General features: G+C 45.4%; 2 protein-coding genes and 1 pseudogene across 3 annotated transcripts; 1 reads left to right on the top strand and 2 right to left on the bottom strand.

Annotated features, from left to right (window-relative positions):
• Nucleotides 1-1037: 1037 nt before the first annotated feature.
• On the bottom strand, nucleotides 1038-50341 carry Rnf169 (ring finger protein 169). The gene is made up of 6 exons (XM_048361544.1): nucleotides 49826-50341; nucleotides 23377-23450; nucleotides 18683-18829; nucleotides 16920-17038; nucleotides 5397-5496; nucleotides 1038-4813 (listed from the first exon to the last, which is right to left on the bottom strand). Exons 1-6 carry the CDS (start codon nucleotides 50304-50306, stop codon nucleotides 3629-3631), a joined length of 2106 nt encoding a protein of 701 aa, XP_048217501.1. The 5' UTR covers nucleotides 50307-50341; the 3' UTR covers nucleotides 1038-3628.
• A 15066-nt stretch (nucleotides 50342-65407) lies between these two features.
• On the bottom strand, nucleotides 65408-65972 carry LOC125362135 (annotated as a pseudogene).
• A 7522-nt stretch (nucleotides 65973-73494) lies between these two features.
• On the top strand, nucleotides 73495-103986 carry Chrdl2 (chordin like 2). 2 transcript variants are annotated; one of them, XM_048360045.1, is made up of 12 exons: nucleotides 73495-73595; nucleotides 83066-83178; nucleotides 87793-87886; nucleotides 90618-90760; nucleotides 93387-93480; nucleotides 94574-94629; nucleotides 97178-97343; nucleotides 98407-98601; nucleotides 98922-99095; nucleotides 99792-99846; nucleotides 103146-103238; nucleotides 103845-103986. In XM_048360045.1, exons 1-12 carry the CDS (start codon nucleotides 73520-73522, stop codon nucleotides 103933-103935), a joined length of 1350 nt encoding a protein of 449 aa, XP_048216002.1. In that variant the 5' UTR covers nucleotides 73495-73519; the 3' UTR covers nucleotides 103936-103986. The 2 variants fall into 2 exon arrangements, with proteins under 2 accessions (XP_048216002.1, XP_048216003.1); XM_048360046.1 differs by lacking the exon at nucleotides 99792-99846.
• The last annotated feature ends 17910 nt before the right edge of the window (nucleotides 103987-121896 follow it).

Here is a 121896-nt window from a genome sequence, read left to right as displayed (position 1 = left end):
CCAGCACAGGCTTGGCACAAGTTTAAGAGATTCTATGTATACATCAAATTAACAAAAAAGATAAACAGCACAGCCTTCAGTCATCGGCCTCCCATTTTAGTCAGTTTGTAATCAGAAGAGAGTTAAGTAATTTTAATCTCTGGAGGACACTTTTCCCTTTTTCCTAAGGAAGAACCAGAGGAGAACATTTATGACTAGCATTTCCTTCAGCAAAAAAAATTAAATCTTTTTTTTTTTTTTTTGGCCAGTCCTGGGGCTTGAACTCAGGGCCTGGGCACTGTTCCTGGCTTCTTTTTTTGCTCAAGGCTAGCACTCTACCACTTGAGCCACAGTGCCACTTCTGACTTTTTTCTATATATGTGGTGCTGAGGAGTTGAGCCCAGGGCTTCATGTATGCGAGGCAAGCACTCTAACACTAGGCCATATTCCCAGCTCACAAAAAAAATTAAATCTTAAAATGAAATTTTAAAAACAAATGAAAACACAAAAGGCTTCCCTGGTAAGCCTCAGCCAGATGTAATCTTTCTTATAAAGAGGCAAATTAAGGAAAGGGCCAGGGGCCAGGTGTATAATCCTTTGATGTGAAGCCAAGCCAAAGGCTCAGATGACTTCTTCCAACAGAGACAATCAACAAGTCATGAACATGTTCCCAAAGTGTGGGACAGACTGAGAGACTCTTGAGGGCGCCACATTTCTTGGCCTTTCCATCAAAATGACTCCCACCCTCCCACCTCTCTTAAATTTCCCTTTTAGTAAGAAAACATGATGTATATACACAAGGAACACTGGGGGACTACTTTAGTGATTTGTGAGAAAAAAAGATTATTTTGTGAAATACTGTGTCTCTTATTCTATTTTTCCCTCCCCCATTCTATTTTCTCCTCTTGTCTCTCTCTATGCCAGCAACTCTGTGACCACTTTCATAGCTGAGCAACAAGAGATGTAAATTTTTCTGAAAGTGTTCAGGTTTTAGTTATTAAATATGAAAAGCATCTTAAAATACAGATAATATGTTACTGGAGGTTTTTTTTTTCCCCCCTCCTCCAAAGCCAAGCTGGTTACAGACTAAGTCTCTTTCCTCCTCAATGAAACTGTTTAGCCTAACCGCTCAGCAGGTAGTGTGGGAAGTGACCACGGCCCACACCGTCCTGGCCATCACAGCTGGGGCACAGGGAGCAGTCAGAAAGCTGCAGCTAGGGTTTGGATTATCTGCTTACAAGAAATAGCTTTTCACTCTGCACCTGAAACTTATCGCTACTATTATGCACATTCTTAAAATGAAAGGATTAATTTGGGAAAATATTTAAAATATATATCTTTCATCTATTAAAAATATTTATCTTTTTACCAAAAAACAAAATTCCAACTGAAAGCACTTTTCAAATTATTGGATATAGAAAAAGTGGCAAGTGGAAAAATAAATGTCTTTGTTTCTACCATCAAGATTAGCCTTCCAACAATACTTACTATGATCAAAAATGGAAATATAGGAAGTGGTAAGTTTTCTTCACAAGCTATTTAGGAAGGTCACTCTCCCTGGCCTCTGTAGACCAGGGCCAACTCTTCTCCTGGGAACACTAACATGCCCTCTCACAGCCCCGAGAAGCCACAGAGGCGCAGGTCCTAGAACTCAAGGGAGCAGTGTGGATATAAAGTATGAGACGGATGCACGTTTTTAAAACATGCATCTCTATGCATGCACGTGCGCGCGCGCACACACACACACGACACAGTATATACTTAGGTGAGGAACATACCCACCAAAACTGTCATTGAAGAGACCCCACATGTCCCAGTGATGACCACAACCCACCTGGCACCTCTTTGACAACTGTGTGGGAAAGGTGCACTACAGGAGAAAATGGCTCGGACTGCTTCACAGTGACACCTCATTTTTTACTTCACACTCTTGATTTTGATAAACCTACTTGTCTTCCCAGAGACTTCAAATCACTTTTGGCTAGTTCCAAATTTAAAATTCTCTCTCTTGTAACTCCAAACTTGAGATTGGAACCTGTCCTAAGAAGAATATGCTGTTGGTATTCCCTGCCAATTCAGTGTTCTGGTCCTTAGCCTCTGCCTTAGCAAAAAGAGGCCAGAACAAACCACTTAGGTTCCTTCCCATTCTAACATTTTAGAGGGAGTCTGTGCCCCCACGTGTTTCCAGACTTTGAAGACAGTTTCAGAATCGTTTTGACCAAAGATAACATCATGAGGGAAAGCTGTAGTATCCTGCTTGGGGGCTACTCAAGGGAGATAACACACATTGCGATATACAAGCTTCAGAAGGTTTGTTAAAATGCCAGTCATGTGACTATGTAACACCTCATACAATCACAGACAATGCTAGCCCATCTGAGATTCCCTAAAATCATAACCTAATCTCTATTCTCAATGAGCCCAGAAGGGCAGAAGCACCAAGTACCACTTGGGATGCAAAAGACACACAGTGTCAGCTGCTAAGAAAAATAACCCCAAATGTCCATGGGACTGAATTTACCAGCTGCATCCAGCTAGATAGATACCTTGTTTCCACAGTATGGAGTTTCAGCATAATTCTTGGCCTGACTTTGGGACAATTTGGTTTTAGGATTTTAAATCAACATTGCAGATAACCATCACCATGTGAAAAGTAGCAATAAAGCCCCAATTGTATTTCTTCTCAAAGGCTGGAATCCCTAGGAAATCATAAGACTGTAGACTAGGGATAGGGGCGGGGAGAGGGCAAGGTAGACACCTCATAGCACATGTGTAGGCTCCCCATCCATCCAATGACTTGCAGGTTGGTTTTGCACTATCACTGCTTCCTCTAGGTATCATTGACAGTCTAGGATGCAGTTCATTTCAGCAACTTGTGAGTTTAAGGAATCTACAGATTTGTTGCCAGAAGACAGATTTGTTGCCATCAGTGTAGGCTATACTGCTTAGTAGTTGCAAGAATCTGAACATGTACACTATGTTTTCATCATCTAATGTTGGGGAAAATATCATTTACAAGCTAGGTTTCTTAGGATGACCAAATTAAACAGTATTTATGAATCTGCTGTGAGGCATAGAGCACTAGCTAAACTGAGAATGTAAGCCAACTTGCAGAAGCAGAAGCTCCACTGATTTAGGATGGCATGGCAAGGGGAAAGAGAAAGAACATATTTAATCTATCCTTTTGGATATTCCACAGTACCACACTGCTCCACTTCTTTGAAAAAGAAGGAGTAAATGTTTTATCTGCAAGGCTGATTTAAAACAAAATGCAATTAAATGTCAGGAGGTTCAACAGTTTGAGAAGGTATCCCTCTTCCCTCTACCATTCTTAACTCTGGCCACAATTTTTTTTTTTTTTTCCTGAATGAGGCCATTCCAAATCCCATTCCAAGTGGGTGCTACCAGATTTGACCCAGAAGTTCTCTGAGGTGGGTCACTCAGAGGAGGAGTGCTTCTGGCCTGGGTCAGAGAGAACAGAGAGGCAATTCCCGTGGATTTTGACTACCAAGACCCTGGAACCTCTCAGAACCATTATTAGACAGTGTTTTGCTATGAAAAGAAACCCAAAGTGAGAACACTCAGCTCTTCTAGATGAATGATCCAGGGCAAAGACCTCTTAAAAACAGGTACCACTGTTCATTAGGTGCTACTTGGCCCCTGCCATACTGCTGGACCTTAAGAGATACTGATCCACACGTCCTTTCCGCCGACTCACAGTCCGCCTCTCATTGTCAAAAGCACGCTGCAACTGCAGAGCCAGCTGCCGGTCTTGCTCTTCCTGCTGCAATTTCTGCTCCATCTCTCGAAGTACTGGATCTTTTGCGACCAGACCTACTTCACTGCTAGTTTGTCGCAGTTTCTTATGGGAGCCATTTTGTTCCAGGTGCTTGGTCTTACAATGTCTTTTCCGGCCCCGACGCAAGGAAGGAAGTGCTTCCTCATTGAGACTGTCTACCAGAACACCATTAGCCCCATCAAAACGATTCAATGCCTTGAGCTGTTTCTTTGTTTTGAGGACCCCATCCAAAACATTGCTCTGGGGTAACACTGAATTAACTCCGGAGCCTTTCACGGCTGTGTTTATACAGGGCTTGTCTAATGTAGCATCTGTGATTGACCCTGACCCCTCAAACTGCTCCCCATCCAAAGAAGTTGTCCCACTGGCTGCCCTGTTGAGTTCTGTGGGATAGCAGGTTTCCAGTGGGACCTCAGTGCTCCTTTTTCTACCACTGTCTTGTCCTGATTTTGTTTGGCTACTGGAGGGGAAATACTCAAGATCAGCGGTGGTGATGGTACACTCAGAGAATATCTGCCCCAGGGACAGTCTTGTATTTAAAGCCAGAAGTGGCGTCTCCTTGGTATAATAAAGAACTTCAGAACTGGGTAAGTCCTCTCCTGTTTCAGGGGCCAAAGAAGTGAGAGTAGCTTTTGAAAGGGTTTTTTTCATCTGCCGTTCCTGAAAGATCTGCTCCCACTTCTTGAGAATCCGTGGGCTGGCCTCATAAGAAGTCTGCTTCTGCAGGCTTCTGCTGAGGTTTCGAGGGGTTGACTTGATGATAAGGGGACTCAGAACACGCCCATCAGGGAGTCTCTTGGGAGGAGTACATGGAGAACAGACAATGGGCTTGAAATGGTTTAGCTCTTCGGAGATGCTATCGTTGCTTTCAGGGCTAATGGAGCGTTCTGGCTTATGCAAGGAGACCAAAGATGAGAGGGAACTGAAGGGTAGACGTTTTTCAATGGTTAAGTCAGGAGCTGAGAGGCAGCGATTGTTTTGAGTAGACAAGAGGACACCAATAATGGGGTTGGTGGCTGGAGTCATAGTTGTGACCTAAAAGAGATTTCAAAGATTTTGTGTGTGTGTTTACTACACAGGGAAGAAAAGGACAAGAAAATGAAGAAGGGTAATGTCAACCTAAGAAATGGAGGGGGAAGCTAGGCACCAGTGGCTCACACCTGTAATCATTCTAGCTACTTAGAAGGCTGAGATCTGAGGACTGAAGTTCAAAGCCATTCAGAAGAGGAAAATCAGTGAGACATCCTATCTCTAATTAACCACAAAAAGCCGGGAATGGAGTTGTGACTCAAATGGTAGAGCACTAGCCTTGAGCCAAAAGGCTTAGAGACAGCACCCAGACCCTAAGTTCAAGCCCCAGGACCAGGACAAGAATTTTAAAGGGGAGGGGGTAATTTAACCTAAAACATGCATCATTTAACAAATTCCTACACACTTGAGACAAGATTAAAGATATGAAGAGTGAGGGAACTAATTGAGAGCGTTTACATAGTTTTCTCCAATGGCCTAATGACGTCAATCTGGTTACTAATTTACTCTGTCCTCCTTCACACCAGCATGTAGAGTTCTCCAGTAGAAGGTGCATAGGGGACCCTGGAAGCCCATGGCTGAGGCGTACCTTGGCTTTGTTGGGTGGAGCTGCTCTGAATCTGCTCTTCACTTTGTCTTGAACTGTGTCACTGCAGCTCTGACTCCGCTGCACCTTAGAGTTGAGCTTCCTGCAAATAAATAGGTAAAGGCAAATGCCAAAATTAGTTCATATAGTTGAGGAAAAAGATCATCTTTTTATGCATTCTAAGTCTAAGTCATTCACCAAGAAAGATCCCTTGTGATGTTACAATTGAAAATGAGTTAATTAATGAAACACACTCTAAGAGTAAATCTTGCCAAAAGAGAAAGAATGTTTTACAGAGAGAACACCTTGTTCAAAGCAAAATGAGGCAAGACCAATGTTTATTCTGCCCATGTCAGAGAGATGTAGGGACACTTCACCAGTCTTAATAGGGTGCATCAGCAAATCATTCTTACAAACAACATTTTCTTTTTATTAAGCTCAAACTTCTCCTCAAACGATCTAAATCAACCTTTCCATGGAAAAAAACATTGAATAACTTACAAAAATGCACATTAGTGGCAGTCTGCGTGTGTGTGTGTGTGTGTCTGTGTCTGTGTGTGCTGGTCTTGGGACTTGAACTCAGCCTAGGCACTGTCCCTAAGCGTTTGTGCTCAAGGCTGGTGAGCACTAGTGAGCACCACTGAGTACCACTGAGTCACAGCTCCACTTCCTGCCTTTTGAGTAGTTAAATGGAGATAAGGGTCTTGGGGCCTTTACTGCCAGGGCTGGCTTCCAACCATGACTCTAAAATCTCCTCAGTAGCTAGAATTACAGGTGTGAGCCACCAATGCCTGGCTCATAGTAGAATATATAAGGAATCAAAATTAAATGTAGTCTCGCCCTTAATTCATTACATTTGAGTTTCCAAAGTCTAAATCTTGGTGATTTAAGAGGCTTTGAGAACATATGATTTTTATCTTATGACTTACATTATGACTTTATAAAACCCAAATGAAACTTCACAGTACCTATTTGTATTGTGAAATCCATTAAATTTTAGCAAGATGAATGTTGAGAGCGAGCAGTTACTATGTAGATAACCCCTCTCAAGTTTTTTCTTCTAAGCATTTTACTGTATGGGCGCTTACATTTTGGTCTCTGATTTATAGTGATTAAATTTTGCATATGGTTTGAGGCTGGGGTCTTACTTCATATTTAGGTGTCCAGGATACATGTAAATCGTATGCTGTGATAGAATCACTTGCAAATAACTTCTACCTGCCCTGCAGACCATAATTAATTTCTTACCTTTATTTCCTACTCCACAACTCTTGCCAAGCAAGAGTCTCACACCAAGCAAGCATTAATCATGTACTTACTGTATGCCGGACACTGGGGGATACTATTCAGACTCTGAGAATCAGAAAATGAGACACAGTGGAAGTGTTCAGAGAATCAAAGTCCAGAGGGACAGACAAATAGGTAATGCAATAGGGTGAAAGGGCACAAAAAGTGTATGTAAAGGCAGAAGCATTGATTCTATCATTACTCAACATAACAGGGCATATAACTAGGAATAACCTAGTTAGGCTAGTACTTAGGCTATCTAATATAGACTGACATAGTAATCTATTGATCAAAATGTTATGGTGCACATTGATTATACTGTAATGGGATAGTATAATGTGGCAAATATGCAAGTCAGATTTTCTCTTCTGGATTTTTTGTTTCTGTGTATTGTGGCTATTTGATGAATAACTTTTATTTTTTAACTTTGTGTGTGCTGGTACTGGGACTTGAACTCAGGGCCTGGGTGCTGTCTCTTAGCTTTTTTACTTAGTCCACAGCTTTACTTCCAGCTTTTCGATGTTTAACTGGAGATAACATTCTCATGGATTTTCCTGCTCAGGCTGGGTTCAAACTTGGGTCTTCAGATCTCAGCCTGAGTAGCTAAGATTATAGGCACTCAGCTCTTAATTAGTAACTTTAAAAGCTTGATTTTATAAGTTCTATTCTTTGTTACATGTGGCCACTGAAGTCTCTAATACAAGTTGGCTTAGTGATCAGTTAGTGGTGCAAGAGAGTTCCTTGAATGCCAAGACTCAGATCTTCTTTCCCCCTTGATTAAGCATCCATTAATTTGCAATAAACTTTTTATTATTTTCTGGAGTTCCAGATAGTTTTGGTTTTTGCCCATCTTGTGGCTTGAACTCAGGGCCTGAGCACTGTCCCTGGCTTCTTTTTGCTCAAGGCTAGCAGTCTACCACTTGAGCCACAGTGCCACTTCCGGCCTTTTCTATGTATGTGGTGCTGAGGAATCGAACCCAGGGCTTCATGTATACGAGGTGAGCACTCTTCCACTAGGCCACATTCCCAGCCCCTCCAGATAGTTTTGACTATAAAAGAGATGGAATTTTGGAGGTCCTGGCTCTGCCAATTTTCGTTGATATCACTAGGTAAAGTGTCTTTTTAGATATTGATGGATATCTAATTATTGGAAAAGAAACAGGTTTTATTACCTTGGCACTGTTCTGAAGCCCTTCTGCAGATAATGGCATAATACAAAGAGTCACTAAAGTCATAAATGTCTTGTATAAAACATCCACATAGTCAGGTTCCAGTGCCTCACATCTGTAATTCTAGCTACTCAGAAGGCTGAGATCTTAGAATCGCAGTCCAAAGCCAACTGAGGCAGAAAAGTCCCCATGAGACTCTTATCTCCAATAAACTACACACACACACAAAAGCCAGAAGTGGTGCTGTGGCTCAGGTGGTAAAGCACTAGCCTTGGGCACAAACAGGCTCAGGCATAGAACCCAGGCCCTGAGTTCAAGCCCCAGGACTGGCAAAAAAAAAAAAAATGTGTGTGTATGTATGTGTGTGTGTGTGTGTGTGTGTGTGTGTATCAACATATTATACAGATAATACTATTACTTTTGTTATTGTAGCTTTGGTTAGGTAAAGAATCTTCAAAATGCTGGCTCTGAATAGTCAAGAACAGTGAACTTTTTAATGTTCTTAGGACTGAAAGAGTTCAAACAATACTTTCACTAAAAAATAGGGAGTAATTACTTCTGCCTCATTTTTGTATATTCATTGCTGTAACCCCAAACTCAAACACAGTGTGTCGTAAAAATACATAAAAATGTGTGCAGAAATGTCTCTCCCTTAAGAAAAGAGGGAAAAATTTCAACACTTATTTGGACCCCATTATCTGTCAGATACTGTACTAAGTATTTTACATATATTATCACATTTAATCCACACAGAAACTATGAGGTGGATATCATAAATCCACAATTTGTAGACAGAGAAATAAGGGACAGGATTTTCTCTTTCCTCCATAGCTAGGGTGAAGCTTAAAACCAGAGAATCGCTGATTCTACAGCTTATGTTCCTATTGCCACAGAATACTAACGGTACTAGCATCCTACTCTACCATCAGAGAGAGCTGATACATCTAGGAAAGCACTATTTGAACACATAATTTAGTTGTAAACAAAAGAAAGCAGCACTGTCTAAAAGTCAACTGGTTTAAAATATTCACTGCCAAGAGCCAGATGGTTGGCTAAAAATACCCACAACCACAGTAAGTCTGACTTACAAAGAAAAGCAAGGCAGCAGCTGGCATAAACTCACAACTGGAAAGCTAGGAGACTTAATGCCTGTAAAATTGTGCTTGAAAGATTTTGAATGATAATAAAATGACATAAAATGGTAATCAGATCACGCTATTGGTTACTCTTATCTCTCAGAACTCTGTGCTATACAAGTTTCCTGGGTTCTTTTGTTGTTTGGTTTTTGTGGGGGAGTTGCCTTGTTTGGTTGTTTTTGTTTTTTGGCAGTAACTGGAGTTTGAACTTAGAGCTTCAGGCTTGCTAGGGCTGGTACTGTACCACTGAACCATGCTCCCAGCCTACAAGTTTCTTAATTAAGAAACTGGCATACCTTTAAGGCACATTTGGGAGGATGGGGATACACACACATGCACATGTATACACAAGTTTACACACACACACACACACACAATACCCGAAGCTTCCTTAACTTTTGGAGCAGCTGCCATACACACAAAATGGGCGAGATTTTATTACAAATCTCCACTTGTGTGTTTATGATCTAGAATACCTGTTTTGTCTATACTATAGCATTCATTTTATGTTTAAATGTAAAATATAATGGATTTTAGTATATTCAAAAATTTTAAACTATTTCAACAATTACTTTTGGATTACTTCCATCCCTTTGACAAGGAAGCCAATGAGACCGAGGGTGTGGCTCAGGAGTAGACAGCTTGGCTACCAAGTGTGAGGCCTTTGGTTTAACTCCTGGTACTGAAGAAGGAAGAAAGGAAGGGAGGGAGGGAGGGAGGGAGGGAGGGAGGGAGGGAGGGAGGAAGCCAGTATGCTCATTTGTCTATTCTGAACATTCAATAGCATACTAACAATAAATTGATCCTCCCTCCCTCCTTCTCTCCATTCTTTCCTTTCTTCCTTCCCTAATATATTGAAAATAAGTCCATCTTTGCCTTCCTTCCTGCTTTACTTCCTTTGAAGTAGTAAAGTTTGAAATGAGAACCTCCCAGGATCTTGTTCTTGCTAGGCAAACATCCTATCACTTGATATATACCTCCCATCTTTTTTGCTTTTGTTTTCTTTTCAGATAGGGTTTTTATTCAGGGTTGACTGTGGAACTGCATTTTTCCTACCTTCACTTTGTATGTAGCTAGAATTACAGATCAGGTGTGCATCACTGAACTGGCTTTCTTTTATTCTCCCTCCCTCCCTCTCTTCCCTTTTATTCTCTTGCTCTTGCTCACTAATGCTCTCCCTCTTTCCTTTTTGTGTGTGTGGGGGTTGGGATTCCCTAATTTTTGTCCATGTTGGCCGTGAACTATAATCCTCCATCTCTGCCACCCACATAGACTACTATATCTTTTGCTGAGCAAGTGAACAAGAACACTCTTTCCCTAGCTCTATTCCAAAAGGCCTAGCTAGCACAATACAGAAGTATTTAAGTTTCCTCAAACAGCTTCTCACCTTCTTCTGTAGTAACCTTGCATTTAACAAAAAAGAAAACAGAGGAAAGATGGCGCCATCACAGTAGGGAGGCACCCTGACTCGCTCCAACTGAATAGCGAGCTGGGAACTCCAACACCCAACACCCCATCAAGAACCCAGCAAAACCAGCAGCCAGAAGCAGTGGAGATATGCAGGAAAGCACAAAGGAGTAAAAAAGAAGAGCCGAAAACCTACACGGAGCCGGAGAATCTCTGGGGCACCCTCCCCCCACCAGCCGACCCCGGCCCGAACAGGGCCAGGCTGGGAAAGGGGAACCTGGCGATCGGCAGACAGGCTGCTGGGAGCGCAGAGTCCAGACAGCGGGACCCCACGGACTCTAGGGAGAGTGCGGACCAAGACATACGGCGACGGCAGCGATGAGAAGTTCGAGTCCACACCGGGATCGGACGGATGGCGGCTGGGGAACCCAGCGCGGCAGAAGGGGGGAGCCGGGGACGCCACCACGACACTTCGCCACCCCCTGAAGGACCAACAGCTGCGTGGGACACACACACAATCCAGGATCAGTGAGTCCCCCATTACCCCCCCTCCCCCAACGGGAGACCAGCTATCAGAGACCCAAACTCTACAAAGAAGCTAGATCTCCCTCCCTCCCCCTCCCCACCCCGAGGGAACAAAGAACTCCCAAATCAGGCGGGAAGCTCCCATCAGGCGCTGGGAAGTCAGTTTAGCAGGGGAAGGGCGGAGCAGCCCCAAGGCCGCACAGGATCCAGAACTGGCCGAATCGGCCCTGTCCCTTTCCCAACAGGGGCCGGGGGAAGGCCGGCAGTGCAAGCCCCACCCGAGGCGCCTGGACCTCGCGGACTCTTACAACTAAAATCACAGGCGTGGGGCTGGGAATATGGCCTAGTGGCAAGAGTGCTTGCCTCATATACATGAGGCCCTGGGTTCGATTCCTCAGCACCACATATACAGAAAATGGCCAGAAGGGGCGCTGTGGCTCAAGTGGCAGAGTGCTAGCCTTGAGCAAAAAAAAGAAGCCAGGGACAGTGCTCAGGCCCTGAGTTCACCGCCTAGGACTGGCCAAACAAACAAACAAAAAAATCACAGGCGCTGGTGGGCAATACCAGCACATCAGGGACACCTGGGCCTGATCACATGTTCCCCCCCCCCACCGCCTCACAGCGGAGGCGCAGTCTGAGGGCGCTAACCCACACCCGGACAGTTGATCGCACTGGGCCCCACACATACTGCCCCCCACAACGGACTCGCAGGAGGGCGAAAACAACCCAACAACCCGGGGCTCGCTCTGGGAGGCGTACCCCGCTAAAGTGGATGGGGCCACAGCGCCAGCGCCTGTTGTAGCGGGCACACAGGGCACAGGTGGGCGGGGCCCCCGGCGACAGCGCCTGCTTTGGTAGGCGTATCCCGCACAGGTGGGCAGGGCCACAGCGGCAGCACCTGCTCTGGTAGACGCGCCTACACAGGAGGGAGGGCAGAGCTATAAACCAAACCTGAGAAGACATCCACAGATCTCCAGATGCGCAAATCACAAAGAAACATAACACAGTTCATCAAAGAGCAGCTCCAAAAAGCAGCACGACTGAAGAGGAGATGGAGAATAAAAAAGAAAATGAGGCCATGTTAACAGGAATGATGGAAAGCGTCAGAAATGAAATCAGAAAACAATTCCAGGAGTTTAGAGCGGAAATCTGGAAGGACACTCAGGAAGCCAAGAAAGAAATGGAAGCAAAAATGGATACAATGCAAGCCTCCTTTAAAGAAGACCTTAACATCCTGAGAATTGAAATGCATGAAAAAATAGATTTAAAATACAACTCTTTGTTTTTGTTTTTTTTTTTTTGGCCAGTCCTGGGCCTTGGACTCAGGGCCTGAGCACTGTCCCTGGCTTCTTCCCGCTCAAGGCTAGCACTCTGCCACTTGAGCCACAGCGCCGCTTCTGGCCGTTTTCTGTATATGTGGTGCTGGGGAATCGAACCTAGGGCCTCGTGTATCCGAGGCAGGCACTCTTGCCACTAGGCTATATCCCCAGCCCCTAAAATACAACTCTTTAAAGGAAGAAATTTCCACGATCAGAGCTAATCTGACAACCATAAATAGCTCTCTGACATCCATAAACTCCGCAATTGAATCCACAGCACAAAGAATTGACCATATGGAATCCAGAATCTCTCGCCTGGTCGATGAAGCAGCCGACAACAACCAGAAAATGACCACACTCCAAGAAACGGTGAAGCTTCAGGGCAGACTAATCCAAGAACTAATGGACAAAGACAAGAGATATAATCTGCGCATAATTGGAATAGAAGAAGGAGCCGAATACCAGAGCAGAGGGCTTAATCATGTTCTCAATAAAGTTATTGCAGAAAACTTCCCCAATCTCACAAGGGACCCCATCCAGGTAACCGAAGCCTATAGGACACCTGGCAGGCCAGACCCCAGAAAAGCCACCCCAAGGCACATAATATTCAAGACTTCAGATCTCAAGATTAAAGAGCAAATTCTGAATTCAGCCAAAGCGAAGAAAGAAATTTTCTACAATGGGAAGAGGATTCGATTAACAGCAGACCTCTCCACACAAACTTACCAAGCACAAAGTGAGTGGAAGAACACGATCCAAGTACTTCAGGCTAACAATATGCAACCTCGGATCAAATATCCAGCGAAATTGGAGTTCACATTCAAAGGGAAAACCAGATCTTTCCACACCAAAGAGGAGCTAAAGGAGTATGTGAATAAAAAACCAGCCTTACAGCGAATTCTAAGAGGGGAGCCCCACCCAACAGAGATCATACAAGATACACAGACAGAAACAGAAAGAAACTACAATAGCCAAAGCCCAACAGAAAGAACAGCTCACTAAAGACAAGAAAAAAAAAAAAAGAGGAAAAAACAGCCCAACAAGAAAATGGAAGGAGAAAAAACACCCTTATCCTTGATCTCTTTAAATATAAATGGTTTAAACTCTCCGATAAAGAGGAGCAGACTGGCAGAATGGATCCGCAAACAAAAAGTTGACATCTGCTGCCTACAGGAGACCCACCTTACAGCAAGAGACAAAAACAGGCTCCGAATGAAAGGATGGAGCAAGATCCTACCAAATGCACTTACCAAAACGGGAGGTGTAGCCATCCTGATCTCAGACAAGCTGGACTTTTCATTAAAATCAACTCAAAAAGACAAAGAAGGACACTACATATTAACACAAGGAAAAATCCAGAATCAAGAACCCTTCTCCATTGTTGGTGGGAGTGCAAATTAGTACATCCACTTTGGAGAACAGTATGGAGGTTTCTCAAAAAGCTAAATATAGACCTACCCTATGACCTGGCCATACCACTCCTAGGCATCTATCCTAAACAGCAAACCCCAAGATATCAAAAAGACATTTGTACTTCCATGTTTATCGTGGCACAATTCACAATAGCCAAAATATGGAAACAACCCAGATGCCCCTCCACAGACGAATGGATCCAAAAAATATGGTACTTATACACAATGGAATACTACATAGCGATTAGGAATGGTGAAATATTGTTATTTGCAGGGAAATGGTCAGAACTCGAACAAATAATGTTGAGCGAGACAAGCCTAGAACACAGAAAACAAAGGGGCATGATCTCCCTGATATATGACTGTTAAGAAAGGGAGACGGAGAGACAGTAGAGACCAAGTCTGTGAAACCAAAAACTGCTTGTCAAATAGCATTCCCCACAGGATTGGGGTAGCGACCCAACAGTATGTAACTAAAACCAAACAATTACTCAATATATAAAGGTCAAAAATTGACCTCTCAGGGGAATACAATAACTCAAAAGCTATGTATGTACGTTCATATAAGACTACTGTCGACATATGGTCTAATATCAACATTACATTTAAAGCCCTAGGCGAACTTTCTTGGGCATGGCCACATGGCTACTGTATATGTTCTTGATACATTGTATATTGTATATATGTCTACCTGACCTAGAGAAGGGATAGAAAAACAGGGCGTAAGATATCACAAGATATCACACTGGGGCTGGAGATATGGCCTAGTGGCAAGAGAGCTTGCCTCGTATACATGAGGCCCTGGGTTTGATTCCCCAGCACCACATATACAGAAAACAGCCAGAAGTGGCGCTGTGGCTCAAGTGGCAGAGTGCTATCCTTGAGCAAAAGGAAGCCAGGGACAGTGCTCGGGCCCCGAGTCCAAGGCCCAGGACTGGCAAAAAAAAAAAAAAAAAAAAAAAAGTAATGTACACACTGCCCTACTATGTAACTGTACCCTTTTTGCACAACACCTTGTCAAAAAAATTTGTGTTCAATAAATAAATAATTTTTTTTTTTTTTTTTTTTGGCCAGTCCTGGGCCTTGGACTCAGGGCCTGAGCACTGTCCCTGGCTTCTTCCCGCTCAAGGCTAGCACTCTGCCACTTGAGCCACAGCGCCGCTTCTGGCCGTTTTCTGTATATGTGGTGCTGGGGAATCGAACCTAGGGCCTCGTGTATCCGAGGCAGGCACTCTTGCCACTAGGCTATATCCCCAGCCCCAATAAATAAATAAATTTTTAAAAAAGTATAACTAATGCAAAGAATCACTGGTTGGTTACTGGTGACTATTCTAACCATTCTTTTATTCAAGACTGGGAAAAGGACAGTTTCTCAAGTGCAAATTAATAAACTCTATGGACCACTTGGTCTGAATGGCAATAAATAAATAAATAAATAAAAATTAAAAAAAGAAAACAGCCTTCTGTTGCAAAGACAGATTATTTCAAAACAAATATTCAAATACAGGGCCTCGTCATAGAGCTTTGACAGCAATTGACAGAAAGAACATATACATCTGCACTCAAAGGAGAACTAGGTTCCAAAGCTAGCTGTCACTCTACTGTGTGGACAAATCCTTGAGTGAGTTACTGAACCAAAGTGTGTGTTTATACATGTGCACACACACACAACAGCTTCTTGGAGAGTGGTCTTAGGATCAACACTTCTGGGGGAGAATGTGTGAAAGCAGGACTGGGAGAGTTCAAGTGTAATGCATCAACCAATCCCACTAGATGCTCTGTAGCTAAAGTACCTAATGAACAGCTTTGAACTGCAGTTTCCTTAGCTATATCTGAGCATATTACATGAGGTATGTAAAGAACTTAACATGGCAGGAAGAATCAGGAAGTACTAGGCAAAAGCCAGTTCCCCTGATTCTACCCCTCACCTTATTCTAGGCCTTTCTGGGAACTACCAGGACATTTCCATTCTAAAATGACAAAGGCACTACTGACATCTCTAAACTCTGTTCAATTTCTACCCTGCCCGCTTTTGTTGTTGTTGTTGTTGAAATAGGGTGTTACTAACCTTTGCACAGGCTAGTCTTAAACCTCTGAATTATACCTCCCAAGAAGTCGATATTACAGCTAACATACCCAGTAGTAATAGTAAATTCTTTTTTGTGTGTGGGAGGGGATGCTGATACTGGGGCTTGACTTGGGGGCCTCACACTCCCATGAAGCTTTTTCTCTCATAGCTGGTATACTCCCATTTGAGCCACACCTCCACTTCTGGCTTTTTTTCTGGTTGGTTGAAGATGAGAGTTTCCAAATTTATCTTCCCTGGCTAGTTTCCCACCTTGATCCTTAGATCTCAAGACTCCTGAGTTGCCAGAATTATAGGCATGAGCCTCTGATGCCTGGCTAGCAGTAAATTCTTTTGGATAGAAAGGCTCCAGCTATGTGTCCATCATAGCAGCAAGGAAGAGTTACTATAGCAATACTTCAGGAAGGAGGGATAAGGGTGAGAAATCTTTACTTCATACAAAAAAATTGGAGTAAAGATATACGTCTTTGCATCTCTATATTAAAATAGCCTAAAGTACATGGTAGCTATTCCTAGAATATCTGCTATATAAATGATTCTTCCCACCTTTCCTTTCTCCCTGTCTCCCTCACTCCCTTCCTTCTACCTAAATATGCTTATAACATTCATCAAATTCCTCTTTCCTTTCCTTCCCAGAACATGCAGAGTCTAAAGGATCAAGAGATTTCTTAATAAGGAGCTTGAAATATTTCAGTTTGCTTTTTTGAAACCCATGAAGGTTGTTAGTTCTAAGCAATGAAAAGGAAATTAACTCTGGTCTCAGTTCCTACTAAAAAAATGTTTAAGTTCCAAGGGAGAAAAAAGAAAAGAAAAGAAAAGTAATAATCAACACTTGGAGTTGGACACATGGCTCAAATGGTAGAGCACCAGTCTATAAGCAAAAGCATCAGATACCGAGTTCAAGTCCTGGTCTCCAACCAAAGGGAGAATCTATGGGTAGTGTCAGACCGAAGATGACTTTGTTGTTTACCTCTAGGATATGCTGCAGCAGATAAATTAGCATAATTCTACCCTGAGAATGCCAAAAAATATTGCTTTTCTTTAAAACTTTAGGTGGGTGCTTTGTCCATCTATGAAAACTCAGATCATACTTCTTTTCATCCCCTCCAACTCCCCCACAGTAGCTACAACAATACCTGTGCGCCCTCAGTCTGTTTTGAACAAAATTCAGTATCAGTCTCTTACCCTGCCAGGAAAGCTAAGGAGTAGGAGTTGTTCTTGGAAACAAATGCTGAGCGATGTGCCTGTGTCATCTGGCCTCGAGAAGGTTCTTCATTCTCTGAATCTGAGAGACGTGTAGGACACTGAAAGGAGACAAGGTAGACAAGACTGTCCATTTGAGATTCTTGTGGAATATAGTCTACAGCTTCAAAGCTTGCTTTTTCTGAATAACTTTTTGAGTTCTGATCTATGTTTGCATATGCCTCCTGGATATTCCAAACCCAAATGTAGTTCAAATTCAATTTATCCAAAATTAGATTCACTATTTCTCTTCTCTAAGTCCTATCGCCAAACTATATAGACACCCCAATGCTATCTATGACTCTTTTTCCCCCTTACTTTTAAGTCATTATACATTTAAATAGAACTTTTGGGTACTCTAATATTGCAAATACTTCATTTTTATATCAGACTATTAAAACAATGACTGTTACTATCTTTCTCTGATGGTGAATAGACTCAGAATAGTAACTTGTGCTAGCCTGGATCTCAATCCTCCTATTTATGCTTTTTGCATACTTGGGATAACAAATGCATGCCACCATGCCAGCTTTTATTGGTGGTGACCGGATCTTATGAACGTTTCCCCAGGCTGACTTCAAATCATGATCTGCTTGCCTCCGCCTCCTGAATGCTAAGATTTTATAGAGGTATGTCACCACACTGGCTTCTAGGTGGTTATTTTTTTTAATAATAATTGAAGAATAATTACTATTATTATTATTACTGGAATCAGAAGCCCCAAGTTAGGCATCTGTGGCACACATCTGTTACCCTGATTACTCAGGATATCCTGTTTGACATCTGAGGATCAAAGTTCAAAGCCAGCCCAATCAGGAAAATGTATGAGACTCTTATCTCTAATTAACCAGGAAAAAGCCAAAAGTGAAGCAAAGCTGTGGCTCAAGTGATAGAGCACTAACTAACCTTGAGCAGGAATAGTGCCCAAGCTCAGAATTCAAACCCAGGACCGCCCCCCCCCCCCACACACACACAGAATATGGCAGTCAGAAAGTATCATTGACCCAAACAGTGTAAATAAAATTCAGTTTCTGAAGTTCAGGGCAAATGTCTTTGTAAAAATTAAACCAAAAGTTCAGACATTATGTAACTTGGCTAAAAGTGTAGTTAGTTGCAACATAAGGATCTAAGAGGTAGACTTCTGTTCTAGGACTTTCACTCTACTCTGCTATATTGTCTATCTTTATATATGCTAAGGCTTTATTAAATCCTGCTTATTAAAAAGATTACCTAAAATATGTAAACCTACATCAATGTTTTACATGATGTGCAAGTCTAATTAGATCAAGTATAGATTAAATAGATAATACTGAGGAAGTATCTTAAATCTAAGCACAGTTCCACTTATAGAACTATAAACTACAGAGCAAAATACACCCTTTAAGGAAATCTAAGGATAGTAAGTAAGCGAGTCTAAATGACACCACACATACAAAACTTATCACATGCTCTATACTACACTAAATTTTCCTCACACTCAGTTTTTTTCCTCCTGCTGTTCCCTTAAGTGTTTTACAGGTCTCACTGTCCCACTTTCTCTAGCTCTCACCTGGATGAGAGCTACCCTTCTTTGAGGCCCTTAAATGACACAGCCAATGACTATTACTGGACTCTTAATTCATCAACACAATTTCTTTCGGATCCATGTCACCTAGGGTAACTACTGATTTCTGAGGTGTCCATAAAAAAGGTAAATATATACTTACATGTTCCAGATTTGTTTTCAGTACTAATGGCTCATCTCTTTTTTTCTGATCATCCATTTTCCTTTTCCCTGTTTCTGTATCATCTGGTAATAGTTTGTGGATTTGATCTTCAGAAACCTTTTCTTCTTGTAACTTTTCTCCTCTCAGCTAAAAAATACAAATTACACAGAAATAGCAGAATTTTGGAAAATTCTTAAAATTTCTTAAAAATTCTTAAAGTCCTCTTTTACTCTAGTCTAGAAAAAAACACATGACATGGTTGTTTGAAGATTGCTTTTCATGCTGGGCACTGGTGGCTCATGCTTGTTATCCTCACTACACAGGAGGCTGAGATCTGAGGACTGCTGTGCAAAGCCAGCCTAGGCAGGAAAGGCCATGAGACTCTTATCCTCAATTAACCACCAAAAGGGCCAGAAGTGGAGTTATGTCTCAGGGGCTAAGAGGGCTAGCCTTGAGCACAAAGGCTCAGGAACGGCACCTGGGCCCTGAGTTCAAGCATCAGGACCTGCCCAAAAAAGAAAACAAAATTCTAGTTTAGTCTGTTTGGGTTTTTTTTGTTCTTGTTGTTTTGTTGGTTTACTATCATGTCTTCAATTCCCTCTTTAAACAGCCAAGATTCATGGTCAAACCTTCAATAATTAGTAGGGTACAGTTATACACACTTATATTTTCACTACTCAGAAGGCTGTAGTGGGAAAGTTAAGGAGTTTGAGGCCAGCCTGGGCTACCCAGAAAGACCCATGCCTCAAAAACAAATTTTTGAGTCTTGGAATATGGCTTAGTGGTAGAGTGCTTGCCTGGCATGCATGAAGCCCTGGGTTCAATTCCTCAGCACCACATACACAGAAAAGGCTGGAAGTGGCACTGTGGTAGAGTGCTATCCTTGAGCAAAAGAAGATCAGGGACAGTGCCAGGCCCTGAGTTCAAGCCCCAGGACTGGCAAAAAATAAAAACACCCACAGTTTTTTTAAAAATACCACTAATAATGTTCTTCTATACACTTTCAATTCCACTGCATCTCTCCACCAAACTTTTGTTAAAACCCAAATCTATATTAAACTTAATGCATTATTTTCACCACAAGTATCTGAACTAGTCCTTTTATTTTTTAGTGGCTTTTAAATTTCTATTTTTTTTTATCATCTTGAAGTTGTTGTACAAAGACATTTCAATTCAACATGTCAATTTGTGAGTACAATACCTAACTGTGCTTATCTCCATTGTTATCCAATGAGGCAGACTGCTAGCTGTCTGGCCAGGGTCCACTTCTTTCTTCCTTACTAAGAATACTCTGATTTTACTCTAGAAATTAATATCCCTGGCTTCAACAGCATGTTTCCGAGCCTCCCAGCAGCAAGGAGCCTATAGCATTAGATAATAAAATATAAGTCACTGGATAAGGGGAGTTTTGGAGAGAGACTTTAGGATGACATCATTCAAATGGCATGCACCCTTCTGCCTGGTGCCTGAACATGCTCCTAGAGGAGGACCAGCCTTCTCATACCACAAGGAACAAACAGAAAACAGAAAACAAAAGGAGCTCAAACCCCAATGGTGCGGAACTGCCATATCAACCATAGACTGCCTGCCTCCTCATGTTTATTTTAAAGTAGGTTTTATTGTGTATATTTAAAGTGTATAATATGGAACAGAGTACATATAGACAGAAAAATGGTTACAGTAGTAAAGGAACTTAACATATCCATCTCTCACTTAGTTATCCATTTTCTTTGTTTTTATGGCAAGAACAACAGAATAAAATCCATTCACTTGGCAGGATTCTCAAATATTTCATTTGTTGAGTCATTATTTTGGGGTCTCTGATATTCACAGCAAATACAATTCGACTTCTAGGCCTATTACAGTTTTATGTCTCACAAAGTGCCCTGAGAGACCTTTCAAATTATAAGTCAGATTATATTATCTGTTTCCTTCACACCTAAAATGGATGTATGCTCTTTACCAGGTTACAAGTTCTTCTTTGACTGGGCTTTTTGCTACCTCCCAACTCATTTCTCTCCATATTTCTTACCACCCTTCCACCTCCATCTGAAACCTTTTCCCCTTGAACAAACTTATTTGTGCCTTTGCGCTTGCTGCTCTCTTTGCCTAGAACCCTCAGTCTACACACCTTTACTTGTTTCAGGTTTCACCTCCTCCAAAAAAAGAAATGTTCTTATAACATGACTTATAAAATGGTAGCCCCTCTGTACAACACTATAATAGTAACAATAAATTTTTTTTTTTTTTTTTTTTTTTTTTTTTTGCCAGTCCTGGGCCTTGGACTCAGGGCCTGAGCACTGTCCTTGGCTTCTTCCCGCTCAAGGCTAGCACTCTGCCACTTGAGCCACAGCGCCGCTTCTGGCCGTTTTCCGTATATGTGGTGCTGGGGAATCGAACCTAGGGCCTCGTGTATCCGAGGCAGGCACTCTTGCCGCTAGGCTATATCCCCAGCCCAACAATAAAATTTTTTAAAGAAAGAAATGAATATACACCTAACAAGGGCAAGGCTCTAAGTCTAACCCTGGTATTGCCAAAAATAAATAAATGAATACACATCATGATCCCATTCATATTGAAGAACTCTCTTTCTCCTCTCTCTCTTTGTGCATATGTATATAAATACATAAGGTCTAACATACACATTATTAGTATTAGTTACCTCTGGGAAAGAAAAAAGTAGGAAGAGACTCATGTTTTGTTCTGCATATTTCTACAGTAATTTTATGTTAGAAATACTATATGATAAAGAGAAAAAGATTACATATCTGGCAATATGAATTTACTCATAGTCACAAAATTTAGCAACTCCTAGTAATTTCAAAAAGCAGAAAGTCAAAGATCATGACTGGGATACTGAGAGTCTACTTCTACAACATGAGTGCATGTTGGTAATTACAGGGAGGGGGATAGAAAGGACTTTTTGAATCTAACTTTTGTGTACAACTCCCAGATAATTAGGTTGAAAACAACAAAAATAATATATGTGGACAAAATTAAAAGCTGCCCCAATGATAATTCTTCTGGAATACTTATTAAAGTCAGAGCAACAAAAGTAACAATAGCTATATGTGATACCTAGCAAGACAAAGAAAACTAATATTAACAATTTTTAGCAAGAGCATTTTGCTAAAGTTGCCAAGAATAGTTTTCTTTCTTGGTGGCTAGTTACAGTAACAGGTGAGTAATAGGTCATAAGATTTATATTTTTATCTTTGCAAGAACACAAAAAAGCAATTCTTTTTTTGTTGTCAAGATGATGTACAGAGGGTTACAGTTACATACTTAAGGTAGTGAATACATTTCTTGTCATACTTGTTACCCCCTTCTTCATTTCTCTCCCATCTTCCCTTCCCCCAACCCTCCCCTTGCTTTCATAATTTTTTTTAACCTCCCCAATGATGGACATCGTCATTCTAGTCTACAATGCTTATGAACTCTATGAATATTAACAATAAAACAATTCCTTCCAGGTTGGGTGTTATGTACATTTCTTTCCTTTTGCTTAGTGTAATCTGTTCCTTCTCTTTCTTTCATTCTGCCCCACCCTTGGGTTGCTTAGTTTGTTTGCTTTCATATCCATTGCAGCTGCTGGGTCCCCTCTACTGTATTTTTCTTTTCACCAGCTTTCCACTCATTCTGTGCCCTCCTCCCAGCTTCCCTCAGATATGCCATATATGAGAAAAGAATATAGGGTCCTTTAAATACTAAAAGACTAATTAAGAAGAGGTCTTTTGCTTCCTTATCTTTGGAATTCTTTTCAGTCTGAATATTATTTTAGGTACATGGTGTTTGGGTTTTCCTTTTTGGTGCATTTCTCCCAAGTCTGTCCTTCAAAAAAGGAATTCTTAAATTTACTTCTAATTTAGTTCCACATCTGACTAGAGTGGCATAAAGCAATAATTAAGGGGAAAAAAAAAGCTAGGCACTGTTGGCTCACATATGTAATCCTAGCTACTCAGGAGGCTGAGATCTGAGGCTCTCAGTTCAAGGCCAGCCCAGGCAGTAAAGTCCATAAGACTCTTACCTCCAATTAACCACCAGCAAATCAGAAGTAGAGCTGTGGCAGTAGAGCACTAGCCTTGAGCCAAAAAGCCTAGGGGACAACATTTAGGCCCTAAGTTCAAGCTCTAAGGTACACACACACACACACACACACACACACACACACACACACACGCTCTGCACTGTAAAATTTAAAACCCCAGTGAATCAAATCTCCCCACTAAACATTCTTTACTGTTACTATGCCAATTAATTTTAATAAAATAAATACTGGACTGGACACATAGTGGATCAAGCCTGGAATCCTAGCTACTTTCAGGGCAGAGATAATGGTTCACGGTTTGGAACCAGCCCAGGCTAACATATTTGTGGGACTCCATCTCAAACCAGTGGCTGTATGTGGTAGTACACCACTGTCATCTCAACTATAGGGGAAGCACAATGTCTGGACACAGTAGTAAGTGCCTGTCATACCAGAATCATGAGGAAGCTCAAGTAGGAGGACCACAGCCTAGGCTAGCCAGAGTGTAAAACAAGACTCGACCTTGCCAATAACTAACATAAGCGGGGGCTGAAGGCTTGGCTTAAGTGGTGAAGTACCTGCCTAAGAGAGCACGAGGCCGTAAATTCAACACATAGTATTGTCAAAAAAGGAAAAAGAAAATGCTACAATAATATGTATACTATACCTTTCTTAGGCATTCATATTCCTCACGAAGTTCAATTGGCTTGCTTAGTTTGATTGGTGCTCTGAATATAAACTCTGAAGGAAAAGAAAATGAAAATTTTTTAACAGGTCTTTCTTGTCTAACAGATGCACTATATTACAAATTATATATAAAGTTGTAGTCCTCTTAAATTTGAATATTCATTCAAATTAAATTGGGCTTGAACTCAGAGCCTGGGTGTTGTCCCTGAGCTTTTATGCTCAAAGCTGGTGCTCTACCACTTGAGCCATATCTCCACACTTGGCTTTTTGCTGATTATTTGGAGATAAGAATCTCATGGACGTTCTGCCAGGGCTGGCTTCAAATCACATTCCTCAGATTTCAGTCTCCTGAGTAGCTAGGATTTCAGGTATATGCCCCAGCACCTGACCCTCAAATTAGTATTCTTTTTTTTTTGGGGGGGGGGTGTCAGTCCTGGGCCTTGGACTCAGGGCCTGAGCACTGTCCCTGGTTTCTTTCTGCTCAAGGCTAGCACTCTACCACTTGAGCCACAGCACCACTTCTGGCCGTTTTCTATATATGTGGTGCTGAGGAATCAAACCCAGGACTTCATGTATAGGAGGCAAGCACTCTTGCCACTAGGCCATATTCCCAGCCCCTCAAATTAGTATTCTTAAAGGCCATATTAATGTGTAGTCCCATTAACAATTATGAAAGTACCATTTCTTCACATCTTTTCTAGTACAACTTGAATGCTAAGAATTTAACTTTGTTGATCTAAAAGGTGATGTTATTCCTTATATACTTAATGAGGTTGAGTTCTTTTTATATAACTAAGAGCAATTTGTATTCCTTGTAGTATGAGATGTGGGTGCACATTATTCCTTTTATTAACTTTTCTTGATTTGTTAAAGCTAAAGTAGGCACTAGTGACACCTATAATCCCATAGCTGACATCCTATAATCCAACACCTATAATTCTAGCTACACAGGAGGCTGAGATCCAGATCATGATTCAAAGACAGGCCCTAACAGAAAAGTTTGCAAGATTCCATTCCCCAAATAACTGTCAAAATGAGGGATATAGGCACGGCTCAAGTAGTAGAATACCAGCCAAACATGTGCAAAGCCCTGAAATCACAGCCAGGGTGAAAGGAGGGAAGAAGGGAAGGAGGAGGGAGGGAGGGAGATGTCTCTATACAAGAAAACTTAGTTTTCTTGAAGAGCAACACTTTCCCCCGTTTATATTTGTGTTGACTTTGCTTATAGTAGTTATTTTTGTGTAGCTATGTTACTTTTATTTTATTGCTTCTAGACTTGTGTGTATTTTGAAAGATATTCAGATCAAGATATGATCAATTCTATATAACCTTTTTTTTTTCTGGTACAGCCCTCAGATTCTTCTCAGATCTACTTTTAAAAATTCTAAGGGCTGCGAATGTGGCATAGTTGTAGAGTGCTTGCCTAGTATTATGCATTGAAGTCCTGGGTTCGATTCCTCAGTACCACATAAACAGAAAAAGCCAGAAGTGGCGCTGTGGCTCAAGTGGTAGAGTGCTATGCTAGCCTTGAACAAAAGAAGCTCAGAGACAGTGCCCAGGCCCTGAGTTCCTGTCCCATGATTGGGAAAAAACAAAAAAATAATAATAATAAAATAAAATTCTAAATATTTCTATTTGGGAAGCAACATAAGTAGTAAAATCTTATTCAGGCTTATAAATACATCTACTCTCCAACACAAGAAACCAAAAATACTTTTAGTGATTGCTCAGTAGAAACGATCATTTTAACTTGCTGTTGGAAAATTTTTCTAAAATAGTTCTTGCTGACATTTAGTACAAAATGTCTTTTCAATGAAAGTCATTATTTTGTACAATATATGCTAATAAAAATTCATAAATGTCTCAAAAGCTTAACATCTTCATCTTAACTTATAAATTATATACAAAGAGTGAATTCCCTAAGTGTAAACCTCAGAGCCTCATTAAGTCAGTTTCAACTTCTCCTCTACAATCAGAATAATACTGAATATATTTCAGGTTAATAATAATCAAATCATGGCCGGCTATTACAAGGATCAAATGAGTGTAATAAGTGAAAAAAATTTTTTTGCCCATCCTGCAGCTTGAACTCAGGGTCTGGGCTCCGTCCCTGACCATCTGTCTTCACTTGAGACACAGCCCCAGCCCAAGCTTTTTCTGTTTCTGTGGTACTTGTTGGGGATTCAGTTTCGGCCATGAAGAGGGAAGGGCAGAGCCCCCAAGACGCTGCCCTTCCCCACCAGCTCTGGGGTAGTGTGGGAGGAAGTTCGTCCCACCTTCTGGCCTCAACCGGAAGAGAAGCCCCCTGCCCTAGGGAGGTGAACACGTGCGTGCCACCATGATGGGGTTGTCCCGCCCACAAAGGAAGTTTCGTGATGTCACTTGATGGACATGGTCCTTAGCCTATGACTGGCCCTTTGGCCAGCCCCCTTTCTTTCCGGCCATCACTTCTATATAAGTGCCTTTCCCTATTAAAGTTTTGAGACGCATCCCACCACCGCAGTGTGTCCCTGATGCCTTCCTTTTGGCCCCCCCTCTTGGTAACATGTGAGGGGACTGGGGGGAGGAGAGGCTTCAGCAACCTTTCCTCAACTTAGCGCAAGTCCATGGAGTACGCCTTTGGCCTTCCACCGGCGGAGGGCAAGGCCGAGTGCTCTTTCATAGATTTCAGGATTCACCATTCTCCCCGTGGGATCGGGGAGAAGGGGATCGTTCAGATCCCGACATCACTGAGAATCAAACCCAGGGCTTCATGCATGCTAGGCAAGCACTCTACCGCTAAGCCACATTCTCAGCTCCAAGTGAAAACATTTTATGAACTATTTTGGTAAGTGTGCAAGACACTTTATCAAATATAAAGTTATCTTTGCTATTAGTGTGATAATGTTGTTAAATTATAATCAGATTTACTTGCAAGCATAATTTATATGAAACAAAGACAGTGATCCAACTACTTTGATATGTACATTACATGAAAATATAAATTCCTTTTGGAATATTTATTAAGAAATTCTAGGGCTGGGAATATGGCCTAGTGGCAAAAATGTTCGCCTCGTATACATGAAGCCCTGGGGTCAATTCCTCAGCAACACATATATAGAAAAGGCCAGAAGTGGTGCTGTGGCTCAAGTGGTACAGTGCTAGCCTTGAGCAAAAAGAAGCCAGGGACAGTGCTCAGACCCTGAGATCAAGGCCCAGGACTGGCAAAAAAAAAAAAAAAAAATTCTAAAGTTTTTGTAAAGCTAAGTAGAAACATAGTGTATTGGCTGAAGTTTGACAATATCTCTGATGGAGATGAAAAGATAACAGGAACAGATTGAACATATGGGACAGTGACCCAGAACCAATTAAAAGAATTAGTAGGCAGGCACTGCCTACTTAAAAATAAGTAGGCAGGCACTGGTGGCTGATGCTTGTAATTCTAGCTACTGGCTGGAGCCAGCCCAGGCACAGAAGTCCATGAAATGCTTATCTCCAATTAAACACCCAAAAATCTGGAAGTAGAGCTGTAGCTCAAGTGGTACAGCACCCAGGCAGCGTTCAAGCCCCAGAACCGCCACAAAAGAAAGGTAATAGGAAATAAGGCATAATGGCACATAAATGTAATTCCAGTATTCAAATCTAAATGAGACAGAAGGCTAGCACATTCTAGGCTATCCTAGACATTGAGTCAAAAAAACAAAGCAATAGAACTAGGACCTGTGGCTCACTCCTGTAATCCTACTCTGGAGGCTAAAATCCAAGGATGGCAGTTCAAAACCAGCCTAGCCAGGAAAGTCTCTGAGATACTTCTAATTAGCCACTAAAAGTCCAGAAGCAAAGTTGCTGTGGCTTAAGTAGTAGAGTGCTAGCTTTGAATGAAAAAGCTAAGGGACAACACCCAGGCCCTGAGTTCAAGCCCCAGTACTGGCACAAAATAAAACAAAACCAATGGGCAGAAACAAGGGTACGGAACCAACTTAGTGTCTACATAAATCCTCTTAATCCTGGGTTAGGATTATGGTAATTTTAAGAATATAAACTACTAGCTGGGAACTAGGCTCACTTTGATAATAATCCTAGATACTTGGGAAGTTAAGAATCGAATGAATGATATACAAAGACAGCCTAAGCAGAAAAGTTCACAAGACCCCTTTTAAACCTATGTCTAGGTACAGTGGTGTATACCTGTCAGCTTAATGTCATGGGAGGCTGAGAATGGGAGGACCATGGCTCTCAGCCAGCCCAGATAGAAAAGTTCACAAGACTCTGTCTCAACATGCAAAGCTGGATTGTGGCACGTCTGTCATCCAGTTACAAAGGAAGATGTAAAACAGTCAGATTGTGACCCAGGCTCATGCCTAGGCAGGAAGGGAGACCTTATCTCAAAAATAACCAGCACAAAAAAAGGTTATAGATGTGGTTCAGCAATGGAGCACCTGCCTAGCAAGCACAAGGCCCTGAGCTCAAACCTCAGTGTCACCAAAACCAAAATTCTAGTCAAGATCAATTTGCCCTAAGACTGCTATGTTATAAATAACAGTATGCCCCCCAAGAATTAATTATACAGATCACTTAAAGTTCTTCTTGAATATTAAAACAAACATAAAAAAGACTGAACTGATCCAATGCGACCTTAAACACTTAGTCCTATTTCTTATATAAATATCCCTCTAGAGGGCTGATGATGTAGTCTGTTAGGGATGAGTCCTTGAGTTCAAATGATAGTTACCATTGAGAAAGGAGAGGAAGAGGAGGGAGAGGAAGGAAAGAAAGAAAAGACTTAAGAAAGATTCTCTAAGAATGACAAATAGAAGAAAATCCCAATGGGCTTGGTCTCATCATCTATCAAATGGGAATCAAAAGAGTGGTACCAGCTAGGTGCTGGTGGCTCACACCTTTAATCTTAGCTACTCGAAAGACTGAGATCTAAGGATTGTGGTTCAAAGCCAGCTGGGGCAGGAAAAGTCCATAAGACTCTTATCTCCAATTAGCTACCAGAAAACTGGAAGTGGTGCTGTGGCTCAAAGTGGTAGAATGCTAGCCTTGAGCAAGAAAGCTCAGGAACAGTGCCCAGGCCCTGAGTTCAAGCCCCATGACTACCACCACCACCAACAAAACCCAAGCACTGCTGGTTCATTCCTGAAATCCTAGCTACTCAGGAGGCTGAGATATGAGGATCACAGTTCAAAGCCAGTCCTGGCAGGAAAGATTCTGTGAGACTCTTATCTCCAATTAATTACCAAAAAGCCAAAAGTGGAGCTATGGTTTAAGTGGTAGAGTGCTATCTTGAGCAAAATGTACCCAGGTCCTGAGTTCAAGCCCAACTACTGGCACACACAAAAAATTGGCAGTAAAAAATACTGACAAGGGCTGGGGATATGGCCTAGTGGCAAGAGTGCTTGCCTTGTATACATGAGGCCCTGGGTTCGATTCCCCAGCACCACATATACAGAAAACGGCCAGAAGTGGCGCTGCGGCTCAAGTGGCAGAGTGCTAGCCTTGAGCAAAAAAGAAACCAGGGACAGTGCTCAGGCCCTGAGTCCAAGGCCCAGGACTGGCAAAAAATAAAAAATAAAATACTGACACATCTATCTCACAGGAAAGCAGACCACAATTAAAGTAGTAGTAGTTGTTGTAATTTTTAAAGATTAAAATAGAAATAGCAAACATTTAGTGAGAGAGCACTATGTGCTAAGTGTTACACACACACTCAATGCAGAATAAAACTGATGTCACAGGCCTAACTTTCTATCTTTACACAAACCTCCTTTTACTAGTGTTAGGGAACTTGGATTTCTGGTTGGTGACCATACTTTTTCTTACCAGTTACTGGCAAGAATGGTTCAATTTACTTTAAACTATTTACAGAAAAAAACAACTGACAAATAACTCAATAACTTCATGATGCAACTAAAGCTTCTAGAAAAACAAAATCCAAAACTACTAGACAGAGAGGGTAAAAATTAGACCAGAAATCAATGAATTAGAGACTAAAAAAGCTACACATAGAATCAATGAAACAAAAAGCTGGTTCTTTCAAAAACTTAAGTTGACAGACCCATAGCTAAGCTGATAAAAAAAAGGAAAGAAGAGACTCAAATCAACAATATTTGTCACAAAGGTAATATCACAACAAACATCCAAGAAGTCCAAAAGGTTGTAAAGGAATACTTTCAAAACCTATACTCAAGATGGAAAATCTAACAGAAATGGATAAATTCCTAGAGCTGTCCAAGCTGAACCAAGAAAATATAAATCATTTAAACCATCCCATAATAAGCAATGGGATTGAGGAGTTAATAAAGAGTCTTAGGGGAAGGAAAAGTCCAGGTCTAGATGGATTCACAGCCAAATTATACAAAACTAAATCCATTTCCTCTAAAATCAGGAACAAGACAAGGATGTCCACTTTTTCCACTCCTTTTCAATATAATTCTGGAACTCCTAGCCAGAGCAATAGGCAAGAAAAAGACATAAAAAGGATTCACATGGGGAAAAAGTCAAAGTATTCCTACTTGCAGATGATGTGATCTTTATCTAAAGGGCTTGAGGGACTCCATCGCCAAGCTCCCAGGACTGATCAATAACATTGGAAAAGTAGCAGGATACAAAATCAACCCACAAAAATCAGAAGCCTTTCTGTATACCAACAATGTATAAACAGAGAGGGAAATCAGGAAGACAATTCCATTTGCAATAGCTTCAAAAAATATTTAGGAATAAATCTAACCAAGGAAGCAAAAAACCTAATAGTGAAAACTATAAAAATCTGAAGAAAAAAACTGAAGATGACATCAGGAAATAGAAAGACCCCCCCCATGTTCATGGATAGGTAGCAATGAATATAGATGCGCAAGTATCTTTGCCATCTCCTGGCTTGTTGATGATCTGGGCAAATGCCCAAGAGTGGTATGGCTGGATCATAGGGAAGGTCTATGTTTAATTTTTTGAGGAGCCTCCAAACCTCCTTCCAGAATGGCTTTACTAGTTTACATTCCCACCATAGTACAATAGAGTTCCTTTTCCCTCACAAGCCTATCAGCATTTGTTGTTCAAATTCTTGATGGTGGCTGGGGTGAAATAGGATCTCAAAAACATTTTGATTTGCATTTCCTTCATGGGCAAGGGATGTTAAGTATTTCCTCATGTGACTATTTGCCATCCTTGCTTCTTCTGAGAAGTCTCAAGCTCCTTTGCCCATTTATTGGTGGTTTATTTTGGATATAAGGTCTTTGTCAGATGTATTTCTGGTAAAGATTTTCTCCTAGTCTACTGGCTGTCTTTGTAGTTTAGTAGCTATGACCTTTACTGTGCAGAAACTTTTTATATTGATGTAACCCCATCTGTCAAGTCTCCTACTTGCTGTGCCCTTGGGACTCTTTTCAAAAAGTTCCTACCTGTGCCTATAAATTCTAACTCCCTCTTGAAGTAATTTCAAAGTTTCAGGTCTGATGTTGAGGTCTTTGATACTCTCTGAGTTGGTATTAGTGAATGATGACAAATTTTCATTTTCTTTATATGGGTATCCAGTTTTCCCAACACAAATTATTGAACAAGCTATTTTTTTTTTTCCTTTGGCTTTCTTTTTATCTTTGGCTTCCTTGTCAGGTATCAAATAACTGTAAGTAAATGGCTTTATTTCTGGGTTTTTGTATCTGTTCCACAGACCGTGGGGCCTGCTTTTTGTCACTTGCAGAGAAATGGATGGGCCTAGAACAAATAATACTAAGTGAGGTAAACCAAGCTCAGAGAGACAAATGACACATTTTCTCTCATATGTGGAAGGTAGATCTAAAATGTAACTGGACCTGATAATCTATACAGGATTCTAGACATTCACACATAGACTAAAGAAACCCTTAGGGGAAGAATGAACCCAAAGGTGTAACTTCTCTGAACTACTTACCAAATTATACATCTCTAGGCATGCACACACAGTGAGACCAAAGGAGGATACTCTTAGGAAAGGAACACAGGCACAATGCCAAAGTAATTCCAAAATGAACTCCAGGAAACATAAACCAGAGGGCTTTTGGTTTTTTGCTTTTTCTGTTTTCTTTTGGTTGTTTGTTTAATGTCTTTGGCAGGAAGGGGGCACAGACATGGGGGGACAAATGCAGCAATGGATTCACTGGATGTTATGTTGAAAATGAACTATATAACTTGTGGGTAAGAAAGGAAAAACTGAGTGAGGAAAGGGGTGTCATTGTCCAAAAAGAAATGTGCTCTTTATCTGACTTACATTATTATTGTTGCCATTGATGGTGGTCATGGTGTTTGCTTTTGGTTTTTTTTTTAAGGAGGGCAAAGAGGGAACACAGAAAGAGAGGGAGGAAGGGTAAACAATTGCAACCATGTTATTCCTTTGTGTGGGCAAGGATAACAAGGGGAAAAGGGCAAAGTAAAGGAAAGGGTGATATTGTCCAAAAATTAAATGTATCATTTCTTGACTTATAAAATGATAACCCCTCTGTGTAATACCTTAATAATAATAAAATTATATTTTAAATAATATGCATATGTTCAGCATAATATATGTATATATATATACACATACACACACACATACACATACACACACACACACACACACACACACACACACACACACTCCTGCTAGGAGTCTGAAATACTGGTATATGTGAGCAAAGGTGTCTATATAATCAGCTCCCAATCTCAAAAGTTTCCCTGTTGGCAACATTTTGCACATGTCCTACCACCTTGCTGGAGGAATTAGACATATCCTCAGTGCTTTCACCTAGAGAAGACTTCAGAAACCCCACCTAGATTTCTCGCAGACTTTCTCCCACAGATCTTTTCCCTTTACTTAGTATTTTTTTACTACCATAAATCATAGCTGTAAGTTCAACTCAACTATGTTGAGTTCTGCAAGTGCTTCTAGTGCGTAAGTTTTATGGTAGTCTAAGGGACCTCCCCACACACACACACACACACACACACACACACACACACACACACACACTCTCTCTCTCTCTCTCTCTCTCTCTGTTTTGTCTTGCTATGTAGCCAGGCTAACCTCAAATGCATGATCCTCCTGATTACTGGTGTGTGTCCCTAGGTTGGAAATCTTTCATATCTCGGTTTCTACCTGAGAAATGAAGGCAACACATTAGTTAACTTCTAAAGTTAATAATTAGTAATAATACTTTTATTTCACTTTCATTTCCTACTCCGTGTTTCTCTAAATTCTATAAAACTCCACTGAAGTTTAATAATAAAAAGAAAATGCTACTAGGATTTTAAACTCACATAGGAGTAGTTATCAAAATAGATCAAGCAAAGACCAGAAAAATGAAAATCCCAATTATTTATCTTTACTGAAGTTTCAACTTGGGGCCTCATGCTTGTTGGCAGATAGTATCCTCCTTGAGCCACACTCTCAGCCCTGAAAATTTCCCCTTATAAATTAAGGTCTTTCACAATGTCTCTTGCAATTGAATGGAGAACGTGTACAGAGCATTTAATAGTATTAATTATACTAAGACCACTAATAATAGATTAATTAATAATTCAGGTTCTCTGATATTTAATTGAAAAAGAATAGACATTTACAATAAAACAGACCTTCTAGGAGCTTAATTTTCTCTTCACTTCTCTCTTCTTCCTAGGGTCATGTGTCAGTTTCCTCTACTCCAAAAGAGGAAACTGCGGTTGAAATGCAAGCAATGCTGCTACAAAAGCTAGCAGCAAAACATCACATCATAACTAGAAAAGACACCACCACCTTCCATTGTCCAAGGTGATAGTCACAAACATACCAATTCTACCACTAGCTATTAAGATTTTCAAATGTTTTAGTAGCACAGAAACAACCACTCACTCTTCCTTTGCTTCTGTAAACTGCATCAGTACAACTGGGATGCTGAATGACTGAGCATTCATAAATGAATCTAATGGAGGAAATACTTTCTTAATACCTATCCTGTGACTACAACAATGCAGCATAACAGGAAGAGAAATTATTTTTCTTTTCTTTCTTTTCTTTTTTTTTTGCCAGTCCTGGTGCTTGGATTCAGCGCCTGAGCACTGTCCCTGGCTTCTTTTTGCTCAAGGCTAGCACTCTACCACTTGAGCCACAGCACCACTTCTGGCCATTTTCTGTATATGTGGTGCTGGGGAATTGAACCCAGGGCTTCATGTATACAAGGCAAGCACTCTTGCCACTAGGCCATATCCCCAGCCCCCAGGAAGAGAAATTCTTAAAGGACATAATGTCTTAAGAATGATAAACACCTATGGCCAGTGACCTAGAGCTGAGAATTGCCTTCAGTCTAATGTGAATTGGGGTGACGGGTACTGGTACAAAAATAAGCTACAGGGCAGGTATTTGCTACATGCATCAAATCAAGTGTCATGGTCAACACAACCTCACCCAACACATTAGATATGGAAATGACTCACCTGTATTGAGAAGACAATAACATAAGAACTCTCAAATCTAAAGTAAATGGTCCCTTGATACCTAGATATGCTTGAATTTTTACCCCTTCCCACCCAATCTTAATTTCTTATGATTGCAATAGAATAAAAGTGAACTTTGGAGTTACTCTATCTTATGACCTACTCAGTCTTAGATTCTAAGTTGAATAGTCCCCTTTATTAGCTATTTGTCCCTGGACAGATAAATCTCTTTGCACTTGAACAGCCTCACCTGAAACTTGATGAAAATATAACCATATCTTAGAACTTACATACAAATAAATGAATTCAAGAGCTGGTGAATTTATTTAGCATTATGCAAATGTATGGTTATATTATTGTTGTAAAATAGTTAACTGAGGAGTAATAATTTTCTTTAAACATAAAGGGATTATTTTCTGTAATCACAACAACTGGTTTTCTACTACTTAATTTCAATATAATATGAGGTAATCCATAAGACATGATCTCCTCCTACCTCTTTAACTTCCAACACTTCATTCCCTCCCCACTTTACAGTCTACCAAGTTTATAGTACCTAGGATAAAACCACCTCTGTCTCCATGCCTCTGCCTAAAATGCTTTCGACTTCCACTTGTTCTTCCCAACTACCTCACTTCTGGCCAAAACAACAACAAAAACCACCCTCATCCTCAAAACTCAGTTTAAATTTCTACAGAGCATAGGATAATAAAAGCCAAAAGATAAAGTTGGAAAAAATGTTTGCTCAACCCATAATAAATGGCTAATTACCATCTCTATCATCACTAGCAACAGCATTATGATACAGGCAGTTAGGTAGGACTTACACGATGCCTAACACATCTAATCTTCATCACACTCTAGCAGGGTAGGGAACCTTTCTTCTGCCAAGGGCCATACAACATTACCAATGTAAGAGTTGATGAAAAGTACCCATGGCTGTCCCATTACGTACCAAATTATTTTGAGGGTCTCATATGGCCAGAGGGCCCCCAACCTGAGGGTCTCATATTTACATCTGAGCCAGCTTAGACTGCATTTCTATTTATACCACTGTCATAAGGAAGCTCCTTAACATTCTTTCACAGAACCTCTTGACTTTGTATCCCTAGTGCCTAGCAGAGTGCTTGGCACACCACATAAGATATGTGTTCCACAAGTATGTACAAAATGAATGAATGCATACAACAGCTAACTTATTAGGTCTTTTATTTGTATAAGCACTTAGCATGTATCATCTCATTTAATTCTCACAACTATGTTTTGGGGGAGTGGGGGGGAGGAGCTTCATGAATCTTAAACCTATGGATTTGAGTTTTTAATTAAATCAGAAAAATTCTCAAGCCACCATCTCTTCAAATTCCACATCTCAGGGCTGGGAATGTGGCTTAGTGGTAGAATGCTTGCCTAGCAAATTCCACATCTCTCTCCTTCACTGTATCTACATTTTCCCTAATATATTATGTAAGCCTGATTAACATGCTCCCTTCCTAAGCAACAAGAGGCCCATGTAGAAAGGGTGGCAAACATGTAGCCCCCACCCCCACTTCCCTGAGACATTCCTTTAGTACATTTTATGACCATGTAAGGCAACAAGATCCCCTTACAAGTGATCTCCAGGGTCAAGGAAGCTGCAGGACCCCCCTTGACAGCAGCCATCAATCATAGCCTGACATGGTGAAGCCCCTGGACTGCACATCCACACTGAGGTCCCCACCTCCAAAACCTCCTAGGTTATATATGTCAACCCAGACAATAGACCGCACTTCTCCCTTCTCCCCGTGAGAAGGGGTCTTGCCAGCCCCTTTGCTGGCAATAAGCCTTTGTTCTTCTGTACCTGGATGTCTGCGTGGTTTCTGGCAATGTCTTAATATATTCTAACAAATATGTTGGAACTTGTGTGTGTGCACATGTGCATGCGTGGGTGTGGGTGTGTGTTGGAGCTTCTTGTTGGAGTTTTCTATCTTCTCTCCATAGTTTCCTTCATTTGATCTTGTATTCTCCAGAATTTCAAAATATTTATCTCCTACTGATTTTCTCTTCATCTGTATAAGTTATTTAACTTATTTACTGAAACTTCTAAGCTGACTATCCTTTTCATAATATTCAGTCCTTTTTCAAATGTGCCTATCTCTGGGAGGGAAGGAAATGAATAATGAAAGGGGTGACATCAAGATGCATTATATTCATAAACTCACTTGTTAAATGATAACTACTTTGTACAGTTGTAAAAATTTTGCCTATCTCAAAATGGCTTATTAATTAGAATGTCAATTATCTAGTCACATAAAATATGCTAATTTAAATTACCTTTCAAACTGCCATTCTACCATCCCAGTTCTTAGAGCTATAAACCTTCTGATTGTTCTATCTGCTGACTCTAATTTGTGACAGAAAACTGCTTATATCTTATCATTTTTAATAGTAGAAACAGTTCATCTTTGGTTGAGCTTATTTCTTCTGTAATGATCCCTGTGATCTGAGATGTGAGAGTGCTCCTCAGTTTTTCTTTCTCTAGGTAACTAAGATATATCATGAAGTCAGTCTTTATATTAATATCTCAGCATAGGGATACCTGAGCTAGATAACATAAATTTAGATCTGAAATGTGAGCAAGCAATGTATCCTGTGCCTCAATTTCTCAGGGAAATTTTTTTCATTTTCTCTTTCTATAAAGGGCCAGGTAAATCAAGACCAGATTTTTTGTGTGTGCACGCACACAAGTTTTGCAGCTTGATGCTGTCCCTCAGCTTTTTTTCTCAAGGTTAGAACCCTAGCAGTTGAGTTACAGCTCAACTTCCAGTTGTTTTGGTAGCTTATTGGAGATAAATAGTTGTAGACTTTCTTGTCCTTCTGGCTTCAATTCGCTATTCTCACACCTCTACCTCCAGAGTAGCTAGGATTACAGGCATGAGGCACTGGTACCCAGCGCAAGACCAGATTTTTTACTAGCCTCTCCTTTTATATAGATTACAACCCACAAAGAATCTCTGCTTTATGTAGAAATCCTGGTTACTTTTTGTACTTAGTACTCCTCTAAGAACCTCATCCTTCACTCAAAAAACTCTCATACCACCCCATCAGTGTGCTTCAGAGTAATACACAGCTTAAGAGCTTATAGTTTTGATTTCAGTTCGATTTTTTTTGTTCCTGAACTCTCAAGATTTCCTTGTCTTTCCAGAAAAGTTCAGAAATACATTTAAAATAATTGCTCTGAATTATCCAGCTTTTCTGGATATTTGCAGCATATGAGTTTTCAGCTTATCTTGGCCACCTTGCAAAGAAACTTTGGCTCTCCAATCCATTTGCTATTTATTACCCTCATGGGAGTGATCTTGCTATAGCACAAAGATGAAAAATTCTTTTAAATTCTTCAGGAGATTTTTATTCTTTGGCATGACATTCAAAGTCCAGCAACGGCCTAGTTCTGCTACTCCTCATCCATCTACTCTTATGTACACTCTTATAGCCACTCCTATTTACAATCCCCAGAACAAGTTGGTTCATGCTCCTATGTCTTTAAGTGCACTGATTTCTCCTTCTCCCTTTATCCTGCCCTTACCTACCTGCTGATGAACGTTCCTGACCTATCCAAGCTGAATTGCCTTCTTTATGAAAATTACAATTATTGAGCTCTTCATATGCATAACATTGCTAACAAGTTATTTAATACAATTTTGCTATTATTATCCCCATTTTCCAAATAAGGAACTAAGATACAGAGAGGTTTAGCAACTGGCTCAATAACATGTAGATGGCAGAGGTGGAATATAAACACAAAGAGTTTATATCCACATATCTCTGCTAACCTGTTCTCCTAATGCATATTATAGTCTTTTACAATTATACTTTGCATCACAGTTATTACTGCACTTGTAGCACATTTCAGGGCCTATTTTTATACCAATCTTTCCAACTACACTTTGAGATAGAATCATGTATTTTATATTTGTAGCACTAATGACAAGCACATTGAAGGCCCTCAAGTGGAATGAATAACTGAAGGTAATATCCTATAGACATTGTTTTAGCTCAGCTCCTCTTCATCTCTTTCCGGAACTACTAAAAGTCCCTTAACTGGATTCCCTCCCTCCAGTTTATACTCACATTTTCCCTCCTTTAACCAATACTCCCTTTTCCTAAGCACGTGGTGATGATCATACCACTACTTACAACTCTTTACAGGCACCATCCTATATGTAGAATAAAGTCCAAAATTCTTTCAGTATGATCTAAAAAAACAGCCCTCATCATATGACTTCTGCAGTCTCTCCAACTTCCCTACTCCAGTCTCATACACCACCTATATTTAACTTCTTCTCAATATATGAATATACAATGGATCAATACATGAATATACAATGGCCTTCTTGACTTTGGTTACCAAAGTTCCTCTGTCTGGAAGGGCAATCCCTTCTCCCTAATATGTTAACTTTCTATTCTCTTCAACATATACAATCCAAATGCCTTACTAAGGTTTTTTCTAGATAACCAGCCCATTCTTAGAATTTCTTAGCATTATGTATTTTCCTCACAAATGACTTGGATGTTATTTGACTGTGTGTTTACCAACTAGACTAAGGTAGATGAATGAACAGGGACAAAAATATTATTTGACTATAGAATAAAATCTGATTAACAGATCCTATATCATTCATACCTTTAAGTAAAGTCAGCTATTAATTCAAAGTGGGTAAACTCTTCAGACATTAACTGGAAGTCAGACAGATAATGGAAATATGAACAAACAAAAATAAATAACTACAGCCAAGCACTGGTGGATCATATCAATAATCCTAGCTACTCAGGAGGCTGAGATCTGAGAATATTGGTTCAAAGTCAGCTTGAGCACACAAATGTCAGACTCTTATTTCCAACTAACCAGCAAAAGGCAAAAGTGGAGAATGACAGCTATGAGTAAAAAAGCAATGCCAAAGTATAGCAAATGAAGATCTCCTGAATTACTGTTGCTCACTCCTGAAATTATATAGAACAATTCTTTTAAAAATTATTTTTATTATTTTTGTTGTTGTTGGTTGTGCAACTTGAATTCAGGGCCTGGGTGCTGTCCCTGAGCTTTTTCACTAAAGGCTAGGGTCCTACCACTTTGAGCCACAGCACCACTTCTGGTTTTCTGGTGGTTAATTGGAGATAAGAGTCTTATGGACTTTTCCTGCCCAGGCTTGATCTTTGGTTCTCAGCCTCCTGAGTAGCTAGGATGACAGATGTGAGCCACTGGTACCTAGCTTATTTTTACTTGTTTTTAAGTAGTGGTACAAGGAATTACCATTCAACAAACTGGAGCAATTCTATTGTAATTAATTGGTTAAATATAATGAGGCAATCTCAACGTGAGTTTTGCAAAATACATAAGCAAGCACAATGCACATGTTTTCAGGAAGGTCTAACACAAATTCTGGACTGTGTGTCATTGACGTGAAAAGGATGCACTATTTTATACATTTTGAAACAATCCTTATAGACTAGGGAAATCCCAGTCACATGGTTTCATCATTCACTAGTCTTATTTACAATTTAGGTGACACACTTAGCAGATATCGTCAACTGAGTAATAAACCAAAACAATTTTTTTACTAAGGAAATTGTTAAAATGTACGTAAGGGAGTGTTTACAGAGGATGGAGTAGGATAAAGAATAAATGAAGCACTATTCAATATTTTTTATCTAAATTTTTGAAATAAAAATTTTTAAACAAAAATAGAAAAAAAGTTGGCTGAATAACAAACAGTAGCTCATGCCTGTAATACTAGCTACTCAGGAGACTGAGATCTGAGGATCTGGGTTCAAAGCCAGTTCAAGCACAAAAATTCTTGAGACTTCTCTCACCAATTAGCCACCTAAAAGCCTGCAAAAGTGAAGGTGTAGCTCATGTGGTAGAGCACCAGACAGACACACACACACACACACACACACACACACACACACACACACACACCAAAAACAAGCAAGAGTAAAGAGCAAGAAGAAAAGAGGTATTTTTCTTCATTGCTGTTTTTGTTTTCTTTTTTTGTCTTGTTTGTTCATGTATCTGTCTTTGGGAAGGTAAGAGGGGGCACAGAAATGGAGGGACAAAGGGGGAACAAATACTGCAATGGTACTCATTAGATTAGACACTATGTTGAAAATGAACTATACAACCTGTGGGTGTGAACAGGAGGGAAAAACTGGGAGGGAGCAAGGGAAAAAGAGACATTGTCCAAAAAGAAACTTACTCATTACCTGACTTACATAACTGTAACCCCTCTGTACACCAATTTTATAATAATAAAGAAAATTTTAAGAGAAGAGCCCAGAAATGGCACAAAATAAAATAATTCATTTCTCTTGTCTACAGTAGACTGTCACAAAAAAGTAAATTTTCACCTTCAGATTCAAAGGTAGTATAATTTAGAACCATTTTGACTTCAAATCAGTTTTTAAAAAAGAATTATTAAAATACATTAATCATTTTTAATGAGGCTTATGGTAACTGCTATGTATAGTTCTAAATCTAGCTATAAACATGGCTGTGTGATCAATATTTGTTTATATATCAACAGAAGCTTCCATATCAATAGAAGCAGGATACCAGTAGTTCATACCTGTAATCCTAGCTCTTCAGGAAGTTGAGACTGAGACCTAGAGGACTGTAGTTGGAAACTAGTCTAGACAGTAAAGTCTGTGAAAATTCATTTCCAGTAAAATGTTGGATTGGAGGCCTGGCTCAAGTGGCAGAGTGCCACCTGTGAGCAAAAAGCAAGCAAGAGCATGAGTACCTGAGTTCAAGCCTCAGCATCCATTCACCCACACAAAGGACTGTCTCTAAATTTAAAATATAAATTCCATGAGAGAGAAAGAGGAAGGGAAGGAGGGAGGGAGGGAGGGAGAGAGAGGTGGAGAGAGGGAGAGGGAACGAGAGAGAGAAAAAGAGAGAGAGAATGCTTTAATATTCATTCACTGATACTTCTCAAAGACCTAAAATAGTACCTAGCACTGAGTAAGGAGTCAAAAAATCCCCAAATACTGGGGCTGGGGATATGGCCTTGTGGCAAGAGTGCCTGCTTCATATACATGAGGCCCTGGGTTCGATTCCCCAGCACCACATATACAGAAAATGGCCAGAAGTGACACTGTGACTGAAGTGGCAGAGTGCTAGCCTTGAGCAAAAAGAAGCCAGGGACAGTGCTCAGGCCCTGAGTCCAAGCCCCAGGACTGACAAAAAATAAAAATAAAAAATCCCCAAATACAGTTCAAGATGGTACAAATACTTAGCATATCCATAGATACAATGAACTGCAGATCCTCAAAGAACATAAAATTGAAGTCTAAGTCCACCTTGACACACACAAGCTTTCACAAATCAACAAAAACAATGGACGGTACATCAAAAGTATATTGGCAATGCATATAAGAAGTAAATTAAAAGTTTATACCCAAGGCAGGTTCTGGAACCTTAAAACTTACAAAAAACTGGCTAAAATAAGTAAATAAATCACAAAAACTTCACCAGCACAACCAGCATTTTTAACATAAATAAAGCTTTGTACTTAAAAAAAGACACTAAACTTCAAAATAAAATTTTTTAAATTTAAGATAGCCAGTATGGTGATACATCCCTATAATCTCAGCACTCAGTAGAGGTTAAGGTAAAAGGATTTCAAGGTCAAGGCCAGAGGGAGCTAACTTGAAAGACTAAATAAGTAAATACAACAAAGTAAGTTTAAAAATGGGAGGAATAAGATTTAGCTCAAGTGGTAAAGTGCTTGCCTGGCAAACAAGAGGCCCTAAATTCAATCCCTGGGATTTCAAACGGTAATTAAAAATAAAGCTAGCTGTGATCACACACATCTGTATGCCAGCTACTCAAGAGGCTAAGTAGGGAGAATCACTTGACTGGAAGAGTTCAAGAACAGCCTAAGCAACACAGAGAGATTTTGTCATACACAACACACACTAAATATATAAATAAGATTTCACTTAAATACTAGTATATGCTATAAAATTTCACTTATAGTAATAAGGAAAGTAGGCCTGACTTTTCCTTTATCAACTCATTTAACTATGCCAAAAGAACATTGTGAAGGAATATATTTCTGAATATTTCTAAAATTGCTGTTCCAGTTGCTGTTTATTGCTCATGAAACCATGATACAAACATACATGAAATTAGTTTTTGTTTGCTCTCCATTTTTGAGACAAAGTCTATTTATTCCCAGGCTGATTTCCAATTCACGATCATCCTACCTCTACCTTGAGTGCTGGTATTTCAGGTGCGCACCACCGTGCCTGACTATAATTGGTATTTTCAGATTTCTCTGAAATCTGAACCTGTGACTAGTAATTCTGCTCTGGACTTCAACTTGCTCACCTGTATAATGAGGGACCTGAATTAAAACAACAGTAAATTTTACACCCATTCAATGAAATTCCACACAACTGTTAAAAAGAAAATTTTTGAGAGGAAGATGGTGCCGCCACAGTAGGGAGGCACCCCAACTCGCTCCAACTGAATAGCGAGCTGGAAACTCCAGCACCCAACACTCCATCAAGAACCCAGCAAAACCAGCAGCCAGAAGCAGTGGAGAAACACAGGAAACGAAAAGGAACAAAAAAAGAAGAGCCTATAACCTGCACAGAGCCGGAGAATCTCCTGGGTAACCTCCCCCGACCCGCCAACCCTGGCCCAAAAAAGGCCAGGCTGGGAAAGGGGACCCGGTGAAGGGCAGACTGACTGCCGAAAGTCACTCCTGGAGCGCAGAGTCCAGACAGCCGGACTCCACGGACCCCAGGGGGAGCGCGGACTGAGCCACGCCAAGGCACATAATATTCAAGACTTCAGATCTCAAGAATAAAGAGCAAATTTTGAATGCAGCCAAAGCGAAGAAAGAAATTTATTACAATGGGAAGAGGATCCGAGTAACAGCAGACCTCTCCACACAAACCTACCATGCACAAAGAGAATGGAAGAACACCATCCAAGTTCTACAGGCCAACAAGTGCCAACCTAGAATAAAATATCCAGCAAAGCTGGAGTTCATATTTGAGGGGAAAACCAGATCTTTCCATAGCAAAAAGGATCTAAAGGAGTATGTGAATAAAAAACCAGCCCTACAGCAAATTCTAAGAGGGGAATCCCACCCAACAGAAATCATACAGGACACACAGACAGAAACAGAAAGAAACTACAATAGCCAGAGCCCAACAGAAACAACAGCTCACTAAAGACAAGGGAAAAAAAAGAGGAAAAACAGCCCAACAAGAAAATGGAAGGAGAAAAAACACTCTTATCCTTGATCTCTTTAAATATAAACGGTATAAACTCTCCAATAAAGAGGAGCAGACTGGCAGAATGGATCCGCAAACAAAAAGTTGCCATATGTTGTCTACAAGAGAACCACCTTACAGCAAGGGATAAAAACAGGCTCCGAATGAAAGGATGGAGCAAGATCTTCCAAGCAAATGCACCTACCAAAACAGCAGGAGTAGCCATCCTGATCTCAGACAAGTTGGACTTCTCATTAAAATCAACTCAAAAAGACAAAGAAGGTCACTACATTTTAATACAAGGAAAAATCCAGAATCAAGACATCACGGTGATAAATGTATACTCACCGAACAAAAGAGGCCCTACATATGTCAAGCAAATTCTCACAGAACTACAGAACAAGATAGACCCAAACACAATCATACTGGGTGACTTTAATACCCCACTCTCTCCAAGAGACAGATCCAACACCCAGAAGATTAGTAAGGGAGCTGAGGACCTAAGTAAAACCATATCCCAAATGGATCTGACAGATCTATACAGAATCTTCCACCCTACAGAGACCCAATACACCTTCTTCTCAGCAGCCCATGGATCATACTCCAAAATAGACTATGTCATACCCCACACAAAGAACCTCAGCAAATACAAAAGTATTGACGTCATCCCATGTATTATATCTGACCACAGTGGATTAAAGGTAACCCTCAATAACAACGGTTACCAGAGAGGCTATACACATTCTTGGAGGCTAAACCCCACACTGTTATCCAACACTTGGACCACAGACCAAATTAAAGATGAAATCAACGAATTCATAAGCAACAATGACAATGAAAATACATCACAAAGAAACCTATGGGACACAGCTAAGGCAGTACTGAGGGGCAAGATCATTGCCCTCAGCACTTACATTAAAAGAATGGAAGCAGAGCAGGTGGATAACCTCACGATGAAACTAAAACAACTGGAGAAACAAGAAATGATCGAACCTAAAATGACTAGGAGGAGAGAGATCACAAAGATTAAAGAAGAGATAAATCTGATTGAAAATAGAAAGACCATTCAACAAATAAATAAGACTAAAAGCTGGTTCTTTGAGAAAATAAATAAAATTGACAGACCCCTCGCAAGACTTACAAAAAAAAGAAGAGACTCATACGTAAAATCAGGGACTCCACCGGAAAAATCACAACAAGTACACACGATATTCAAACAATCATAAGGAACTATTTCCAGAACCTCTACTCACTAAAAAACAATAATTTTACAGAAATGGATCAATTCTTAGAGAAGTATAAACTCCCCAAACTGAACCAAGAAGAAATAAATCAACTAAATAAACCAATAACTTACAGCAAGATACAGGGGGTAATCAAGAACCTCCCAACAAAGAAAAGCCCAGGCCCAGATGGATTCACCAATGAATTCTATAAAACCTTTAGTGATGAGCTAATACCAATACTCCTCAAACTCTTCCGCGAAATAGAAACAGAGGGAGAAATCCAAAACTCATTCTAGGAAGCTAATATCATACTCATTCCCAAACCAGGCAAAGACCCAACAAAAAAAGAGAACTACAGACCAATATCACTAATGAACACAGACGCAAAGCTCCTCAATAAAATATTAGCTAACAGGATCCAGAAACTGATCAAGAAAATCATACATCATGACCAAGTAGGCTTCATCCCACAGTCACAAGGATGGTTCAACATCCGTAAATCAATCAACGTAATTCACCACATAAACAGAACTAAAATCAACATTCACATTGTTATCTCAGTCGATGCCCAAAAAGCCTTTGACAAAATACAACATCCATACTTATTAAAAGCTCTGGAGAGAACAGGAATAGATGGAACATTCCTCAAAACAATAAAAGCCATATACAACAGACCAACTGCTAAACATCATATTAAATGGAGAGAAACTTAAATCATTCCCCCTAAACTCAGGAACAAGACAAGGATGCCCACTCTCCCCACTTCTTTTCAACATAGTGCTGGAATCCCTAGCCATAGCAATAAGGCAAGAGGAGGACATCAAAGGGATCCACATCGGCAAGGAAGAAATCAAGTTATCCCAATTTGCAGACGACATGATCTTATATCTGATGGACCCAAAAAACTCAGTACACAAACTCCTACACCTAATAAACCAATTTGGCAAAGTAGCAGGATACAAAATCAATCCACAAAAGTCAGCAGCTTTTCTGTACACCAGCAATGTACAAGCAGAAAAGGAAATTATGGAAACAATTCCACTTACAGTAGCCAAAAAAAGAGTAAAGTATCTAGGGATCAACTTAACCAAGGACGTGACGGACCTATTTAATGAGAACTATAAAAATCTAATAAGGGAAATCAAAGAAGACACAAGGAGATGGAAAGACCTCCCATGCTCATAGGTAGGCAGAATCAATATAGTGAAAATGGCCATATTGCCCAAATTGTTATACAAATTCAATGCAATCCCTATCAAAATCCCAGTCACATTCTTCACTGAAATAGATAAACCAATCCATAAATTCATATGGAACAGCAAAAGACCTAGAATAGTCAAAGCAATTCTAGGCAAAAAAAGCAGTGCAGGAGGTAGCACAATACCAGACTTCAAGCTCTACTATAGGGCCATCATAACAAAAACAGCCTGGTATTGGTATAAAAACAGATCGGAAGACCAATGGATCAGAATTGAAGATCCAGAAATAAAACCGCACTCTTACAATCAGCTGATATTCGACAAAGGAGCTAAAGACATACAATGGAGTAAACATAGCCTCTTCAACTACTGGTGCTGGGAGAACGGGGCAGCCATATGCAGAAAACTCAAAGTAGACCCAAGCCTATCACCACGCACCAAGGTCAACTCAAAATGGATCAAGGACCTCAATATCAGACCTGAATCCTTGAAATTACTGAAGGACAGAGTAGGAAAGGCGCTAGAACAGGAAGGAACTTCCTGAATATAGTCCCAGGGGCACAACAAATAGGGGAGAGACTCGACAAATGGGAGTACTACAAATTAAAAAGTTTCTGCATAGCTAAGGACATAGCCACCAAAACAGAAAGACAGCCAACCATATGGGAAAGGATCTTTACCAGCACAGCAACAGACAAAGGCCTAGTAACTGTCATCTACAGAGAACTCAAAAAACTAAGCCCCTCCAAGCCCAATAAACCAATTAGGAAATGGGCAAGGGAGCTAAAGAGAGACTTCACAAGAGAAGAGATAAAAATGGCAAAGAAATATATGAGGAAATGTTCAACATCCCTGGTAGTAAAGGAAATGCAAATAAAAACCCTAAGATACCACCTCACTCCAGTTAGAATAGCCTATACTCTGAACTCAGGCAACAACAAATGCTGGAGGGGGTGCGGGGAAAGAGGAACCCTTCTCCATTGTTGGTGGGAGTGCAAATTAGTACATCCACTTTGGAGAACAGTATGGAGGTTTCTCAAAAAGCTAAATATAGACCTACCCTATGACTCAGCCATACCACTCCTAGGCATCTATCCTGAACAGGAGGTCCCAAGATATCAAAAAGACATTTGTACTTCCATGTTTATCGCGGCACAATTCACAATAGCCAAAATATGGAAACTACCCAGATGCCCCTCCACAGACGAATGGATCCAAAAAATATGGTACTTATACACAATGGAATACTACATAGCATTTAGGAATGGTGAAATATTGTTATTCGCAGGGAAATGGTCAGAACTTGAACAGATAATGTTGAGCAAGACAAGCCTAGAACACAAAACAAAGGGGCATGATCTCCCTGATATATGACTGTTAAGATGGGGTGATGGGGAGACAGTAGAGACCAGGTCTGTGAAACCAAAAACTTCTTGTCAAATGGTATTTCCCACAGGATTGGGGCAGCGACCCAACATTATGTAACCAAAACCAAACAACTACTCAACATATAAAGGTCAAAAATTGACCTCTCAGTGGAATACAATACCTCAAAAGCTATGTATGTGCGTTCATATAAGACTATTGTCGACATATTGTCTAATGTCGACATTACATTTAAAGCCCTAGGCGAATTTTCTTGGGCGTAGGCCATGTGGCTACTGTATATGTTCTTGGTACATTGTGAATTGTATATATGTCTACCTGACATAGGGAAGGGAAAGAAAAACAGGGTGTAAGATATCACAAGAAATGTACACACTGCCCTACTATGTAACTGTACCCTTTTTGCACAACACTTGGTCAAAAAATTTGTGTTTAATTAATAAATTACAAAAAAAAAGAAGAAAATTTTTCTATGTGCTAATATGTAAAGACTTCATTGCATGTTGGTAAGCAAAAAAAAGCAACTTACAATGTGTACAATACACAATCTTTTGTATAAAAAGAGCAAAAAAGGGCTGGGAATGTGGTTTAGTGGTAGAGTGCTCACCTAGCATGCATGAAGCCCCTGGGATTGATTCCTCAGTACCACATAAATAGAAAGCCAGAAATGGTAATGTGGCTCAAGTGGTAGAGACTAGCCTTGAGCACAGAGAAGCTCAGGGACAGTGCCCAGGCCCTGAGTTCAAGTCCCAGGACTGGCCAGGAAAAAAAAAAGAGCAAAAAAGTATTCTTGAATATATATATATTTATATATATATATAAATATAAAAATATATATAAATATATATATATATAAATATATATACACACACACACACAAAAAGGGAAAAACAAGCAAGAATCTATGTGGAAGTGGAAAATTAGGGGCAAGAGTGCACCCTTTCACTGAAAATTTCATATATTTTCATCAGAATTATATGAATGAACTAAAATTTTAAACTTCAAAAAATATGTACGTTTAACAGGTTCAGAAAATCACTGAAGCTAAAAGATAATTCTCAAGCCCTTTTCATTCAGCAACATTTTTCTATTCTAAACTTGGCTAAATAAGTATATAACGGTATATACTCAATCATTCAATAAAAAATTAGAAAAGTAGATTTCATTATGATCCTCATATAAACATAAAATAACTGGTGGATTCTAAGTAACTCAACAGATCCTAATTTAGAATCCCAATTTAGATAGATTTCCTTAATCACTTAAGTACTTAATGGAAAAAAATGTTTTCTTCAAGGGAAAAAGTTTGCACAAACAGAAAGTAAAACTCTCAGGGCTCAAATTTTAAATATTTTGTAATGGCTTCTAGGCTCAGAAAACCAAAACAAAAATGTCTAATCTGTTTGACTATATAATCAACAATACTGGTAGGAAGAACAGAGAGATGGTCATATGTTTTGACTATAATCTCAGATTTTTCTTATTTTTCCCTCGCTGACATTTGAACTCCAGGTCCTGTGCTGGCTGGGTTGGCACTCTACCACTTGAGCCAAACCTCCAGCCTTGCTGGTTATTTTGGAGATCAAGTCATGAGGCCTTTTTCTGCTTCAAATATATGACCTTTTTTGATTTATGTTTCCTACAAATATCTTGCTAGGTAAGCATTACTTTTGAATTTGATCCTCTGGATCTCAGCCTCCTGAGTAGCTAGGATTTTTCAGGTGTGGGACACCCACACCCAGCTCATAATCTCAGAATTTGAAGAAAATTAACTGAACAGCAACCAGATGGGTTTGGATTTAATTCTTTGGCAAGGTACTTAATCTCTCTGGGCCTCAACTGTGTCTATAAAATGGAAACAAAATTACCTATCTCACAAAGATATTGTGATGCTTAAAAGGAGTACCAAGAAGCATACGTAAAAACAAGGTATCCTAGAATAGAGCAGGTATCTCAACAGAATCATATCAGATTGCATTCTGGATCTTGTAGTCGCTAGGGGCTGCACTTTTCATATACAAGCAATGCTCCTTCCTTTACTGGAAATAACATAAGGCAGAATTCCTAACAATTATATGGTCTCTTCTGATTTATGAAAATGTCTTGCTAGGTAAGATTTTAAAAAATAAAACTGTAGATGGGGTGACTAGACGGGTCCCCAAAAGTTCTAAGTTTCAGACTTCGTTTGTATTTTAAGCAGGACAACTTCTGACTCAGCAATGAATAGTTTAGGCTGCAGATGTTAACAAAGGCCAAGAAGTTCTGGTCAGAGTTCCACAACAGACTTTTACATTTAAATTGCCAGGAAAGTAGGAAATCTATACAGCTAAAAAGACAGAAGCGGCCCTGGCCAACCAATCTTGGTGCACAAAACTTTTAAACCCCACCCATCCAGCTTTTGGACGCAGCGCCGGTGGAACTTTTTCCTCCCATTGTAACACACTGCCACTTAGGCTTCCCACTGTGTGCCACGCTCGGTGCTAAGCATGCCCTTTCCAGGATTTTATGACAAGAATGGCACGCCTGCGCTCATTCTGCACAACACTCGGCTCTCAGCTCCGCCGAGTTCCCCTCGGTCCGCAGCCCTCCGCGGACCCCGTCGGCCCGAGCCCTCCGACTCCACGCCCAACACCAAGCAAAGCACTTGTGGGATCCCCCAGCGCCCCTCCCGCCCCACACCCCAGCTCCAACCAGCCCCTAAACTTGTGCCAAGAGTGGATTCCCCGCAAACCCTGGCCTACGCAGGGCGCGGGGACCCCTCGCCGCCCCTCCACATCAGGGGACGCCCGCGTCGCTCCCCAGTCCGACATTCACGCGCAACACCCCGGGCCGGGCAGAGCCGCCTCCGGCCCCACGCCGCTCCGCACGCTCGCGCCGGCAGGGCCCAGGCCCGGCCGGGCCGCGCGGCCTGGCTCCGGACCCCGCGGGGAGGAAGGGAAGGAGGCTCCACCTGGCTCCGCGGGCGCCGCGCGCAGCTCCGGCTCCGGCCTGGGCCCCGCGGCGGCCGCGCCCCCGTCCCGGCGCGGGCGGCAGCGCTCCGGCGGGCCGCGGCGGGCACGCTCGCCCGGCAGTTCGGCGTCGGCCTGGCCGTCGTCGCGCGCCCGACGGTGGGCCCAGCCCGGGCCGCGGACGCCGCAGCGCGAGCAGCCGGGGCCCGCCGCGTCCGAAGCGCGCCGGGTGCACGCCCCGCACGGCGACGGCCCGCCCGGCAGGGCCGCCGCTTCCCCCGGGGTCTCCCGGCACCCGCGGCGGTCCGACCCCTCCGGCCGCGGCGGCGGCGACGCCACCACCAAGGCGGAGCCGGAGGCCGAGCCCAGAGCCCCCGTCTGGGCGGCCGCCGTCTCGTCACAGCGGCCTCGCCGGCCCCGCCGACTCAGAGCCGCCGCAGCCGCCGCGGAAGAGGCCCGAGTACTCGGGCCCGCCGCCGCCATCTTGTTTCTCGTTTGAAGGGAGAGTCGGTGGCGAGGGAGAAGAGTGGCGGGCGGGCCGGCGCGGGGCGGGCATCTCATCTGCATATTCATGAGGGGGCGTGGCCGCGGCGGGCCGGGAGCGGGCTCTGTCCGGCCTGGTTGGCGGGAGAGGCCCCCCGTGCCTAGGGATCAGCCGTGCTCCTTAGGGCCGGTCCGCGGCCGCGCCCTCAGCCGACTGCCGAGCCGGGCCGGGCTCCCTGCCGGAGGACCTTATTTGGAAATTCCGGGCGATCTTAATAATAGCATAAGTAATCACTTATTCCAGCCGGCGAGATCCCGGTAGAGTGGGCCGCGGTAGGGAGTGGGAAGCCTAGGAAGTTGGCCGGGGCTGCCCTGGATGTGAGGCTCCGGGCTTGCTCCGGAGGATCGGATCCCACAGGACCTGTGATCCCAGTATTGGCCTACCGTGGTCAGTAGCCGCCGAAAGTAACAGCCTCTAGTCAGTCCTGATCTCCTCCTCTTTCCACATCCTTTCCTGAAACTGCCCTTCCTTTACTGGCAAAACCATACTGCCTTGTTTTTGTTTGGCTTCTCCCCCTTCCTCACCCCCCCACCCCACCCCACCCCCCCCGTCTCCTAGCTCCTCAGACCCCCTATTTGAGTCATACTCCTGTCTGGGGCTCATCTGTAGCTGCTCCAGTAGCCTCGGGTCTCTGCCCTTCTCTTTTCACTCTGCTTTGTTTCTCTGGTCCATCTCACACTTTCTTCTGAAACTCTCTAATTGGCTTCTGCAGGCCAGGCCTCCTGAGGCCAGCACTGAATATTTAGTTGTCTGATGGAGGATGTCTGCATCCCTCGTGTCCAAAAGGAGCATTGCTTGCTAGTGTTACATTGTATTTGGGAGTTAGAGTTTGTTAAAAAGAATTTACCAAGAGAATTTGAGAACCCAAGGTTTATTAGGGCATTTATATAAGAGAGGCAGGCACATAACAGACAGAAGGACATGGTGCTGTCCCTGCCACTGCTCCTCTTGCTTCTGCTCAAGCTGCTACATAGATGTGGGGTTAGGAACAGGTGTTTATGGAGTTAGTGGGGATTTTGTTGCTTGGTTTACGTGTGTGTGTACCTATTGGTTAACTGTCTCCTTTTCAGACCAAATTTTGGGGAGCTAGAACAGCTCAAGCACTCCAAACCAGTCTTTTTGATGGGCTAGGCCCACCTGCATTTCGCCTAGACCTTGGTATTTCTCTGTTTTCCATGTCCCCTTAAATGGAGCCTCCTCCACATATCTGTCTCCCACCTTCCTTTTAAAACAGTTTTCTACCCCTATTCTATGTCTAAACTTCAAGCTCCAAACCTAGTCATCTCCAACTTTAGCTTCATCTTCCATATCTGGCTTAGTCTAGTCAGTTTTCCCATCATCTCTCTTAGATTATTGCAGTAGCATTTACAGATTTACAATTTTACAGCACTTACAATTTTAATCCCATGGACTCTCTTTTAATTCAATCTGCTTGCTGCAGAGTTGCTTCATAAAAGCCCAGCTTTGGCTGGGGATATGGCCTAGTGGCAAAGAGTGCTTACCTTGTATACATGAAGCCCTGGGTTCAATTCCCCAGCACCACATATACAGAAAATGGCCAGAAGTGGCACTGTGGAGCCCCAGGACTGGCAAAAAAAAAAAAAAGCCCAGCTTTGACCTTATCATTCTAGCATGGGCCAGGGGGAGGTGATCAAACTTCATTGTCCTTCTCTTTCTGAATGTCCAGGGGATGGGGAAAAGAAAGCTCCCCCCCCCCCAACATGGAAAGATGGTTCTGTTACAATAGGGCTCCCACTCTGTTTTCTTTGCCCTAAGGTAGATTTGGAGCCAGGAAAGCATTACATAAATGACATTTCCTGCTTTATAAAGGAGAGGCTTAAAAAATAAAGCAAAAGCAAAAAATTCAATGCAACAATGTAATAGAAGGTACTAGAAGGCCTAGATTTCAGTGAGAGTGCCAGCATCTAGTAATAAACCAATCCAAGGCAAAGTAATTGGTGACAAAGAAAGCACAAAAATAAAAAGAAAGATGGATTCTTGAAATGAGAACCAGATGTCTAGAGGACAATCAAGAATTGAAGAAGGATCAATGAGTAATTGATACAAATGTTTGTGTGCCTAGAAACTCAGAGAGTCAGAATCCTTCCATACGCAGAAGTGTGGCTTCATGGGGCTGTCCTTTACCCATGGGACATCACTTCTTTCCCTTCTTTTTTTTTTTCTTCAAATTTTTATTATCAAACTGATGTACAGAGAGGTTACAGTTTCATACATTAGGCATTGGGTACATTACTTGTACTGTGTGTTACCTCGTTTCTTTCCCTTCTTGAACTTGTTGAGGTCATTTTGCCCAGTTCTGACAAGAAAGACCTGTGGTTCAGAGATCATCTTTTGAAATGGAGCCATTTATGTGAGCTGTTCCACATTTTTTTTACTGTATACAAACTGTACAAAGGGAGATTGTTATATTGTTATGTTGTCCATACAATATAACTCCATTACTCTTCTGTGTCCCCCTTTTTATTTTTTATTATTTTATTTAATTTTTTATTGTTATTATAAAGTTGATGTACAAAGGGGTTACAGTTGCATAAATAAAGAGTACATTTCTTGCCAGGCACTGGTGGCTCACTCCTGTAATCCTAGCTACTCAAGAGGCTGAGATCTGAGGATCACTGTTCAAAGCCAGCCCCGGCAGGAAAGTCTATGAGATGCTTGTCTCCAATTAACCACCAGAAAACCAGAAGTGGCGCTGTGGCTCAAGTGGTAGAGGGCTAGCCTTGAGCTGAAGAGCTCAAGAATAGCACCCAGGCCCAGAGTTCAAGCCCCATGACAGATAGATAGACAGACAGACAGAGAGTACATTCCTTTTTTGGACAATGTCACCCCCCTTTTTTTGGGGGGGTGCCAGTCCTGGGACTTGAGCTCAGGGCCTAGGTGCTATCCCTGAACTTCTTTTGCTCAGGCTAGAGCTCTAGCTCTTGAGCCACAGCTCCACTTTTGGCTTTTTTGGTAGTTTAGAAGAGAAAGTCTGTGAGACTTTCCTGCCTGGGCTGGCCTCAAACCATGATCTTCAGATCTCAGCTTCCTGAGGAGCTAGGATTACAGGTGTGAGCCAACCAGCACTTGGCTCCTTCCCCCTTAATAAAAAAAATGAAATAACCACACAATTTTAGTGATTTCATTATTGTGTTCATGTGAATAGCTTGGACCTTTCATCTGAAGAGCTGATTTACAGGTCTGCAATGATGTAGAATCCTTTATTAGATACAAATAGAGGTAGGCAATTTTCTTTTGCAGAAGAAAAAGTAGATCTTAGCCATATCGGACCAGATACCAGGAGATCAAAGCTCAACTCTGTGTGATTTCAAGGAGCTGCCTTCTCTATGGACCTCATCCTCCTTTAAAACAATTCACAGCTGATGTCCATCACAAAGCTATGTACTGAGGTCCCACCTCAGTGTTTTGGTGGGATCTAGTGTTTAGTGGGATACCTGGATGTGTTTTTTTTTTTTATGTTATAATAATTCCAAAGAATACTGTAAGGGAAAACCACCACTCTAGGTATATTCAAAGGTCTCTTTTGGCTCTAACATTCTAGAAGTCTGATTTTCAATTTCCACTCCCTTCTCTCCTCTATGCTGTTGCCAAAGTCTCCTACCAAAGCAATAAGGGTGACAGAAGGCAACACAAATCTTAGAAATCCAGAGTTATTCTTGATGAGAAAGAGAATGCAATAAGAATAAGTCTTAAGTTTCGATCCTAGCAGCCTGGAATTGTGATCACAATTGACAGCTGACAATAACAGAACTAGAGAGAAAGAGAGAGAGAGAGAGAGAGAGAGAGAGAGAGAGAGAGAGAGAGAGAGAGAGAGAGAGAGGCTGAATTGGGCATGGTAGACATTTTGCTTGTTTTGCTTTGTCAGACAGCATTCAAAACTCATTCGTGCCAGGACAATGCCCCATTCTAAGGATAAAAAGGGAAGAAGCTGAGGCAGGGGGGCTACTCTGCTACTTTTCTCCCTGCCTTCAGCATCCAAAACATGACACATGACCTTCTAATCCTCAGTGAGCGACACAAAGACATAGAGACAATTGGAGTTGCTCTTAGCAACAGAATCAGTAGGTATCCAACCACAACGGCATCAGTGGCTGTCAGACAGAGACTTGGGAGAGGGGCGGTTGGTGTCCTTACCTTGGTGGTGCGGCCATGCCAGATTGTTCCTAAGGTAGGAACTTAGTTGTGGCACTCACTGCCTAGCCTTCCTAGATTATAATCACATCTGATTCTTCCACCTTTCTGTCACCCCTTCATCCTTTCAGCAAATTCCCTGTTTTCTTTCTTTTTCTTCCTTTCTTTGTTGGTTATGGGACTTGAACTCAGCGCCTGGGCACCCTACCACTTTGAGCCATAGCTTCACTTCCAGTTTTCAGGTGGCTAATTTGAGATAAGATTGTCATGGATTTTCCCTTCTGGGCTGGCTTTGAACCTTGATCCTCAGATCTCAGCCTCTTGAGTAAGTAGGATTACAGGCATGAGCCACCAGCAGCTGGCTGCTAAATTCCATTTTTTTCTGAAACCATTTACAATTTTGTCGTTTGCACTGGGGTACTCTGATCAAGACACTGGTTTTGCTTTTCAAGTATGATCTAAAAAATGGCAATTAAGAGTTCTCTGCATTTGAAAATGATCCAAGAAGCTTAGGTCAATGGTATAGAGCAGAACTAGCCCAAATGGCACATGTTGCTTTTTTTCTCAATGCCTACCTGTGCCATAGTTCCCAGGGAAAGTGGGACCAGAACGCTCACTGGAAAGCAGGCTGGCATGAAGAGCAAGCGACTGTGTAGCCACACACACCATTACTTCCTCTAGCTGCTTCTGCTCCTCCATCCATGCATTACTTCCTGAATCATCCGCCATTCCCCCTACAGTGCTTATACCCAGGTAGCTCTGCACAGTTCTTAACTTCCATTATTAGCCCTTTCTCACTTCACATCCACATCCCTACAAACCCTTGCTCCCTCTGGATGGTGGCTCCTGCTTCTGTCTCTTGGATTGACTGACTCTCACTCTGGTGTGAATCAAAACCATTCTGAGCCAGGCACTGGCTGCTATTTCTTGCAATCCAAGCTACTCGGAGGCTGAGAGCTGAGAATTATGATAAGCTAGCCTGGACAGAAATGTTTGTGAGACTTTATTTCCAATTAACCAGCTTAAAAAAAAAAAAAAAACTCGGATGAAGGTATGGCTTGAGTGGTAGGTAGAACATTAGCCAGGAGTGAAAATCCAGTGAGAGTTCAAGGCTCAGCACACACACATTCTCTTACACACACACAGCCATTCTGCCTACTTCTAGTAGAAGACATTTCTGCAGAGCCATGAACCCCCTATTCATACCTTTCTTTCCTCATTTCTTTGGTGATCTTTTCTTCCTGTGCTCTTTCTCCCTTGCTACCTTCATACTATCATTCACCTCTAATACCTTCCCTTTTGTTTCAGATGAAGTGAGTCCTTTTGCCATGCTAAAACCTCTATCCATGATGTTCATGTCATCTTCCCAGGCTCCTTCACCCCTTTCCAAACAGTCCATGAATACAAAATACAATAAGACTTGGTCTCTGTTCCCTTCTAGCCAAGATTTATAACAGAAAAGAAATATAGCAGAATTACAAGTGGTGTAACAAACAAATGCAAAGGGTTAAGAAGAACAAAAGTGGGGGTCTTAGGGAAGGTCTCCATAGAAGATGAGATGTTTGAACTTTGTGTTGAAGGATGAAGTGGAATTCACCAGGCAGAGACAGGGGAAGGCATCTCACTGTGAAAACTGAGCAGAGGCACAAATGTGCAAAAGTTTAGAATCTATGTGGAACTAATGAAGGTACTAGATGTGGCTAGAACTAATGGAATAAGGCTAGGAAATTGGACATGAGTTAGAAAAACTATAATTTATTGAGCCAGGTACCATACTAAACAATAACATACCTATTTTATCTAGTACTCCTGTATTATGTCTGTTTTATAGAGCTATATCCTTATGATATTGGGAGACCATTGAAAGATGTAATATTTGGATCAAAGGAGTGTTCCCAATAGATTTGTATTTTACAAGTATAACTGTCAGACTGTAATTACCAGCAAGGAAAACAAATAATAATTGTTGGGGATTCATGCTGCCCTTCCCCCAGCCCTGGGGCAGTGTAAAAGCTAGCCACTCCCATCTTCTGGGTTCTACGGGAAGAGAAGCAAAGCAGCCCCCGCCTCTCGGCCCAGCCACGTGGGTAATGGTGGAGGCCCGGTCCTTGGGGGGCTGTGGTCTCCGCCCATAGAGGAAGTTCCATGACATCACCTGAGGGACAGCCCATCCAGCCTATCATTAATATTCAATTAGTCCCTCCCCTTCCTGCCCGCCATTACCCTTATATAAACCCCTCCCTGATTAAAGTTCTTTGAGACTGGTGGAACATCCAAACCGGCTCCCCAAAATCTCTGTCCTGCGTCTACTCCGGACACGCGAGGGGGGACAGGGGGGAGGTCTCGGCATCTTTTCTGGACTCAGCATAGCCCGTAAAGACACGCTTTGTTCTGTGGGCGGCGGGGGGGGGGGGGGGGGGGGGAACGGGTAAAGCTGAGTGTTTTTTCACAATCTGGGATTTATCATCTCCCTGGGTGAAGCGGGGAGAGGGGGTCTTGAGCCCCGACAAATAATTTTGTTACAGGAAAGTCAATGAGCTATCTTGATTCTTGCATTAAAGAATTCCGGCAAGACTTGAAACATAGTGAAAGTGTTAATAAAGCTCATTAGGAAAGAAAATTCAGTAGATTAAAAAGAGGTACAAGTAACAGGATGAGCCTTTGAGGTTTGAGTACATACTGAGATTGGCTGTGAGAAATTTCTAGCCCAGTGTCGCCAACAGAGTTGAGGTTGCCAGTAAGCAGCATTGTCACGAGGTTAGAATTACGATGTGCAAAGGAGTCTACCTGATCCCTAGAGTAAGGTAAGCAGTCTTGAGGTTTTATTTTGTTAATTAAAGATCCATTGTTCCAGGGACACCTTAGACTCACCTTAGACTGAAATAATACTTTGGCTTAATCTTTAGGTAGGTGAGAAACTCAGGAACATCTTAGGATGTCTTAGGACATTAGTAGGCTACTTTGATCTTAGAGGTTGGTCTTCTATGGGCTGGAGAGGTTAATTACAATGTTTGGTTCCCTTTGCATTTCCCTATGCTCATTTCTTATGTTCCAGAGGCTGTGTTTGTGTGTGTATACTTCAGTCCTGTGGCTTGAACTCAGGGTCACAGCCTGGGCACTGTCCCTGTGCTTTTCTGTTCAGTGCTAGTGCTCTACTATTTGAGCCACAGCTCCATTTCCAGCCTTTTTGAATAGCTAATTGGAGATGAGTCTGACATACTTTCCTTCCTGGGCTGGCTTTGAACTGAGGTCCTCAGATCTCAGCCTACTAAGTAGCTAGGATTACAGACACCCAGCTCAATTTTGTCATAAATAAATGGATAGACCATTATACTGAGCAGAATGAAGGATTTGCCTCAGAAGAAAATGTTAAAGGAGATACAAAACAGCTTCTCACAGATTTCTCTCTAGAGAGCAACTGATAGAAGATGGGCTCATTTTCTTTTCTTTTCTTTCTTTCTTTTCTTTTTTTTTTTTTTTTGTTGTTGTTGTTGCCAGTCCCGGGGCTTGAACTTAGGGCCTGGGCATTGTTCCTGGGCTTCTTTTGCTCAAAGCTAGCACTTGACGGCGTGAGTCACAGCGCCACTTCTGGCTTTTTCTGTTTATGTGGTACTGAGGAGTTGAACCCAGGGTTTCACGCATGCTAGGCAAGCACTCTGCCACTAAGCCACATTCCCAGCCCAGTTGGGCTCATTTGAAAGGTGGAAACAGATTACATGCTTTCCCATCCCCAATTTCTTTGTCCTGAAGGAAGACAGGATTGTACCCCAGCCTACCAGTGATCAATGAGAAACTTGGTTGCTCCATTTATTCCACAATGGGCATAGTCCCCCATTCTTTGTTTACTAGGCCTGAGATCTGCTCTCCCAGAGTCTGCTAGTCCACTAGTCTGCTCGTGTCTAGGGACTGTAGTGTCTGTCAGTGACCACAAGGGGGCAAACTGAGACTAACAGTCTCTCCCACTCGGTTTCCATGGAGCCTAACAGATGTCAGAGCTGGTACTGCTTTAGAAGCTTTAGATCTGAGGCTCTTATCAAACCTCTTTGTTTACAGAGAAGAAAACTAAAATCCAAAAAGGGAAAATAACTAACCAAAGTCATGCGGTGAGTTGTAGGAACTAGAAACCAAGTCTTCTGACTAGTCTAGTTCTTTAGACAGTCTGCCACATTAAGCCTTTTCTTGTCTTCATATATAATTCTAAGATATACTGGTTTTTAACCATATAATTTTTATGATAATGACTTTTGCCCCTCAATTTAGCTCTCAGAACCTGAAGTCAGGAACCTAGTTTTGACCAGCATTGACTATCTTGTTCAGGCACCTAGCTCATCATGCCATAGGCCCCTCAAACCCCATGCAAGACTGAGGAGTTCAACAAACCCTGTGCAGCTGCTATGTGGCAGGTCCAACAATGGCTCCTGAGCACACAGAGGAGCTCAGTGTCTAGGAGGCAAGAAACCTTTAACTTAAATGTGGGGGGAGGGGTTGCCAGTCCTGGGGCTTGAACTCAAGGCTGGAGTGCTGTCCCTGAGCTTTTTTGCTCAAGGCTAGTGCTCTACCACTTGGGCCACATTTCAGCTTCCAGGCTTTTACTAGTTGGAGATAAGAGCCTCATGGTCTTTCTTGCCTGGGCTGGCTTCAAACTGCAATCTTCAGATCTCAGCCTGCTGAGGAGCTAAGATGGCAGGTGTGAGCCATGGGCACCCAGTGAACTGAAAGCTTTAAAATTCAGGAGAGGCGTTGTCAACAGTGGCATAGAGCAAAGCTACATGGAGGGGTACAGAATTTAGTCCTAAAGGAAGAATGGGAAGTCATCAAGGCAGGAATAAGGGAATTCTAAGTAGAAGAACAACACAGAAGCCGACACATAGAGACAGGAAGCTATGGTATGCAAGGTGGAAGGATTGCTTCTGAGGAGCTGGCGCATGCTGTTGCTAGAGTCAGTGCAGCCCGCTGCCTGAGTCCTGGCATCCAGCAAGAGAAGAATTCAGGCAACGCATGAAATGTAATGAAAATAAGATCACTTACTAGGGGAGGACTGTGCCAGGTCCAGTCAGTATTCCTGCATGTCAAACAAACATTGTGAAGGGCAAAGAAACATTAAGTGGCAAGGACATGTCATGGGAACATAGCTCTTCAGTTCATCTTCAGCCATCTTTAGGGTACAAACATGAGTGTTAGATTTAAATAGAGGAAGGATTAGAGGAAAAGGTATAAATAATTTGAGTCCTGATCATAGGTGTGACCTGGATGGTCATTATCTCCGTTCTGGTTCTCCCAGGCTCTGGAGAAGTTATTGCTGTCATGACTTGAGGGGAGCAGTCTTATCCCCTCCACAAGGTAATTCCTCCTGCTACAGGTGCAGCCTCATCACTACAGGTAATTGTCCCTATATGGTCTATAGAGTCTGTCCTTCCAGGCCACCTTTAGTTTCAGTCCCTTGTCATTAATATGACAAAGTCTTACCTTTCCTGGAACCCCAGGTGACTTCAAAGTGACTGTAGAGAGGACAGATTACAGAAGATACATACAAAATACAGACAGTGATGACTGGCTTTTCTCCTGCTTTTTATTATTTTTGTAGGCCCCAGTGAGGAGACAGTGCTTTTCGGGGGTTGAGGCGGGGGGGGGGGGGAGCTGGCTAAACACCTATTACAAGCACATTCAATAAACCAGGAACAGATCGTCCAACTGCATTCACGATTGAGTTATGAGCATTTATTGAGATATCTGTGAGAAATTCTTATCCCTGGCTCAGTCTATAGGACTCAAGTCACCAATGAATCAGGAAAGTTTGGTTTTTGGTTTATTTTAATGTGCATTTTGTTTTTGTGTTAGTTCTGGGGGCTTGAACTCAAGGCCTGGGCTCTGTCTCTGAGCTTATTTTTGCTCAGATATACCACTCTACCACGTGAACCCCAGCTCCACTTCCAGCTTTTTTTGAGTAGCTTATTGGAGATAAGAGTCTCCTGAACTTTCCCGCTTGGGCTGGCTCTGAACTTTGCTCCTCAGATCTCAGCCTCCTGAGTGAGAGCCACCAGCACCCAGCTAGGATGTTTGAATTACAGTACAATATTTCTCTCTGAGTGCTGTGATTGCTTCCTCACACGGTCACTGCTTATATCTCTTTACTATGTAAAATTCCTCAAGGACTGGAAGCCTTGAAGAATTTTCCATTTTAGGTCTTCTTTGTATATTCCCATCATTTATAGCTAGCAGCTACCTATTCATTCTACATGAGAGAAGCTGGATTCTAGGCAGAAGTGGAGTAAATAAAACTAGAAAGGAAATTTGCAATCAGTTATAAAGTTATTCATGCATTCAACAAAAACTAAGTGCTTCTGTGAGCCTGGCATCCCTGTTGTTGTTGTTGATGATGATGATGATGATCATAGGGAGAAGAGTGTCTCTGTGTGTGTGTCAACAGTGAGAATTGTGGTGGTGAAAATCTTAGGCTGGCAAGCTGGCTGAATAGCCAAGGTTTAGGGGGTTGAGTCTGGAGTTCATTCCTCATGGGACTCAGATAATTCAAATAAATATTCTGTCTTTTTCTTTCTTTTTTTTTTAACAACGCAGCAAAATAAAATTCCGATTATTGTTGGACAACATCGTTTCAAACATACATCAAACAGGCCAAAAAAAATAAAATAAACAGCAACTTCATAGACAAAAAAAAGAAGGAAAAAAAAAGAAACCTTTTTATCTTTGGCCTTTTTAACAATCTCATACAAACCAACTACTTTATAGTACAGCTAAATACATACACAAAAGAAATTACTGGAATGCTCGGAATAAGATTTTTTGTTGTTGTTGATTTTGCTTTTTCTTTTTACAAGGTTTTTTTTTTCTCCTTTGAGATTATAATGAACATGGTCACACCACAAGTAGTCAGCAGTAGGACAGAACGCTCTGAAGGCTGGTTTGGTCATCCGAGATCATTAAAAATGGCTGACCCCTCACAAGAGGTACAAAAATATAAAATGTAAATAAAAATACAAACAAAATTTCGTTTTGAAAGTACTTTTAAGAAAAAAAGGAGGGCGCTGGAAGTTTTGGTGTTTCCCTCCCTGTTGCAGATTCTTGCTGTGGTTGTGGTGGGCGGGTGGCCGGGCCTCCCCACCCCAAGGGGACCCACCAGGTTTAGAACCCGAGGCGGGAAGGGGAGGCGAACCGGTCACGGCCGCCTTCTGCGGGTTAACTTTTCCTCTTTGCTGTCTAGTCATCCTCATCATCTAGTCTTCTGCTTCTTGGCATCAACATCCTCCTCCTCCTCCTCTTCATCTCCATCCTCCTCCTGGCCATCACCTTCTTCCTCCCCCCTTCCTCCTCCTCCCCCTTTCCTCCTCCTCCCCCCTTCCTCCTCCTCCCCCTTTCCTCCTCCTCCCCCCTTCCTCCTCCTCCCCCTCCTCCCCCCTTCCTCCTCCTCTTCCCTCCTCCCCCTTTCCCCCCTCCCCCTCCCCCCTCCTCCCCCCTCCCCCTCTCCCTCCCCCTGCTCCCTCATTACTAGACTCCTGTCCCCATCTTCCTCATTAGCCGCACTCCCTTTGGCAGGGGCTTCTCTTCCATTCTCCGCCTCCTCCTCCACTTCCTCCTTCCCCTTCAAGCCCTCAGTGGTGACCTGGAGCTGCCATCCACAGCCGTGGCATGGGGAGCAGCGAGGGAAAAAACAAGAGCCAGCCCGAGGCAGGAACCATGCAGGGATGGCTTGTCAGAGCCGCCAGTCCCGTCCTTTTCTTTTTTTCTGTCTACAGCACTTCCAAACACGATCAACGTTCCTAAAGCTTACCGGCCTTTCTGTAGAAGAGTAGCAAGCACCCATCCCACCAAGTGACACTGTATAAGAAGGACAGGGTTATCTGTCAGTCCCAGGAAAATCGTGTAACAGGAAGGAGAGGAGCCTATAGTGGGCAGACAAAGACAATTTTTCTGGATTAAAAAAAAGGCTAAAACTACAGAAAAGACTGTGCTGAGCCTGGCGTATGGTGAGCCTAACTGCAGATATAAGAGAACACAGACTATTAAGAGGGGCAAGCATTATAAAGTAGGAGGAGATGGAGTCGATAGGGTTGACTGATCCACTTCTAAGCATCATTTATTATGAAGACAAGGTCTTGAGTTCAAGTTCACACACACACACACACACAAATCAAGCCCCTCCTATGTGCACTATTCTCAGGACATAGCAGTGATCAAGAATAAAGGCCCAGTTAGGCGCTAGTGGCTCACTCCTGTAATCGTAGCTACTCAGAAGGCTGAGATCTGAGGATCATGGTTCAAAGCCAGCCTGGGCAGATAAGTCCAAGACATACTTATCTCCAATTAACCAGCAAAAAGCCAGAAGTGAAGGTATGGCTCAAATGGTAGAGTACCAGCCTTGATCAATTCAGCCAAGCAAGAGTGCCAGGCCCTAGGGCTGGAGGCATGGAAGTGTTAGAACATCTGCTCAGCAAGCATGAGGTACTGAGTTCAATTCCACGTATCACCAAAAATAGAGGTTCAATCTGTCCTAGACCTTTTGTGCTCATGGGGGACAACAGATCACATACAAGTGAGGAAATGTATGGACCTAAAAGGAGACACTATGGTAGAAAATAGGTAGAAGGCAGACACTGCTAGCTAAGTTAGACCAGAGAACCTCACTGAGGAAGTGACATTTGAGCTGGGCAGAGTGCCATTGTGGGAAAGCATTGAAAGCAGGAGGAACAGCCAAGGCCAAGATGCTAAAAGGAGCTGAGCAACTTGATGTAGTCCAAGGCCACAAATAAACCCAGTGGGCCACAATACAAGGGAGAGGGGCCTGAAGCTGTCATGTCAGCAGGGGAAACTCATAGAAGGATATATAAATAGTGGTACAGAATTTGGACTGGATTCTAAACGCAAGAGGAATGATTTAGCAAGGATTTACTTTGTGTGTGTGGTGGTAATACTGGGATTTGGATTCATGATCACAAGGCAGGCATTCTATTGAGCCACACTCCCCGTCCTTTTTGCTCACTTGTTTTTCATATAGGCTCTTGCACTTTTGCCCCAGTCAGCCCCTGATCACAAGTCTCCTATATCTGCTTAGATTCTAAGCAGCTCCAGGCATGCTCATGCCTGGCTTGTTGACCTTGCTAACAGGTCACTTGGAACTGACCCAGAGCTGAGATCCTGTTAGCTCTGCCTCCTGAGTGGTTGGGTTTACCAGCACATACCACCACACCTGGCTCTGGGAGATGTTCTTAAAAAATAAGTGTACTCATTACCTGACTCACGTAACTCTGACCCCTCTATATGTCACCTCTACAATAAACAGAAAGAAAACTCTGGTAGCTCCTGATTCCCACCTTTGGGTGGATGCAGAGCCTATTGCCATGTGGCTGTGTGTCCCAAGGTCTATAGCACCATTCTTCAGGGTTCTAGCTCCTACTTAGCAGACCTATTGCCAAAGGCAGAGGATGAACAGCTTTTCAGACTAGTCTCCCTGAATGATAGACAGTTTATTTCCCATGATGCTTTGCTTGTAAGAATGCCTGCAGTAGAGAAGGCTCTAGAACCTAGATGAGCCTATTCCATGTGTTCCACTAACAACACATCATCGCCACCCAGTGTCCCTCATGGGGGCTCTTTGAAATTAACCTCTATGTTCTCTCAATGTGGTTTCCTTTCTCCTTCTTTCTTTTTCCCTCCTTCCTTCCTTCTTCTTCCTCCTCTTTTTCCTCCTCCTCCTCCTCCTCCTTTCTTCTTCCTTCTTCTGTTTTGAACTCAAGATCTCATGCTTTCTAGGCAGGTGCTCTACCACTCAAGATGCTCTCCCAGTGCTTTTTGCCTTATTTTTCAGATAGAGTCTCAATTTTTTTTGCCCAGATCAGACTGTGCCCCTTCTACCTAAAGCTCCCTAAAGTAACCACCACATCAGCCTATTTGAGGTCTTGCTGTTTTATCCAGGCTGGCCTCAAACTGTAATAATTCTGATTATTGAGTAACTGGTACCAAGCCCAACTAATCCTGATTTCTTTTTTTTATCTTATATAACTCCATAGTTTTTTATTTTGAAAACAAGCTTTTTGAAATATCCTTATAATTTGAGGTGAGCTAATTGATGGTACACCAAAGTTACCTGTTTGCCTTGAAGTTACTAATTGCTGATGAAAGAATAGTTACCAACATATCATTACAGCACACTAACCTAATGGCACTCTGCAATTTTTAAAACTTCATGGCTGGTCAATTTTGGTTGGACACTTGAGTTGCATGTGTATGGAAAACATTCTCTCCACTGACTGAAGGTAACCTGCATATAAGTGTACTTTCAATCTAGAATTCAATTCTTAAAGGAAAAGTGGCTCAAATTGGAGCAAATAAGCAGACTCCCATGAAATAAACTAAATACAAAGCAACAAGTAGTAAGAATACTAAAGATTTATTCCACCAGTCTTCCTCTTATTTTGTGTTGTTATTTGGTATTTTGAGGCATTTTATAGCCCAGGCTGGCCTTGAACTTATGATCCTCCTGCCTCATCCTCCCTAGTGCTGGACAGTCACCACCATTCCTTGCTTCTATCTTAAACATACAAGGGTGCTCTATGAGTAAACCGAGTTAAAACATTTCTGAGAGCAGAGGAGCTGCTATCAGTAGAGCTATTGGGACTCTCTAAGAGCCCAGGTCAGCAAGGTACAAGGTAAGCGGTAGCACTGGGCAGTGCTAGGCATGCAACATGCCAAGTAGACCACACTGTCCCGGTCTTCCTGAGCTCAGGTCATTATTACTTCACAGGGTTGTATTTTGTTCTTCCCTATTTGTTCCACTGTTTTGTAATGAGGAGAAAATGAGAAGTCAATTAACTTCTTGGGTAAATAAAACTAATTTGTCACCTACAATTATGTTTAAGAGTAAGTCAGCTGAAGAAACAACAGGGGCTGGGGCTAAGGAAAGCTTCTACACTTAGGCACAGGACTAGTGGGCGAGTTGTTGGCTTGGCTGTGGGCAGTGCTAACCTAGTGGGCCTTCTCTAGGAAGGCCTTGCAACACCGGAGGCACTGCTGATACACCAGCTCGAAGTCGGGAGTCGTTTCCATAATAGGGATCTTCAATCATGAGTTGTTTTTGTGGATCATAGCTCCCAAGTAGTTCAATTGTAGCTTTGCAGTTTTTAACTTGATTACTTTTTCTATTCAAATCTCTCAGATTGCTTTCATCCATACACAGCATGTAGTCGAATGTAGCAAAGTTGTCTTCGGTGACCTGTCGGGCAGTGTGACTCATGGGGTGCCATGCTTCCTCATGCAGCTCTGCCCTCGAGAGTCAGGGGGTTTCCCCCTTCATACGTGGATGTGGCCGCACTGTCTATCCTCCAATCATCTGAAACATTTTGGTCAGCTACAAGTTTTCTGAAAACTGCTCCTGCGATGGGTGACCGGCAAATGTTACCCAGGCACACGAATAGTACGGACTTGGGACTCTGTTCCGTCATCTTCCTGGGTGGTCGCTGGCGCCTAAAGACCACGTCGGCGCCTAATCCTGATTTCTTGATACGCCCTCAACCACACTTGATATATAGAATTATTCCAGGAGGAAATGGCCCATGGGAGCAGGGGAAAGAAAGACAAAGATGTTCATACAGTTACATAAAACTCAAACAAATAGAGTGAGCTTCACTTTAAGAAAATTCACTCATTCACATAGATGTTTACGGAGCCCTCACAATGCACCAGGTACTATTGTAGATAATGAGGATTCATTCGCCCTCTCCAAAACACTTACAAACGCTGTGCACATTATCTGGAGGTCCAGATGAACTTGGCCTAAAATAATAATGGGTTTTAGAAATATACACAGACTAACTTGGTTGGGGAATGTAGTAGAGTTGAGATTGTTCACTTTACAACTAAATTCTGACAGCTCCTTTAAACAAGATTTTCCACCGTGTGTGTGTGTGTGTGTGTGTGTGTGTGTGTGTGTGTGTGTTATTCTCCTGTATCAACCCTACTGTTGAAATTTTCTTTTTTTGTGTGTTTGCTTTATGATTGTGCTGGGCTTTGAACTCGATGCCTGTGTTTCCTAGGTAAGTGCTCTACCAACTGAGCCACATCCTCAACCCAATTTCCATTTTTTAGAATTTAAGGTTATATTAAGTTAGATTCCAGCACTTGGGTTTGAACTCAAGGCCTGGTACTTGCAAGGTAGGCACTCTGCCACTTGAGATATCTATCCAGCTCCTCCGCCCTTTTATGGTTTTAGTTATTTTTTGGATAGGGTCTTGTGTTTTTGCCTTTGGACCTCAATCCTCTTATCCTTGCATACAGCTGGGGCACAGGCACATATCGCCATACTTGTCTTATTGGTTGAGATAAGGATCTCACCTGGCTTTGAAATCTCCTCAGATCTTCCAACTCCAAATAGCTAGGTGTGAATAACCATGGCTGGCCAGTTTTAATGTTGGTTGATTGGTTGGTCTTTTTCCTTTTATGTTGGTTTCAAACTCATGATCCTCCTGCCTCTTCCTCCTCCTGACTATCAGCATGTGCCACCAGGGACAGCCATTCTTGTTTGTTTGTTTGTTTGTTTTTAATAAAGTCTTATACTTTTGCTTGGGTTGGCCTCAGACCTTGACTTTCTTACTTCTGTCTCCAGAGTAGCTAGATTACAAGTGAGTACCACCATGCTCAGGCCCTGTGGTAAATCTGTTTTAGAACCTTAGTGTCAGAATTTAGTGGGCTAGATTGAGAAGGCTTTCCTTGACCCTAACCCCCACATCCATATCCCAATGATAATTTCACATAGTTAAGCAATCTGTAATCTAGGAGAAGGCCTTTTAGCCACAAATAACATCCACAAAGAAGAAAGGTTAGAGTAATTAGGGTATTACTCGATAAACATCCATTTCTCACTGGCAAAGCTCTGTGCTAAAGGCTAAAGAAGACAGGCAGTAAAGAGCAGTTTATAGCTAAGGGTACTCACAGCAGAGTAGGTCACAGTAAACTTACAGATAAGACTGTGAGGATGATGTCATGGAAGAACAGAAGTAAGGAGCAGCTGCTTTACTTTTTTTTTTTTCAAGCTCTAGTCTTGGGGTTTGAACTTAAGACCTGGGCACTGTCCCTGAGATTTTTTTGTTCAAGGTGAGTGCTCTACCACTTGAGCCACACTTCCACTTCCAGCTTTTTTTGACAATTGGAGGTAAGAGTCTCATGGATTTTCCTTCCTGGGCTGGCTTTGAACTGTGATCCTCAGATCCTAGCCTCCTGAGTAGCTAGGATTACAGGCATGAGGAATCAGTGCCCAGAGAGCAGCTACATAAAAGAGATGTGTGTGTGTGTTTGTGTGTGTGTGTATGCATGTGTGTGACTTGAACTTAAGGCTTTTTGCTCTCACTTTGCTAGTTCACTCAAGGGTGGTGTTCTACCACTTGAGCCACATCTCCACTTCCATTTTTTTGCTGGTGAGTTGGAGATAAGAGTCTTGTGTTTTTGGTTTTTTTTTCTGCTCAAGTTGGCTTTGAACCATGATCCTCAGATGTCAGCCTCCTGAGTAGGAGTATAAGTGTGAGCCACCAACACCTGGCTCATCATCTGTCTTGTTCCTCACTGTTCTCCAGCACCTAGCACACTGCCTGCCAATGAGTTTGCACTCAGTAATTGTTGCATGCAGGAAGGATGCTGGTAGCAGTAAGCCTGACCTTTGAAAAGCAAGTTTGCTAGACAGATAAGGTAGTTACCGGAAGGACATTCCAGGCATAAGAGACAGTATAGGCAGAGGTGTGGAGGATTAAGAGCTCAGCACATGTGAGGAAAACCCTGACGGTGGCACAGGAGCCTGGAGACAAAACTGGTAAAAGCAAAAGTGTGAAGAAGAGATTTTTTTTCTCCCTCTGATCTCTGTGGAGCTCTCAGAGACAAAAGGAGGGCTGAGTGTAGGGACACATGCTTGTAATCACAGCTGCTCTGGAGGCTGAGGCAAGAGGATTGAGAGGTCAAGGCTATCCTGTGAAATTTAGTGAGACCTCACCTCAAAATTAGCCTGGTAGATGCTGGTGGCTCAAGCCTATAATCCTAGCTACTCAGGAGGCTGAGATCAGAGGATCATGGTTTGAAGCCAACCCAGGAAGGAAATTACGTGAGATTCTTACTTCCAACAAACTACCAAAAAGCTGGAAGCGGAGCTGTGGCTCAAGTGGTATGTATAGTGCTAGCCTTGAGCAAAAGAAGCTCAGGGAAAGCATGGCCAGGCCCTGAGATTAAGCCCCAGGATTGGCACAGAAAAAGTGCTGGGAAGTAGCTCGACCGGAAAGCACTAAGTTCAGCATACACAAGGGCCTGGGTTCTATTCCAAGTACTAGAAGGAAAAACAAGGCAAATGAAGCTGGTTTGCTGTGTGGATCCATGGGAGTGAAATCACAAAGCATCCTATTTCAGTTTCACATAAAGATCTAATGGAGATGTCCAGCACTGTTGCTAGACATCCCAGGAGCAATGAGCCAATTCTCTGTTCAGGAGATGCATTATTTCTTTTCCTGACTAGCTTGGGAAGAATTTGTCAAATCTCGTTTTTAAAGGATATTAGATAATAGATGGATCAGTACCTTCAATCATTTTTTGGCAGGAATCCCCAGAACTTTCTTCAAATGTTGATTTCTTTTTTGTGAGTGTGGGTCTTGAATTCAGGGCCTAGGCACTGTCCCTGAGCTCCTTTGCTCCAAGCTAGCACTCTGCCACTGTGAGCCACAGCTCTACTTCCAGTTTTCTGGTGCTTAATTGGAGATAAGAGCCTCATGGACTTGCCTGCCGGGGCTTGTTTTGAACTGTAATCCTCAGATCTCAGCTTCCTGAGTAGCTAGGGTTAGAGGGTGAGCCACCAGCGCCCAGCCCAGTTGAAACGCTTGGTTTCTTACTTCTCCCTCTTACCCCCTCGTCACCTCTATCCCAGGTGCTGGGGACCAACCAGGGTCTCACTCTGTGTTAGGCAAGCACTCTACTCCCCTCCTGCCTTCCCCAAAAAAAACACAGCCAGGTGCTGATGGCTCATGCCTATAATCCAAGCTAATCAGGAGGCTGAGGATCGAGGTTCAAAGCCAGCTCAGGCAAGAAACTCTGTGAGACTCTTTATTTTCACTAAACTACCAAAAAATTCAGAAGTGGCGTGTGGCTCAAGTGGTAGAATACTATCCTGAGCTAAAAAAAAAAGGTCAGGGACAGAGCCCAGGCCCTGAGTTTAAGCCCCAGGACTGGCACACATATATACCTACACACACACACACACACACACACACACACACACACACACACACCCCTTATGTTTCCTACTGATTAAATTTCAGGCCAACAGGTGGGGAAGGCTCTCTCATGAATAGACAATGTCTTTTCAAATTGCTAAAGTCTTCACTCAGTAGTATAGCTATTATTTAAGATGATGACGATGATGACAATGATGATGATGATGATGGTTGTGGGGCTTGAATTAAGGTACTGGGAGCTGTCACTGAGCTCTTTTGCTCAAGGCTACCATGCTACCACTTTGAGCCACAATTTCACCTCCAGTTTTTGAGTGGTTAATTGGAGATAAGAGTTTCACAGTGACTTTTCTGCCCAGGCTGGCTTTGAATTGTGATCCTTAGATCTCAGCCTCCTGAGTAGTTAGGATTAGAAGCATGAGACACTGGTACCTGGTAGTAGTGTAGCAATTAATTCAGAACCTTTATGTACTAGAGACTTTGCTGAGTGCTGGAAATTGAGACCTAAATGAAAGGGGGGGTAGGGAGCTGTCTTTTCTCACAGTGCAGAGCAATTATGTAAGTAATTATTTATACTACAATAGCTACAACACAAAAAGTTCATTTGGCAGACAGGTGTGGTGGGGTGTGCACCTCTAATCCTTACTCCGTGAGAGGAAGAGGTAGAGGGATCTTAGTTCAAGTGTAGGCCAAGCAAAGTTTGGGAGACCCTAACTTTAAAAATAAATAAGTAAATAAAAAATAAAGGGCTAGACCTAATGGCTCACACTTGTCATTCTATTTACTCGAGAGGCTGAGACTGGGAAGACCTGAGTTCAAGGCTAACTGGGTAAAAAGTTTGAGAGAACTCATCTCAGCCAATAAAAGCCAGGCCTTGTGCTCAAGACTATCATACCAGCTACTCAAAAAGTGTAAGTAGGAGGATTAAAATCTGAGTCAGCTTGGGCATAAACACAAGGCCCTAACTATGGCCAAATGGTCTGGGGGCATAGCTCAAGTGACAGGGCTAAGCTCAAGTCCCTGGATACAATTTCTGCATGGCATAAGTAAGTAAATATGAATACATAAAGTAATTTTGCATATCACTTTGTCTGGAGGGCATTAGGAAAGACCTCCGGGGTAAAAAGACTCAGAGCTGACTTGGAAAAGTAAAGTGGGACGCATTAGCCACATATGGTTTGCACTTCTATAATCACAGCTACTCAAGAGACTGTGGCATGAGGATCAGGAGTTCATGGCCAGCCTGGATAACTTGGTGAAACAGTTTTAAATAAGATTTTTAAAGGGCTCAGGATATAGCTCAGTGGCAAAGCACTTGCCTAGCATGCTCAAGTCCATGGGTTCATATCCCAGAAAGGGATTCAGTATGTGAAGGAGAAGAACATTCGCTCCAGGAAAAGGAGGAGGAGTACAAGGATGTGAAGGCATGGAGATGAGTGGCCCCTTTGGAGAGGTGAGTGGTTGGTTAGAGTGTAAGGTAAGGGATGGTGAAAGGCAGGAAATCAGATGTGCACAGTCTTTAACCCAACACTGACATTTTTATTTAACCTATAAGTGATGGAAGGCTGTAATGGATGTGTTAAGTAGGAAACGTGATGTAATGAGATCTGTAGTGGAAATGGTCAGCAGAACTCTTATGGCAAATGTGAGGAAAATATATTGGGGTAGGAGAGCACAGAGTAGGAACAGAAGACCTGCTGTTTAGAGGCTGTGAGGGAGCTGGTAGTGCACACATGTAATCCCAGCACTCAGGATGAAGTGGGAGAGTCATGGGTTCCAGGCCAGTAAAAGAGAGGGAGGGAGGGAGGGAAAGAAAGAATAAGAGAGAAAGAGAGAGAGGGAGAGAGGGGAGGAAGGAAGGAGATGGAGAAATCAATTAAGAAAGAAAAAAGGAGCAAAATAAGAGACGTAGACACGTCTAAATAAGGAATGCTGAAGTGCTGAACTCGGGGATAAGACCGAGGGAGGGAGAGGAGAGATGAGCAATGGAGCCCTTGTTTGTAAAGGAGAATGAGTAGAATGAAGGGAAGGCTAATCTTATGCCACTTCTTACACTTAAATCATGAATATATGTGCACCCACATTTTAAACAAAGATGGAGAGCGATAAGATCTTGTTCTCAGACATTTGGGGTGAGCTTGTGCCACAATTAAACACTAAACCGAATTCTACATTCCCTGAAAGCCAAAGCAAGGAGGGAGTCCTAACGACACACATAGCTTCTGCTATCCGTTAACACGAAGTATTACACACTCAGGTAGCGGGAGATGGGCTAGACTCACTCGAGGTGCGCCTGAAGGTCACTGGGGACGGACGGGTTTGTGGGTGGGTCCGAGGGCTCTTTCTGGGTGCACCGGTCGTTTCACTGCTCACAGTCTGAGGGGCTGGCAGCCCTGTGGAATCGGGAGCCCAGCTTGGCCCGGGAAGTTGTCTTTACCCACTGCCTGCCAAGGTGTTGGGGCCCGGATGGGGGTGCGGCCCCACACCCCTTCCTACTTCGTACTCCCCGTGCTCGGCGCGCTGAGAGACTGGGCGCGGACAGGGGAGCGCCAGGACACCACTCGCATACTTTTCTTTTTGTGCAGTTCCCGGGGCTTGAACCTGGGGCCTGGGTGTGGTGCCTGAGCTTTTGTGTTCAAGGCTAGCGCTGAGCACCCCCCCACTCCTGGCTTTTGGGGTGATCCACTGGGGATAAGCGTCCCGTAGGCTTTCCCGCCCGGGCTGGCGTCCAGCCCAGTTCCTCAGGTCTCAGCCTCCGGAGCGGCGGGGATTCCAGGCGGGGGCCGCTGGCACCTGGCCAGCGCGGCCCTGTGGGTCGGGGCCGCCGGCCGAGGGGCCGGGGCCGGCCCGGGCTGTGGCCGCCCCCCACCCCGGGAGAGGCACGGCCTCGCGGGGCGCCGAAGGGCTCTCCGGGCGGGGGCGGGGTGGGAGGGGCGGCGGGCGCCCACCACGCCGCGAGCTCCGCGGCTTCTCTTCGGAGCTCGGGTGGCGTGCCGCTCGTGAGCTCGCTGCCGACCGCGGTGGAAGGGGGGACGGCTGCGGGGAAGGCATCGAAGGCCCTCCTCGAGCGCGGGGAGCGACGCCGGGGCGGCGTGCCCGGGACCACAAACTGAGCGAGGGCGGCGAGGGTCCTGATTCCATCCAGATGCCGGGCTGCGGGCGGCCCCCGCGGCCCCTCAGCCCCACCTGAAGCCGAGCGCGGCGGCACCGCCGCCCCCCCCCCCCCCCCGCGGCGCGCTGGGGCCACGCGGGGAGCCGGGGTTAATCCCCCCCCGCCGCGCCCCGCCTCGCGGCCTCCCCTCGGCGGGCGCCGCGCCGGGAGCGCCGGTCCCGGAGCCCCGCACGAGAGAGGCGGGCGGAGACCGGGGGCCGGGATCTCGAGCGGCCAATCCACGCGTCCGCGGTGCGCCGGGGGAGGCGCCAGCGCCGGGCCCGCGCCGGGCTGGGCGGCCGGCGTCCCGCGGCAAAGTACAAATGCGCCCGAGCGCGGCGCCTGGCGCCCTGGGCGAGCCCCGCCGGCGTGCGCTCAGCCTCCCCCGCGGCCGCCGCGCCGGAGCCGCGCCGGAGCCCAGCGAGCCGCGGGCCGCCCCGCCGTCGGCCGCCGCGCGCCCCCTCCTTCCGCTCTCGGCGCGTTCCTCCGATCGCCGCCCCCCCTCGCCCTCCGTGCCCACCCCTCTCGGGTCCTCGCTCCCGCTCCCCCTCCGCCCCGCCGGGCTGTGGGCACGCACCCGTGCCCCAGCGGCCCCCTCGCCTCCCGCTCCCCGACGCCCCGGGGCCGGGGGGAAGGAAGGATGGTGCCCGAGGTGCGGATCCTCGCCGCCTTGCTGGGACTGGCGCTGCTCGGGTTCCCCCTGGACTCCCACGCCCGTAAGTAGAGGCACCGGCCCGGGGGCGGAGGGGCGCCGGGGCGCCGGGACCGTGGCCGCCCGGCGTGGCCACCGCCGTCCGGGCAGCACCTGCCACCCGGGCGGGCGGGCGGGCGGGCGGGGCGCGCGAGTCCCGGGACCGAGGCGGGCCCCGAGCGGAGGGCACCGCGCCGCCAGGGCCGAGGACGGCGGGCTGAGGGCCGCGGGCGGGGGGCAGAGCACCGCACCCCCCCCCCCGCCCCCGTGGTGGGTGTGCCGAGGGGTGGGTTCCGGGAGAGGAGCCGGGCGGGCTGGGCTGCGGCGGAGGGGAGTGCGGAGACCGAACGGCGGCGGGGTTTGTGGAGAGAGAAGAGAAGGGGCCTCGCGCCTGCAGACGTAGCTACCGCAGGCTGAGCGCCGAGGATCGCGGTTCGAAGCCGGCCCGGGTAGGAAACGATGTGGGACTCTCAGCTCCAATAAACTCCCAAAAAGCGGGAAGAGGAGCCGTGGCTCAGTGGCTCCTGAGCTAAAAAAAAAAAAAAAAAAAAAAACGGCTCAGGGACAGAACCCTGAGTTCAAGCTCCAGGACAGGCACAAAAGAAAAGAAAGGAAAGAGAACGAAAGAAAGAGATAAAGGAAGGAAGGAAGAACTTGCTGGAATTGACAGAGCCATCCAAACCCAGAACTTTCTCATTCCAAAGCCTGCCCCACAGTGTCTGGAAAGGACCTTCATTTGGAGTTGTGAGGCTCTGGGAGGCAGCAGGGCACCGTGAGCTAGATCAGCGGCTTCATATCCAGGCACCACAGACTCCCAGCTGGTGGGAGGCAGGCCTGGAGGGCATCTCGCTGAGCTTCAGTTTTCTAGTCTAGAAAAGTGAGAGTTTAAACAACAACAAAAACACCTCCAGGTTTGTCGTAATAATTCAGTGATAGAAACCAGGTGAAACAGCTAGCACAAGGATGGAGAGTGATCATTACGCACACACACACACTAAAGCTGGGCATGATGGTACACACCTGTAATCACAGCATTTGGGGAGGCTGAGGCAGGAAGATCTCAAGTTCCAGGCCAGCTTGTGCAACATAGCAACATCCTCTCTGAAAAAGCAAAGAAACAAACCTGTGTGCCTAGTTCATATTTTCCCACTTTATACACAGTGTAACCTCAAGCAGGTTATATATTTTCTCTGTGGTTACTCATCATTGGGCCCCACAATAGGCTGCTTAGACCCCTTAGTGTCTCTTGCTAATGTCTTAGAAAACTGAGAGGCTGGATGCAAAAACCAAAGCAAAGATTCTTTTCAGAAGAAGGAAGGAGCTTAGTTCAGATGCTGAGGTGCTTGAGAAAGAAACCAGGGCAAAGGAGAGGACGTAGTTTATTCCAGGTCACAGGGGTGCACCGGGCATGAAGCTCCCCACTGCCCAGCTCCTAGCCCAGTGCTCTTTTGTCTCCTTCATGCTTTCCTTTTGCATGTGACTTTCCGGAGCTGGTGGTGTTGGCTTTTGTTTCAGGGAAACATCTCTGCTAGTGAGGAAAGGCTGACTTCAGTCTTGACATCTCTGGCCTTTCTGCTGCATACGACTCACAGCCAACCTTAGGAACAAGTCACAGAAAGAGCTCACCATTGGGTTCAAGTCCTAACTCTGTTTCTTAGACCTAACTGACTTTTGCCAAGTCATAAGTTCTCTGAGCCTCAATTTCTTCATCTACCTAAGAGAGGTACTAACTGAAACCTGAAAGATTCTGGGGAGAATTAAGGTTGTGTTAAACTGCCCAGCACATTACTGACTATTCTGTAAATATCACCCCCCTTTGACAGACTCCCGCAGTGGGTTTTCTTCCAGTACTTGCCTGCTCTTGAAAGAGAATTAGCACAAAAGGCCCTCCACGCTTGCCTGCCTTTCCCTCTGCCGTCATCCTTAGCCCTCAAGGTTTTGCTGCAGATATCATTGCCCTGTGGAAGGATGTTCTAGAATCTAGCACTGTGCTGGATTTCTGGTGCCTTCCTCATATCCTTCCTCTTTACCTCTGTATTTTGTCAGACCTTTACAGCTTGACTTTCCTCATCTCTTCCAGAAAACTCTATTTGATGACCTGGTCCCCTCTGACCGCCCCTCCTGTGCCTTTCTGGCCTTTGAGTGTGTCCATCTGTGACCAGCTCTGCCATTGCGCTATTTCCCCTGCAGGATCATACAGATAGGGCTCCAGAGTTGGCAAAAAGTCGAGGTGTGCTGAACTGGTGTTGGGAGGCATAATAAGACTTTAGCAAGTCAGAGCTGGAAGAGCCTTCTCACCTGTTTCTACCCATCACATAGCCTGTCCTTAGAAGTTAAACCCAAGTCTAAAAGGGATGGCTTTGTCACAAGGTCACACAGTAATTTATAAAAGAGAAAACAGAGATCTGGACTCTAGTCCCTGATTTGTCATTTATTGGCTATGTGAACTGGAACAAATCACTTCGTTTCTCTAAGCCTCATGTTGTCTAGGGCTGACAGTCTATGGGTCTTGGGCGATCCTGCAGTCACTCTCCAGGATCCTGTCTGCAGTTCACTTTTGAAGGGCCTCGTCGAAGTGTGCGTGAGATCTCCAGCTTACTACGGATAAGACATCACCTGGTGCCAAGCTAGGTGCTTTCGGAAGTGATGCTAACAGATAGGAGTCACACTCCCAGGTGGCCACATCCTGCAGGGAGCCAAAACCCCTGCCTGCATCCAAGGCTGTTCAGCAAAGGTTATTCCCTCTTGGAATCTTATTTCTAGCCATAGACTGATACCCGATGCCAACCTAGCTAAATTTGAACTCCATCCACAAACTGAGTCGTAATGCTTCATCTCTGACCACTGACTGAAGATCAGTTTCCCCTAGCCCTGCTCTATAGGGCCCCTGGCCTGGTTACTGACTGGAACTGACTCTTAACTCCAGGCTGTGCCAACATCCATATGTGATGTTGGTAACTCTCCTGCTTGGTCATCCTCCCTCGGACCCGGAACTGGCCCAGCTAATTTCCTCCTTCTCTCGGCTCTTTCTCCTATGTTGGCTCCCTTCTTCTCCTTACTTTGTACTCTTCCCTTAACTGTCCCTTGTGGATGGCCAGCAAGCTTCTGCTTTCTCCTCCCTGCCCCATCCAGTGCTGCTTTTGAGAGAGTCAGTTACCCAGTAAGAACCTGCTTTTTCTTCAGGGCTTTGTGTATGATGGTTCCCAGGTGATGAAACTGCAGACCCCAAAAGCAGGCATGGACAGGAAGGAAGTGCCCCATGGTACAATGTTCAGAGGGAAAACTTGGAATCAGAAGGTCATGAATCCTTGATTCTGTCTGTCTGTACCCTGATTCCAACTGTGACCCTGGGTAAATCCCTTTTCTCTGCCCCTCAGTTTTCCCATTTGTAAGGTGAGACCATTGGACTCAAATGGATGAGCAATGTCATGTGGTTTTGGTTTGTTTGTTCCTAGGGCTTGAACTCAGGGCCTGGGTGCTGTTCATGAGCTTCTTTTTCTCAAGACTAGAGCTCTTCCGCTTGAGCCACAGCTCCACTTCTGGCTTTTTTGGAAGTTTTTTTTTTTTTTTAATTATTATTGGAAACAGAATCTCTTGAATTTTCCTGTTGTGGCTAGCTTTGAACCACAATCTTCAGACCTCAGCCTCCTGAGTAACTAGGATTACAGGCATGAGCTGCTGGCACCTGGCTGAGCAATGTAATTTTTAAGCACCTGTCATTCTAAGATTCAAAGATGTGGTTGCTTTGTTCCTGAGTCCACTCAGACCTTTGGAAAGGAAAGAGTTGTTGAAGAGTATATATATTCCCGCCCTTCTATGGAGGACCAGATCCTTAGACACCAGGAAGAAGGTGCCTAGAGTGCCTAAGGTAATGGGTATAGTGGGAGACTCACCATGCTTTTCAGCTTCAGTCACATCCTATCAAGTTGTGTGTTGGGAAGGGGCACCCAAGCCAAGGCCCAAAGACTGGCTCCAGGCATCCCCCTTTCTGGCCAAGCGGTACTGCATTTCCCCTCTCCCACCAGTAGAGGTCTCTGCCTCACTCATTCATTAGCTGCTAGGCTGCTGTGCCTTCAGACAACAGCTGCGCAGTTGCTCCAGCTGTTGCACCTGTTCCAGGACTGGCCTCTCAAGTTCCCCCAGCCGCCGGCTGTGGCGCCGGTTCTGAGAGAGGGACCTTGAATCCCTTGAACTCCCAGAGAGGAGGACTGGTGGGAGACGGGTGTCCCTGGGAGGTGCAGTGCCAGAGATCATTCTGAGTATTCTGTCTCTGGGCAGGATCCCTTCCTGCTGTCCCTTCTTGTATTCAGGAGTTCTTTACCATGTCTCACCTCAGTCCGTTTGTTTGCAAGTTGCTGTGAGATGACTTTGGGAGTTTCTGCCAGAACAGATCAGTGATCAGAAAAGTCCTGTCTCTCTGATGTTCAGAGTAGATAATAGAGCTGCCCTTCCTGGCTTGACAACTCTTTCCTCCAAGGCCTTCCTGTGCTGCTGCATTTCTATCCTATGCTAAGGGAAGAAAATCAAGTTCAGAGAGACCCATTCCTTTTCCTAGGTTGCACAGCTCAGCCCCTGAAGCACTGATTCTTCTGATTCATTTAAGAGATCTTCCCCATTGGTGTCAGAGCCCAGAGTGGAGCTTATGTCTCAGAGGGAAGCAGGTTTGTTTGTGTGAAGAGAGGACTATAAATAAACAGAGAAAGTGCAGTTGTGTGGGTGGGAGGGAAGAGATGAAAAAGTTCGCACATTCTTGAGTAGCCCAGATCCCTTGGGTTTCCTGAGTTCCTGAGACAGGCCAGCCACAATAACAGACCCCTCTCTTCTCGCTCTGGTCCCTTCTGGTTTATTTTCTCCGCCTCCTCTCCAACCAGAAGCTTCTTTCGGATGGACTTTTCTGCTTCCTGTTGGAAGGATTCTCAGCCATGCTACCCATCCTTATCTGATTCCCAGTGAACACAAGGGTCTCAGGTCAGACTGTGGGATGCACTTGGATGGGGACAATTTGGGAATTTTGAATTCCATGCAAAGATCATGAAAGCAGGCATCCTTTTAGCTCCCCCAGGCTCCTAAGCTTTGTGTACATGGAGTTCTTTTTTTTTTTTTGGTCAGTCCTGGGGCTTTTACTCAGGGCCCTGGCTTCTTTTTGCTCAAGGATAGCACTCTGCCACTTGAGCCACAGCGCCACTTCTGGCCATTTTCTGTATATGTGGTGCTGGGGAATTGAACCCAGGGCCTCATGTATACGAGGCGAGCACTCTTGCCACTAGGCCATATCCCCAGCCCTACATGGAGTTCTTTGGTGTGCTCGATGCTTAAGAACTCTAGCCAGGAGCTGGGCAGAGAGGTCAAAGTCTAATTGCTGTGAGTGGCAAAATAAATGTGCCGAGACTTGGCTCTCCTTCAGTAATGAAGTTTTTTCATCAGAGATGTCAATTAAGAGCTGTCCATCAGATCTCCTCCCAGAGCCACTAGGTCTTGGTCAGCTCCATTCTTCTTCCCTCACTCCTTCAGCAAGACCAGCTTGATGAAGGATTTGTCCAGGACCCAAAGTGCAGTGAGATCTGCTTCTTTTTCTCAGGAAGATAGCTCACGGTTCAATAAGGAAGGCAAACCCACTCACCAAAAGAACTCAGTACGCAAGGAGAGGCCAGGGCCCTACAGGGTGGAGGCGGATATGCATGCGTACACATACATATATGGGTACACATACATATTATATAACATTTTACATATGCATATGTGTGTGTGCCAAATGCACCTCCACAAAAGGCCTGTCTTCTCCCTTTGGGCTGATAAAGTCCTTCTTGAGTCTCAATCAATCTCTTCAGCTTAAAGCTTTTTTTTTTATTGGCACTGGAGCTTGAACTCAGGGGCCTCAAGCTCTCACTCAGCTTTTTTCCCCCCACAGCTGGCACTGTACCACTTGAGCCATTGCTCCAGTCCAGCCTTTTGCTGGTTAATTGAAGTTGGAGTCTCACAAACTTTTCTGCTAGGGCTAGCTTTTAACCTTAATCCTCTAATCTCAGCCTCTTATGTAGCTAGGGTTAGAGGGGCACTTGGCTCAGCCTGAACTCTTGGTTCTCACTCTTGCCTTACCACTTCTGCTCCCATTCCATCTGAGCTTTGTGTGGGCACAAGTGAGTGGTACCTGGGGGACAGAGCTTGCGTGGGAATGGAGCTAGGGAAGACTACAGAATCCCTTCCAGGAAGCTGGGAGCTTTGACCTTCGTGTCCACTGTGGTGTTTGTGCTCTAAGAGTTCTTTGGGGGCTGCACCCTACAACTCTGGAACAAAAACAAATACAGGAAACTGGCTGTTAAGAAAGTTAGGGGCTGGCACCCAGATCTGGCTTTTGTTTGTCTATTCTCATCTTTTGTTTAAATGATCATCTAATAGGTGTCAGGCACTAGGCATATTAAATACATTATCTAATTTAATTCTACAATAATTACAAGAGGAAAAGATGATGACTAGTCCCATTTAATAGATGGGGAAACAGGCCCAGAACAGTTAATTTGTCTAAAGTCAGGCTATAAATGAAAGATAAATCTATGATTGAAATCTTGCTCTGTACAATTCAAGGTGCTTAAGAGAAGATATGCTTGACCTCTAAGTTAAGGAGAAAGCCCTGGACAAGGGTGGGTATGATAAGAAATGGTGGTAGGTGAGAGAGGAAGCAGGAGAGGGCCAGGGCCAGGATAGGAGGAAGAGGAAGGGCAAGGGGAGGACACGAGGAAGTTGGGGAGATATAAGAGACACAAATTTGTCCCCCTTCACAATGTCACTCACGGTTGGCCTCCGTGGCCTAAAAAAGTTGGTGCACATGGAGCTATCAGCCTCTCTAAGAATCATGAAATCCTGAAATGAGCAACTTTAGAATCACACCATAGTGCAGTTCTACAACTTTAAGTTCTAATGAACTAACTGTAGGCTCTTAGAAGCATAGAATTCTCGAGTTCTTTTTTTTTCCCTCCAGTGTTGGGCACTGGACCCAGAGCCTTGCTTGTGTTTGGCAAGTACTCTTACTTGAGCTACACCAACAGCCTTTTGTTTGTATCTTGTTTTCAGAGATAGAGTGTCAAGTCTGGCCTTGTACTCACAACTCCGGAGTAACTGGGGTTACAGGTGTGAGCTACCATGCCATGCCTGGAGGAATTCTCACATCGTGATTCTTAGATATCCAGAACTAGAGTTTTCGAATCTGTAATCTTCAACTCCTAAATGAAGCAGGAAACCTTTGAAGATCATAGTTTATCTCCACCCTCTTGTTTTTGAGTGGGAAACTGAGTCTCTGAGAAGGAAAGAGACTTCCTGAACCCTACCAGAGTACGTTTGCAGCTCAAGGAATGAGAGCTCATTCCACCAGCCACAGGGAAGGGCAGTGGCTGGCCTCTAGGCAGCCAGCCTCAAGCCTAGCAGGTCCTCTTCCTCCTGGGTTTTGGCATGGCCTTGATCACTCCCCTCCCTAGGGGAGGAGGGAGCTCCAGGCACTGCCACCCGCCTTGTGCCTCTCACCTTCCAGGGTGTGGTGGGGTGGGGACCATGGCCACAGGAGGCTTCATGCCAGGCCCCCCACAGTCTCAGCCTCTGCCAGGTCTGTTGGGAGTGGAGGTCAGAACCCTCCTGGCCCAGGCACTGACTGAGCCTTTCCCTGTCTTCAAACTCCTTGCAGGCGAGAGGTAAGGGGCTGACAACTGGCACAGGGGTCAAGGCTGAAGGGCCACCCCAAGAAAGGTAGGGCAGGGTGTTTTTTCTACAACAGGCTGAGACCAAAGGTGACCATGGTGTTGCAATTGGCCCTCCCTGGTTGGGAAGGGGACTGAGGAAGAAAGACATGATTCACTCCTTGGAGAATTGGTCTGGCTCTGACCCACACCCCAGCTGGGCCTGGTTTCCACCCTTTGTCCATGGAGGCGGAGAGATAAACACAGCCAATTTGATAGAGGCCAGCAGGGCCTTGCTGGCTCTTCTGGACTGGAATCTGCTATCTGGTCACTCCCTCCACTAGGGGAGCTGGGAGTGGGACAAAGAGAGACTAAGCTGTGAGGGCTGTGATCCTCAGAAGCATAGACCATAGAGGCCCCATGACAATGGTCTCAAAGCTTTTTCCTGGGAGGTCCCAGTGAGCAAAGAAGGCACAGTGTGAGGAGCCAGACAGAGGCCGATCTTAGCAGCTTTTCAACTTTCTAAGGGCGAGCTCCTGTTCCCTGGTGGTATGTGCCAGGGGCCTTGGGAGTGAATTAATTATGTGAGAAGAAAAAAAGATGGAAGGTTCCAGAAGTCAGGAGAGCAGGAGAGGGGTCTAACCACTTAACAAAGCAAACTAGTGTTTCAGTCATTTTTAGAAGAGTTCATCTACCTGGTAACAAGTGGTATGCAGATTACTGAAAGGTCAACAAATGTGTTCAGAGTAGTAGCAAAGAGCATTTTTTAAGGATATGTAAACATCATTTTCTTAATTACTTATTCACTGTGGCTAGCTGAGATACAGGGACATTGCATGATGAAAGTAGGAAAGTGCTAGGAGTTGCTTTGCTGCAAAGGTAGATCAAAAGCTAGTGACAGTGGCACATACCTGTAATTCCAGCAATAAAGAGGCAGAGGCAGGAAAATCAGAAGTTTGCAGTAGCCTAGGCAAAAGCACTGATAAGACTCAAAAAAAAAAAAAAACAAAATAAAAGCAAAGGAAGCCAAGTACCAGTGGCTCATGCCTATAATCCTAGTACTCAGGAGACAGAGATCTGAGGATGGTGATTTGAAGCCATCTCAGGCCGGAAAGTCTGTGAGACTTATTTCCAATTAACCATGCCCCTCTGACCCCTCTCCCCCCAAAAAAGCCAGAAGTGAAGCTGTGACCCAAGTGGTAGAGAATCAGCTTTGAGAGAAAAAGCTGAGATAGCATCCAAGCCCCAGTACTGGGGGAAAATTTTTTTTTTTAAATAAAAACCAAAAGGACTCAAGATATAGCCTTGAGGAAATGCAAAGTGCAGGGTTCAATCTCAACTACTTCAAATACAAAATATGATAGGTCACAAGACCCAAAGAGAGAGACAGAGAGAGAGAGTTAGTTGGGGAGGAAAATAAAATGGGATGAAGGAAAAGAAAAGAAGCAGTTATGAGGGTTGTCACCCCTGCTTGGTGGCTGACTTGCTGTCTGGCCCTAGGTGTATAATTTCTTCTCCTGTGCCTCCCATTACCCTTCTAGTTGTACCGCTGGTTAGAGCACAAGTTGAACCTAGAAGGCCTTGTCACTCTAACTGCCCCCAGGGACAAATGCCTAGGCCCTGAGAGCAGCAGCCACATCTGCCACATCTGGGTGTGGTCAACTGAATTAAAACCCAGGGCCCCTGGCCTGGAGCAGTGTCCCCTGAGTTCCTTTTGCCTCAAGAGAAGACCACCTGAAGGATAGTCCAGATGACGCCCGAAGAGGCTGGGAGAGGAGGCTGGTCTTGGTTCTGGCATCTCCTGGATTCACAGCCCTCATTGCTTTGCCAGGCCCAGACATGTTCTGCCTTTTCCATGGGAAGAGATACTCCCCTGGAGACAGCTGGCACCCCTATCTGGAGCCCCATGGCCTGATGTACTGCCTGCGCTGCACCTGCTCTGAGGTAGGTTCCTCATCGCAAGGCCACCTGCCTTAGGGTTGTGACACTGGAGGTTGGGGCACCCTGGAACTAGGTCTCCTGGCACTGGGCTGTCAGAGGCAGTGGAGGGCCGTGAACAAGCCCATCACTAGGCAGGACTAGATGGCCTCCCTAAGCCTCCCAGGGGTTAGTCCACAGTGGTTCTGTGGCTGGGCTGGTGAAGGCCTGGCTCTGCATCTCTCATCCCAGCCTCCTTGGTAGCTTGAGCCAGTGTCTGTCCGCCTGCTTCCCTCCCACCAGCTGGCCAGAGCCTTTGCAATCTTCCTTCCTGTTCCTTGCTTGCTATGTACCATTTCCTAGGCTGACCTCCCTGACCCTGCCTTAAGATTCTTTATCCCAACTTGACTAGCTTCAAATTTTGTTCTTGGAGATTTTGTTCAAAAAAGAAGAAAATGACATTAACCCCACATAAGTTTCTCTGTCCCATTCTCCTTGCTCTTGTGGAAAGCTATCTGTATCAGTCACCCCTGCCCCTGAGAACAGATCACATCCATGCCCAGCATACTGCCTTCCCAAAGGCTGAGCCACAGGGGCAGAGGCTGAGTCTTTGTTTCCATTTTGTCCATTCACACTTCACCCCAACAGTTAGCTTTCCATCGTGCTAGCAAATCACATGAAGTGGTAGGATGATAAAGAGAAACGTTTGACTTTGGTTCACAGCTTCAGAGGTTCTAGTACATGATCTATTGGTCCTATGCTTTAGACCTGTGGCAAGGCAGGGCATCATGTTATGTGTGGCAGAGCAAAACTGCTCACCTCATGGCCAGGGAGAGAGGGGGAGAGAGAAAGGGAGGGAGGAGAGAGAGAAGGAGGAGGGAAGGGGAGGGGAAGTGAAGGGGGAGTGGGAAAAAAGAAGAGATAAAGATAAAAAGGAAGGAAGAGAGAATGAGAGAGAGAGAGAGAGAGAGAGAGAGAGAGAGAGAGAGAGAGAGAGAGAGAGAGAGGAAACCCAGAGAAGTCCCATAAAACCATTCAAGGGTACATCTTTTACAGGTGCAAAACACCTCCCTGGGGACTAAGCCTTTAGCACATAGACCTTTGGGAAACATTCAGTCTCCAAACTATAGCACCAACCTAGAGCCTCTACAGAGCTTTGCACATCAGCTAGGTGGACTAAGCAAGATCCTACATGGTCCAGAAGTGTCTGGTGAGGGGTGAGGATGGAAGAGAAGGAGAGGGGGAAGAGACTTAGGGGAGTTGAAAACCCTTGGCTTTAGCTTAGCTGGTGGGGACCAGTCAAGGTGTCCCTAGTTATTTTTGTCTGGATGTGGTGCTGGAGAAGCTCCCAGCTGATGCCCCTTAGCCCCTGCTCTCTCCCTCACAGAGAGGGAAATCTCCTAGTTAAGACAGGTCCCTCTGGGGTTGGGGCAGAGAAGAGCTCCTGAGGATGTGGAAGATGGGGGACACAGCTCCTCTCCAGATTTCCACACTGGGGGCTCACCTTTCTCCAAGATTTTTTTCCTCCCTCTGACTCCCAACTGGTTCCATTGTGATGGCCTCAGGAGTCGAATGTAGCCAATGCTGGTGGCTCACACCTGTAATCCTAGCTACTGAGAAGACTGAGACCTGAGGATCTCAGTTCAAAGCTAGCCTGGGCAGGAAAGTCCACGAGATTCTTTCTCCAATGAAACACCAGAAAACTGGAAGTGGTGCTGTGGCTCAAAGTGGTAGAGCACTAGCCTTGAGCACAGAGAGGCTCGGGGACAGTGCCCAGGCTCTGAGTTCAAGCCCCAGTAGGTCTGTGTGTGTGCGCGCAGGTGCGTGAGCATGGACACACATACACAGAGGCACACACAATGACTTAGATGCAAATGGGACACAACTTGGCCTCCCTTTGATTTTCCTTAGTCTGTCTGAGGCCAACTAGCTTTCTTAAAAAGAACTTTTATGAATATAGACAGAGAACAGGAAACCATAACAGAAAATTCCAGACATATCATGTAGTCCAGTTGACAAAGTCCAAGCTTTGTGATCGATCCATTGGCACTTACTCACTTCTCTTTCCCCAGAGCCCACTCAGTTTCTTCAACCCTGATCCCTGCCCTACCCACCGCCATCCCCTCCCTTTCATTTCTTCATTTAGCCGCCTCCGTGTCTTTCCTGGGCACTTACACAACCCCCCCTAATGAGTTCCACTCGAGAGTCCATCTTCCACCAAGAAGCTAGAGTGATCTTTTCTGAACATACTAGTGACCATATCAATATAAATGTCACCTCCTTAGGAGGGCTTCCCTTATAGCTGTTTCTAAAACAGTAGTTGATCTCGGGCCAGGCATGTTGGTACACACCCATAATCTCGGGAGGCAGAGGTAGGGCAATCATCATCTGGATTCTGCTCGGACAAAAGCATGAGATCCTATCTGAAAAACACTAAAAGCGAAAAGATGGAGACAAAACTGAAGTGATAGGTTACTTGCCTAGCAAGCATAAGTTTAATCCCTAGTATGCATGAAACAATCAGCTGTTAATCTAATCACATATTACCTTGTTTTACTTTTGCCATAGTTTAACATCCAATATTGTTTTGGGTGTGTGTATGTGGTGAATGGGGGGGGGGGTGTTGGAGACATGGCTCAGGTGGTAGAGTACCATCCAGTGATTGAAAGTAAACATCAGATACTAAGTCTGCGTCCTTGTCTCATACAAAAAAAAAAAAAAAAGTGAATGGGCTGGGCATTGGTAGCTCACATCTGTAATCGTAGCTACTCAAGAAGCTTGAGGTCTGAGTTGAGCAGTTTGAAAGCAACTGGAACAGGAAGTCTGTGAGACTCTTATCTCTAATTAACCACCCAAATGCCGAAAGTGGCACTGTGGCTCACGTGATAACACACCAGCCTTGAGCAAAAAAAGGCTAAGGGACAGTGCCCATGCCCTGACTTCAAACCCTGGGAAATATCTCTCTCTCTCTCTCTCTCTCTCTCTCTCTCTCTCTCTCTCTCTCTCTCTCTCTCTCACACACACACACACACACACACACAGAGAGAAAATGGCAGTTCTTGTTCAAATGAACCCCTCTGAGCACATACACTATGAAGCCTCTGCCTCTTGGCCTCTCCACAAGGGGTGGCTATACTGTTCCTGAGAGGTTCTTTGGAGCCACAGTGGGCTCTGCCATGCACCCTTCTACCCTTAGCCTGTCTCCACCTGACTCCTGCTGATCACCTCTAACCCATGCCTCTTACAAGGCCAGAGTAAAGGGGAAGATTCTAACATTTCAGGGTATATACTTCTTCCCACTCCAACTTGGCTTCTCATCTGAGGGCCTCAGTTTATCCTCTCAACATTGAGCAGCCATGTGTGCCGGGCCCCTAGATGGCTCCATTGGAACGCAAACCAATTCTGTAGGCTTGGCTATACCCTTGGCACTGACTAGGCCTGGCCCTCTTGGGCAGCAGTGACCCCAGAGCTCAGACAGTCTGGTCCTTGTGCCTCTGTAGTAGGGCTGTCTAGAGCTTTTGCTGTGAGGATGGCAGGAGGAAGGAACCAGGGGATAAGAGGTACAAACCAACTTTGCCAACTGCAGAGTCTTGAACAAAGCTGGTTTAATTCATGTTACAGACAATGTAGGCAGACAATTCCTTTGGAGTTGATGACTAAATAGCAGCAAGGCAGATGGGAATGCCGGTCACCTAGTAATTCAGTGATCCTGTGACTGGGAAGAACAAGGCTTAGACAGGCTGAAGAAAGTCTAGGAGCTGCCTGGTAAAGCTGGGAACTCTTTGGAGATGGGCAGTGGCCTCTCCTACTGGTCTGCTCATTTCTGTCTGAGGATCTTTCTCCACCTAGTTTTCTCCCACTTACTGTACTTAAAAGGCAAGCATTGGAGATACTTCTTTTCTGGTGCCAAGTCCACAGGCTCTGTCCAGAGTGATCCACTGGTGATTAGGGAGACCCAAGTCTTCTCAAGTTTTCAGTCTTGTTCTCATCCTGGCTACTGGTCTGGCTACTGGTCCTCATATGTTCTGTTCCCCCCTTGACCAGAAAGCTCAGGCTTAGGGTCAAAAGAATAAAGTCCTGGAGTTGAAATAAAGTCCAAGCAACAAGACCAAGGTCAAAAATGACTCCTCTCTGTGTGTCTCTCTGTCTCTCTCCTCTTCTTCTTTTTTTGTGTGTGCAGGTACTGGGGTTTGAACTCTGGTCTCATGCTCTTTGCTTAGCTTTTTCACACAAGGTTGGTGCTCTACCACTTGAGCCATTGCCTCCTGTTGTGGTTTTGCTGGTTATCTGGAGATAAGTTTCTCAGATTTGTCCACATGAGTTGTCTTTGAACCACAATCCTCAGATTTCAGCCTTCTGAGTAGCTAGGATTACACGTGTGAGCCAAGGACACTTGGTCAACTTGTATTGAAGGATGCAAACCACAAACAGGCCTGCCTTCCCCCAAGTGGGAAGGGGGCTCAGATGGGATGAGTGGGCCAAGTGGGGTGTGCCTAGTGAGCAGGAGCAGGGGCTGGGCTCACAGGTTGCTTTTAGTTCCATTACTGAATTAAGACAAGGTAGAGTTCTGCAGCTGGGGTGGAGGTTTTGGAAGAGGACCCATGCAGGTGGAACCACAGCCGACTCCTGTGTCCTCTTCAGACTGCCCATGTGAATTGTTACCGCCTGCACTGCCCACCTGCCCACTGCCCACATCCTGTGGCGGAGCCCCAGCAGTGCTGTCCCCGATGTGTGGGTAAGTAGCCTCTTTCTCCTCTTGTTCCGACCTCTCCCTTGCTTACTGACCAGCATCTCACTCCTGATGCGAGCCCCTGACCGAGCGAAGCTCCTAGAAGAAGTGGGGAATCTGTTCACCAGAGGTGTTGAAATGCAGAGATTCTCTCAGGATGCTTCGTGGATCCCCAAACAGGTTGACGTCATAACAAACATCTGTTTCTTAAGTCTGTGTGCATAGCAGGAAGAGGAAGGAAAAGTAGAAGCTAGTTGTGGAGAGAAGGGCTTCACCACAGGAAGTGAAGATGTGTTTTCTTGGGTCAGAAGGCCCTTGTATCAGTTCATTTGCTGTTGTATAACACAACATCTGAACTGAGTAGTCATAAAGACAAGAGGGTTATTTAGCTCAGTTTTAGTGACTGACAGTCCAAGAGCTGGTTGCCTCATCAGTTCAGCTCCTGGTGGGATCCATCTTGATGGGATGATGGGGAGGGAACTGGCTGCGTGTAGGAGACAAGAGCAACAAGCCTTCTTTATTAGCAATATACTCCTGGTAACTAACTGGGATCCCACTAGAATTACTTTGCCCCAATACCTAGCCAACATACTAGGTCCTACCTCTTAGGTCATACTACCACCTAAGACCTCTGTACAGGGGACCAGGCAGGCTTTCAGCACACAAACCTCTGGGGGACATAAACAATATCTAAATCATAGTAGTTCTGTAGATGAGACTTCATGATTGCCACCCTGGGTCTGGGCGTAACCAAAGAAGGGGGTACATGAACTCAGTCCTCACTGGGCTGAGATTTGGAGGCTCCATGGGGCCTAGTGAGAAATGTCTGGGAGTCCATGATTCCAAGAGCCTGGGAGACTAGACTTCTCAGAAGCAGAGGTTAAGGTGGAGAGGTGGCCTGAGAGAAGCTGACATGACAACGGAGTGGCCTGTGAGGGACAGCTGGGGGGAAGGCCAACTGAGGAAGGGGAGAGGCTGAGAGGAGAATGCGTGTTCAGAAAAAGCGAGAAGATGGTGAGGCACATAGAGTGATGGCTTGCTCCTGAAATCCTAGGCACACAGAAGATACGATTGCAAGAATCCCTGCTCCCTTTTTGGCCAAGGCAAAAAAGCAGTGAGATCCCATCTCACTTCATAGCTGGGTCCAGTGGCCCATGCCTTTTATCGCAGCTGTAGTGTGAAGCATAAGTAGGAGGATCAAAGACGAGGGGGAGGGAAGTAAGACCCTATTTTAAAAATAATTGTCCTAAGCCATGCTCTGGTGGCTGATGCCTGTAATCCTGGCTGCTCAGGAGGCTGCGATCTGAAGATCATGGCTCACAGCCAGCCCAGGCAGGGAAATCTGTGAGATTCTTTTCTCCAATTAACCACCAGAATGCAGGAAATTGAGCTGTGGCTCAAAGTGATAGAGCACTAGCTTTGGGCAGAAAAGCCCAGGGCTAGCACCCAGGTCATAAGTTCAAGCCTCACAACTGAAAAAAATAAAATAAAATAATTGTCCTGAGCTGAACATCACCTAGCTATTCAGGAACCTAAGATCTGAGATGGAGCTTAAGTGATAGAGTGCTAGCCTTGAGCAAAACAAAGCTCAGGGACAGCACCCAGGTTGAGTTCAAGCTCCAGGACCACCACCACCACCACCACAATAATAACAATAATAATAATAATAATAACAACAACAGTAATTATCTTGGTCCTCACTACACTACAGAGTCAGTGCTGTGGTTTGTCTCTACCCAATCAGATTGTGAGCTTCTTCATGGCAGGGACAGAGTCTTGATCTTCACTTCATTTACGCCCAGCATGGGGCCTGGTCTACAGGGAGGAGCCTAGTACAGGAATGAACAGGGTTGTCTCAGGGGACAAACGCCTCTACCCAGAAGGATGAGGACTGACAGAATTCCCAAGGGTGAAGTCCCTGGTTTTTCCCTAGCCCCCCTTAGGCTGGAACCCTGGAGTCATGTCCCATGATGCTTCTGGGCCTCAGACACTGAGCGGCTACAGGCCTGTGGTGGAGGGTCAAGGAGGGAGATACCCAGTGAGGTAAAGGTATCAACAGGACCTCTTAGATACCTGATATGGAGAATACCTGGGAAGACCAAAGCCAGAGCTTCAGTAATTTGTTTGAACTCAGGGACTTGCACTTGTGAGGCAATCACTCTATCACTTGAGCCACATACCTCAGTACTTTTGGGTTTAGTTAGTATTTTTTAAATAGGTTCTCAGGCTTTTGCCCAGGGCCTATCTTGGACGTAATTTCCTACCTCTGCTTCCCAAATAGCTGGAATTATAGACATGTTCCACACCTGGCCCAGAAATTAGTTTAAATACCAAGAGGAGACTTAAAAATGCAAAATCTGAATGAAGAGAGGAAGGGTGGGTATACATGTACATGTACAATATACATATGTGAAAATGACACCAGGCAAATTGAGGAGATGGGTGGGGTTGGGACAGATGGGGAGATCAATAAATGGGGTGACATTGATCAAGATGTGTTGTATTCATAATCTGACATGTTGAGTTGAAATCCCTTTTGTACAACTTCTTTTTTTTTTTTTCCTCAAATTTTTATTATCAAACTGACGTACTGAGAGGTTACAGTATCATACGTTGGGACAACTTCTTAAAAGATAATTTTAAAAGATCTTCAGAAAAAATGGCCTAATTTTGATGGGGATCTTTGATCTGTGTGAAATCTCATTTTCCTCTTCCTCCTACTCTTGGTCTCCTACAGAGCCCCGCACGCCTTCTGGGCTCCGGGCTCTTCCCAAGTCCTGCCAGCACAATGGGACCACATACCAACATGGAGAGATCTTCAATGCCCAGGAGCTGTTCCCCGCCCGCCTGCCCAACCAGTGTGCCTTGTGCAGATGCAGCGTAAGACCTTCTACTGTCCCTGCAGCCCAAGCCAGTGCCACCCTACAAAGAACACAGCTGTTGGGCAGGGTGGGGGAACTGGGATGAGAATGAGGGAGTTCAGGGGAGGGGAATATCTGGGGTCCTGGATGTCCTACCTCTAAGGTAATCTTTCTTTGGGCTTCCACACCCTTTCAAGCTGCTGCTGCTTACTCCTGGTACTTTGATTCTCTCCTTCTCCTCCTCCTCCTCCTCCTCCTCCTCCTCCTCCTCCTCCTCCTCCTCCTCCTCCTCCTCCTCCTCCTCCTCCTCCTCCTCCTCTTCCTCCTCCTCCTCTTTTCCTTCTCCTTCTCCTTTCTTCTTTTTTCTTCTTTTGTGGTGTTGATCCTTGGGCTCAAACTCAGAGCCTGGGCTCTTTACTTGAGCTTTTTTGCTCAAGACTAGCACTGGACCTCTTGAAGCACAGCTCCACTTCTGGCTTTTTTGGTGGTTAATTGGAGATATGGGTCTCACAGATTTTCCTGCCTAGGCTGGCTTTGACCTATGATGCTCAGATCTCAGCCTCCTGAGTAGCTAGGGTTACAGGTATGAGCAAGCAGCATCTGGCCTCCCAAGCTTCCTACTAAGCACTGGTCACATGGTACGGACAGTGACCCATTTCTGGTTTTCCCAGGGGTCACTGCACTCCTTGAGAGGAGAACCATTTTGTATCTGTACCCTCCACTGCTCCCAGCCCAGAACATGACACACAGAGGATGCCTGTAGCAACTTCAGAGTGAATGATCAGTCACAATCAATCATCAGTCCTGGACCATAGAGACAGGATTTAATTGGAAATTGTTTCAACTTCCGCTGACAGAGGTCAGAGATGGGCCTAGGGACAGACAGCAGGATGAACTCTGCCATGAGATCAGAGACTGAATCCACTGGGCTGCGACTGACCTGGAATGTCTTTACCTTTTTTCCTGTAGGGTTCTAGGTGTGAGTTCTTCCAGACTGGTGAGAGGCATGTTATTTTAACCTTGGGGCTTAACAACCAGTCAGTGAACAGTGGGAGAAACCTCTGTCCTCCCAGCTCCTGACCAGTTGAGCCTTCCTCTGAGTCCATGAAAATTGGGATGAGCTGGTCGCTGACACCCTCTGTAGATGAGATGTCAGAGACCCAGGCGGGGGCTCCAGCTCTGTCCTGGCTCCCTGTGTGACCTTGGCAAGTGACCTTCATTAGTAGCTTCCCACCTATCTGAGGCTCTGAATATGAAAGTATCTGTATTTCAGAGTCAACAACCTACCAATAACAGGGACTGAATCCTTAGTGAGTGACAACTGTTTACAGATCTGTGCTTCTTGCCACAGTCTAGACTATTTTACCACCAGGTTCATAGAAACACCTTGTATTTGTGTGTGTGTGTGTGTGTGTGTGTATGTGTATATATAATATTAATGGTCCTAGAAAGCTATTTATTACTACTCCTCTTTCAGATGAGCAACTCTGAGCTCAGAGCCACTCCCTGTCTTACCTAAGATCACACAACTTGTAAGTGGTAGAACCAAGGGTACCTAACTCCAAAAGCCCTCGTTTTTCTCCCAGGAAGAGAGAAGCTGAGTTAAGAGGGAACTGTGGGAAGAGGTAGACATGGTTGTATTGGGCTGGCGAGAATGCTCTAGTAATTCCTTGAGCCCATTCTCCCTGGATACAGGAGTTTCCCTTCTTCCTTTACATCCCTGGCGGAGGGACTGGCCTGACTGCATCAGCTGAGGAAACACCATGGTGACTTCCCTGAGCGATGGAGGAATAGAGAAGGGGCTCCAGGTCACTTGCTCTGGGATCTCCATGCCTTGCAATTGGTTCTCACAGCTCTGCCCTCCACTGATCTTCACAGCCACATGGCCATGCCCCTGTTTCATACTGGGGGAGAAATGCAGGCCCCTATCTCCCAGAAAGCCCTGCGCTCTGCAGTGTTGCCATTCTAGAATTGTGTCTTGAAGTTGGAGGTCAAGGGCTTTCAGTAAGAGCAAGATAAGCCCAGATATCACCCCCCATCCGCTATCCATGCTCAGGCCCTGCTCCAGGCCAGGGGAAAAGGGTGGTCATTTTTTTTTTTGCCAGTCCTGGAGCTTGAACTCAGGGCCTGAGCACTGTCCCTGGCTTCTTTTTGCTCAAGGCTAGCACTCTGCCAACTTGAGCCACAGTGCCACTTCTGGTCGTTTTCTATATATGTGGTGCTGGGGAATCGAACCCAGGGCTTCATGTATATGAGGCAAGCACTCTACCACTAGGCCATATTCCCAGCCCTAGGGTGGTGATTTCTGTAGGAAAAGCCAGAAGACAAGGTTCTGGTCTATTCTGTCCTCACTGCATCTCTGAGCAGATGGCAGCGGCTCTCATCTGTGGGTTGGGATGAAGCCCACTGCAGAGGCTGCTATGAAAACCTGGGGAAGACTGGTTCCGAAGTGATCTTCAGGGCCTAGAGTGGGAGGTACTGGGGACCCCCTCTGAGCTTCCTGCCATACCTCCCTCCCCCTCCACCCCCCCCCCATGGGAGACCTCCAGGCAGTTTGCTCCCAGAGGAGAAAGCTCTCCCAGCTCTGGAGTCTGGCGGGTAGTGGTCAGAGCTCATTTCCAGCCCCATTTTGCTCTGTCTGTCAGGAGGGCCAGATCTACTGTGGCCTCACCACCTGTCCTGAGCCTGGCTGCCCAGCACCCTTCCCACTGCCCGACTCCTGCTGCCAGGCCTGCTCAGGTGAGTGGGCCCCCAGCCCCACCCCTAGGCTTAGCCTGGACCCCCCAGAGAGGCTGCCAGGACTGCTACTGTTGCCATCCCAGGAAGCAAGCGGGAAGAGAGGGCACATGGTCCTGTCACAGGATTGGGTTCATGAGGACCTGCCCAACAAGCAGAATCCAAGGAGAGTCTCTGGATAAAAGAGAGGCCAGAAAATAGAATTAGGGAAGGGTGCACGCTGGGAGAGGAGGGTTGTCAGCCTGTCTTTCTGTGGGCTGAGGCATCTGAGAAGAGCTTCCTGGAGGAAGAATCACTCACACAGGAAGTGCCACTGTGGACCATGCCCCCATTTGTTGGCATTTTGGAAGGCCCACTGGACCCAGAGTCAAGTGACTCCAGTTTAGTCCAGGTTCTTGCAGCTAATGCCACAAGTCACTTGCCTTCTCTGGGCTCAGAGGTACATGGAGAGGCTGACCCCAGCGATGTCAAGCCAGAAGCCCAATTTCTATGTTCTGGGTCTTTGAAGTGGGAACCTTCCATGAGGGCTGGATGGAATAGTAAGGCGGGGACACAGGAGAACCCTGCACTTGGGGTGTTAGGAAATGGCAAGGCTCCAATACAATCTGTGAGTTCATTCCCCAAGGAAGTTGCGGGGGGGGGGGGTGGCTGCAAGACGCTGTTTACCCCAGGGGGCACAGACTGGCCCAGAGAATAGGGCCCGGGTATTGTAGTGAAAGCCAAGGCTTAGTTGCTTCAAGTAGAGCTGGGAAGCTGAGTAGTTGCAGGAGTGGGTTTCTGGTCACTCAGGATGGCCATGGAGGGGTGCCTGGGTCCTAGAAGAGGTGACTTCTACATAAAGACTGAACAAGATGCTCTGATCCAGCCAAGCAGGTTAGTTCTAATAATGACCAGGAGAAAGCCAGCCAGGGGGGGTGGGGGAGATGACTTTGCTAATACATGGAGGAGAGGATATAATGAGAGGTGGGCCCAAGCCCCCACCGGCCTGAGGCAGTGCTCAGTACTGGGAGGGGTGGAGCCTGGATTACAGGCAGAGCCAGTGCCAGAGCCCAAGACTGAGGAGCCCAAGGCTGACCCACCTTCTTTTTGTTTTTAGATGGAGCAAGTGAGAAATCTGCTGAGGACCACACCGTGTCATCGCATCAGGGGGTGGTGAGTGCCCAGCTGTTCTGACAGAGTGGGGACAGGTTGCTGTCCCCAGGGCCCCAAATCTTCCTCAGGAGGAGCAGGCAGGGCTGATTATTGTCCTCCTTTTTTTTTTTTTTTTTTTGTCAGACAGCAGGCTTGAACTCTGGGCCTGGGCTCTGTCCCTAAGCTATTCAGCTCAAGGGTAGCACTCTACTACTTGAGCCACAGCACCACTTCCTCATTTCTTTTTTTGTATTTATTTTTTTATGCCAGTCCCAGGGCTTGAACTCAGGCCATAGCTGATGTCCTTGAGCTTTTATTCTCAAGGCTAGCACTCTTAACACTTGAGGCATAGCTCCACTTCAGCTTTTTAGGTGACTAATTGGAGGTAAGAATCTCACCAACTTTCCTTCTCAGGTTGACTTTGAACCACGATCCTCTGATCTCAGCCTCCTGAGTAGCTAGGATTACAGACAGGCATGAGCCACCAGTGCCTGGCTTGTCCTCATTTCTTGCTTGTCTCCTGGGTCAGCTACACTAGATCCTGCTCCCTGCACATTTTACCCCCGCTCTCTAGCCTGACGTTATGGGTCTCCTCAAAGCCTATGGATGGGCCACAGAGAAAACAAGTTGCCATGCAGAACAGGAGCAAGCCTCAACCTTCACATCTCCTCCTCAGAACCTCTTACCCTCTTCTAACCTCCTGGCAAAATGGCCTCTGTTATGGACCAGGCTTCCTCAACCAGTTCCTGGAGTGCTGGTTCCTTTTCTGGGGTCGGCCTCTCTGTTCTCCGTTTTTTGTCTCCCGTCAATCATGTGTGAAGTTCAGATGAGCTAAACATACAAGCTCTCTGGAGGGGAAAGAGCTGGAAGAATGGTCCTGACTCGGTTTTTCTTTTGGTCCTCTGTGCCTTGTCTACCTGTGAAAATCCCTTCGCTTTTCAGCCTGAGTCCTCTGAGGCCTGGAATATGAAGGCTGGGCTCTCCTTGTCAGAGAGCCCCAGGTGTGAGTGTGAGCTCGTGACCTTTCCCCTCTATTTCAGGCTGCCATCAGGTAGGGCCTATGCCATGGGGCAGAGTTACCCCATCATCTTACATTCCACCCTCTCCCTAAAAGACTGTGTGGGTATCAAGCAGCTAGGCATGGTGCTTGGCCCTGAGCAGGTACTTATGAGGTACTGGGTGACTTGAACAGGTCATCACTTAGGGGTTAAGTTCTTAGAGTTCTTTGCTACTATTCTTCCCTTTTGCCCTTCCTTCCTCCCTTCCTCCCTTCCTCCCTTCCTCCCTTCCTCCCTCCCTTCCTCCCTTCCTCCCTCCCTCCCTCCCTCCCTCCCTCCCTCCCTCCCTCCCTCCCTCCCTCCCTCCCTCCCTCCCTTTTTCTTTTTTTTGTCTTTTTTGGTTCTGGTCCTGGGGCTTGAACACTGGGTTGGGTACTGTCCTTGAGCTTTTTTACTCAAGGCTGACACTCCACCACTTGAAGCACAGCTCCACTTCCAGCTTTTTTGGGCAGTCAATTTGAGATGAGTCTTATGGACTTTTCTGCCTGGACTGGCTTCAAACCACAATCTCAGCTTCCTGAGTAGCTAAGATTATGGGCATGAGCCACCAGCACCTGGCTTCTAAGTCTTTTTTAATTATTATTTTTATTGTTATAAAGGTGATGTGCAGAGGGGTTATGGTTACAGCAGTCAGGTAAAGAACACATTTCTCTTGTTTTTTTTTGTTTTTGTTTTTTTTTTTTGCCAATCCTGGGGCTTGAACTCAGGGCCTGAGCACTGCCCCTGGCTTCTTTTTACTCAAGGCTAGCACTCTACCACTTGAGCCACAGCGCCACTTCTGGCTTTTTCTATATATGTGGTGCTGTGGAATTGAACCCAGGGCTTCATGTATATGAGGCGAACACTTTACCATTAGGCCATATTCCCAGCCCAAGAGCACATTTCTTTTGGGACAATGTCACCCCTTCCCTTGCTCTCTCCCAGTTTTTCCCTCCCATTCCCACTCACAAGTTGTACAGTTCATTTTCAACTTAGTGTCCAGTTAATACCACTGCTGCATTTGTTCACCTTTTGTCCCTCACAAAGACGAACAAACAGACAAGACAAAAAGAAAACAAAAATGACAAAGGAAAAAAGCTCTTGTTTGCACTTCTTGGGGTTCATTTAGACAAAATGATTTTATATGGTCAGAGACACATAGGTATTGGCTTCTAACTCTTTTTAAGCATCAAAATCTCCACATCTCTGATCAGTTGTATGTCTCAGATCAACACCTCAGCACACTCACACCCCAATACCTCACCCCAGCCCCAAAGCTCTGGCTCTGACCTAGTCTGAGGGCTTGTTGGTGACTGAGTTTTCAAACCTCTGTCCTTTGTGAGTTCGCAAATATGCATTGCCTGAGAATACCTTAGACCCCATCCAGATCGTTCTGTCCAGAGCCTGTGCCTCTCTTCACTGAAGTCTGCTGGGGTCCGTACTTGGGCTTCTCCTTGTGGTTCTGCTTATGGCTCCACCACCAGTGAGGGCCTGTCACACTCAGTGATCAACACTCTTCCTGCCATTTGCAGAGAAATTCCCAGGATCCGTGTTCTGGCCATGGTGGGAGGAGAGGCCTAGGCACCCCGGCCCCTACTGGCCTCAGTTCCCCTCTGAGTTTCATCCCTCGCCACTTCCGGCCAAAGGCGGCAGGCAGCACGACTGTCAAGATTGTCCTGAAGGAGAAACATAAGAAAGGTGGGATCTGGGCCCTCCTCAGCCTTTTGATGAGAAAGAAGGGCCCCAAGTGCTCCTACCACCTTCACCCTCTACTCTAGGTCCCCAGTCCCAACTTGACCATGAGCTTGAGAACTCATAGACGATCAAAACTGAGAGTGCCCTTGAGTGGTCTAGCACCGATTTGACAGCTGAAGACTCTGAGGTGCAGAGTATCGAGTCAGACACAGAACCAGTCCTGGGACAGTACAGGATGAGTTTTTGTTGTTTTGTATAAGATGGGGCTTTCTGTGTAGCTCAGGCTGGCCTTGAACTCATGATCCTCCTGCTTCAGTCTCCCAATTAAGAATATGTTTTGTCATGTCTTTATAACAAAATAGAGTAGACAGAACTGTATGAAGCCAAGCACAGTGGTACATGCCTATAATCCTAGCACTTGGGAGGCTAAGGTAGGAATATCTTGAGTTTCAGGCCTGTCCTGGCTTCATATCGAGACTCTATCTCAAAATAAGAAACCCAACAAATAGAGCTGGGAATATGGCCTAGTGGTAGAGTGCTTGCCTCGCATACATGAAGCCTTGTGTTCGATTCCTCAGCACCACATATATAGAAAAAGCCAGAAGTGGCGCTGTGGCTTAAGTGGTAGAGTGCTCGCCTTGAGCAAAAAGAAGTGAGAGTCAGTGCTCAGACCTTTAGTTCAAGCCCCAGGACTGGCAAAAGAAAGAAAGAAAGAGAGAAAGAGAGAGAGAGAGAGAAAGAGAAAGGAAGGAAGAAGGAAGAAAGAAAGAAAGAAAGAAAGAAAGAAAGAAAGAAAGTCTGTCTGTCTCAGGCCTCTGAGGGCAGGAGAGCAGGTCTCTCCAGGCATCTCTGAGATGGGTTCTGAGACAGGGCTGTCAGGGCTGAGGGCCAGGTGTTCTATCCTGGCCTGCAATTTGCAGGCAAGGTGGCTGGGCTAGATTGTGTGGGGAGAGAAGGAAAGTGGGAGGCTTTCCCTGAGGTGCCCACCACACCCATTGCGAGGTCAGGGTCTCTGGCTGGCTCCTAAGGCTCTGAGTCTCCTCCCTTCCTGCCCTCCCTCCTCTAGCCTGTGTGCATGGGGGGAAGACATACTCTCACGGCGAGGTGTGGCACCCGGTCTTCCGCTCCTTCGGCCCCCTGCCCTGCATCCTGTGTACTTGTCAGGACGGTCACCAAGACTGCAAGCGTGTGACCTGTCCCACCGAATACCCCTGCCACAACCCCAAGAAAGTAGCTGGGAAATGTTGCAAGATTTGTCCAGGTAAAAGGAAGTGGAGGGGAGCCGTGGGGAGGGGGGCAGAGAGGGCACAGACCAATGTGAGCTCTGGCTCTGGCTCCAGACCTGGAGCCTATGTGCCTAGAACTACAAGTCACAGCATTTGCAGATGCAGTTAGAAGCCCAGGAGCAGAAATGTCAGACCTGATTGGACCCATTAAATGTTACAATAATAGACTTAGAAGTCATGGACACAGAACCAAATAGTGCTCTGGACTCCATCGTAAAATCTTAAACTCTCAGAATCGTCAGGCGAAAATAGTCGATGTGGATTAAATACTTCATCAGCTTCTTGTATATCTCAGAGGACAAGGCTGACCCTGGCCACAGGGAGATCAGTTCCAGCAAGTGTCCCAAGGTGCCTGAGCAAGTCCTCATCCACATGTCAGACTCCCCAGGCCCAGACAACCTGCACCGCTTTGCCCTTGAGTGGGAGGCTTCTGACCAGGTGGAGATCTACCTCTGGAAGCTGGTGAGAGGTGAGTGGCCTGATGGAAACCTGGTAGTTCTCTGGCCTGTCCCCTTTCCTGTCCACAGACCCCTCAGATCCCCTGGCCGCCCTTCCAGGTATGAGAGTCCCAGATTCCAAGATGTTGAGAGATTGTGGTTGTGACAGTGCTGATAAACTTGCTCACTCACCCAGAGATGCCAAGGCCTCCAAGTGCTCCCTCTCCTGAGGGGAAGGGGTTACTGCATCCCGCAGGGACCCAACCCAGATGCAATCCACAGATGTTGAAGGGTAGGACTGCAGGCAGGAGGCCCTCACAGAGTTCGGCCTTGAGACTAGTTTCACTCTCAGCCTTTTCCATTACTCTGTGGTAAGTTGACATCAGAATGTATCTCTCATTCTGTGAGAAGGCGTGCATTCACCAAGGCTGCTCTTACCACCACATTGGGGGTCAAGAGGAGTTTTCATCAACACAGGGATTGTTGAGAGTTGCACCTCCTCCTATAAAACATAAATCCCCTGGGTAGAGTGAAACATTAAGCCCTGATCCAAATGAAGCTCAGAGTGTGATTCCACTGGTGGGTTTGGCTGGGGTGGAGGTGGAAGAGGATGAGGGAAATAACAGCCAATGTGTGCAGCACTGAGTGAACAAAGTGCTTCCACATTCACTGTCTTCTTCACTCCTCAATGATCCTGAGAGTTAGGTATTATTATCCCCATTTTACAGATGAGGAAACTGAGGCTCAGAGAGGTGAAGTACCTGGCCCAAGGCCACACAGCCAGTAAGTGAAGGACGGGTGCTAGAGCCCATGACTTGTGACATCAGATGCGGCTCTTTCCCTGCTCTACTCTGCCCCCTGGCATAGGAGGAATGGAAGAAGAAAGTGGAGCTGTTCAGCCTGGAGAAGAGAAGACTCAGGGGCCAGGACTGCTGGCTTCATGGTTCTGAAGGGTTGCCCAGGCACAGGGAGCAGCTGTGCTCTGTGTGACCACAAGGCCAAGTCACAAAGCAGGAGCTTTGGAATCAGGCAGACCTGGGTCTGAACCCCAACTCTGCCACTTCGAATCCTGGCTCTGTTCTTTCTTAGCTGTGTGATCTTGGCCAATCATTTGACCTCTCTGGGCCTCAGTTTCTCTTCTGTTTGTTGGAGAAAAGGGATTTTGATGCTTAAATAAAATGTCATAGGGATGGCCCCTAACCTAACCCTAAATCTAACCCTAACTCTCTCCCATCCTACAGTAGGCACTGAACATGTCATTATCTTCTCTTACCAGGTAGGTTGGTTTAAAAAATGGGAGAGGCATACTTCTACCCAAGGAGGAAGACTTGGATTGTACAGAGGAGGGGAGGGAACAAGTGTTATTCATGACAAAAGTGCAAGCCAGAGCTGCATGGGGATTGTTAGAGCCATGACTGAAAGTCAGCAGCTCTTACCATTGCTTGCCACTTAAGACTCTGCAGCTCCTGGCTGCACGTGAACTCCAGCTTCCTGCACTCCCCACGTCCCAAGGTGTTGCTGGGAAGGCAGAAAGAGAAAAAGCCCAGATATGTGCTCAGGAATACAGGGCTTAATGGCTGGTGTGGGCAGGAGCTTCAGGTGAGCTGAGGCTACTCAGGGAGTGCTTCCTGCAGGATGGGTCTCCAGACCTGAGGGAAGTCAGAGGGATTCAGAGATGTCAGGCAGGGGATACTTTGCAGGCAAGGTGGCAGGGAAGCCTCGGATTCAGGCTCCAGAGCCCACCCACGCTTATCTCTCCTGGGCCCTGGGGTAGGTATGGAGCAGGCCCCCTGTATAACAGGGCTGCCTTTAATCTCATGAGAAACCCACTGGGTGTGTGCTAATGCCCCATTGTACCTATAAGAGCAGAGTCTGGGAGGTCAGATGACCCCTGACAGTCACAGAGCTGTAACACAGATTCAAGGCAGGTCTGGCTATTCCCGGTGCCACCTGGTAGCACCTACTTTGGTGAAGGACCTGAGGAAGACCAGGAGTGCCAGGATGGCACAGGGGACTCTCATCCTCACTAGGCCAACAGGAGCGAAGAGGGGAGGCAGCTGCCACCTTCCCGTGCCAGGCCTGCTGCCCGGTCCGGGTGGCCCCACCCCCTGTGCAGGGCCCCCGGGCTGCCCCTCACTCCTCCCCTGGCTCCCCCACGCAGTCAAGCTCCTTCGGCACCCGTGGCCAGGGCACCACGGCAGGAAGCGTGCGGGCAGCAGGTACGGAGGCTGTGTGAGGAGAGGTGGGCCAGTGCAACCACCAGAGCCACAGGAGAGTGGCTCAAGGTTAAGGGCCTGAGATTCTGGAGTTTTTGAGCAGGAGGGACCTCAAGAAGGGGGCAGGAGTCCTCAATTCTTAGCTCCGCCAGGGCTGCAGCCTCCTGAGAGTCTCTGCTTCTGCCTGCAGTGCTCACTCTCAGCCAGAGCAGCTCTGGACCCCTCCTGCCCCTTGGAGCTCACCCCCAGCGCCGGCACCGCCCCGTGGACTTGGGGCCCAGCTGCCATCACACTCAGCACAGCCCTCAAAGGGCAGGTGGCACCGCCATGGTCCTCAGGCTAGCTTTACACTCCAGGCCAAGGAGCCCAGCCCTTTGATGATGTCGTCCCTCATGGCCACAGTGTGGAGACTCACTCATCCCTGTCACCTCCTCTCCCATTTTCCTGTGTCATGGGGCGTGTGCAGAAGGGCCTGCTTCTGCCTCATCTCACACTAACACCAGGTTCATGGAGCTACCTGCTAGTCTGTGGCATGCAGGCCGAGGCCTGGAGGACAGAGCTGGTATTTCTTGATAACTTCAGTGCAAACTTGGGGTCTGTGCTTTCTGTTCCCCTTGATGGGGTCCCCCTCTGACTCCACATGCAGAGCTGCTTGAAGGCTGCACTGGCCTGGCTGAGGCCTCACTGGCTGCATCTGTTGTTTCTGGACAGATTCCTTGGCGGGTAACAGCTGGTGCACCCTCCCAGCTCATGAGCTCAGGGACTCGGGGCCTGCCATGTGTGGTGACATGGCGCCAGGGGCTGGCTGCCCTCGAGATGCAAACATCAGGGGATCCAGTGAATACCTCATGCTTCCTCAGGGCCTCACTCAGACTGAGTACGAATACATTTGTCCATCCATCTCTCCACACAGCCATCCATCTAACTGCTCACCACTCATCCATCCATCAATCATCCATGGCACGAGTGACAGGGGCAGCATCAGAAAAGAGGCTAAAGGAGATGGGTTTTATAGTGGAGATGACAGGAAGTCAGGAAGGAAGATGGCAGGGCCATTCTTCCACCATACATTCACAATCCATCTACCTATCCATCCACCACCCATCCATCCATCTCTCCATTCACTCTCCATCTGTCTACCTGTTCACCCATTCTCCATCCTTCCAGGGTTTCATTTACTCTACATGTCTAACTTGAACCAAACTCAGGACCCAATAGGAGAAAAGAAGCAGGAATGGACACAATGAGAGCACCTTAGAATGATACAATGATAAAAAGAAACCAAGTGTCATGGGTAGAACAAGGAGAAAATTATAACTGCCTTCCTTGAGGGTGGATCAGGGAGGGACTTCCTAGCTAAGGCTTGCTGGATAGGTATTGGTGGGTGGTAGTCCACATGGCCCAGTAGCAGTAGATAGCAGTAGAAGAGGGTCTTCCAGCAGAAGGGCTGGTGTCTTCAAATGCAGGAAGAGTTCTTTGTTGTCCAAACAAGTACAGCTATTGACTCTTACATGCCATTCCAAAAGAAAAGATGGACTAGTCCATTTGGGCCAGCCACCAATCCCTCCCTCCCTCCCTCCTTGCTAGCATGGTGGACACTGTGAGAGCAGGTGGCACTGGTGACAGGAACAGCGTCATCCAAGAGGCTACAGGACATGGGCTTAAATGATGACTGGATGTCAGGGAAGGTGAATGACAGGATCCACAGGGCATGGTGTCTGCTCAGAATGGGGGCTGGGAGAGGAGGTGGCTGGGTTCATTCTGAGCCCGTCACACGGTCCACAGACCACAAGGTGCTACCTTTTGTGCTCACATCAGTGTTTCTTCTCCACCCCCTCCCATCTCCTCCCCCCCCCCCCCCCCCAGGAATCTTCCACTTGATCCAGATCAAGAAAGTCAGGAAGCAAGACTTCCAGAAAGAAGCACAGAGCTTCCGGCTACTTACGGGTACCCAGGAAGGTGGGACACTGGTGCTGAGCATGGGGCCTGGGAGGAGGCCGGGCCCTGGGGAGTTCCCAGGCTGCTAGTGCCAGGAGGAGGAGCTGGGGGTGTCACTACAGACGTCAGTTCCCAGCACAGGAATCCAGTGGGCAGGGAAGGGGGGTGAGGGGAGTGCTGAGATTTCTCAACCCCGCAGCAGGAGAGCTGGCTTTGGCCTTAGGATTGGGGGAGGAGGGTCTGAGCCTCAAGTTCTTGTACAGTCCACTCCATGTCCACTATAGCCTTCCCAACCACTTTCCTCAGTGTCCTTCATTTGCTTCCCATTACTCAAAGACTTCAGGTAGGGGAGAGCAGGTCCCAGAGGAGGCATTACCCATAGTGGTCAGGAATGCAGCTCAGCCCCAAGACAGGTTGTCTGAAGGCTGACTCAGACACAAAACCGTGGGCTGCTCACCCCTTCCCCTCCCTGTGGGCTCCAGCCTCGGGCTCACACAATCCCTTCTGCCCTGAGCCTTTTCTGCTCATAATACACTCAACACACAGACACACAGACACACAGACACACAGACACACACACACACACACACACACACACACACTTCTCTTCTTCCTCCCTCCATGCAGGTCACTGGACCATCTTCCGAGCCCAGTCTCCAGAGCTGAAGGTCACAGCCAGTCCAGACAAAGTGACCAAGACCTTATAACAAAGACCTAAACAGTTGCAGATATGAATTTTATTGTTTTTGTTATTATATATTAATAAAGATGTTGCATTACCCCCAACTCAGCCTCTTGCATGGACATCCATACTCCTCTCTGCTCCTCCAGAGACGGCAGGGAAGCCCAGCCTCTCACCTTTTACAGAAGTGGAGGCAAGTGCAGAAAGGGCAACGCCGGCTCCAATCCAATGGCAGGTTGTCACTAGAGCCAAGGGTAGTTCCTACAGCCTCCCCATCCAGACCCTGTTCCTCGGCCCTACATTTCTTTTGCTCACAAGCCCCCAACCACACAGCAGTCTCCTTCACACAGATCTGTGGTGCTGAGCTTAAGAAGAAAGATTGAGCCAGGTGCCTGTGGCTCACTCCTATAATCCTAGCGACTCAGGAGGCTGAGATCTGAGGATCAAGGTTTGAAGCCAGCCCAGGCAGGAAAGTCCTTGAGACTCTTCAGTTAACCACTAAAAAGCCGGAAGTAGAACTGTGGTTCAAGTGGTAGAGCGCTAGCTTTGCACAGAAGTTCAGGGACAGAGTTCAAGCTCAGGACTAACACACACACACACACACACACACACACACACACACACACACGAGAAGGAGAAAAAAGAAAAGGATTGGCTTTACTAGGAGATTGGCAACCAGAGCCTCAGCCAGAAGTCAGGGGCCCTCGAAATCATCAGCTACTTTACAAGCAGGACTCTGAGTCTGCTGAGGACTGGAGCAGAGCGTACCCTTCCCCAGTCCCACACTGTGGACCACCATTAGATGTCTGGGCTTCCTCATCTCCCAGGGGTTCCAAGACTGCAGACAGCCAACTTGGCCCACAATCTGAGAACAAAATCTGACACAGTGAAAGGAAAATGACAATCCATCTTTCCGGTGTGTCCATGTCCTTGTGATGTCAACGATGTTTGAAGGCCCCGGATTTCACCATAGACAGACAACATGGGACTTACTCACATTTTAGAGAAGAGGATTTGGAGGCTGAAGAAGAGCAGGCCTGGAAACTCTTGCTCCCTGAAGATAGAAAGCATTTACTTTCTACCCACTTCCCCCTCCTAAGAAGATTTATTTTGAAGCTGGGTGCAATTGGATTCTAGGTGTGAGGTTGTTAATCTCCGCTTCTCAGGAGACTGCAATCGAAGAATCATTGTGGAGAGCCAGCCTGGGCAGATAAATCCATGAAATTTGTGTGCCCAGTTAACCAGTTAAAGCCTGGAAGTGAAGGCATGGCTCAAGTGCTAGAGCTCCAGCCATGAGCAAAAAAAAGCTAAGCAGACACAGCCATTAGAAATGATAATAATATGTCATTTGCAAGAAAATAGATGGACCTAGAACAAATAGTAATTAAGTGAGGTAAGCCAAGCTCAGAGAAACAAATGGCACATGTTTTCTCTCATATGAGAAAACTAGGTCTAAAATATACCAGGGCATGATAAATTATGCAGGACTCCAGGCACGCAAACACAGTGAGACCAAAGGAGGATATTCTTAAGAGAGAAACACAAAGGTGCAAGGCCTATCTGCATCTGATCATATAGAAATTCATATTAAATATTTATTAAAATGAACTAAAAAAAAAAGCTAAGCAGAACTCCAGGCCTGAAGTTCAAAATGGGCCAGACAGCAAAAAAGACTCAGCCAGGGGGTTGGGAACGTAGCTTAGTGGTAAAGTGCTTGCCTAGCATGCACACACAACACCTTGGGTTTGATTCCTCAGCACCACATAAACAGAAAAGGCCAGGAGTGGCACTGTGGCTCAAGTGACAGAGTGCTAGCCTTGAGCAGAAAGAAGCCAGGGAAAGTGCTCAGGCCCTGAGTCCAAGCCCCAGGACTAACAACAACAACAAAAAGTCTCAGTCAGGTGCTGGTAGCTCATGTCTGTAATCCTAGCTATTCAGGAGGCTCAGCACTGAGGACCTTGGTTCAAAGCCAGCCTAGGCAGACAAGTCTGTGAAACTCTTATCTCCAATTAACCACCAAAAAGCTGTAAGGAGAACTGTGGCTCGAGTGGCTCAGCTTTGAGCAAAAAGGCTAAGGGACAAGCACCCAACCCTGAGTTCAAGGGGCCAGGACAGTGCCCTACAGCATCAGCAAGGGAACAGGGGAGAAAGATGGAGGGAAGGCAGGAGACTGGCAGCAGAGGGGTGCTGCAGTAAAACTTGAAATGGCCCTCTGTGGGACAAGGAAGTTCTGGTGACTGCAACAACCAGTGACGTCCAGGGAGCTAAGAAGCAGAAGCTAGATTGAGGTTGGGGGCAGGGGGTAGGATAGGTGAGATGGTTTCCAGAAAGCAAGGAAACAGCTATGTCTTTTTAAGAGATTTGGCAATGAAGAAGGAGAATGACAGATAGGCTGTGCGCTTGGGATGGAGGATGGGCTTCCAATGAGAGCCATTCAAGCCAGTCTTGGTGATGCGAAGAGGGAAAACAGGAGCTAGGCTGAGGAAGACAGATTCCTCCTTATTTGTTGTGTACTCCTCATTGCCCCCTCACAAAGATAGGAGGGTCTCTAGGCTGCCTGTCTTGCCCCTTCTGGGGTTCTCCAGAGTCCAGCAAGGAGCCCCAAGGTTCCACTCTCCTGTCTGTTAGCCAGTAACTCTCCTTTTTCTCTCACTCACCTCACCTCCTGCCTCCCTGGCACCCCATGACTGGCTGTTCAGCAGCACAAGTTCAAATCCACTGTCTCATCAGTTCCCTGGGACCACCCAGTGAGAAGGGGTTTAGTAGCCATATCACCAAGGTAAGGGAATCAAGGTTCAGAGAGGGAGAGTGGCTAACCAAGACCACACAGTAGTGAACAAAGTTGGATTCCAACTGAGGTCCATACAGATCCCAGAGAGCTAGAGGTGACAAGCCCTGGGCTGGGGCAGGTGTGGAACACCTATGCTCTGAGCCCCTGTTCCACCTGACCCTCTCCAGTAGCTCCTGGCCTCCACACTGGACCATCCCATTATGACGCCAGCCCTGGCCTCCAGGTTTCCTAGGGGTGTGTTTCCTCCTCTTCCTTGGCAGCTGTGAAGCTACGTCCTCCCATTCTCCCAAGAAATTCAAACTCTGGGAAATGGAAGTATTTCTGAGAAACTGGAGGTAGCCTGTGGTTTCAAGTTGGCCTAGGGACTGGAGGAAGGCCTGGGGCCCCACTGGGTACAACAATGTCTCTCTCTCTAGGCCTGGCTCAGCAACTCCTCCTTCCTTATGCTGGTCCGTGGAAGGTACCCTTGCTGCCTTCTCTCCTCCAATGTCTACTTGTGGAGGGTCACAGGTAGTGCTGGAGGAGGGTGACTACAGTTGGAAGGGGCTGGGCTGGCAAGGGCTTCTCTAGATGGACATTTCTATGCATCTGGAAGCTTTTTTCCCAGTCTCTCCAGGGCTTGAACCTGTGTGTACAGAACCTGTGTCTCTCTGTACACAACTGTATCTCTAGAACCCCAACTCAAGCTCCAGGCAAGGGTATGTGTGTGTGTGTGTGTGTGTGTGTGTGTGTGTGTGTGTGTGTGTTTCCCCAAAAATGACTGGGATTTATTTCAATTCATAGGCACACATGTCAAATCATTTCCCCAAACATCTCCTTTATAAAATACTGGATTAAAAAACATAGGAATATGGATTTCAATCCTGTTATTTGAGAAACTCAATCACATGAGTAGTAGTAAAGATTTAGAAGGATCACTAGAATGTTGCATTCTCATTGGATACTAGACAAGATAGGAAAAGTCAACTATTGACTGCTGGGCTGTTCAAGACTTAACACTGGGCTGGGAACATGGCTTAGTGATCGAGTGCTCGCCTAGCAAGCATGAAGCCCTGGGTTCTATTCCTCAGTATCACATAAACAGAAAAGCTCAGAAGTGGCTCTGTGGCTCAAGTGGCAGAATACTAACCTTGAGCAAAACAAGCTCAGGGACAGTGCCTAAGCCCTGAGTTCAAGCCCTATGACTGGCAAAAAAAAAAAAGACCGATCATTTTTCTTGATCTTATGCCCAGTGCAGTGTCTTACATAGTCTTGCTAGTTTGAGGTTTGTGTAATGCCTGTATAAAATCAGTTTTCTCTCTCCAATCCCATCTTTATCTCCCTCTGGAACAAATCAGAACTCACCACCTTGCATAAAATCAAACAGCAAGTATAAGTTGGGACTGGGACTGGAACTCTCATGGCTAGACTGAATTCATGCTCCCCTGTCCCAGGACGTTGGGGTTGAGGGTTAGAGGTCGGCCTGCTCACAGCTCTCCTACCACCGGGAGAGAACGTGAGAAGTCGCTTCCTTCTTTCCAGTAAATCCTGCTGAGCAGTCAAGAATGACCTTTCAAAACCATAATCTGGGCCAGGTGGCTTATGCCTGTAATCCTAACTACTCAGGAGGCTGAGATTTGGAGATCATGATTGAAAGCCAGCCCAGACAAGGAAGGCCATGAGACTCCTATTTCCAATTAACTGCCAAAGAGCCAAAAGTGGAGCTCTAGCTCAAGTGGTAGAGTGCCAGCATTGTGTGAAAAAGCTCAGGGACAGCACCTAGGCTCTGACTTTAAGCTCTATTACCAGCACAAAAACAAACAAACAAAACCCTCCCATAATCTAGCATCTAACCATTTCTCTCTATTCTCTCTTTCTCTGTCTTTGTCTCTGTCTCTCTCTCATTAAGGCCTTCCATATGTTCTCACATCCTCAGGATAACACCAAGGCTCTTTTTTTTTTTTTTTTTTTCCAATTGTGGGTCTTGAATTTAGGGCCTGGGCGCTGTCCCTGAGCACTACTTCCAGTTTTTCAGTGGTTAATTGGAGATAGGCATCTCATGGGGACTTTTTCTGCCTGGGTTGGCTTTGAACCACGATCCTCAGATCTCAACCTCCTGAGTAGTTTCCAGGGCTCCTTCTTGTGGCTCCTGCTAGCTCTTCAGGCTAATCCCTCCTCTTTGCCTCCCAGTAGCAGTGTAGAGTTTAGTCAAGCTCATTTCCCTCCCTGATCAAGTTGGGATGGATCCAGGCTCCATGAAGACTTGAATCGTGGGCTCTGACAATGGCAGGATGTACTTTTCTTTCTCAACCTTTTTGATCCTAAATATCAGCACACCATGCTCTGCTTAGCATCCTGACAGATCACAACCACAGGGAGAAAATGAGTCCTCATTTCCAGTGCCAGCAAAAATGCTCCTGGTGGGAGACAGATGCTGATTGGTCCACTTTGGGTGACGTATCAATGCCTAGGCATTGTCCCTGAGCTCTTTTACTCAAGGCTAGTGCTCTACCAATTTGAGCCACAGCACCATTTCCAGCTTACTGGTGGGTAATTGGAGATAAGAATCTCAAGAACTTTCATGTCCTGGCTAGCTTCAAACAACAATCTTCAGATTTCAGCTATGATTACAGATGAGAGCCAAGGGTACCTGGCTATATAGTTCATTTTCAACATAGTGTCTGGTGAGTACCACTGCTGCATTTGTTTACACTTTGTATCTCCATTTCTCTGCACTACCTCCCCCCACCATCTTGCCTTCCCAAAGATAGATAAATGAACAAGCAAGACAAAAAGAAAACATTTCTTGTTTCCGTTTCCTGGAGTTCTTTTCAGTAATATTTTATATGATAAGAGGCACAAAGGAACTGAGCCTTTGTGAACTTTTTTTCTTACGTGTGTGTATGTGTAGTGCTTGGGACGGGACCCAGAGCCTATGGCATGCTAGGAAAGTGCTTTACCATTCCTAGTCTCAAATGTAACCTTTAATAACCTTGAGGACCAAGTTCAAATACAGTTTTCTGACTTCCTTGAATTTGCTGCCAGAACATGGGAACATAGTAGAACCAGCCCTTGGCCCTTACCTTTCAGCTCTTGGCTCACCTTTCTTCTTATTCCAGTTGGTCCTGTACTGGGCAAACAGACACAGGTATACAGCCTCCACTGTCTCCTTATCGACAAATGCTTTTATACTCCTCCTGTAGTTATGTATGGGCTGAATCTCCTCTTAAGTCTGAGTGGGCTGTGATCATTTGTATCAAAAGAACAAAGGAGAAATTGGGTCAGACAACTCCAAGGCTAGGTCAGAAAAGGCAATGGTTTGCTGAGCTAACATTGAGAAGCTTAATCTACTATGTACCAAGTCCAATAACTCAGGCGGCCACGTGTGAGGAAGCCCAGAGCACACGCAGAAGCCAGTCCCCAGCTACCGCTGAGCTCCAGTCCCATTATCTGGAATGACAGCCATCTATGTGAATAAGAACTAGGTGCTTCCAGCCTCCAACTATTATTGAAACTTCTCAACTCAGGCCACAGACATTATGTGGCAGAGACAAAGCATTGTTAGTTTCCTGTTCAAGTTCCTGATCCACATGATCAGGATCAGGATCTGGGTAGAGTCAGGAGGATAGAGACGGGCCTTGAAGGTTGTTATAAATGTGTAAATTATGCGAGAAGCCACATACTTAAGGATCAAATCTTGGAGTGTTTATCAGAGCATTAGCAGTCTGCAGGCAGCCAGCTGTTACAAAGACCTGCAGCTCACACATACCCTCAACACTGTAAGGAAATAGACCGGAGAGGAAAGAAAGAACAAAAACCATACCAACAAAGCAATTCAGCTCCAATGGAGAGCTGACTTGGGGTGCCATGGTGACTAGAGATGAGCCAGGACACAGGACACAAACATGGAGACATGTGGCATGTCATTACTGTACCTGAGCTGGCCTGGCCCTAAATAGGGTCAGGTCAGGAGGCAGGGTCACCGGAAGCTCTCAGTCCCAAGTACTGAACCGACAGGTTCAGTAACCTTTAGGCCATGTGCCCACCCCTGTCTCTTGGGATTCAGGAACACCCACCCATCACCTGGGGATGAGACTTCCCTTCCTCTAGGAATCCAGGCACACCCATCAAGACATGATGCCAGAGAATACAACTCGCCATGTGGCCAATGATGGCGCTGGCTGGATCTGACCTCCATATTACAAGGTAGCAGGAGAATCTTAATTGAAAAGTAAATATAAAGAAAAGAAAAGAAAAAATGAGAAAGTAAAAGCATGGGCGCAGTGGCTCCAGCCTGAACCCTAGCTACTCAGGAGGCTGAGATATGAATACTGAGGTCCAAAGCCAGATCAGGTAGAAAAGTTCTTGAGGCTTTTATTGCCAACTAACCACTAAAAAGTGGAAAGTGGAGCTGTGGCTCAAGTGTTAGATTGCTATCCTTGAGGAAACAAAGCTCAGGGATAGCACCCCAGTTCTGAGTTCAAATTTCAGGACCCCCCCAAAAATGACAACAACAAAAACCAAGCTAACTAAAAACAAATGGGCTGGGATGTGTGGCTCCAGTTTAAAAAAAAGGAAAAAGGGGGAAAATTTGGCTTAGTGGTAGAGTGCTCATCTAGCATGCATGAAGCTCTGGGTTCGATTCCTCAGTACCACATAAACAGAAACAGAAAAGGCAAGAAGTGTCACTGTGGCTCAAGTGATAGAATGCTATAGCCTTGAGCAAAAGGAGCTCAAGGACAGTGCCCAGGCCCTGAGTTCAAGCCCCAGGATTGGCAAAAAAGAAAAGAAAAGAAGTAACAAAGTAGTTGCTTTAAACTGCCAAGTTTGGGGAAGAATGTAACTTGTCATGCAGCCAGCCTAAGTAGAACATGTCAGATTCTACCCATAGTTCCTAGCCACCTCCAGAGGCAAAGAGCCCTGAGGTTGAGAATAGCCACAGCCGGAAGACTGTGCAGTCTCCCAAGCAGACTCAGTTCCTCCAACGGAGACTTTCAGGCTCCTGCATTTCTGAACATGATCTGAAGGAGGGGGCTGCTACGGGTAGGTAGTAGTGCAGGTGAGCCAGGGTATGTGTGGGCCCGCTAAAGGACTTGGTTTTTCCTTGCTGAGTTTCAGGCTGGTCTATTCTCCACTCCACCATCACTAGCACCACCTACCACAACCAGCACAACTCCAGCCCCAGAAACCACAAGTCTGAGCCAGGTATGGCAGTACACAACTGTAATCCTAGCACTCAAGAGACTAAGCAGGAGGGTAACATTCCAGGCCAGCCTGGGTTATTGATAAGATCCCCTGGCTCTTTGAAAAAGTTCCTAGTGTGGTGAGGGAAAGATACAAACAATGTCAAAAGAGAGCGGCAAGCCCTCAGGACAACTGAGCACCATGACTGGGGGTGAGATAATGGGCAGGGTAGAGAAAACTGCAGGAGTATGGGGCATTTGAGAACTGCAGGAAAGTCGGGCTGTGGAGAGAACAGCAACAGCAAACAGTGGAGGTGATAGAGAGGAGCATGTGTCTACACTGAAAGCCCAGAGTGGCAGGACAGGCCAACTCTTCTGGAGCCAGCCAGGGCTAATGTTCAGAGAGCAGGCATTGCCAATGCCTGAGCCTGTCCCAACCGCCCGGGGCCCCTTTCCAAACCGGCCGTTATTTTGACTCTCTCTCCCAGTGTTAAGCTTGGGAGGATCTGGAGCTGTGGAGAAGCTCTGTCAGATTTGTGATCAGAGCTGGGTGCCTGGGGGCTCATGCCTATAATCCTAGCTACTTAGGATATTGAGATCTGAGGATCACAGGTTGAAGCCAGCCTGGGTAGGAAAATCCTTTGAGATTCTTACCTTCAATTACAAGTGGAGCTGTGGTTCAACCTTGAGCAAAAAAGCTCAGGGACAGCACTTAGGTTCTGAGTTCAAGCCCCAGAACATACACACTCTCTCTCTCTCTCGCTCTCTCTCTCTCTCTCTCTCTCTCTCTCTCTCTCTCTCTCTCTCACACACACACACACACACACACACACACACGTCCCTCAGGCTTCAATTCAACAGGACTTGGAAGGAGTCAGAAATGGAAACAGGGCTATCAGTTAGATAATACTACAGCTCTCAGTCAGTGATGGTGTTATGCCAAGTCGCAAGACGACCACTAAGAAGACCACCGAGATTCAGACATTCCGAAATGCAAAAGCAAGGCAAGGCGCCTCGTCCTACCCACCGACACAGCGGAGTTTAGGAGGGAGCCTCGAGCTGTGATTACACAGGGCTTATAAAGGCAAAGAACAAGGTTACAACAACCAGGTGTTCAAGCAAGCAAGATTAGGACACAGGTACAAATCTGATTGACTCAGGGTTCGATTCTAAAGTGGGGTTCACGTGGTAAAATGGGGTTCACATGGTAAAATGGGGCCTGACTTCAAAGTCTGGCACTTCATTTCTCCCTTTTTCTTTTTGGTACCTTGGGAGCCAATCATGGCTCCATTCTGTCCATTTCAATGGCTTGTATGTCTAGGGAATGATATAGAGGCAAGGCATGGGCCAGTAGGGCCCAAAGTAGTAACCAAAAATAACTCTGGTCCCTCGGTTTTAAAGAGGGGCTGATGGGTGAAGATCATCCATCTTCTGTAACTTCTTCAGGCTGACTCAGGGGCGTTGACCTTACCTAGCCAGGAACCTATAACCTTACCAAGGGACTGCAGGATTACTGCAAACTGAAAATTAACTTTTAGCTATACAGACTTACCATTAGCTGTATAGTGTTTAGTATCCAAATGTAAGCAACAAAATAATACATAAACTTCTCGGCTGTGCTCTAAGGGTCGGGTGGCTATACCCGTATTCCTGAGCAAGCCCAAAACAACCTAAAATAAGGGGGTCACTTCCCTTTGGAGTGAGCTGCCAAATTAACATCAACATGGGTAGCAAAGAAAGAAGGCAAAAAGAAAATTATAACAATGTTCAGTCTAACTTTCTTTTCTTAAGGCGAAGGCAAAGCAGCTGAGTCGGGTGCTTGGAGACCTCCCATCCACCACGGTAGTCGTCATCCAGGGCAAAAGGGTCAGCTGGCCTGGCGTGGGAACAATGGACCCAAGTGGCGATGCCATCTACCTTAAGGGCGGTGGGAGTAGTCAGTAGCATCACATAGGGTCCCTTCCATCGTGGTTCTAAGAATTTGGGCTTTATGCCTCCGAACACCCAATCCCCTGGTCTGAATAAATGGGGAGTAGGGACAGAAGCGGTATCATATAATGCCTTAAGTTGGGGCCACATTTTCTTGTGCACGAGCTGCAAATAATCAAGTTTACACAAAAATTCAGCATCATCCAAATCAGCAAGCAATTCAGTCTGAAGGCTAGGGATAATGGGCGGGGGGTACCCGTACATTATTTCAAAAGGAGTAAAGCCAAGCTGATAGGGAGAATTTCTTCCTCTAAGCAGAGCAAAAGGAAGGAATGACACCCAGTCTGCGTCAGTCTCTAAGGCCAATTTAGTTAAGGTTTCTTTTAGAGTCCGATTCATTCTCTCTACCTGTCCTGAACTCTGGGGTCTATAAGGACAATGCAATTTCCAATCCATCCCCAGTGCAGCGGCTATTCCCTGACTTACTTTTGAGATGAAAGCCGGTCCGTTGTCCTACCCAATGGTAGATGGGAAGCCATACCTGGGTAGGATTTCTTCCAGGATCTTCTTAGCCACTATATTCGCAGTCTCATGCTTTGTTGGATAGGCTTCCACCCATCCTGAAAAGGTGTCTACAAAAACTAGCAAATATTTGTATCCAAATTTTCCAGGTTTGATTTCTGTGAAATCTACTTCCCAGTATACGCCTGGCCTATCCCCACGGAGGCGAGCTCCTTTAGTCATGCTTTGTTGATTGGGGCCATTGCTAAGCTGACAGACCTTGCACTTTTTAACAATATCTTCAATAAGTTGATCTCCTTGTCTAATTTTCACTTTAAAGTATCGGAGCAAGTCCTGCATTCTTCGGGTTCCCATGTGAGAAGCCCGGTGGATTCTTTTAAGGATCCCCTTACCCAGCCCTTGTGGCAAGATAAGTTTCCCTTCACCAGCTTTCCACCAGTCATCGTTTCCTTCTCTGTCCAGGGTTTTGTAGGCCATGGAATTTTTCTTTATCCACTCCAAGTCTTCTTGGGAATACTGGGGTACAGGAGGCAAAGCTCGTGGCCCTGGGTCTACTAGAGTCAATACTTCTGCTCTGAGCTGGAGGGATGCTTCCTTAGCTGCCTGGTTGGCCAGATTATTCCCTCTAGTCACTGAATCAACTCCCTTTTGATGACCCGGACAGTGCATAATGGCAATCTTTGCTGGTTCCCATAGGGCCCGGATGAGGCTTAAAATCTCCTGCCTGTTTCTAATAGCCTTTCCTTCGGCTGTCAGTAGCCCCCTTTCTTGGTAGATGGCTCCATGGATGTGTACGGTGGCAAAAGCGTACCGGCTGTCTGTATAGATATTTAGTCTCTTTCCTTTGCCCATCTGTAAGGCTTTTGTTAGTGCCACTAGTTCTGCTCTTTGTGCAGAAGTTCCCTAGGGGATTGCCTCTGCCCACACTATCTCAGTGTCTGTAGTAACCGCCGCACCCGCATACCTTTTTCCATCTTGAATGAAGCTGCTGCCATCGGTGAACCAGGTGTGCTCGGCATGTGATAGCGGTAAATCCAGCAAGTCTGGCCGGAGGCTATGTGTTTGGGCCAGGATCTGCTCACAATCATGCAGGGGCGCTTCCAGATCTGGATCCAGCAGCAGAGTTGCTGGGTTTAATGCTGTAGGTACACAGAAGCTGATACGTGCCGGGTTAAGTAACAAGGTTTGGTAATGGACCATGCGGGCATTGCTCATCCATCGGTCAGGTGGTTGTTTTAGCACCCCCTCTAGAGCATGTGGAGTGGCCACAGTCAGATTCTGTCCCAGAGTCAACTTATCAGCATCTTTTACCAAGAGGGCTACTGCAGCTATTATTCTTAAGCACGGAGGCCACCCAGCGGCGACAGGATCCAATTTCTTTGACAAGTAGGCGACCGGTCGTCTCCAGGGCCCAATTGGCTGGGTGAGCACACCTTTTGCTATTCCTTTCTTTTCAGCCACAAACAATGTGAATGGTTTATTCATGTCAGGTAGACCTAAGGCTGGGGCTTCTAGAAGGCTTTTCTTGATTGCCTCAAAGGCTTTTTGCATCTGCTCAGTCCAATGAAATTCTGGAAGGTTTTTGGTGGCTTCATATAGAGGCTTGGCCATCTCAGCGAACCCAGGTATCCACAGCCGGCAAAAACCCGCTGTTCCCAGGAACTCTCTGACTTGCCTCGCTGACTTAGGCACAGGAATTTTTAGCACAGTCTCTTTACGTGCATCTGACAGCCAATGCTTGCCCTCTTTTAATATGAAGCCCAGATAGGTGACTTCAGGTTTACAAATTTGTGCCTTTTTAGTGGAAGCCCTATAGCCCAAATTGCCAAGAGTCTTTAAGAGCCTAGCTGTTCCCTTTAGACAACTATCCTTGTCTGGAGCAGCTATTAACAAATCTACATATTGCAATAGACTTATTTCAGTATTTTGGGAGCGGTACTCACTCAGGTCTTCATGTAACACCTCATCAAAGATTGTAGGCGAATTCTTGAATCCTTCAGGCAGCCTGGTCCAGGTCAATTGACCGCTTATCCCGATTTCAGGATCGTGCCAAGTAAATGCAAAGTAGCTTTGGCTCTGTGGGGCTAAGGGCAGGCTAAAGAAAGCATCCTTTAGATCCAACACAGTATACCACACATGGCTCAGTGACAGGGAGCTCAGCAGGGTATATGGGTTTGGGACTGTTGGATGAATGTCCATAACTCTCTTGTTAACTTCTCTTAAGTCTTGCACTGGTCTGTAATCATTGGAATTAGGCTTTTTTATAGGCAACAATGGAGTATTCCAGGCTGACTGGATGGGCTTCAGAACTCCTAAATATAACAATTTTCTGATGTGAGGAGTGATCCCCTTCTTTGCTTCTAGTGACATAGGGTACTGGCAAACTCTTACTGGGTCAGCCCCGGCTTTAAGTTCCACAAAGATTGGAGGACGATGTTTTGCCAGTCCCATTCCCCCAGTTTCTGCCCATGCTTGGGGAAACGCTCGTAGCCACTCATTTTCCGGAGACTCAGGCTTGAGATGCTGGTATAGCCTATACTCTTCTTCTAACTTGCTAGTTATTAGTATACTAACAGGCTTTTCTCTTGAGTTCATCACAGAAGCCCTACTGCCTGTTAACTGTATCTGAGCTTTCATTTTCGTTAAGAGATCACGTCCAAGCAATGGATAGGGGCAGTCAGGGATGACTAAAAACGAGTGGGTTACCTGGCCCGCTCCCAAGTCCACTGTTCTTCAAGTAGTCCATTTTTAGGGTTTAGTGCCCATCGCACCTTGGACCCATGTTGTTTTAGTGGACATCGGCCCTCTCGGGGCTAGTAATACTGAATTTTCTGCTCCCATATCTACCATGAACATGACTGGATTCCCCTCCACTTTCAATGTTATCCTGGGCTCAGGGAGGGGATCTGAGCCCTGACTCCCTCAGTCACTGTCCTCAGCCATCTCTAAGGTTGACAACATTCATGATCCTACTTTATGTCTTTCCTCCTTTTTCTGGGCTAGCTCTGGGCAGTTTTTGATCCAATGCCCCTCCTTCTTGCAATAAGCACATTGCTTCTTCCCCACCCTTGATTGGTGTTTGGGCTCCTGCTCCTTACTTGGAGAGGAGGACTGTCTAAAGTTCCCTGCCTGCATAGAGGTCAGGATTTCCCTGAGGTCCTTCTTGTATTGTGCTTGTTGTTGTTCCAAAATTCTAGCCAGACTCCTTTCCTGTCTTCGTTCTCCTGTTTCTCTCTTATTATAAACCTTTTCTGCCACTGCTACTAGATCCTTAACAGATTTTTCCCCAAGCCTGTCTAGAGCCTGCAATTTCTGCTTTATGTCCGGTGCGGCTTGATTTACGTAGGCAAGCATAATCATCTGAGCAGATTCCTGGGCCTCAAGAGCATACGGGGTGTATTGACTAAAGGCTTCCATAAGCCGCTCAAGGTATGCCGCTGGACTTTCACTTTCTCCCTGTCTGATATCATAAACTTTGACCATATTGGTAGGTCAGCGAGCCACCGCCTTGAGACCTGCCAGCAGAGCCTGGCGATAGACAAGGAGTCACTCCCTACCTTCAGCTGTATTGTAGTCCCATGCTGGTTGGGTCTCAGGAAAATAGGTGTCAATCAAGGCAGGATTCGTGATGGGCGTTCCGTTGGGGCCAGGGATAAGTCTCCGGGCCGCATCTTGGATACGACCTCTCTCTTCAGTGGTGAAAAGAACCTGTAAAAGCTGGCTACAATCATCCCAAGTGGGCTGGTGAGTAAAAAGTATAGTTTCAAACAAGCGAATTAAGTCCAGAGGTTTCTCAGAAAAGGGGGCATTTTGGGCACGCCAATTGTAAAGATCACTAGTAGCAAATGGCCAGTATTGGAATTGTTGTCGACCATCTGCATCCACAGGACTTATAGGGCGTAGGGGAAGGGCAACAGAATTATGAAGAGATGTAATTCTTCGGCGCGGCAAGTTGATTGAGCGGGGCCCTCCGGGGTGGAGGGCACAGCTGAAACATCTTCCTCAGAGTCCTCCTCTTGGAGAGTTAACTGGGGTGAGGCATATGGAGGGGGAAGCATTTCCTCCTCCGTGCTTCCTCCCTGGAGGACAGGTGAATATAATTTCTTCTCTCCCCTCTTAATTTCTCTCTTGTCACCCCGTGTTTTTTGAGTGAATATTGGGGTAGGGGAAGGAATGGAGGAGGGAGTTGGTAAGAAAGGCTGAACCCAAGCTGGAGTGTCCCTATCAACTAGTTCCCTCCAGGTGTCTATATAAGGAATCTGGTCTATATAGCCTGAACGAGGGGCTTCGATTAGGCTTTGATCTTAATTATGTCAAAACTTCCCTCAGGTGGCCAATTAGCTTTCTCAAGGGTGGGCCATTCTGACTTGCACAGGGTAATCCATTTTTCCTCCTTAAGGGCTACACCCCGGTTCTGAGCTATCTCCTTGATCTCCCTCCAGTGAGCTAGAGTCAAATCTAGGGGGCTAGATGGAGGTCCCCAAGATAGAACGTTACCCATTGCTCTGATCAGATGTTTAGTCCAAAAGGCAACAAAAGAAAAGAAACCAAAACAATTAATACAAAAGGAAAAAAAATAGGCAAGAACAAGAACAATTAAAACTGGAGATTTCCCAAGTTGGCCCACACATCCTCCTGCAAGGATGCAGAAAGGGTGAATTCAAGTTGAAAGTGGGGCTCCAGAGATCCCCCTTTAAGGGTGGGAGTCTGGGACATCCCCCACTCTCCCCAGGATTGTCAAGTAAGTGCATCTGCTTCGACAACCCCTTCAAGAAATAAGCAAAAGAAAGACAAACAAACAGGCACATTACAGGACAAGATAAATGAACAGGGCTGTTTTCTTACCTTCGGAGTCTGGGGTCTCGGGGGGGGTCTCTGGGGCTATCCCGGACGAGCCCCCAAATGTTATGCCAATTTGCAAGACGACCACCAAGAAAACCACCGAGATTCAGACATTCCGAAATGCAAAAGCAAGGCAAGGCTTTATTCGAGCTGCAACTCGGGCCTTGTCCTACCCACTGACACTGTGGAGGTTAGGAGGGAGCCCTGAGCTGTGATTACACAGGGCTTATAAAGGCAAAGAACAAGGTTACAACAATCAGGTGTTCAAGCAAGCAAGATTAGGACACAGGTACAAATCTGATTGACTCAGGGTTCGATTCTAAAGTGGGGTTCACGTGGAAAAATGGGGCCTGACTTCAAAGTCTGGCACTTCAATGGAAAGATGGAGAAGTGGGTGCATTGTGAGCTTATGTTGAAGGTCAATCAGTACAATCTGGGGTGAGTCAAACATGGCCCTCTCCACAAAGAGTCCATAGCACAATGGAGAAAAAATGACACACTGCCTCATTTCATCCTCACCAGAAATCTCAGAGGCAGTTATCAGCATTCCTGTTTCACCCCCAAGAGAAATTGATACCTGGCAGATGCTATTGGCTGCCTACCCAAAAGCCTTTGTCCAGCTTACTCTTTTCTGATAGGACCTCACTGGGACTCATGCTCAGAACCATGACTGACCTATGCCAGCCTTGGCAATCCAAATCTCTGTTGGTAATTGATCTATGGATCGGAACAGGACCAGGTGCTGATGAAGTTAAGATGGGACATTTTCCTCCTACAGGACAAAACAATTTGCTGCTGCCTTCCCTTTGCTTCTTGCTTCAGATGCTAAGAACTAATGACAGGAGACACAGTGCTAAAGCAGCCATCTTGTGACCAAGAGGCTGGGAATGATGAAAGCAAGCATGCCAAGGAAGGCGTGGGAATTAAATCTTCTATGACATGGATGAGACACATTGAGGGGAACACCTTCCTCCATCATTCATTCATTCATTCATTCGTGTGTGTGTGTGTGTGTGTGTGTGTGTGTGTGTGTGTGTGTGTACTAGAGCTTGCACTCAGGGTGTGGACACTGTCCTTAGCTTTTTTACCCAAGGCTAGTGCTCTGCCACTTGAGCCACAGTTCTACATCTGGATTTTGGGTATTAGAGGTAAGAGTTTGATATACTTTCCTGCCAGGGCTAGCTTTGAACCACAATGCTCATATCTCAGTCTCCTGATTAGCTAGGATTACAGGCGTGACCACTAATGCCCAGCTTCCATTGTTGTGCCAAGTTGCGAGACGACCACCAAGAAGGCCACCGAGACTCAGACGTTCCGAAATGCAAAAGCAAGGCAAGGCTTTATTCAAGCGAGCTGTGGCCTCGTCCTACCCACCGACACAGCGGAGGTTAGGGGGGAGCCTCGAGCTGCGATTGCACAGGGCTTATAAAGGCAAAAAACAAAGTTACAGCAATCAGGTGTTCAAGCAAGCAAGATTAGGACACAGGTACAAATCTGATTGGCTCAGGGTTCAAGGCATAGGGCTCGAGGCATTCTAGGGGTGGTTAGAGTTAAGCATTCCCAGCAGTTAAAGTTCTAGACTGACTGGGCCCTAATGGGCTTGTCCTGGGTTTGCTCACAGGGCCTGCTTATCTCAGGTTCACGTGGTAAAGTGGGGTTCGCATGGTAAAGTGGGGCCTGACTTCAAAGTCTGGCACTTCACCATGTTCCTTGTTAGATAACCTCACAGTTCATATTGCTTCACAAGAGACCCTCTTGCCCCTTGCAATATTCACAGGCGTTGACTGCCAGTGTTGACCAGCATGTACTTTATCTTTTCTTACCAGAGAACTGTCCTTGTGTGGACTTTCCTGAATTCACTTTGCCTGAAAATCCAGATGAGCCTAGGAATTCATACTCCCCTGCTCCTGTGGGGGACCTTAGCCAGTAGGGGCTGGTGGTATGGAGTGCTAATCGTGCTCCCTTGTGCTGCGTGGATGATGGAGTAGCCTGCAGGCCCCAGGGTTTCTGTGGGAAACTAATGAAGTGCCAACCAGGCAGCTAAGGAAGCAGCCCTTCAGCCCAGAGAAGTATTGACTCTAGTAGACCCAGAGCCACGAGCTTTGCCTCCTGTGCCCCAGTATTCCCAAGAAGACTTGGAGTGGATAAAGAAAAATCCCATGGCCCACAAACCCTGAACAGAGAAGGAAACAATGACTGGTGGAAAACTTGTGAAGGGAAACTTATCTTGCCACAAGGGCTGGGTAAAGGGATCCTTAAGAGAATCCACCAAGCTTCTCACAAGGGAACCCTAAGAATGCAGGACTTGCTCTGACACTCCAAAGTGAAAATTAGAAAGGAGATCAACTTATTGAAAATATTGTTAAAAATTGTAAGGCCTGTCAGCTCACCAACGCCCCCAATCAGCCAGTTACTAAAGGAGCTCACCTCCGTGGGGATAGGCCAGGCGTGTATTGGGAAGTAGATTTCGCAGAAATTAAACCTGGAAAAATTTGGATACAAATATTTGCTAGTTTTTGTAGACACCTTTTCAGGATGGGTTGAAGCTTATCCAACAAAGCATGAGACCACAAATGTAGTGGCTAAGAGGATCCTGGATGGCTTCCCATCCACCATTGGGTCAGACAACGGACCGGCCTTCGAACTAAGGAAGCTCCCTTAGGAACCTGGTGGCCAGACTTAGTAGTAGACATATGTGATCTGGCCACAGGCAACTGGGATGTGCCAGATCACTTGGACCCAAACCTGAAT

The sequence above is a fragment of the Perognathus longimembris genome, chromosome 13 (assembly GCF_023159225.1).
Source record: "Perognathus longimembris pacificus isolate PPM17 chromosome 13, ASM2315922v1, whole genome shotgun sequence".
Taxonomy (NCBI): domain Eukaryota; kingdom Metazoa; phylum Chordata; class Mammalia; order Rodentia; family Heteromyidae; genus Perognathus; species Perognathus longimembris.
Note: the sequence above shows the minus strand (reverse complement) of the source record. Positions and strands in the feature narration are given on the sequence as shown.

What these genes read in the sequence shown, in the direction of transcription:
- Rnf169 (XM_048361544.1), bottom strand. Translation starts at nt 50,306, where the DNA reads ATGGCGGCGGCGGGCCCGAGTACTCGGGCCTCTTCCGCGGCGGCTGCG. An exon ending in CGCGGCGCCCGCGGAGCCAG is followed by an intron (nt 23,451 to 49,825) that starts GTGGAGCCTCCT and finishes CTTTTCCTTCAG; the next exon opens with AGTTTATATTCAGAGCACCA. An exon ending in TGAAAACAAATCTGGAACAT is followed by an intron (nt 17,039 to 18,682) that starts GTAAGTATATAT and finishes GTCTCCTTTCAG; the next exon opens with TGTCCTACACGTCTCTCAGA.
- Chrdl2 (XM_048360045.1), top strand. Translation starts at nt 73,520, where the DNA reads ATGGTGCCCGAGGTGCGGATCCTCGCCGCCTTGCTGGGACTGGCGCTG. An exon ending in CCCCCTGGACTCCCACGCCC is followed by an intron (nt 73,596 to 83,065) that starts GTAAGTAGAGGC and finishes TTGCTTTGCCAG; the next exon opens with GCCCAGACATGTTCTGCCTT. An exon ending in GGCCCAAGGCCACACAGCCA is followed by an intron (nt 99,847 to 103,145) that starts GTAAGTGAAGGA and finishes CCCCCCCCCCAG; the next exon opens with GAATCTTCCACTTGATCCAG.